The 144,179-nt window shown below is 40.9% G+C and overlaps 1 protein-coding gene across 1 annotated transcript; it reads left to right on the top strand.

Annotated features, from left to right (window-relative positions):
• Positions 1-22,983: 22,983 nt before the first annotated feature.
• Positions 22,984-122,654, top strand: galnt9 (polypeptide N-acetylgalactosaminyltransferase 9; the record flags this gene model as incomplete). The annotated part of the gene is made up of 11 exons (XM_083913196.1): positions 22,984-23,224; positions 36,751-36,931; positions 52,534-52,700; positions 58,811-58,985; positions 72,020-72,217; positions 81,493-81,610; positions 105,319-105,504; positions 107,355-107,492; positions 110,189-110,284; positions 121,625-121,792; positions 122,290-122,654. 11 exons carry the CDS (start codon positions 22,984-22,986, stop codon positions 122,434-122,436), a joined length of 1,815 nt encoding a protein of 604 aa, XP_083769322.1. The 3' UTR covers positions 122,437-122,654.
• Between the last annotated feature and the right edge of the window lie 21,525 nt (positions 122,655-144,179).

The raw sequence follows: 144,179 nt of genomic DNA, 5'->3' as shown, positions 1-144,179 counted from the left end.
ACTGCCAAATGCAAAAGCAGTTGCCAGGGAGGTCAGCACTTTAAATATATGGCTGTAATAACAATTGCCCCCCAGAAATTGCATTGGGAGTGAGGTTTGGGAGTTCAGTTTAAGTATCTCAGTATTTCTTTTGTTCAGGAATGAGAGCAATTTGGAGCATGGAGGCAGGCAGGCAGATGGGAACAGTCACTGTAGGTGTGAAGGCGTTGTAGTTGAACCATATGGTGGTGAAGAGGAAGCTGGAACAGGAAGTGAAACTTTTGATCTACTATACATTCCCACTCTTACCATATGGTCACAACATTTGGGTTGTAACCGCCAGGAAACATTAGGGATATAAGCAGCTAAAATGTAAGGCTTTTGTAAATGTCATGTTCTGTTAAGTATGTGGGAGGAGTTCGGTTAGCAGGGAGTTGTTCAATAAAAAGCACAAGTTCAGGTGGCTTGGGTATCTGATTTAGATGCCTCTTAGATGCCTAAGTATGGAGCTACTCATGGCACATGGAATTGGGAAGAACCCCAGGGAAGACCCAGAACACACTGGAGGCTTATTAAAGAGGATATATTATGCTCACTTTCAGATTCATACTTATATTTTGGGTTTCTAGTAGAACATGTTTACATTCTTTAATGTAAACACACATTATTTTAGTCATACTGTCTGTGTGAATATACCTGTACTCACCCTTGGTCTGAAATGCTCCAATTTAGTGCCTGAGTCTTTAATCTGCCCTCCTGAAAAAGCCCATTCTGCTCTGATAGCCGGCGTTGCCAGGTCTTCCGCGTTTCCAGGTCTTCCGCATATGTACTCTTGGCTTTTCTGCTCCGTCATTGCAGCTGGTGGATGAATCTAACAGCACTGTAGCATATACAGGAATCCGTTTTTTGAATAGGTACTGTGTGCATTTCTCTGTGAACCTTGACCTGCTTTATAATGAAAAAAATGGATGGATGAATGGATGAATGGATGGATGGATGGCGCTTTCAAGGTAAAAGGCACAATACATGAGTGTCTATGTCACAGAGCATGTGAAATAAAAATAGCTATAGCTACAATTGTAATTGTATGTTGTTGGTATTATTTACTCTATACAGTCAGTTAATCAACTCTAGCAACAGCAGGGACGACATAACAGGTTTCACGAGAATGTTAAGTTAATCTGCTTAAAAGAGGCTGCGGCGAAATCAAGGTTGTCAACGATAAAAAAGGCCTGGGTGCAATTCAATTGGATGAGATGTGTTGCGACAGTTGATAGAGAGAGCTGTTGCACTGATGAAATGGATTCTTTGTGGCGGTTGAAGATAATGAGCTTTACTCAATCAGCTTGAGAGGGCATCCGACTGCTGTTTCAATCGCTACCATGGCGATGTTCAGGAGTCTATCTGGGACATTTTAGACAGGCAGAGCGCTGTTGTCCAGCTGTGGTATGCAGAGAGATCTACCACAGTGCACTCAATGATTTCTCCTCAGGAAACACAGCACACTGTTCAGCTCTCCACAGGGACATTTTGATATTGTAATTGAGTAACTTTTATGTGAGTCTTTAGCACAGATTATCAATCAAATTTGTTCCAGTGTGGATAAAACAGGACGACTGTCACAGTCCCAGCACATATGAGGTCTCGCTCAGATTCAAATTTTCACCATTAAGTAATGCCTGAATTCTACATCATAAATGTTAACATTGTAGTTTTGTAGGAAACCCACAAAAAATGTGCACTTACGAAGGGATTTAAAGGAAGTTGGATCAGCAATAGTCAGTTCTGTACTGTATCTGATTTTGGAGCACAAAAAGAGCTTCAGGGTAATTCATTTTAGCTCCACATCCAGCACTATTTTTGTCCCAAGTGTTTGCAGTTTGCAGTGTTAAATAAATTCATGAAAAGACACACATTTCAAACAGTATGATTAAACTTCTTTATGTGTTATGAATAGAAAAATACACAAAAGTAATGAGAACAGGGAGAAACCTGTTCCATGTAAAGAACAAGCAGTTATTGCTGACATTTAGGACTCACATTTTGGTGCATGAACAGTGTGGGTGAACAGGATTAGCAGTAAATATAATAACTATCTAAAAATATCCTGCATCACAGTGTTTTGACAAGTTCCTTATGGAAAAGACAGATCTGTCACAAAAAGCTCATCCAAAAAGGAAACTGGTGTCCTTGTGTAGGAGGTACAGCGTCTCCACAAGCAAATACAGTATACAGAACCTTAAGATAGCACACACAGTTACAGTACCATATTTATTTGGTCCAAGAACTTGCGCTGTCCAAATATATAAAAGGTTTAATGACAGGAAGTGATGAGCCAACTGGCTGCAGACAGGGAACACCCACTATCACAGATAATTATAGACAATCCCCATCAATGTACATACTCACATTTCTTTGTATAGTTAGCATGTAATATGTAATTGTCCCAATATTGTTTTTCTATCTAAAGGGTTTATATTGAATTTAAATTGATCACACTGTGCTGCATCACTTAACAGGGGTACAAAAATAGTGCACCACACATTTTAATAGAATACATAGAATGCATCTTCACATGGATAAAACCCATAAAACCTGCAAAAGTAAGATAAAAAAAAAAGGAAATAAGGTTTCAAAAAGGTAGACTCGTTACTGGAACTCCAGGTTTCTTCTAAATCTTGGTTAAAAACCTTTATTGGTCCAACCCATTTATCTATAACACAATTCTGTACCAGAAATTGGTTAAAATTGGGTAAAATTTTGTCAAAAGCTTAAATCTTCATGTAAGATACGTTTTTAGCTTTCTTTTAAAAACATTGGGCAAGCTAGCCTGTCTGAAATCTATAGGTAATTTGATCCACAGCTTTGGGGCATAACTAACGAACGCCGCATCCCCAATTATATTTTGGCTGTTTTAGGAACCACTAATAAACCAGCTAAAACAAGGGAGTTAGCAAATGTAGCTTGGTCCTGGCCCACTTAGTACTTTTATGTAAGGAGAAGGACCTTAAAATCAGTTCTAAATGTTACAGGAAGCCAGTGCAGAGCAGCTTAAACTGGACTAATGTTTTCTCTCCTCTTGGTTCTGGTTAGCAACCGAGCTGCAGAGTTTTGGATGAGCCGAAGCCTCTCTGTGTTTTTTGTTTTCGGTACACCAGTAAAAAGTGTGTTACAGTAATCAAGTCTGCTTGAAATGAAGACATGAATCAGTTTTTCTGCATCTGTTTGATTTATAAATGGTCATACTTTAGCTGTATTTCTGAGGCGAAAATATATATATTTTCATCACCTTGTTAATGTGGGACTAGAAGCTTAGATCTGAATCTAGGACAACGCCGAGGCTTGGTGAGTCAATTTCCCCAGATTGTCTCTTTTTGTTTTAGGGCCGAGTAGGATTTCAGTTTTATCCTCATTTAACTTTAAAAAAGTTATTGCTCATACATTTATTCATTGACAGTTAGACAGGAGTCTATAAGTGCAGCTTCATTTGGTTCAGCAGAGATGTACAGTTCAGAGTCATCTGCATAACTATGGAAACAAACATTGTGCTCCCTGATGATGTCACCAAGTGTCAGCATGTATAATGAGAATAATAATGGACCAAGGCAGCTCCCTATGCGACCCCAAAATGGACGTCATGTTTATAAGACACATGATCTCCAAGACTAAAGTCAAATCTTCTCCCTTTGATGTATGTTTTTAACCAGTTTAACGCAAAGCCAGAAAGACCAACCAGCTTTTCAAAACGATTGATTAAAATATCATGGTCATTCGTAAAGGCCGCACTTAGGTCTAAGGGGACAAGGATAGGGACCTTATTTTCATCAGAATTTAGTCTGAGGTCACTGATTCTTTTTGTGAGAGCAGTTTCAGTGCTGTGGTGTGTTCTGAAGCCTGACTGAAATTTGTCCAGGATATCATTTAGGAAACATCACTAAAGAAAGGAGTTGATTTACACTGAAACTACCATCTCATGTACAATGTTTAACTGATGAATGGGAGGTTGGTTAGTGCATTTCTGTCAAGGAGTAGGGGTTTTACAACAGCTGTCTTGAAGGCACCTACAAAGATGCCTGTTTGGAGAGATGCATTTATAATCTTGTGGACATGAATTGAAACACTGTTTAACACCGTCTTTAGAAACACTTAAGACACAGAATCAATACATGAGGCGGAGAAATTACACTCAGTGACCATCTTGCAAAGATCATGTGATATTATATAGGGGAATTTTCCCATGGTTTCATCTCCTTTGCAGGGTTTTCTGAGGTCATCTGTGTTTACATCAGCAGCAATTGTGGCTCTAATTGAAGTAATATTGCTAATGAAGAGTAAAGCAAGTTCTTCACAATCTGATGCATAGAACTGTGGTCTGGTGGGATCAGTGTTGAGTAGCTGGTCAATAGTGGAGAATAATACTCTAGAGTTCACCGCATTCTCTGTTTTAATCTTGGAAAAATAATCCTTTCTCGCCAGGCATATTGTTTTGTTATAGGCTTCATAGCCTCTTTGTATGTATTACTGTGAACTGTGAGCCTAGTTTTCCTCCATTTTCTTTCATCTGCTTGGCAGATTCTCTATTACAGAACTCTGTTAAAGCCTCACAGTCGAGGAATCTCTTTAGAATTAAAAATTCTCTTTTAGTCTTTGTTAAAATTAGGTTAGCATCGAAAAGGACACAGTGATGCTAAGAAATAGGCAATTCTAATACTGAGACATTCTCAGTGTTTAACTCTTTTGTTATTACCAAGTCTGGAATGTTACCATGGTAATGAGTGGCCTCTTTAACATATTGAGTAAGTTCAAAGCTGTCGAGTAATTTCATGAGCTCCATTGGTTTGGAGCTATTCTTTTTGTTGATATGAATATTCAGGATCCATTCAGGATTACTCTATCATATCAAGTGATACCGAGTGAGATCAGCTTCTAAGAATTCCTGTAGGAACAGCAATGAATATCCTGGTGGTAGATACAATGTAATGATAAGCACTGATAATTCTGCTTTGGGCTCAAGAGCAAGATATTCAAATGACGTACATTCACCTACCTCAATGTCATGACACAAACTGTGTAGAAAAAATGGCAGCAATCCCTCCTCCTCTCCTGTCGGACTGATGCAACTTATACTTTGGAGAACGAGCTTGTATCAGTGTTGCTACCCCAGTAGTGCTGTTTAGCCAGCTCTCAACTAGAAGCATTAAGTGCAAATCCTTTTCGATTATCAGGTCATTAACCAGTAAGGATTTCTTAGTCAATAATCTGACATTAAAAAGAGCTAAATTCAACTGTAAGGATTCTGTAGTAGGAGAGGCAACTGCTTGTGGCTCAATATTGACAAATTTAAGATTACTGAGACAGGTACCAGATGGTCTGCGGTTGCAAAGATGTGTTTGACCATGCCACTGACTGTTTAAGATCAATGGAATGGTATGGGGTCTGTCATAGATCTCATCTCACTCAGCTTTGACAGACACCGGAGTGAGGATGACTTTGGCTTTTGTTGTCAACTTGACTGAGCTTTGGCATTGCAGCTTGGTGATTGGAGAGAGTGTGTGTGTGTGTGTGTGTGGGTGGGGGGGGGGGGTGACATTGGCACCCTGGCGAGTGTGGTGAAGGGCAGGAGGGAGGTTGTTAGATCCTTGATTGGGACAGGGACATCCTCTGAATGCCATCCTCTGAATGCCTTTGGTGATGTGGGGCAGAGGGTCAATAGAACAAAACATTTAGATTTGCACTATGGTGTCCCGCTTGATTATTACTGGCATGCCTGTGATTGCACCTTTTTCTACCAAGTGCCACCCTGATCCGGGCAACTCACAATGGAAAATTTAATGAAGGGTTACACATTTGTGTTTTAAAGATCCCATATTATGCTAATTTTCAGGTTCATATTTGCATTTTGGGTTTCTACTAGAACATGTTTACAGGTTTTAATGTTCGAAAAATGAATTATCTTTAAGACTCTCAGTGTGCTCTGATTGGACAGCATTTCTGAATCTTCCACATCTGCACTCGCAGCTTCTCTGTACTGTCATTGCAGCCGGGGAATGACTGTGACGGGCAGCCCTTTCTGCCTATATAATATAGTTGTGACATGACAACCATACAGAAGTCCTCGGCTCATTTGAAGGTACAGTTTCTAAAGACAGGCTGTGTGTATCTCTGTGGTTTGCCACCAAGGTTGGGTGGCCAATTAGTATTTAAGGGGGCCTGTGCCACTCCGCCCTCTGCTCATCTATAATGTTCTTTTTTTCATGTGAGCTATTATTGTGAAAGAATGAGTAATTATTTTCAAATGGTGGTTATCTCCCTGTGATACATGTAACTCTCTTCCAGAGTGCTGCACACAAAAAGTCACAAAGCTTTAATTCTCGAGAAACATTTTAAGTTCATCTAATTTTAACGCCGCTATTCATTTGGGGGGGTCACCGATTAAGAGGCATCTCTTTTGAGTTTGAAGGCCCACACTATTTACTGCTCTGCTTTTAAAGTATTCTGCTTGCTCACCGTGGTAGCAGCAAACAATTACCCTCTAAACAGCCTACAGTCATCCACAGATAGGTAGCAACGCCTTGGCAATGATTTATTCGTCAGGCTAGTAGAAGGTCATTTGAGGTTTTCCACCTTTTTTCAGCATGTGCACAAGGTAATAAAAACCCTGTGTGTTCAATGCAAATGAATGTAATTGTTGTCATGGTTTAATCATGCATCACAGTGATCCATATTGCTTTATTATGGAAGAAGCAGCTTATTATCAATGTCTTTCTGATGCCTTAGTGTCTTGGTGTGATGAACTACACTCAGAGTGTTATCAACACACGCTGCGGCAGCGTTTAGGGGGTAATAATTCAAGGAAATAGAGTTAGTGACAACCTATAAATATATTGTTACTGTGGTGATAGCACTATATGACTGTAGCCAAATGGTGAATTAACTCCCATAATATCGATTTCAAAATGATAACCTTATTTGATCAGGTTTATAAAACCATTTATACTCATGTTCTCTATTAAAGGCTGGTTTGGCTACTCAAGTTTCATGTGATAAAAGCAAGCTGGGGGCATAGAGGAAGGAGCCGGGGAAGGTTCACGGGTGAACCAGGCACAGGCCGCATAACAGAGATTTTTTGAGAAATGTCTGTTGAGTAAAGCCAAGCCAATCCGGTCTGATCCTTCATTTGATCTTCAAAGTGCACAAACAGACTCATTTATCTCAACTTCAATTAGAATTTTAAAAAAAGATCAGTTAACATGTGACATTATCATTTTAAAAAGCATTTGCAAACCAAATGATGGAATTAAATATAATTCAGGCCACTCACTCACTCCTATGACTGTCAAGCCGGTGCAGTCCTCCAGATAAACTCTTCTTCAGGAGGCTCACGAACACTCAGCTCAACATGCTCTGCCGACCAGTGTTGGCCAGCACTCTGTTCTTTGCCAAGGACTGCTGGGGTGGAAACATCAAGGGCAGGGATGCAGACAGGATTAGCAAACTGGTGAAAAAGGCATGGCTATGTTGGAGAGCTGAGCCAGGACACCCTGGAGGAAGTGAACTGAGCTGAACTACATCCAAGACAACATAAGATGCATATTTGCACACAGAGCACATCTCTAGATCCATAGATTTTGCTACTCCAGTTTAACATCTCTCACATTTTTTTTCACTCATGCTCATTGGGTTTTGATGTCATGCAATTCAGGTCAGGTGGAGACATTGTACAGTACTGTATTTTTATATCCAACCTGCTTGGTTCAATTTATCCGGACAGCCTTTGTTTGGACAGGTAAGAATGATTCCATACAAAGTCAGGTATGCGTGAAACAATCAAGCTGAGAGACCCTCCGCCCTCTTTCAAATGTACTGAGCTGTGGTCATATTCTGTCAGCAGCACCACATACGTCACTGATTTTTGCAACATAAACAGTTTGTCTCTCTTGTTCCACTTGCATAAACCCTTCCTCCGGCATAAGGATGTTACAAATTATCAATGTTAGTCATATGCTTATTTTGAGTGACATGAAATCGTCTTGCCACATGTTTTACATCGGCCAGCATCATGACTCCTTTTCTTTTGGCCTTTTCATGTCTTCATTTATATATGCCAGCTGGAAGGTTGACAGGAAAAATGTGAGGGGGGGCATGCAGCAAAGGGCCGCGGGTCGGAGTCGAATCTGAGGCCGCTGCGTCGCCACCTGTGACGGCATCCACCTGTCACTCGACCATGTCCTTAATTATGCCCTTTAAGCCTCAAAAAAAAGTCAATGCATGAGTGATGTGAAAATTCACACCCCCTGTACAGTTGTTACGAACTGGGTATTAGCTATGGCGACCATAATCATGAGCCATCACATGCAGGGCGCCCTCTAGATAACTAAAGCATACAGAGAGACAGTGTGCCTGATCTTTCCTTGTGGAGTTTAACATTCTGTGACATTTGCTTCCTAGAACACCTGAAGAGATAAATAAGTGCTCATGGCATAGTTAAGTGCAGTGCCATTTGCTGTAAAACCACAGAACTTTGTTAAAATTAGTCTTTTTGGGGGGGCAAGTATGACAGAATAGCAGGTAACAAAAAGTGATGTGCAAATCAATTATCTGTCATTCAATGTGACTCACAAATTTCCCATCTAACGGCATGTAGACTCCAGCAACACCTGCAGCATGTGTTGCCAGCTAGAATTAATTTGAATCTTTCAGTTCTTAGTTTGCTCCCATTTTATAATTTTGTTGGAATGAAAACACACTAGCCCACCAGCCTATTAACTACTCTACATCCTCTGGAAGATGCCTGGAAACAAGACAACTGTTGTCAGAGGAGGGGAAGGTGCAACAAAAACATTTACTCCAGGAGGAAGCAGGGAATAATTACGTACGCGTGGCTCGAAATGGAACCGTTGAACAGTGCACAGATTAGAGTGCATCCTCCAGTGCCCATTAATCAAACACGTTGGAATTAACTTTCAATTGACTTTCTTACCCTTCCGCATAAAATAGATGCCACGGCTGAAAAATTGAGTAAGCAACCAATCTGTAGTTCAAGCATGGTTTGTCTCGTCAGATGAAAAAGGTAACAACAGAGAAGCTTCGACTATCATTCGGGTTTCAAAGAGTGGAATCAATCTGAAACTGCAGGAGTGCTTTTACTGCATAAGGATTCTCCATAACAATGGACAGCCTATGAAACGACTCAATACCACTGAAGATGATTTGTGATTTTTGAATGTTCTGTTTTTTCCCTTTTATCTAAGCCATCCTTTAATAACCCTTTTTGGGTGTATTGGATCTTTTAGAGAAAAAAAACAACATTTTCTCATTAGATTTTCATGACAAATGCAAGTCTGACTTTCCACTTAAAAATGCTCTAATGGACAATAGTCATGGGGCTGTAAATGACTAAAAGCTATTTTTATTCAAGAGTTCTTGTAATGATTCGCTTATTGATTCTGTCCAGTTATTATCACACCTGCAAATGTACTTCACTTTTTTCTTTTATTGCCTAAAATGGCCATTTTACTCTTATTGCTGTACACCTAGGAAGTTATTTAAGCAATAGTTGTTTTTGCAGTTTCTGAGAGTTAAATTATAAAATATTAATATCACTCTGTCCAGTAAATACATGGCAACGGCCATCAGCTGCTTAGCTTATCTTAGCGTGGAGACAGGGAAAACAGCTTGATAAAAAGTAACAATTCTGCCTAAATCAGCACCTTCTTGAAGTCTTGTCCTCTCTGAGGTGGACTGGATTTCTATAGGAGGCAATGCTCTTGTGCAAAAACTAATCTGGCATGTAAACCCAGTAAAAAACTGCTTTTCATACTTGAAGAGTGCAGACCTGTGCATAAGTCATGCCCTATCTCACACTGCTAATGCATTGGGAGTTTTCCCAGTCTGGAACTAATTGTTCTGATTATTGCAACACCACATAAATGCAGCACAAATGCCTTGCATCTCATCTCATCTCATCTTCAACCGCGTATCCAGGGTCGGGTCGCGGGGGCAGCAGCTTTAGCAGGGGACCCCAAACTTCCCTTTCCCAGGCCACATTAACCAGCTCTAACTGGGGGATCCCGAGGCGTTCCCAGGCCAGTGTGGAGATATAATCTCTCCACCTAGTCCTGGGTCTTCCCCGAGGCCTCTTTCCAGCTAGACGTGCCTGGAACACCTCTCTAGGGACTGGACTTGTTTTTCATTGGCTCATGCTACACCCACCCACCCAGTTTCATAAAAACCTGGCACACACAACACAACCTTATTGGCAGAGGTAAACATGCGATTCTTGAGTCTTAGTGACAGAGGCACTGTAGCTGCCGTTGAAATATGGCAATGTGTTAGCGTGGCAACACCCGAAGTTAGTGAAGTTATCATATTGATTTCTAATTGTTTTTTTTATTATTTCATTATGTTTACATAAATTTGTGATGAAACCTAAATGCACTTTAATTAATAGTTCTCCTTTTCTTCCTCCCCAACCGGTGCAGACAGATGTCCGTCCTCCACAGAGCTGGGTCTGTCTGACGTTCCTGCCTGTTATAGGGAAGGTTTTCGTTGCCACCGTACTCTACGGGGGAATTGTTGGGTCTATGTAAATCATAAATAAGTCATAGAGTGTGGTCTTTACCTACTCTGTAAAGTGTCCTGAGATAACTTCTGTTATGATTTGGCACTATAAATAAAATTGAAAATTGAATTGAATTGAATTGTAAAAACGTATTGAAATGTTTCAATTAAAATAGTGTGAGAGGTCACTTCCTGTCCAAGTGATGTCAGACGTGAGCCTTAGTTGTTGGTGAGAAACAGAGAGACGAGAGGGAAAGAGGGAGAGAGAGAGAGAAAAGAGATGAGAGAGAACTGTCTACTACTGGCTAAGCAGGCGTACACGGTAATTATTCTGAATATTGAAACTTGTGTACCCATGTGTAAGAAACAAATCTGTGAAAATAATAAATGTAAAATGTGTATTATGTTGTTACAGTTTTCACAGTGTTAAGTAACTTTGTGGAGAGAATATAGTGGTTGTGGACACAGTAGGAAGTGTGAATCATTTAACCAGGGTAGATACAGGCACTGCTCTCAGGGTAACTGTAGGGTAGCTCGAGTAGCTATAGCTGGTGAGCTGTCTACGAAATGCACTCTATTTTATCTGCACTCCGTACTGTTCTCTGCTTCTTCTTTTTTTTCTCAGGATTGTACATCAAGAAAAGTTTTCAGTTTGAGTGTTTTTATGGATTAAACTCACAAGATATACCATGTTAGAGAGCTTTAGAGGTGCTGGTAGACAGATGCTGCTACCCTCTAACAAGGAGAGGCTGGTTGTTTCCTCCTGCTGCTGCCTGTAGTTTCGTGTTCAGCACACACACTTTGAGATTCATCTGCTCATGCATGATGCAAGAAAGCGTATAAGTGTTCCCCAAATGTCAAACTATCCCTTAATGTTAAAACGAACAAGAAGTGCAGTGTGATGCTAAAGGGGCAGATTATACCATATGATTTACAGGAGCACACGTGACCTGAATCTCACCTCAGTCTCATCACTGTGACAGTCACTGTTTCCATCTGTCCGCCCTATTCATGCGAAAATGATATTCTAGGATTCAATGGAGGGAATGACGTCACAAAACGTTTGATTTCACGCAAATCTGCAAGAGGATAAAATTATGTGATAATTACTTTTTATATCCTAAAGGTCAAAGGTCAACTTTACTGAGGTCCTCAAGCGCTCCAAAAATGCTTTCCGGTCCATTATTCAACACCCTAACTCAGGGACAGAAGGGGAGAAAGTTGGTCAGATACTAAATTGGTAACACTCATTTTGAAACTGCAGTGACTGTATAGTTCTTCTGTGTTGCCTGGTTGAAGATGTCTGTGAGGTATCCATGTTTAGCCAGAAACACTTGTTACCTTTTATTAAATTCCTTCAACATAACAATTAGTTGGTATGGGCACACATGGATGTAAACTGTAACTTGTCTAGTTGGCTGAGGCATAGAGCCACAAGGCAGTAATTCTAGTTTAATTTCCAGTATGCAACATGAAATGCACAAGCTTTAATCTCTACTGATCCTGGCTGGATGGTGTCTGCCTGATGGATCACTATCCTGCTCCACTGCCTCACTGGTTACCATCATGGATCACTATCTGGCTGCATTCTCATTATGGGTGCTGTCATGGACCACTATCTTGTGTAATGCTCCAAAGTCATCAAATGACAAATCAAAGCCACAAACACATGAAATTAGCCTCAGTGTTGTTGTCGTTGATTCTACAAAAATGAAATGCCAAGGAGACAAATTCCTGCCCACTGTTAGCTTTTAGAAAATGAAAAACCCAATGAATTCTGATTCCCTGCTGCAGTGTGTGATCTTAAATACAGCTTCAACTGGTGAACCATAATTTCATCCTACTTCTTGCCGGAGGGTGGGGGGCTCTAGACAACCCCAACCTCTCCTTCTCTCTATCTCTTTCTGCCTTTTATCAACCATCAGGGAGTGTGTGTGTGTGTCTGTGTACTGAGGGACTTTAAATGGAGGGCAGTCTTTAGACGAGCAATGACCCGCAATCCTCTGCACCCGCTACGACCTCAGCCGTCGCAACCCCTGTGGCTTCCCCTCCCTCCACGCACATCTCAGCCCCTGCACGGCCGTGCACTCAGTCTCCACCACACCTCCCCTCCCCTCTACACACACCCACATGCCCTCTTCACTGGCAGAGGCAGATAATTATTTTCTCTGCTAGCGTGCGCCTCTATCTTTAATTACAATTGAGCAAAAGCAGGCTTTAACAGGAGGGACTTGATGTGCTGCTTTGATGTCTCTTCCCTTCACTTTTCTCTTTTTTCTTTCCTGGCAAATGGCAGAATGCTTACATGTCAGCCCCATTCTGACCACACAGCATCATATTCTCTCTGGCAGTGAGGGCTTGTAAAGCATGATATCTTTATCCTAAGCAGCTTGTGAATGCTTGGATCTGGGGCTGGTTCTCGGGCGGTGATGTTAGCTTAACAATGGTCAGCGTGTTGTTCTGCGCCGATCCAGCCTGGCCATCTGCATACTTTGATCCCGGCTGCCAACGACGACTTTGTTCTTTTTTAGGAGTGAACACTGGCTGCAGGGATTAGTTTGTGAATGAGGAGAGTGTGGCCATCAGTGTGTTCAAACATACTGTGGCTTTGAGAGCTTGACACACGGCAAATTAAGAAAACACGTGCAAAATACAGTATACACAACACAAGCAAATGAAGAAACAACACAAGCAAATGATGAAACAACACAAGCAGATGAAGAAACATTGTCACCAATTTGTCGACACATGAAAGCATCATTTTGAGGAGGCATGTGCAGCATTTAGAAAAAACACTGCAAATACAGAAATGTGCTGCAAGAAGCTCACAACAAAATGTAAAACCGTTTCCAGGGGACAAGAAATGCTGCACACGGCTGGGCCTGCTACACCCTCTAGTAGGCTCAGGAGGCGGTTGTCTACTCACATGGTAACGGCCGCCTATAGCTTTCTCAAGAACCCCTGGAGTTTGGGTCTTCAATATTAGTCAATATGTACTAGGTCATCTTACAGTGATGTGGTCGAGCAGTTGTTCTGAGCATATAGTATTGATGCAGATGGGTGATCCAGTTTACCAATAGATGATAACTTCCTAGCTGAGCCAAACAAAGCAGACTAGAAAAATCTCCTGTCTGTCATATCTTAAGACCATCCTATTTACTGGAACAGTGAACAACGTTTCCATTGCATAAGAAACTTTTGGGATGGGATTCATTCATATTTAGAAATTTGGAAAAATATTTGTCCAAATGCTGCGTATGTTGTCAAACGATGTTACTTCATTTGCCTGCGGTGTCTTCATTTGCACGTGTTGCAGTGCATTGAGCGCTCAGGGCCACCGTACGTACAGTACAGTATGCTGTGCGGAGTATCTTCACCTTATGCCTGCAGACTGACTTTATGTACATAAGTGTACTATGGTGTGATTATGAGTTTTACAAGCTGATAGAGACAATATTTCAAGATTAAAGATGCCATTACACAAAAATTATAATCAGAATCTTTCAAAATTTGAGCACTTTCTTGTAAAAATATGCTGTGTTTACCTGAGAATGTATTCCTTTCTGCATATGAAACAGCAATTAGAAAACACTAGAAGATATCTTAAGTATTTGTGCAGACACTGGTTTGTATGCACATGCATGTTTGGCCACAAACAGACAAGAAACTGGACTGAATCAGTGGCTTTTGCGTCTGCGACCTTCTACCGAGCAGGACTGTTTTCTTCCTGTCCCTGATAACCTAGTGAACACCTTGTTGTCTAAATAAAGCACCAACAATAAAAGCTGAAACCGTGTCTGTTGTGTGAGACATTTGAAACTGGGGCCCTCATATCAGTTCCATACATATATATATATATATATATATATATATATATATATATATATATATATATACACACCACGCCACAGTTAGGTGAAACCTTGAAAAGATATTCTTCGCAGTATTAGTTTTCAGGATGATGTTAAACTCCTTTTATGCCGTTTATTATCACGCAAAATTGGTGTGATCATAAAATAAGATTCTAGTTAAAAAAATGAGTCGGCTGCAAATGAACTGACCTCAAAGGAATAGTTTTTATTATTTTTTGGAACTCGCATTTGCTTTTTTCCTGAGAGGATTAATAAAGCTCTGTTTATGAGCTAACTGTCTCCTGACATACAGATATCTAGTTATACTACTATGACTATGACTACTACTATCTTAATTACCCCCTGGGGATAAATAAAGTTTTCTTGAATGAATATAGAAGTGATATCAATCTGCTCATATTCAACTCAACTTTCAACAAGAAAAATAATCAGCTAATATCCCAAAACGTCTAAACTTTAAGTCCATAGAACTACAATCTCTTCATTTCACTTGGACATCCCGTGCATCAATATAGTAATAAATATATTACACTGTATATATATATATATATATATATCTCATCTCATCTTCTCATCTCATCTTCAGCCTCTTATCCGGGGTCGGGTCGCGGGGGCAGCAGCTTTAGCAGGGGACCCCAACCTTCCCTTTCCTGGGCCACATTAACCAGCTCTAACTGGGGGATCCCGAGGTGTTCCCAGGCCAGTGTGGAGATCTAATCCCTCCACCTAATCCTGGGTCTTCCCCGAGGCCTCCTCCCAGCTGGACGTGCCTGGAACACCTCCCTAGGGAGGCGCCCAGGGTTCATCCTTACTAGATGCCCAAACCACCTCAAATGGCTCCTTTCAACGCAAAGGAGCAGCGGCTCTACTCAGAGTTCCTCACGGATGCTGAACTTCTCACCCTCTCTCTAAGGGAGACTCAAGCCACCCTCCTGAGAAAACCCATTTCGGCCGCTTGTACCCGCGACCTCGTTCTTTTGGTCATGATATATAGAACATATATATATAGTGCGCTTCAGTAGTTCAGTCTTAATGGCCTCCTTCCCACTTATACTCCTCAGCACTGCTTGCTGAAACATTTCTGGTAGAATAAAGCAAACCTGTTTTTCGCATTTACATTTATTCTTTAATATAGACAGGACTCTGTAGACATGCTTTGAAATTCCATAAAGATTAAGGTTTCTTCTTTCTTTTCTTCTTTATGTCTCTGCAGCACAAATATGCTATATGGGAGAAATGCAGCCACACAGAGTACAGAAATGAGCAGAGGATTTGCTTGTAATTACAGCTGATTCCGCTTTAAAGGGTTTAACGTTGACAGTATAGAAATCCTAATATCAGTTGTATCAATGCACTTCAATGCACCAATTGAATTAGCCAACGCACGGAGCTCTGTGCATTTGTTTATGTGTGTGTGTGTATCCGTGTATGTGCCTCTATCAGACCTCAAATGTATGCGTTTAGGTGCATTTTAATAACATTTCTGTATTCTTTTGTAAATTCAGCTGTTTTTTTCTCAACATGAAATATCCAAATCCATTGTCTCACCCAGAAATTGAAAACATAAACTGGAGAAATGCTCACAAGCAACTGAATATCAATCAGTTTGCAAACAAGTCGGAGGTGTCAGCAGAGTAATGACTCTTGTTTGAGAAAGAGTCCATAGCTGCTGCACACGGGGATTTAAAACAATAATCTTTCCGACATAATGATTGGGTAATATGGATAGTCCATTTATCTTTGATTAGATTTTTTGATGCAGGGATTCATTCCCTTGACTCCCTGTTTCATTATTCTTTCTAATTACCTGCACCGATTTGCCCATCAAGCATCGGTACACTGGCAAGATGTAATTGCTTCTGCCATAAATCAAGAAACATTTAGGGGAGTCTGGAGAGCTCCTTCTGCATTAATACCAACACAGTGAGAAGCCAGGCTTATGTTCATATTGATAAATCCAATCATTCATTTTTTGACATTTTATATTCGATGTGCTCCGTCTCCAACTGAATGTTTCGGTAGCTGTGACACTGATAATTCCTGTCACTGTTTTGTTTGCCAATATGTGAACAGAAGCAATGCTGCTCCTGTCTTTGTCTCATTAACATCAACATTTGCCTTGTTCCCACTTGAGAAGAGAGCACTTTGCATTTGTGATTGGGTTGCCACTGAGTGATGCATTACCGGTACAGCCACAGTTGTCTGCCAAGGTCAAGGAGCACATTGTGTCTTAATGAGGCACAATCAACCGCTGGCCCCCAGTGTTGCATATCTATGTTGTACAAAAACATGTAAAAAAAATAAAATGTGCCAGGGGCTGATCACCACATATTCCAGTCTGCAGGGTTATATTGTAATTTAGTTAAGGCATTAGGCAAATCAACTGCTCCCACAGCAGCGCAGTGGGAGAAGTGGCTAGAGGTGGAATGTGAATGAGCTAAGTTAAGGCAGACAGAACTGGGGCTTAGCTCTTAGCCCGAGGGTCAACGTGATAATGTATGAACTTAGCTCTGTCAGGCGAGCAGACAGCACTGCATTAGTGACCAACGAGTGTCTTAAAGTGGGTGCTTTATTCTGAGAGCAACACAGCAAGTCTGCGTGTCATCTGATCGGGGACAAACATGGATTATTTGCTCCTCCTGCTGCGTCAGATTTGCCAGCTGCTTTTTTTTCTTTTTCACAATAGTCACACTGACCTTGGATGTTGCTAGCGGTGACTAAGATTGTTCTTGTTTATGCCAAAATGTTATGCATATCCGGCAGTGTGAATACAAATGGAGGAACCGATTCTTTATCCAGGGAAAAACAACCTTGCATGTTTTTGATGAAAGTTGCCCCGTCCAATCTTTGATCATACATTTTTAAATATTTCATATTTTTGTTTGTGCTAGCAACTCTTCGTTTGTGCTATACTGAATACAAAGTACTTCACTTTTAAAGACACCACAAGATCTGTTTGAAATGAAATCCTAAGAACACACCCAAGAGTACATTTTCTGTTCTATTAGAATAGCAAATGCACAAGAGTTGGCTTATGGTTAGTAGAAACCTGGATGAAATGTTAAATAAACACTTCCAAAGACTAAAAAGGCTAACCACAAGCTATTTTGATCTCTCACTCTGCTGTTGAATTTATTTCTGCAATGAAGTTGATGTCGGTGATCTGCTGACTTCTAGCTGTCCTTGCTTAATAGCATCTTGTCTGAACACATTCACTCTGCTGCCAAGTTGGATTTCACAATATGGTACTCAACATTGCACTCACCAGGTTTTTACAGTAGTTATTTTTTTTTTCTTTCACCCAGTCGCTAGAATAAAATGTTGGCATTGTAGGTTTCTGCAAACCTTTAATACACTGAATAACAACATGTCTAGTGCAACTCCTTTTCATTCCCTACCCAGCCACCCGTCTGTCTTAAACACATGGTTAATGTTGAGAGTTCAGACAGTAACTAGACAGTGCTTTAGGGTACTTGCCCCCCCTCCCTCTCCCCCCGCGGGCCCGGCCCGTTTGTACTCACACTGCCTGGGCCTCTGCGAATGCTTCTTGCTGCCTATACGTCATCACGCTGTAACACGTCACACACATTGATTGACGTCAACGCGATGCGTCGCTTTGTTTACAAATCTTTCAATAGACCTCTGAGTTTTTGTGCGTCTTGTCGACTGTTTTTGAATATTTTCATCGACCAAATCTGCAGTAAACACTCCACCTCCGCATCACACCAACGTGAACCTTTCGCCGCCATTGTTTTAAATGTCCGCGCATGGTCTGTCCAGGCGCACATAAAATGACGTCAGAACCGGCGTAGGCCTCGTGCTCATGCTCTTACACATGCGCACGCTCATGCTCGTACATGTGCAAACGTGCTTTACAAAAGCCCACCTCTCCTAAATGGTCCGTGGCCGGCAAGCGCGCCCCACCAAGGCGCTGTACGGTTGCACTCACACTGGTCAAACGAACTAGACTTTAGCCGTGAAACGTGCTTGGGCACGGTACGGATGGACAGTGTGAGTATGCCCTTAGATTTAGGATTCAAAACAATTTGGTTAGGTGTGGGAAAAGATAATTGGCTTGGATTTAAACAAATTTAAGACCTTAGTGCCCTTTGTCTCATCATCAGGAGGAGACTAAGTTGAGAGACTAATTGTCCTGACACCCCTGCGGAAATCCTATCTGATGTCTGTATCAGAAACGCCCGCCCAAAATGGCAGAGGTAAATTCAAGGACGCCTTATCAAGATGTCCTGGACCCTCTCTGCTCTCAAAACCACCTCTACCCTGTCTCAGAAACTCTCTTTACCCTTTGATCTATGAGAGGAACTCTATACGAATTAAACAGATCTGATGAAACTGATTACAGAGTGAAGAAAATGGTAAACGGTAAATGGCCTTGTACTTATAAAGCGCCTTTCTAGTCTTCTGACTACTTAAGGCGCTTTCACACTATTTGTCACCTTCATCCATTCACACAGACATTCACACTGATGGCAGTGGACATCTACATACCATTTAATCTCATCTAACCATTCTCACCACATTCACACACCCATGCGCAGCACGGGGAGATTTCGGGGTTCAGTGTCTTGCCAAAGGACACTTCAACATGCGGACCGGAGGAATCGGGGATCTACCTGCTGATCGAACCATCGATTTCTTGAATGGAGGACGACCCACTCTGTCTCTGAGCCATAGCCGCCACTATGGGGCCCTAAATGCACATCAGCTCATACACAATGCAGTTTGTTGAGCCTCTCTTACTCCCTGCAACATTAATTAACATATTACAATATTACATGGGAGGATACTGACCTTACTCCAAGTTTGGACTCACAGACCTTGAGGCTAAATGGTTGTTTTGGATTTATATGAACGCCTTTGTTTCTTCCTTAGAATAATAAGAAAATATAAATTTGAGTATCACTTCAACATGATATCTAACCTAATCCATCCTTACCCTGCATGTTGAAAAATGATGCTAAAGTGGTACAGAGAGCGATAAAATAAGATAGGGTCCTGACTAAGCAGCCGTAAGTGATGTGTTGTGAATGAGAATGTGTTGGACTATATGTTATCATGAATAACAAAACTACTTTAGGGGCATCTGTTTATCATCATCATCATCATCATCATCATCATCATCATCATATTTGTGTACTAATACATAGCACACTGCTAAATAATTCCACTCTTTCCAGGGTAGCCACTGTGGCAGCAGCTATGTTTCCTGTGAGTACAGATCTGGTGAATACATGGCCGTAGATATTGCAGCAGTAGTCTACTAGATGCACACTAGATGCACTACTAGAGTCCCATCCACCTCCAGCCTGTGTCCTCCCACTGAATATATTCAAGTGGCTTGTGTAGAAACACTGAGTAGGATGACTGGGTGCAGCTGGCAGTGACCCAGGTTAATATGGTTAAAACACTCGAGTGCCACTGTCTGCAGACACAGGGGCCTGCCACAGGGTGCTGAATGCAGAAAACCGAACAGAAGTCTTCAGAGAGTCTTAGAGCATAAGGGCCAGTGATACTGCAGCTGCTGTATAAGCAGCTCTGCTGAGGCCTGAACAGTGGCTGAGGTGCCTATAACAGTGATTTCCCCACAGTCTATCTTTTTCTGCAGACCTTAAATTAAATCAGCATTTTTTGTGGTTATGGGGCTCATGTGCAGCAGGAATCCTAATTAAAGATTGCATTCACAGACAGTTATTTTAAACATTATTGTCACACAGGGCTGGGAAACACAAGGTATTCTCATGTACAGGATCGTAGGAAACAATGGGCCACAACCATTAAAACAATCCAAGGGTTGATGAAATGCAATGCAACATCACTGAGATCAGTGTGGTGTGTTGTGTGATTCAACATAAAAAACACATTTAACCACATGTCAGATTGCAGGGACTTTCTGGAATATTTGGACCACAGAAGCTCTCAGTGCTCTCAAGCGTGTTAACTTTGTGTCTTGAGCGCTTGGTAAAGAGCACAGCCGACAGCACAGTGCACCACTTCTCTCCAACTCTGAAACTGATTTCCGAGAGGATTACAAATAAAAGCTCTCGAAACTGCTCTCAGAGACGCAGAATTGATTTCATCTTGAAGACGCACACTGTCAAGCCGTTTAAGGAGGCATGAGGATACTTAGACGATCAAGTTCATAGCAGACATCCTCTGATAAAGGACTGCGCGGTGCATAAAGATTCTCTACAGTTAAAGCCACCGTCTGATTATGGCGGAGCAGCAAACAAAGTGAAGAGTTTAAATCTGAGGTCCTCCGGTGGGTGTGAAGTGGGATCACCGTGCTCTCGGAAGTCTGTGTCATGTCTGGGTTTGCCTAATCAAGTAAGAGTACACAGTGAGACTAAATCTCTTTGTACGTGACTGGAGATGAGGAGATTGCAATGACAGGAGGGTGGTTGCAGTATATTGAGTTGTGAGGAGGAAGTTATTTGAAGTGGCTGATGATGATCTGAGTCATTATTGCGTGGATGTGGTCTAAACTTCCTATGTCCTCCTTAAAGATATGTGCTTTTAGCTGTGGGGTTTCTGCTGCACTTTACAGAGACCACTTACCAGCGTGGGCTGCAATGTGAGATGGAGTTTTTGTTGAACTATTGTAGTTTGGATAGAAATATAAAGGCACGCTGCCTCTTTTCCCATTGTGTTTGATTCACGGGCATAGATGTGCAAAAGGCCCCGGAGCAAGACACAGACTTTAAAGTTGTTTACCTGTTTTTGTTGTTGTCTTCTCTTTGGAGTCGTTAAGCATCTCTGTGGTTTTGTGTCTCTCTGTGGCCTCTTTGAAGCTGCTTCGTGGTCATTTTGCATCACTTTGTGTTTCTTTGAAGTCATTCCGAGTCTCTTTGTGGTTGTTTCACATCCCATTGTAGTCATTTAGTGGGTCTTTGTGGTCTTACTGTATTTTTGTGTCCCTTTGGAATTGTTTTGGCCTTTTTGAAGTTATTCTGCATCTCTTTTGTAGTTTATCTTTGTGTTCTCTTTGAAGCTGTTTTGAATCTCTTTATGGTTGTTTTGTCATTTTCTGCCTCTTTGTAGTTGTTTTATGTGTCTTTGTGGTGATTTGGCATCTCTTCATGGTCAGTACATGTCAGTTTGTGCCAGTGAAGGGTTGGGCCCTTGGCCTTTGCCCTGTAGTCCCGTTCAGTAATCCATCCATGGTTTGATTAAAAAAAATAAGGTTATTTATTCAGTGCGTCATCTGTTTGCCAGTTCTCATATGATGGAGTTGAAGCTCTGTCCAAGCATGTGATTAGTGAAACGAATACACTCCTGAGCTTGACCATGCATGTGTGCAGGGGAGCTTGCATAACACACAAATTAAACCCTATAGCCTTTGCAACATAGATATGAAACACCAAAGCTTTAAGTTGCTTCTGGCAGTGGCATCAGAGGGGAGATGGAAACCGCCGACCTTCGCATTACGGATCGAATGGCATCAAACAAATCAGTGAACACGTATAGGCGCACATTTTCACAGTTCACTTATTGACGCAGGGATAATGCTGCTCTACAGAGTGGAAGTATTAGCTGCTGTCATATGTGGTGCTGTTGATTTTTATCCTGCGAGCTCGTGAATATTCATGACCGAGCCTCTAAACGTCAGGACGCAGCGGCGGCTCTTCCTCCCGCACAGAGAGCACGGGAGGCTGGGAGGAGAGAGACAAGCATGCCCGAGTCCGGCTCTCCCATCGCATTCGAGGGCAAAGCTGCTCTCAACTCATCCTGCCCTGCACCGCCGACAAGGGAAACAGAAATGGACTGACGGAACACAAACAGAGCGAAAGAGACTGAGAGAGAGAGAGAGAGAGAGAGAGAGAGAGAGAGAGAGAGAGAGAGAGAGAGAGAGAGAGAGAGAGAGAGAGAGAGAGAGAGAGAGAGAGAGAGAGAGAGAGAGAGAGAGAGAGAGAGAGAGAGAGAGAGAGAGAGAGAAACGCCGCCTTGTTTGTGAAGCGTGCACATATTCTCCGGACATAAGCCTCCTCTGGTTCATATTTGCAGAGCGGGACGGATCGAGTGGCCACACCGCCTTTGGAGAGGGAGATGCCCCAGCGGAGCAGTGATAGCAGGGGGATGCCTCGATGCGAGCGGTTATTGCAGTGCGTCCTGTGAGATGTGCAAGAGACACATTGGGGCTGAGGAACTGGCGACTTATCACGTTGCGGAGGAAAGATGTTTTGCAACTGCCGCGGGCTGTTCCAGAGGATGAATGTTTCCCCCCAGCGTCATTCCTCGCCTGTAACATGTAGCTCAAGCGACGGCGGAGCGCAGTGAAGTCGATAAAAGCATCGCTCACCAGCCGGAGCCGAGCGCCGCGGCCGCCAGCGGAACCTTTCCCCACCTTGAGTCTCAATGTGAGCGCAGCCGTTTGCGCTGTCCGTGGTGCTGAACGGATCCAGACCTCCACGAGTTGACCTTCTCTCTCTCTCTCTCTCTCTCTCCCCCGAGCAGAAAATCCTCCTCCTGCAACACAGAGTAAGGTGGCAAAGCAGGCCACCGCACATGGACAGCTGCTGGGCTTGACTGAGTCAGCCGGACAATATTCTCTTTCATGGCTGTGGCACGCAAAATCAAAACTTTGCTGACCGTCAATATTTTAGTGTTTGTGGGGATTATCCTGTTCTCGGTGTACTGCAGGATCCAGGACCGATCCGAGGAGCTCATCCAGATAGGGCGTATGTCTGACCAGAGGCTGCGAGCCAGGAATGGCAAAGTTTCCAACTTGGTGGACAGGCAGTCTATTCTGCAGAGGCTGGAGAGGCTGGAGGATGTGGTCTACAACCAGTTAAATGGTAAGAAAAGGCTTGATCATCTTTGGAGCAAACTCTGCCACTCGCTGGTTAGAAAGTAAGAAAGTCATCATCATAATGAAGCAAGTGAGGACCACTGCACATTAAACACTTTATGAATTATGGTTGTACAGCATAAATAGGCACTCCTTGTGCAATGTACAGTCATTTGTTGTAGCTTGATGACCCGAACTGTCCCCCAGAATCCAAGAGGTGCACAGGCTGTATGCACTTTTGTAGTTTTGTAGATGCATGACTCATGCATTATATTTCTCTGTCAGCCTAAAGTATTTACTTGATTTGACATGATACACTGTCAGAATGTCGGTGAGTGGAGGTCTGCTTCCTCTAACCATTCTTATTAAGAAGCTAATGAAGCGGGGTTTATGTGTTACAGTGCAATACATGTGCTCTATATGACTTTACTGGGTTATTACTTTAACAGTCTATCACACTGCAACACCCCTGACCCATGATTGACTTGTAAACTTCACATAAACCTATGCTTTCAGTGTTGATGCCTGTTCTGTATAGCGTGTGTCTCAGCACCCGCAGCTCACTTCACTGGAGTCACTACTGGTGAAACATATCAGATTTAACAAGCTGTCTGAGTTTGAAGGGACGTTTCATGTAACTATAACAATCTAGAACAGAATGACTTGTATTTCATAGTCTGCGGGACAGATTTGGTCTCCTCTAAAGAATAGCAACTTTTAAAATCAGGTTTCATATGACTTTCTAACCAAATCCAGTCACAACTGATGTTCAAGGCAAAATTCATACAGATGCTTGAGTAGAGTGGATACAGTACATGAGACATTTCAAGTTTTAACTCAGTGGATATACAGATATTAGTTAGACCAGTGTTTAATGATAAAATGAAGCAAAATAACAGTTTGCATTCTCAAAATTCATCACAAAATCTTATTTTGCACCATATCCAGCATATAATGACTCAACTACACATTAATGTCTACATTATATGAACCAGGGAAAGTTAGTGAGTGTGCCACTTTTTCAGATTCTCCAATCAAGCATCCAAAACCACAAAATATATACTTTTTTTTTATCACAAATGATGGGGGGAGAGCAGTAAATCATCACATTTGTGAGCAGAACCAACCAAGCATTCGCCAAAATAATCAATTATCAAAATGTACAACATCTTATATTTATCAACTAATGAAACCATTCTTTCATCTCTAGATACAGTACAACCACTCTTTTTTTCCTTTTTTTTTTAAACCAAGAACTAGACTAGACAAGTCTCCTGTGCAGGTCATTGCTATAATGAAGGAAGCACATTTTTTTGAATTGAGTGTGTTTTTTGGACTGCACTGTGCTCACTCGCAGGATGTTGAGGTTAAGTGGGATCACAAATATCATTTTCACACACTGCTTTGATCAGCGGTTTTGTATGAGAATGCCCCCTTACAGCACAAACAGATCCTAATGCAGGTGCAAGGGGGGTTGATCGGTGTGTTGATCGGTAGCAATGCTTCAGTGATTGCTAAAATGTAGACCTCTATATTCACTTGAAGGTGGCGAGGGAAGTGTAAACCAGAGACTATAACGTCTGGTCCCCAAGGCAAATAATGAGAAATCAGCATTGTGCAATGCTACTCTGTTAGTGTGGTGCTACTGATTTCTAATCCATCAGTAAAGTCACTCAGTAGCATACTATTCTCCCGGGTAACAATGACTTCATCATCTGTGTAAATAACAGGCTACTATAGCTCAGGGGGTGGTGCTAAGAGGGATGTGTAGGAGGAGGCAGGTGCTGCTTGTGTTGTTGTATTTCATGCTGGTCACCAGTAGAGGTCACAGATATTTTAATACCTCTTTAACTGCAATTCAGCCCCCGGATGCTGTTAAAACCCAGGATTCAAGAGCATGCAGAAAAGAAATAGTAAATATATAGAGAAAGTAAGCAACTCCCTTTCATTGTTGAATATCTAGCATCACCTTCTAACTGGCTGTAATGTGAGTAAGATCCAGAAAAGGTAGCCTGACGGTCTGTTTGACAGTTTGCTCAGCAGACAGTAGTAAAGGACGTTTCACAGCTTCAAGGCCCCAAAACAGTGTGGCTGTGGGCTTTTTCTGCAGGATCTAGTTATTACGCCCGCGATTCAGCAGCTATTTGAGGGTCACTCTGTCACTTTGAGTTATGCTTGGCATCCGGCATCCAGTCAGCAGGCATCGCCTCTCAAAAAGTACAATGCATCCTCTCACTCACTCAGTTTTAGAGATAATGCAACTCCACATAGCATCACTGCTGTGGGACAGAAACACACTGTCTGCAGAACTCTTTAAGGAATTCTCTACTCGTTTATATGGGAGATTATACAACGGGGTCGCCCAAGATGAGATTCTGTATGCATTATTTAAGTTATCTCATGCCAAGTATGAGTGGGTGGATTTTAAACCGAGAGTTTTATATTTAGTGTAATGTTTTTCCTGATCTTTGGCAGTCAACTAGTCAAAAGAATTACACTTTGTGCCGATTGTTTTATGGTAGTGAACGTCATTTTAGTTTCAGCCTCGAAAAACTCCACTTGAGCAGCACAGTTGAATCCAAGTATAGCTGGGAAACAATTTGCAGGTCCTATCCAAGTCGGTTATGGGCTGAAGAAAGGAACAAGCAATGAACTAAGTGCAATGCTGGCACACTTGCCTGCCTTTCCAGTTAGTTATAGGAATGCAAGAGAATAAAAGCATCGTGCACCTAAGTGGAAGTCTAAAATCCGTTCAATAAATTCTGTAATAATTCCATTCAGTGTCACATTGAGCTTCACGTAAGAAATAGCTGAATTAATTAATCCAACAAATCCAGCTGTTCAACGTTAGCCTGACCAATTCAAATTTACAATTTGCAAGCAAACGCCACAAGCATATGTCTCTCTCTACGCAATCCAAGCCTGGAACAGAAAAGAGGAATCAATTGCAGTTCCGTAATTTTTCTTTGACAGTGGCAATGTGTACCCAGGAGTGCACACAGGCTGGAAACGTTCGCTGCCTGTCACGATCCCGCCATGATTTGTCTTGAGCTCTTTAATGGCATACTTAATCATATCCTCATATCCCAGGTCACTGCCCCTTTTTCTAAATCGTGCACAGACCGCAAATTGTATTCTGCGGCCATTGGGAATAACTATAGTGAGAGGAGGACTCAGCGTGCCAATAACTATTACCATGTCCGGCAGCGATATGAAGTAATTGCCCATTCCCTCTGTTGTTTATTGCCTACCAATGGCATGCCATGGGAGCTGCAACAAGGCCCAATTAGATTTGAAGGACATAAACAAGTCGCAGAATTCCTTTTTTATAGTCTTCTGATAGATGGTCACCAGACTCCCAACAAGAAAACAATGGTCCAGCTTTATCTGCAGCCCATTCTGTGCAGAAACGAGCAACATGAGGGTTATCAGCAGCACTGCTTTGCTGCGGATGCCACCATCTTTGGCTAATCAGATGAGGGGGTTTAAAGCTTGTTAACAAGCTTATAAAGCAGCGTTTTGACCTTAAGTACTGCATTAGAACCAGCAAATACTTCCCCGTCGGTACTTACCCGCTGAAGCCCTGGGAGTTTGACACTGAACACAAATAAGATTAACTGACATTATTTACAAAGAGACAGAAATGCATATTTTTAACATTGACTGATGACGGATTTTGAAGGTCAATATTGATATACGTAGAAATGTTGAACTAAGCTGTAGATCCACAAAGCAATTTCAGTCAAAAGCAACTGGACTTGGTCATTTGTCTGGGAAAAGGCTAATGTCCAATTGCTTTTGACTGAAATTGCTTTGGGGATAACGACGACCTGGACAAATGAGAACATCCACAGGCTAAGCTGTAGATGTCCAACATAATGTGTTGACATGACAATTAGTGCAAAAGAAAACATGATTAAAGAATTAATCCACTGTTTGCTAAGCCATGGCCCCTTCGTTACTGTTGTTCTCAAGCTTTCTGCCACCTAATGCAGTTTACAATAATCACGGTTGCACATTAGTATTGAAGTTATTTTTTTAAATAAGGTGATCCTAATTTCAGGCAGAGGTATAGACATGAGCAGGCTTCTCAGTCTTTTCTGACTGGAAAACCTTCATATTTCTTGCTGAAATGAATAAGACAGATTTTACCAGCTGTGACTAGCTAGGTAGGCCTAATTATGCTCAGTAACTCACTAACAGTAGCTCCAGTTGATGAGTTGATTGAAAGTGATAGTCCAGACCGCAAGGATGTCAGACACCTTTTTACTCACACTGAAGTGTTTATTTAACCTTCCCAAGTCCATTTTTTTAACAATATGTGCAACCTTGCTGACCTTGTTCTTTGATTTGATTGTTTCTGACGGCATGTTTTTTCCTTTACTCTTGTGTGTTTACTGATTCTTGTTCTTACCATTAACTTCCTTATAGTAAGGTGTAAAGCATTTAGATTTGTTTGTCTAATACCTTATCAGAGCCTATAGAGTTATGAGAGGGAAACAGAAAGTGTAAAGTTGCACACTGCACAGAAAGTTCGGCTGCTCATTTGCTGCTTGACGCTTTGAAACACTTGGACCAGATGGAACCATTACAGACGCTTCAGTACCCCATGAATGCTTTCGACCCAAGAGTGCTTTCTGCTTACATAACGTTTGTGGTCGAGACGAGGGGTTAGGCTGAACTTTTAATGTTTCCAGCATACTTGCTTTAGAACAGAAATCTTGTAAAAGGGGTCTTAGATAAGCACTTGATGACTACATACATTATACACCCACTGACTGAGGCTAAAGCTACAGGTACAAGGAAAAAAAAGGCTCCCTCACCAGTTGATGAGACGTGAAGAAGACATCGAACCAAGGAGCAGAACTATTCATGTGTTGCAGTGTAGAACTAGTCCGGCCGACAATGATAAAGCAAAATGAAATAGAACGCATCTTCTTTGTGGCTCCGTGTTGTTTCCACATTACGACCTTAAAGCTCATGAACACACCGAAGTCGAAAGAACAACTTCAAATCAAAGGAAACGGGACCATCCAAGGAATGTGACAACACCATGAGATGTGTAAAAATAGGCTAGTACAAAAACATCTAATCAATAAGAAACATCGACTTCATCATTTTAATTATGATGACCTTAGGGTGAAATTTAATTTGGATTAGACTTAGATAAAACCTGACCTTTCTTTTATTTCCTCTCTTTCTTCTACTTTCCTGTCACTCGAAGCAGAAATGCTCCAAAAATAAGCTTCTTACAAAAACAGACATTGCTATGAGCTAGAGGAATGTGCTACTGTTCAGCTCACTCCTCTGACCAGTTCTGGATGTGTCATTGTCTGAGCCGGGCTGTAGTGCCTCAGCTCATGGTCCTACTGAGGCTGTTGTCATCAGCCATGCATGTCACTCCCGGCCTTCTCCCAGTGCGTAGGTGCTGATGGGATGGCAACCTCACAGGCCCAGCTGCGGCACCAGATATGCTTCTTATCTATAATGCCCAATTATGGCAAAGAAACCAACGCTGTTTATATGCTGAGCCCTGCTGGGGCAAAGACTTGATGAGAAACGAGGAATGTCACACTCTCTCTCTTACACACTGACACACACTTGACGCTCTGACTGTATCTTAATGATACACATCACGGTGTGCCTATATGTTGTTGTGCAGTGTGTAATGGAGGCGGCTGCGAGGAAGCAGGGTGAAACTTGATGAAATGAAATATATTCCAATAATGATATGTAGATGAGGCTCTGGTCGACAAAAGAGTTTTCGGAGCCAGATAAGAATCAATTCTGCTCAGCCTTGAGGAATCATGATAATGAATTCAGCTGCTAACCTGACAATCAGCAGTCAGCCACAGACAATAATAGCAATCTCAGATGGAGCGAGCATTCCTCTTATTTACACTGTTGGCTTAGGAACCATGCACTGATTACATTACTAACATTTAATGATGACATCTGATGAAGGAGGGACATAGAGGCTAGTATGCCAGCCTGGATAACTGACAATGTAAATGGATTTTCGTTTCCACTGCCTCTCTGCACTGTGATTGTTTATTCTTCTTTTTTGGGGGGGATTTTGACAAAATGGAACGAACGTGTTATGAAATGTTTACAACCAGTTATAAGGATATAACCAAATGCAAATATATCATTTAGATAGGAACAGATTATGTAAATGCCAATGGAATTAGAATTTGCAGTAATGTGTTTTTCTCGCTGCTAAATTGACCTGTAACTCGATCGGGAACTGAACTGGATCATGCCTCAAAGTAGTCGGATTGAGAGGGAACTGCTGTGAATGCAGCATGAACAAATACAGGTGTTACATTTAATATTTGGTAAGTTTAGTTCATAATAATGATAGTCAGTTTGATTTGCTGTGCAGGGTAAAGCTTGACTGATGTGCCGTTTACATCTCATGATGCAATATTTTAACTTGGCACAAAGAGAAATTGATGATGAACTGAATTTAGGAACCATCATAAAAGTGCATGCCAATGGACAAGAGAGCAAATTTTTGTAGCAGCACGTTTTACCTATATGGTATAGTTATGACATCACAACCACACAGAAGTCCTGACGGCTCATTTAAAGGCACAGTTTCTGAATACGGGCGGTGTGCATTTCTCTGTGGATGACTGTTTTGATACTTTGTCAGTATTTATATAGCACCTTAAACTGCTTTATGGGACCTTTAAATATGATGTTATTCTGTATATATATGTGTAGTAGTCTGTGAACACATACACATACGGAGAGTTTGAATGGCAGAAGAAAACAATCGGCCATAGAAAAGGGAAGCAGGCAGCTCAGAATATTGATATTTTGTGTGAAATGAACATATATAGATGGCAGCTCTATATTTGTTGCGCTTGCACTATAACGCCAGCCCTCATAGGGCTTACACGTTACATAAAGACAATACTCTATTGTTTAGAGATATTTTGGGGTCTCGTGCTGACGATTTCCACACCAGAGTTATTATCCTCCTGCTGCTGTGATGAGTGGCACTGCTCAAATGAATACAGCTCCTCTCCCGGCTCTCAATATTTCATGGATTTGTTTTGGCTTTTGAAGGCATTTTAACCTCTCTAGATTGTGTTATTTTCCTCTTTGCGAAGAGCACACTGAATCCCCCACTCTCCCCTCACCATCAATATTTAGAACTTTGGACATGCATAAATCCACTCTTGCTCTTAAATCATTCATTAAAAATGGGGTCATCTTTGAATTTGAGACTCAATCTTTTAAAGGCCAAATCCGACACATTCTGAAGGTTACTGTATAATTTATGGCTGTTATGGATTTCATGTATCATGTCAGAGGGATTTTGGCAAATGCATTATCAGGAACAAGCACAGAGACAATAGTGTTAATTTGCAAAAATGGATAAAAGCCATTCTTAAAACAACACAACAAATTGATTAAGATATCTCATCAAAACAACCTAATGCCAGTTTGAGATTTCCTGAACTGCCCATGCAAAAACTACATAATTGACTACATACAGCTGAATTTGCAAACTAATCCTTCAGATGTATACGCAGACACGATGAGATTCAAATGGACACCTGACAATGAAAGGTTCCGATTCCTGCTTTGGATGGGAGCGAAGCTGAGTGGGAGAAGCAGATGTCGTAACCGCCTCCTAGTGAGATGATGAAAGTGCTACGGTGCCGTTTGCAGAGTGACTCTCACATCGTGAACAGTGAGTGAAAAATACCTCACAGCAAATATATTTATATGCTGTGTAGTCAAATACAACAGGTATTATATTTGTTTTATCATTGCATTTGTAGCTATCTTAGTCACAGCACTACAGTGAGCAGCGTGGGCCTTTAGTCACTGTCATATTTTATGACCAGAACATAACAGCCCACTTGCTGGATGCTTTTATACAAAGTGCCTCACAGGAACATGTGTGCATACATTTTTAACTCATGCAGTCGCCGGGGGAATAGAGCTCTTAATCCCACAGTGTTTGTGTGATGCTCTGCCCACAGACCTACATGGTCCAATTCTTTCTTTTAAGAAATGTATTAAATGCTTCTATTTTTAGTTTAAAAGCAATCCAATTTTGGGGATAAAAGATAAATCAGAGCCAGGTAGAGCAGTTTAACTACCTCAAATGAACTGCCATCATTACGAAAACAGGCCAGCAGCTCCATAAAAACAGAACCCTCGTTCAGTATAAACTCGTCATCATGAGATTACTTCTGCAGAATCTTTATTTATGTTTAAAAGATCTAAAAAACAGTGGATCTGATTTTCAGACTTCTCATCTCGTAGTGGAATTTCCTTCAATTAGACAGAGGAAGGGGAAGGCAGGGGCAAATAAAATGATGCAGCGACCAGGAAAAAAAGCTTTAAGGCATTGTCCTGCTTCCAAGACTCACACGGAGACAGGCCCTCCAGACTCGAGTCTCCGGCTCTGGAGGGTATCTGTGTTATTGTGTGACACGGCCGCTATGCCAGATGGCTAGTCCGTGACGTGAACTCCACCCATACTTGTCAAAATGCCACCGCATTGGCTGGTGCAGGGCATGCTAAATCCCTTCTCGCGGGAGAAGCCAGTTTGCAACCATTCAGCTCCAATTACAAATCTTCAGGAGCACCCAAGGATTTGAGGCCATCCAAATATGGTGATTACTCTGCAGTTCCTGGAGGGGTGAAGCTGAGAGCTGAGCTCTTCATTGGTATGCGCTGTTTACTTACTGTCTGTCTGTCCATCTGTTGATTTGGAGAACAGACGCAGCTCGATTTTTCTGTGGAGGCCACACTGGAAGCTCAGCTTGCATAACAATTATGTGACATTATGCTGCAGTTTTGTGGAATTTTAAATAGTCAAATAAAAGTAAAGTCAGCAGAGACAGATATGAATAAAGCTGACAACAGGCTTTTTTTTTAGGGGGAGGGGTGTGCCGTCAGAAAAGGTTTGGCTGAAGGGATTGTCTTAAATCTTTCAATGCCCAAAAATGACATCTTATTTATTCCAATGCAAAAATACGGAGACTGATAACGGCCACCCTGACTATTATTTTGCTGTTATCTCAAGATCACAAGTCAATTATTTTGTTTTTCTCAAGAAAACAAAGGTCGTTTCCTCTTATTAGTTATATTTATCAGACATCTGAAGTTCAAACAGCCCAGATTGAATTGACGGGGGATGTTCGTGGTGAAGTTATAGCTGAAGGATTTATGTGACTTCGTCCAGTTTAAAAAATAAGGTGTGTACAGGGAGTAGGCTATATACAAAATACATACATGGAATCAAGATTAATATAAACATTTAAGTATAAAACATGTACCCTAAAGGAACACAGGTAAATAACATAAAAAGGAAAATACCACTGTTGTGAGAGACATGCATTTATTCTTTGATATTTGGGTTGCTGGACTACAGTTGTAGCTGATTTAACCACGGATATGCGAGTGACGTCTTGTTTGACCACAGTGCATGGCTGGATCATGATCTCATTTTTTCTTGCCTTCTACTCACAAGAAATCCACTAAATCATCACAATCTAGCTGTCTGACAAGATCTGACTATTGATATAGTGACAATGAGCTAAGAAGTGTGTGGCACATGCTAATCCACAGCTCATTTTTAATTCGGCCCTTTCAGACGCCATGCCGCTATGGCTTTTTGCTGTGACAAACACTAGTGATCAGTTTATGTTCTGAACACTAAGAGGTCTGGGGGCCCACACACTGTAAATTATTAGGGGACTCTAGGGGTTATCTAATGCTATAAGCAACTAGAAGCCTTGTGGTCAGTTGCACACCGAGGGCCCTGGTGTTTTCCAAACTTTCTTTGAAAGTCTTAGGCCATGCAGCCCCTTGCAGTCCGAGGCTCAGGGGCACTGGTCTCACTAGCCCAGTCCATAATCCAGCCATGATGATGGGATGGCACTTCTGATCTTTGATAAACATTACAAGTGATAAGAGGAAACAAGCTTTTATTTCCTAGTGATAATGAGTTCATTATCACATGATGAAGCTCGTTTTCTCAAGTAAACAAAAGATTTCACTTGGTATCGCAGGAAAACGACCGGACGGCTGTTCTCTAACCTGACTTGTCAGATGGTTTGTTACACAAAACCGACTGAGAAGCCATCATGATGAACCATCTGTCTATCACATGGGCTGATGAAGTCAGTCAGAGAAGAGCGAAAACATGTTTTCCATCGAGAAAAGCCTTCAGTGCCGTACTTTTCTTTTGGATGAAGAAATACTCTCCAGTTATGATATAATTGCAGTATCTACGCTAACCTCTATAGGAGCCGCCCTTGCTGTTGTTGCCTCACTCATCACCACCCTTTTCCCAACCTTTACTGTAGCTCCTCACAGGATGCTGATTGGCCAGATCACCATGGCTCGAAACACAAACGCATTACTTGAATCCTGACAAGATGGATTTTCATGTGATATGTGGTCCAATGAGACTTCAGCTGCTGCGTTGCCTGTTCTCAGCTTCCGTACAAAAAGACTGAATGGTTTAATACATCGGGTAGTCAAAAACATGCCTTTTGTGCGCACTATGGGTCATTAGTCCTTGTTTTTCTATATGCAGTGGACAGCTGCAGCTGGAATGCTTAGTAAATAAAACGTACATGAATTATGTTTCCTAATGTGTTATTCTTCCATTAATACTGAGTTTGAAATGAGCTTTAGGTTGAGAAATTAGAGTAGAGGATTCACATTATTATACAAGCCAAAGGGGATGGTCTAAACCAAAATATCAAGAACCCTAGGGAGGGTCTTGCTCAAAAAATGAAACATAAGGTCCAGCATCCCCCTCCCCACCCTTACAATTTCCGTACAGTCCCTTAGAGTTCTGAATCGGTGTACATCTGCCAAGATTTCTTTTTTGACGCTGTACCACATTTTTCTCCTTCCCTGTTTGAAAATGTCACTGTCACGATACCAAAGCTACAGCCTATTAAATCACGGTCATGAGTCATTTTAATGAGAGCAGAGGGGTATTTTAAGTCCGACACATTGAATCTGGTGATGAATTTAGTTTTGTTAGACCAAAGAAGCCTTACATGATAAAGGTGGCCAAGGACTGGCTCTAATTCACCATGACACACATAAATAGGCAATCTGGCCTCTCTTCAGAGATTCTTTGTGAGACAGAGGGACCTGCATGGCATAAGCACACTTCGAAATGATCATCAGTCATGGTGGAACGGTATTTGGACTAAATAATCTTCATGTGGGAAAAGGCTGACTCACTTAAATAAGTGGGGTTGGGATACTTTTGAATGAGTAAGAATATAAATGCACAACTGGGCTGCGTCTACGTCTGTAGATGTGTCCAATACCAGCGAGAAACACGCAGTCCGCAATGTCCCTTCAGAGTTTCTAGGCCGTGTCCTCCACCATTGCTGTACTTCTCGATAGCTGGAGAGCTTTGATTAAAGATACTATTTCTGGTTTGTTTGTTTTTAAAGTCTCGAAACTAGTCTGTCGCTTTAACGAATGCATCTTTTATCATTTGTCCGTCTTTGAAGGATTTCTTGTGTTCAACGATTACGTGACCCACCCGGAACGATGCTTTGGTGGGGGTTTTGCTTTTGTGGTAAGCTGTGAGAAAAAAACACTGCTCTACAACTGGGATTTTAGTTTTTTCACCTTTCTCCTTTTCAGGTCACTTTTCGGAGGGAAGTCGGTGTTGTAGCTTTTATGAACAGTCCGAAAATGCCGCTCCACATTTCCCTTCTTCTGAATAGCAGTAGCAATGGTAGATGTTCAGACGAGGCAAATGCACTTCGTTAAGGACATTGTGGAAAAAAGTCTCCCCCATTCCATATGGATTTGGTCGGTTTTCGGCTTCTTACTTGGTCCAGCTCCCACACTCATTTGTATACCCTTTCTTAAGTTTAGTAGAAATAAGCTAGGCTAACCGTGCAGCTTCCTAACTTGCTGGAATTTTGTAGTTACTGCTGCTGTTGAATGCGCATGCATGCTGACGCGTGTGTCAGAAAAGATCAGGCGTTAGGCTGGTTGTCCTTTATGTCAATCAAGTGACAAATGTCATAGTGAGGATGGATGATAGGCTGGCGTCTATGGTCACCCCTGCATTAGGGACATATGATGATAACATCAAGCACTGCAAACTTTAAAGAACAATGGTGAGGAATGAATAATTTATTTCAGCAAAATCAGGCATTTTTTTAACCCACTTATGGAAAAGTATAGATTCCAATGATAAAAGAGACCAAAAGACTAACAGTCTGAAACTCTTTATTGTTCCAACTGAAAAAAGTGCTCACAATATATCATATGGGGACAATGAGAGGCTACCTATGCAACATCACACCACTTAGCCTTAACATCCAAACCATCATGACATTACGTTACAGCCTCTACATATCACTGATTAATAAATATAAATATAAAGCCACACAGCAGAGTGGTCATTATGAGAATGAATCATAAAAGAGGACAAAAGACAGACATTTAAACAAAAATGAAAGTCCTGTGTATTGGGACCACTCCTTTAAGGATTTTAGCACTCTTAAACTACGTCACCTGCTCCAATAAATATGTATGTAACACACCTCTCTGAAGGTAGAGCTTCCTATGTGAGTGTAGAAGCTACATCTAGAGGATCCATCATGAACATGTCAGTCATTAATCTGTCACTCAAAATTGTGGGTTGGTCTGATTTGGGTCATTTGGCACGTTTGTGTTCAATCCGTGATTCATTGAATTTTGGGAGCTATGCTGAGGTACAATAATGCTAACCTTACCACACCTCATAATTCACATCTCATGATCCTTAATTTGACTAAATAGATGAGCATCTTTGAACTGTTCACACCTATACCCCTCACAGCTCCTGACACTCACCCAGCTAATGTATACCATTTGACATAAGACCATGCAATATTTATGTGTGTCAGCTGACCGTAGAGTGTCTCCTCTGTGAACATGGAGCTTCCCCTCCTGCAGGAGCCTCTTCTCTTCTCTGCAGCAGTTCTCACACAGTTCATTGGGACTTTTTTATGTAACTTTACCTCCTACTCCGCACAGGAGATGACTTGGATTGCAGCATTGTACCGTAGTACAGTACTTGAAATTAAAAGTTCTTAAAAGTAATATTGCACATTTTAAAAAATACTCAAAGAAGTACATGAAGAATGGTGTCAGTAAAAAGAGTACACCTAATTACTCCCACCCCTTACAGCTGTACGCTATAAATTCTCTATAGTCCCTGCAGTGTTGGCCCTTGTTCCACTGTGTCGCAGCTTCTGCTCAGCTCACCTCTGTGACGTCTGTGTCCATGTGAGTGTTTCGCAGCTTTTTCACTGACAGACGGAGTAACGATGCCCTATGGATGAGCCCTGCTGGGTCTCAGAGCTGCCATACACCAGTCTCCTCACACTGCTAGAGAATGTCAATCAGATGCCCCTACTGCATAGTCTCTTTTCTCACCTGTCTCTACTTGTTCTCAGTGTGTCTGTTCCTACACATGGCCATGTACATCTGAATGATTGTCTCTTTGTTATGTCATTTTCTTGGCAGGTTTGGCAAAACCCATGGGGCTAGTTGAGGGACCTGGAGGCCTTGGCCAGGGGGGAGCTGCTGCCACTCTGGGAGAGGACAGCCATGATGCCGAAGGGAAATACGAGGAGTATGGCTACAATGCTCAACTCAGTGACCACATCTCCCTGGACAGGAGCATCCCTGACTACAGGCCTAAAAAGTATGTCCACCTACTGTTTCTTCTCATTTTCTGTCATGTATCCCTTCCAACTATAGCTTTATGTTCTACCCATGTTTTTTTCCCCCTCTGGTAGAGTTGTAACAGGAAGGTTTGCCAGTTTAGTTCCTGCTGCAGTTGATGAGCTCTATTTTTGTGAAGGTACTTAATGTAAGCCAGAACTTTTGGTCTTTTGACCTCTTTATTCATATTTTGGTGAATCTCCAGGACATTTACTGTTTCCAAAATAGAAGCAGAGTTTCACAAGGTTTGTCAAAAATTATGAGCTGTGCCGGTAAATCGTGGTGTGGAGGATTATCTGAAAAACAACTGCAGGCTCAGACCAGGTCAAACATGGAGTGCATGGTACACTGATGCTATTTTTATGCTTTTGCAAAACAATGAAGTCTAAAAAGCTTATTTTCCACTGTTCACCCACTGGGTTTAATTCTTTTTAAGATAAACATTTGAGAATCAGATATTTATTCATAAATACATGCAGCTGCAGTATGAACGGTTGATCCAACGAAGAACTGCCATGCTCTAAGTGAGACTTGTTGAGTTTGTTGTTTCCTCTACAGACGCCACAGACCGAATTCTGGATGGAAGACACAAAAACATGGCACCCAACTTGGCTTTTTACTTTTCTTTAATCAATTATTTATTGATTGTTTGTATAAGGGAGGGAAAGCACAATTGCAATCAAAAAGTAGGCCATGTTGAAAATGTTGCTTGTTTTTCTCCAGCAGACCCACTCCACCCTGTTGTCGTTCTTACTCGTCACATATGGCAGCTTTATCAGCACCCTTTAGGGTGACATGTCCATGCGTTGGGTAGCCCTGTGAATCGTTATACTCCACTACAGTCGTTGTTTTAAACACGAGAAACGTGGTTTACATTTTGAATTCAAACAAAACAAACGACAAAGTCACAGGTGAGGGTAAAATAAGTTGTTTGTGACAAAATATAACATAACTAAAGTGACGCATGGGATATGAACAGGACACAAACCACAGTCTCCTGAATGAAAGTCCTCTCCCATCCCCCACTCTGACCTCCTCCCTACCTTTTCAATGGCTTTCCATTGCTCATTCACATAAAACAGGAAATAAACTGGGGCTCCTTTTACTTTACAATCGTCAAATGGCCCTATAGTTCAGATGATAGGTTTACATTTGAAAGCCTGCTCTGTTTCATATAAACACTCAAGGGTGCATTGTGCATCAAATGCAGAGGGCCGTGACAAAACTGCAGTATTTGACCTTGGAATTAGTATGGGGTGCTCTATTCCACCCTTTAACCCCTGACATGATGAACCAAGGCAGTGTAAATATACAGCAGAGAAATGTATGTATGGAGAAGGAAAAAAGTACACTAAAAAACAAAATGAACTCACCATTCCTCTCAACCCCATCCCCCTGCTACCCAGGAATCCCATGACATTTATAGATACAGCATAAACCAACACCATTGGACACAGAGGAATTATATAATTATGCTACTTCCCTCTGTTATCCATGGTTATATCCACAGATTTGTACTCTAAGTTTACTTTAAGGTGCTGTATATTTTCTTAATGTCTTCATCTTTATTCAAGTCTTGGAAATGCAAATGTCATCCTTGTAAATTTAATGGCTTCCAGCGGGGGACATTCCTGTACACCTGGCGGTTTATGACATTCATTTTGCACTGGCCGCCCCCCCGTTTTCCCAGTGGCACTTTACACGTTGTAAATTTGCACCAACCCCCAGATGACATGAGTCACAGAGCAGTGAATTCAAGAAGAATGAATTCATGTATTTTGTGCTAAAAAACATAATTCAAACAATTACACTTCTGTCATGTTTGGCATTCGTTTCACAATGGCCTGCATTAATGTTGTTCGCAGGTAACGTCAGCATTTTTACCGGCTGATGGACTGTAGGGAAATTGTTTGTGACCCCCTGCAGTGTTCAATAAAGCAGCTTTTGTGCTCCAGTGTCCCTGATAAAATGTGCATATATATCAGATATTCAAAGCTCCACTTCTCAGACTTTGCTGCTCTTCTGTGCCTCCCATAGTATGTCTAAAAAATTGACGTAGCATACTCGCTGGGGTCCATTTTCTCAACTTAAGCCAATCCTACTCACCTATGAGAGTCGGCATCTTGTCAGACTTTGACTCTGCCTCATTTCCTCTGACCAAAAAAGGGCATTGATGTGACGTTGGGGGGAGGGAGATACGTCCATTTGGCTGACATATACCTAAGAGTAGAAGTAATGGGCCAGGGGCTAGCTATCACTCAAGAGGCCGCACCCCTAATTATTCATAAACCTTAACCTCCAATAAAATAAAAACAAAATTCACCCCTCAGTGTTGTCATGGAGATATGACCTAAACATACAGACTAGAATGTGTTTTTGTCCCAGGCCTTAAATAGTGAAAACAGCCTGTTTAACATGGGGATTAATGAGAAATTGCTCTATTACGCAAACTACTCCTAGTTGACACTCGGAGAACCGACATTTTTGGCACTTCCTCATTGGATCAACCAGGAAGTGGCTGTGGTGGGGGCTTGGTGCCTCCTCATTAAGGGCACACTCAAGAGACTGCTACAACCTGCGGGTAGTGGGTTTGCCAGCGAGCTATCCTGCTAGCATGTTTATTGCCGGGTGTCCACTATTTTCTGTGCAAGCTAATATTACAATGCTATATTATAGAGCACACTGTCTGTTGGTTTGACAGTGTGGTTATAGACTTACAATTATACAAGAGATGCATTTCAGTTAACCTTAATAAACAGGTATATGAATGCAGGATGTGTAGGCAATGAGACAGAATTTTGGTGCTGGATGTGTCCTGGTTTCCGTTTGTAGCCTGAGCAGTATTTACCAATTCTGTCTGGTTCCTTGCAGGTAAGAGCAAAATAGGCAGCACACAGTGACCAAAATGCAAACTCAGAATACATTGGACAATAATTTAGCTCTTTAATAACTTTCTTTAAAAATAATCTGTTTGTAGAAACATTGCCTCTCAACTTTAATTCCATTGTCACGTCTCAAGTTACTAATGGGACCTGGCACATGGAAGAGGAAGTCTTGGCCCTGATATTTGCAGGCTACTGTGGAATTTCCAAAATATTAGCTTTTGCCCCCAGAGGCTAAAATGTCGACATACTGATAGCGGAGATTGCATTTCAGTAAGAATCCTTTCTCTACAAAGGCTTTGAAAAGTTAATAGCTGATGGTTCTCCAGACCGACATTTTGAACAGAGCTGGGAGACAGCCACAGGCATTACAGGCTCAGAGGAGAAAAACCTGAAATAATAAGTGTAAAGTGACATGTATTGATGGGATCCTTAAATGTTGTTTTTTAAAATCCGATCAACATTATTTTGCATATGTAACAATGATTACAATTCACTGATGGCATTTGGATATCAGTGATATGGTACTGCTTCGTTAAAACCAAATAGAGACGAATGAACAGCGACACACGTCAGGTTAATTAACAAGTTGCACTATGTTATTTTCCATGGCTGTCAAAAGTTTGACTTGTTTTTCAAGGAGAGTTCTGTTCTGGGTTTCGTCACTTAAAATCAACCAATCTTACCGTACAGCACAACGAGTTATCGCGGCTATCAAGAAGTAGCCTACAGTACCGACACCTCCAGCTGTCTCTGACTGTCACGTAACTTGCCTTGCACATCATAATGCTCCCCAGAGTCTCTCCCTGCACAAGCCGCCCTTACTTCCTGTTTGATAGCCTACTTTTCATCTTCTTCGTCTGTCTTATTGCCTAACTCCACTTAATCCTTCCTTCTCTATTCTGTCAATGCAGTGCAGTCAGTTTAGCCACAGGGCATCTCAGGGCCTCTGCCACAGGGAGTCACACAAAAGAAAATGACTTTAGACATGCCTAATCGCCACATGAAAGTGCATGGACAAGATGATGATTATAGTTGAAGAGCTATGTTATAATGTTGCATAAATAATGAACTTCTTTATTTTGTATGAAAAAGACACAGCGGACATCCAGCAAGCAGGCTTTATGGTCCTTTTAAAATACATTTCACATTTAGAAAGTGAACTACAGCTGTGAAATAGTGAATGCTGCAAGAGCTGGATTGCGGAGTGGGGGGTGGGGTTGGTAATCAGGGCTGCCAGTGGCGTTCATATCACACAGTGTTTAAGAACAATGGCAACAGGCAGACACACTGAGAGGAAATCTGACGGCCAAGAGAGGTTTCTGAGGGCTTAAGCCGGGATAACAATTCATTTCATCCCTGCTGCTTTGTTTCGAGCTCTTTTCACACCCAGAAAAATTAGACGAGAGTGGAAAGGGGAGGAGGGGGACGAGTTAAAAAAAGAGCTTGCTAATTAATAAAGTCAGCTGAGAGTGCCTCCGGAATTGAGGGGTTTTAGGAAATTCCTTTTTTTAATCAACTTGTTCAACAAGAAATGGGACATAAGACAAAAGGGAAGTGGGTGTTGGGGGTTTGCTCGTGATTATTCAGCGTCATCACACATTTCTTGATCCGTGTCTCCATGTCAAGACGGTAATGGCTGATGCTAGAATGGATGGTCCTGAGTGACAGGCTACAGCGTCTGTGGCTCAGGAAGTAGAGACGATCATCCGTTAATCACAAGGAAGGCAGAATGTGTGTGTGCAGCTGATTTGACCATTATCAGACTATTGAATGGTCGTTATCAGTTGCTTATCACAACCATAGATACAAGGTCTCATGTCCCTACTATACCACCCAAATATTTTAGTATGATGGAAGGGAGTATTAAATGACCATGGGTTGGTGGATTGGTTTGAAATACACAGGACTTTCACCCAGAAGCCCTGAGTTCTTGTCCCAAGTTAAACCAGAAGCCAGAGAGTAGATTCAATTTCATACGTACCATTCTTTAGTATTTTGACCAAAAAAACACATTCTTTTCTTGGACCTAACCTTGTAGTTTTGTTGCCTAAACCTACCCAAGTAACATTTGTTTGTGTTATGATCCTGTTTTATTTTGTTGTGGTCCTGATAGTTTTCCCGGTTTCTCTCCTCTTGTGCCCTGTCTTCCCTGTCTGGGATTGTCTCCCTTGCCCTGATTTGTACCACCTGTGTTGCCCTCCCCAGCTGTGTGTTGTCTGTAACAATTCTTGTCTATATGTACCCTGGTCCCCTTTTGTTCCCTGTCAGTCCCTTGCCGTATATATGGTTTGTAGCTCTGCTTGTTTGTTCCTTGTGCCGTTTTGATTCATATCAATTTTTTTTTTTCCCCGACTTCTCGTCTCCTACCTGTTGCCATGCATTTCGATCCTGCTCTCGGCTAAAACCCTGACGGTTTGAATTCACAATGGGACTCCCAGACCGTTTAAAACTGTCCACTGATTATGGGTATTCAATGGAACGATAACAACCAAAGCGTGTGGTGTGTGAATGAGAAGAAAATTGTATAGGGCTTTATCCTGTAAGGTTGAAAGGCGCTATATAAACGCAATCCATTTACCATTTTCTCTGCTTCCGATTGGCTTACCCTGACTTCTACCAATCAGAGGCAGGCGGGTCATGACTTCGTCCATCCCTGCAGACCTTCCATTCTAGCATCTGATGTTATATTTTTTTGTACCCCTATAAACAAGCCCATATCTCTGAGTGCAAGCAAAACATGTTGTGTCAAACAAGGTAAAGCTTCATTCCATGACAGCTATTCAATAGGTACACTCTGTGATAAAGACTTAGTACATTTGTTTGGGAGCATAATGGAAATCAATACAGGGCAATGTGCAAACATAGTTTTCGTGGCTTTTTCTGGTTACATCACCTAAGCAGCCCTTTAAAGAGAAACATCAAAGCACTGCAAGGGAAAAAAATTGATATATATATACAGTCAAAACAGTGCTGTTACCGCCAGCATTGTTCTGACTCTAGTGAGGACTTTCTGGGTGCTTTCACATCCTGTTTGGTTCAGTTTAAACCAGGTCTCTTCCTCATACACTATGTAAGACTTACTTTGGATTCTGTAATTATGTCCTTTTGGCAAAAGGTGACTGCAGCTCTGCAGAAGTGAGGTTAAATGCAGGGACCAGCCACCTCTTGTCTAATGGGCTTTTAATTGAACAGGAGTCATTGAGCAGAGGACTTTGATGACTACAGGGAAGCAAAGTCCATCGCCATGACTGAACGATCTGCACATTGTCAAGTCTCTCTCTTTTCAAACTTGCCTGTCTGCAGCAAAACCAATTCATAATAATTATAGTCTCAATTGTCTCTTAGACAAAAACCTGTAATACCCTTTCACCACCCACCAGCCGGAATTTCTCTCTTCTGCCCTTCACTTCTGCAAGTGGCATTCTTAACTGAGATACCAAAGGACTTAAGTAGGCTCTATATTATGCAGACTTTGAGCCTGCCATTCGCTGTCCTTGGGAGGCTCATCTATGATAACATCTCATTGGGCTGTGGGGAGATAAACAACAAAGGCAGGGGAGATTAGTGATGCCCACAAAACAAACAAAAAGATGTTTAATGTAACTTGTGTCACTTATAAATCGAAAAATGCAATTCAAGGCATCAAACCTGCTTTTCACCCTCCAGTTCTCCTCCTCTCAGGGGATTCATATTCAATTACTCCTAATCGCACCTGTATCTCTATTGCAACTGGCGAAGATTTGATTTATATTTGGTATAAATGGTTAAACCCAAAACTAAAGTGAAGCCCAAGGACCCTTCGTGTTGTGTTTTTCTGTCTGTGGGAGGGAGATAACCAAAGTGGGATGCTGAAGAAAAAGGCTTACCTCCTCTCTTAAGCGTCTGATACTGCAGAATGGAATTGTAAGGTCTCGGTGGGAGCAGGAGTTCCTGCCGCCAATTGTTGCTGTTTCCAGCACTAGAGTTTATCTCCTGGATTGGGGGTGTAGGGGCGTGGGTGGGTTGGGGGAGAAATGACAAGGCAAACGATTATCTTTCTGAGGAGGGCTCGCATATTGGAAAGTTGCTTTGGAGTTACCTGCACTGCTCGGGTTACGGGAGGTTAATGTGAAATTTCACAGCAAATAAGAGCAGCCGGTGGGTAAAAAGTCAGAGGAGCAGCCCGGGAAAGCAGGCTGGTGGAGGAGGAGAAAGGGGAGGTGTGATTGGAATACATCTTAATCTGGCGCTCTGTTTCTGTCAAAGCTTGTTCCGGGTCAAATTATGAGCGCTGGCCAGCGAGCCCAGTCCCATTACAAACAGATGAGTCGATCGCTCATCCTGTTACGACTTTACAAGGCTTTCCCGGTACTCCAGACAGGTAAAAATTTAAGGCTAAGCGATGCCCTAAATTGGATCCAGTAACTTGGGCAATGGAACTACAATATCACTTTATGATCTCGGCACTGAAATCCAGCCTCAAACCACAGCTTAACTTGAAGCGATGAGGCTGCCTTGCCCCCTCTGACATTTTCAAGATATTACTCCGGTAATATGCATTAAACGCGGTCTCTCCACTGGTCGTATAACTGAACAGGAGTGATGAATGCATTACTTTGTTTAGCACAGTTGTGCCATGTTGTGTCTCTAGAAAGGAGAGCAAATCTCCCCTCAAACCCACTGCCAGATTTGTCATTGTATTTATAGACCTGGCAAGTCTGATTGAGAGAGGCAATACAGAAAGCTGTGAGAGGGAACAAAGGAGTTGCTGAGGGAGAGCATAAATGCACAGGGAAGGACTGAAATGATACAGTGGAGGGGTTATCAATCAAAACACTTGTGCCTTTACTCTTACGAATAGAGCGCGAGAGAAGGGCTTAAAGTATAGATAGACGTATGCAGCTTGCTCCATCATAACCACTCTCTGTGGTTTAGTTTTCCTTTTATTACCTCAGCTGTCAGATGCAAGTGGGCTGCAGTAGTGGAAGTGATTGATAACGGTGCATGAAATTAAACTTTCCCAGTCAAAAAGGCAAGCACAAGCCTACGGAGACTACAGACAGAAAATTGTCAGCATGAATCAATGCCAATATTACGTTAAGGAGACTTGTAAGAAAAATTAAATGAATGAAGATGTTTGAGTGCATCTCAGGCCCCAGTATTATATTTCAACCACTTTAAAATCCAAAACTGTGTCAATCTGGGGCAGAACTCTGCACAGTTATCGTAGTGCTACACAAAGCAAAGATCAAGGCAGATTTTTAGTCAACCAATAATAAAAAAAAGCAATAAACATGACTATGACACCGATGAAATCTAATGCTGCTTCGTATCTGTTAGATGATTGTGTCTAGATGGTAATCATTGAACTCTTGTATGCCTGATGAACTATCCTAACCTTAACCATTCAGGGTCAGGGCCTGACCTCAACCATTTAGTGAGTTTAGCAAATCTTGGGTTACCAGCTAGACTAGCACTGGTACTGGATGTGTAAATAACCAACTGTTTGTTATGTAGCTAGCTAATTAACAAAAATGAGTTGGTGAAAAAAAACAAAAAATAAGTCTTGTCAGGTTAATACTATGTTCTCTGTATGCCAGTGTCTATACCACTTGGCCAATGATAGTTTGATTTTGTGGAAGAAGAAACACTCTGCATAATGTTGTAGAAAATATTTTGCATTCAAAGTTGGGGCATGAAAGTAGAGTGCAACAGAACAGTATGTATGAGTTGAGTACATTTAAATTCTGAGAAAATCGTTATTAAAAGCAACTAGTTCAATTGCAAGTTGATGCGACAAATGTGCCTTTCCCAGAAATGGTGTCTGATAAATATGCAAAGTAAAAAATATAAAGTAAAGCCCAGAAGGAAAGTAAAGATATTTTTGTATGCTGATATGCAAAGCATGTACTATATAATTTCACAAGTAAATAAGATACCATCTGTTGTGTCGTCCCACATAATTGCTAGTTCATCTCTTGCCAATTCTCATTGTTGAAAGGTGAGAACCCGCTAACACATGCCAGCCCCTACCGCACACGCACACACGCGCACGCACTCACGCACGCAAGCACGCACGCACAAACACACTCACACACACGCATGCACATACACACACATGCACGCACTCACGCATGCACGCACAGGCACACACACACACAAATTCTCTCTTGCAAAAACCAGCGAGTGTGGAGTACGAAGATAGGTGGAGAAAGGAGGATGTAACTTTAGCACCATGCTGAGATCCATCTGCCGTGCTGCTGTTCCCCTGCGGCCTGACCCCATGGATGCTGCTGACTCAAGCTGACATCGCAGTTCACCGGGTTATCAGGGCGCCGGGCACCAGTGGAGCTCAGATGGCTCACAGCAAGGGTGGAAGAGCAGCGAACGTGCTGTCTTTGAGCAAAACATGTTCAAGGTAGCAGAATTTTGACTTTGATACCTACACTGCCAAGTTTTATAAAGAAATATGACTGTATAGTAAACATGGAAAGCATCAGAGGTGTCATAACCACTGTTACATTTAGGTAAAGATGAGGTTTTAATAGTATGTGCACCTGTGTGTAGAAATCGCACAGTATTTGGACATTTAGGATTATGATTGGGACATAAAGGCTTTCTGTTTTCTTATTAGTAAAGATTGTGGATGCTCTTTACTGAAGCAGCCATGATTGGGGATTTAGGACGATAAGACAGTTCATTTCTAAATAACGTCCTTGCATAACGCAGATTGTCAAGAGGGAATTTCATACATACCCGTTGCCTCTATCACATCTAATAATCTGTGATAGCATGAGAAGCTGATACATTCTGACAATTCAATATATTGTCTCATTAATATTTCCCACATGAACGCTATTTCACCTGGCAAATGCAATATGTTGCTGTCTTTAACACTACTCCGCTCTGACGTTTGGCAAAAGACTTCAAGACCTTAGCGGGATTTAACTGAAGCTAAACCAAGCACATACTTTTGTTTACACTACAGTTGATTAATGTCAATATGATATTCTAATAAAGAACAACATTACAAGTGTTTCACTACAGTCAAAATCTCTTGTAAATAATTCAACCACAACAATTACAAAAGCCACATCATTATCCCTACATGAGTCAGCACTGCTGAATAAGATATGTGAAAACAAAGGCAGAAGTGGGTGAAATGCGTTTGTCAGCTGTTGCGTTCGGAGCCTAATTGGAGCGACGTGGAAAGATTCACAAGAGGTTGGTTGTGTGCGTGTGTGTGTGTGTGTGTGTGTGTGTGTGTGTGTGTGTATGTGTGTGTTCACATTTGCCATAGGGATCAGCTACTATAAGTGCTTCCGCCCAGTCAACATTGTTATTTCTGACTTCAAAGCCGCGGTACGTTTGTGAGAAAGTACTTTTACTGGAACTGACAGGGGTGTTGTGACTGCAACACTCAGTCCAAGTGAATAATGTATATTAATATTGTCATATAGTATACACTGGAGATCAGAGTATTAATACTTGATTTATTCTGAAATATTGTTATTTTTTACAAAGCACTTCAACAAAAACCTTTATTTTGTGAAATAAGCAGTGAGCAAAATTAGGGAACAGTAACTATTGTGTCAGAAGAGAAGATTTAAACAATGTTTTCTTCGGGCTATAGTATTTAAAAATAGGAAGTGTAAAGGCCACAGCTTTGAATGACTTCAGCACATCTGCGCCCACAGGACATCACTACTCTCTCACACTGCTCTGGTTTGATCTTGGTCCGTTCTTCTTCAGTCTCTTCCACAGTCTCTTCCACAGTTCAGTAACTGTAGTGGGTTTAAATTTTTAATCCTGTAGCCCTAAGAAAACATTGTTTAAATCTTCTCTACTGACACAAAGGTTACTTTTTTTGTTTCTGTAAAAGTTTTTGTTATAAAAAACATGCTAGCACAGTAGTAGTATAGCCACAGCGGATATTCTATCAAATTCGATAAGGGAAAAAAAAACAGTATTTCAGAATAAATCAAGTATTTATAACTTGTTATCAAGTTTTGATCTCCATTGTATTTTCAGTGCAGTTCGTATTCTTAATTCAGTCGGTGAGGTAGGAATCCAATCACAGATGTTAAAATAGGTTACCATGGAGTCCATGTACTGTGTGAAATCAAGGGAACGAGGCACAGGTTTAAAGATGGAATACATTCAATTCAATTCAATTTTATTTATAGTGCCAAATCATAACAAAAGTTATCTCAGGACACTTCACAGACTAGGTAAAGACCACACTCTATGATTTATTTATGATTTACAGAGACCCAACAATTCCCCCGTAGAGTACGGTGGCAACGAAAACCTTCCCTATAACAGGCAGGAACATCAGACAGACCCAGCTCTGTGGAGGACGGACATCTGTCTGGGGAGGAAGAAAAGGAGAGAGAGAGAGAGAGAGAGAGAGAGAGAGAGAGAGAGAGAGAGAGAGAGAGAGAGAGAGAGAGAGAGAGAGAGAGAGAGAGAGAGAGAGAGAGAGAGACAGACAGACAGACAGACAGACACACTTCCAGTAACTATAAAAATATCTATAGTAATGTGAATATGACCTATATGTTATGGCGGTTAATACAACAGAATAGTAGAAACAAGCACAGCTAAGGTGATAGATTATAATAGCAGCAGGAAGATTTAAAAGGATGCCCAGTTATGTAACCCAGTTTTACCCTAGTCATATTTGGGCTCATTTATACAGTACAGAATCCTGGTTATTCATTTCCCTGTAGGCGATTCTGACAGTGTCCAGGTTTCCAATATCTGTGTCGGTATAGAGGCATGTGTGTGTATACTCCACATCCAGCCACTGCCATTTCTGTACTGAATAAATTCCCACAGCAGCCGAGGATGAACCCAGGCTTTTGGCTGCTCGTCTGCTGCTTTTACCACTGTGACAGGATTTGGCTTCTCTATGTGACCATTAGTAACGGAAGACAATGCCGTTTATCCTCTACACTGCCATCATTCAGTTAGCATTGTTTGTTTTTAGCCATGCTAGCTGCATAGGGGAACAATTTCAGTTCTGTTCATTTTGTTTACAGTGCCAAATTATAACAAAAGTTATCGCAAGACACTTTACATATAGAGTAGGTCAAGACCACACTCTTTGACTTAGACCAAGAATACCCCCATGAGCATCAACAAGTTACATTATCTTTAATAATAATAATAATTATTATTATAAGTATTACATACAGTTTTCATCCAGCAATCGTGTGCACACTAGCGACAAAAACCTTCACTTTAACAGGCAGAGACTTCAAACAGACGGAGCTCCATACAAACATATCTATTTTCAACCTGTCCTTATTCCAAATCTTCACATATTTTGTCAGGACCCTTTGTCATCACTTGTCAATGCACTGGGTGGCTCTGTGTGCCTGGTGTGCCTGTGCCCAATGCCGAGGGCCCTGACAAAACTGCAGTATTTAATGCCCTGGGGATAAGAATGGGCAGCTGTATGTTCCCAGGGTACTATGGTCCCCGGCTCAATATCTTCTAAATATGACACATTAAGGAGACCTTTCAAATGGTTGTATGTTCTCAGTAGTGTTTTACCCTAAGTTCACTGTATGCTTCATGGGGCAGTATGTTGAAATCAACCACCTACAGCTCATAGCCTATTGATAAACACATTGAAACCTTTATTAGTGCATCTACAGACAATGCAGTGCTCCGGCGAACATTTCTGTTTCCTAAAAATGAAGTTCATACACAACTAATTTGCTTAGTCAAGTGCATTTTGGAGGACAGTCATTTCTACTTAATGATTACTGGCAACTCTTTTGCTTGTACTTGACAGTTTTACTAAACACATGACTTTTAACAATAGACACTTGTTATTAGCTTTAGGTTACTAAAGGTAGTGTTTTACCATAATTCTTCCCTTACATTAACAAAGTGATTTGAGTTGCCCCAACATAATAATATAAAAGTTAATCATACCTAGTTGCTATAAGTATTTGTATTTATTTGTTCCTTTTCATGAAAATGCCTATTCATTACATTGTACACACAATGATAAATTCAATTCACATTTATAATACATTTAAACATTTACATGAATGGAAAGGATTCTTATATTTCTCTGCCCCTTTTCAACAGAACACAAACATGCGATGACCTCCCCCGATTTCCCTGACCCTCGCACAGTTATCACCAAATTAAATACTAAACCTATAGAACAGTTTATACAATACGTACATCAAGGCAGTCTTCAAGTTTATATGATTCAATATGTTTAGTTAAATACAATCTTTTAAATTGATTCAGACAACTTTTTAGTTCGTCCTATCTGGAATTCCACAGTTTTACACCTTTAATCCAAAGTTGATACTGTTGGGAAATATACAAAATACATTAACTGTGACAATGTGTGCTATAAACATTTTGTTTTGGCATTGAACAGTTTGTAGACAGGGTCAATATGTTTAAGTGTTTTCTGATCACGTCGATAGAAACAGGATTACTGTTTGAAAGTATATAAGACCATATATTTTATTTAACTTTTCTTCTGAGTCTTGATAATGGCAAATATAGTGGGTGCTACCAAAGATTACTTGTTCAACCTGTCAAAACAAGTAAATACATACATTTTTCTCCTGGCCCTGGATAAATGTTCTTTTTGCTCAGAATATGGTTTCAGTATGGACGCTATACTGCAGCAGAAGTTTCAGTACAGTACAAAAAATCAAGGTCTTGGAGCTGCAGCTTCATCATCGAATGGATTTGGGCCTTCAAATGATGTCTTAGAAGACTGGGTTGGTTGTTTTTTTGCTTGTTGGTTTGGTGCTTTAAGAAAAAAGTTACCCAGGACATGTCTTTTTGTTTTTGGAAAAGTCTGTATGCACCGTGGGGACACAATGGGAATGTGAGACTATGAAACTGACATTTTTTTTGGGTGACTCTGCCACTTTTTTACTTGTCTTGGGATGGTCCTCCAAAGTCTGCAAGTTGCATTGGGATTGAGCCATAATAGACCTTTCTCTGTGAACATTTCAAACAGGTGTAACTAATCATGTATGCCTGGGTTTGGATCCTGCTACTGCGCATGCTCATGAGCACACCTAAACAAAGCCATTTTTAATGTCATTAGTTACACCTGTGATTTTCCTGCTCTGACAAAATTCTGCTGTTAGAAAGGCTTGTACTGTTGATTTCAAAGTGGGTTGATGGTCAGTGGTCAGACAAAGGTGGCCCCAGGAGTTCTTGAGGAAGTGCAAGAGGACCATAAGGGTGTAGGGTTTTTTTATGTATGAGATTTCAGGGAACTTTTATGTGTCCCAGGAACAATGTGAATGTCTTTATTCTACGGTACTTGTTTACACATGGTCTTTCAGTTATTCAAAAGCTTGTGTGTAATAATTAACTAATTATAACGGTTGACAATTTCACATTTTCTTAAGCACTAATTACTGTTTCTTATTTTTTTTCTGCTTTAATATTGCTGGAATAATTAATGATAATTAATGTTGAAGGGGATGGGAAAGAGAATGGGGTGTTTAACTCAGCAGCTATTTTATGTGCAACATTCTCTAACAGCACTCAAGTTGTCATTGTTTGCTCCAAGATGCTCGCAGCAGAGTCGCGTGAATAATTGCTGAATAATTTTTTTTCCTCGGTTGTTGTTTTAAAACTAACCCAGATACAGTGCTATTTTCTGATTGGCTATTGCGTAACCCATGTGTTTTTTTTGATTAGCTGGTAAGTGGCTAAACTCCAGGGGAGACACGCTTGATTCCTGCGCTGCAGCATATAATCAATTATTTTTCTGCGTGAGAATTACAATGTATGGCAGGAGTGCGTGAACAAAGACAGAAAAGAGTGACTGTCGCGCTCAGTGATGTAGTTCTTGCTGAGAGTTAAATAAGAAGATTGATGACACTCTTATCTTTACAGGTTAGCTAAAGCTAGCAGCTAATTGTACTGGTAGGCGTATTTTCTTACCTGTGTGCAGAGCAAGGCTAGGTGTTTCCCACTGTTTGAAGACTAAATGCTAATCTTATCACTGTTTAGCATAGATAACATCAGTATAGCAGCAATGTTAGCTTACAAAGCTATGCAGTCATTAGCTAGCAAGATCAACAATTTTTGGGAAAGGGGGTGCTGCTGTACTGTTATTACATTATACAAAAATTCAAGAGTTGTAGCTAATGATATAGAGTTATATGTTACGGTTATAGTGAAACGTTAAGGTTGTATTGTTAACCTTGGTGTCATTGGTGGATGTCTTGTGGCTTAGCTTACTTATGCAGTGACATGTACTGTACAATGGATGTGGTAGAGTCATGTAAATCTCAAAGGGCTGCTTTATTTCTTGATGATAATAAGTGTGATGAAAAAATATGTTTAGCAATGTAAAATAGTGGCATGTCATTTTTATTTATTGAAAGGGAAATTAAATCAACACATGGTTCTCCACTATGTGTCCTGGTGATGGGTCCCAGCGCTTGAGGTGGGCTTGAGCCTGGAGCTCTGCAGGGAGACACCATCGCTGAGCTGAAGCCTGTTATTTAACTGACAGATATGACAGTGGCATCAATCTTCTCATCTACCTCTTGGCAAGAAAGCAAATGAGTATACAGCATATCTAGTCAGTTGTGTCTGCGCCTACAAAACCTGTACAGAGAAAGCTTTGTTTTTCTCCATGAATGATATGCAAATGAAGTCCAGGTAGTCTTTGCACAGGCTAATAATCTTTAATGTATCTTGACAGGTGCAAGCAGTTGACGTACTCAGAGGACCTCCCTCAGATCTCTGTGGTCTTCATCTTCGTGAATGAGGCACTGTCAGTGATCCTGCGCTCCGTCCACAGTGTGGTCAACCACACACCAGCGCACATGCTCAAGGAGATCATCCTGGTGGACGACAACAGTGACAGTGGTAAGACCTTTGACAGCTTCATTAACAGGATGAAAACATAAGAATCATCACTTTATGAATGACCTCCGAGCAAGTACTGTATATGCTCTGCTGAACGTGAACTGATGGTAGCCATTGAGATCTTGCCAGAATTAGTTGAGGTTTGATCCGATATCTTTCTGGTCCTTTCCTTCTTGCAGCATGTTTAATTGTGTCTCATCTACAAGGGAAACATCTCAGACTTTACATCATGAAACCTGTAGAACCTGCAGTTTTTCATCTTCTTATGCTGCTGTTTTCTTATTCAGTTGAGAGACTCACCCTATTTATCATGTCTTGTCTTCCCTGGTGGAATCTGAACTCAGGTATCATTCACAAATTAGTGAGTCGAATGTTTTTGACACTCTGCCAGAGTTGTGAGCCGTCTCAGGCTATAGTTACGTGTGTGTGTGTGTTTGTGTGTGTGTGTGTGTGTGTGTGTGTGTGTGTGTGTGTGTGTGTGTGTGTGTGTGTGTGTGTGTGTGTGTGTGAGACACAGTTTTCTGTTTGTTTTTTTGAGTAACAAGGGATGGATAGAGAAACCCTGACGGTGGATTCTTCAACACCGGGTTTTAAAATAGCTTTAAAAAAGAGGAAAAAGAAGGGATGGGATTTTTCTCATCCTTTCCTAAACTGCTGCGTACTGCTGTCTCCATGGCGATGTAGGCAAATGCTTCAGTTGCCTCCGCACCATGCCGCTCACAGCAGCTGACGATTCTCAACTCCACATCCCAAAAGCTTTCCCGTTTGCAGAGGGAGGGACAATGAACTAGATTCCAGATGACACTTGGCCCTCCTTCACTTGGCACAGAGTAACAGGCCTGCCTCCCTCAGGCTGGCAGTGGAAAAGGGCGCATGAATAACATACTGAAAGAAGGCCGAGCAGGAGTCACCGTTGGCACATCTTCGCCCCCCGCTGAGGCTCTAACTGCCTACCATTAAACAGGAAGTCGTTAAAAACCAGTGTAGACAGAGACAGAAGCTGACCCCTCCTCTCATTATGTCGGTCTGCCCCACACAATTTGACTCTCACAGGGGTTTTCTTGAAATAGATTTGTGAAGGACAACTCTGTTTTCAATATAAAGACTGGACTATTCTCTGATAGTATTTGAAGTTACATCTTCTCCCTCCCATAAAATGTCATCGAGAGGAGAGAATAGAAACTCAAGTCCATAATGAAATCCTTTAAGTACACTGAGTAACTTCATAATTGGTTATTTATCAGCAGAAAACTCTGGAATACTTAAAAGCTGCTATAATTAATATTTTTATAATACGAAAGGATTAAAAGACTGTTTATCGTGTCTACACGATTTGTAAATAGGCAACTCTTTTGCTAACAGCTTCACCATATCAACTTTATAAGGTGCACAGTCATCTGTGTATTTATAGTTTGTTGCACTGCCTCCAAAACCAAATCAACAAATGTAGGTTCAAGCAATTATAAAAAGAGAGTACAACTGAACAAAGACATTTTCCTGTATTTAACTGAGAATGAGTAACCACCTTCATCAATGAATGAAATGTGTGTCTGATATCCTGATATTTCATCCACAAAATTGGCATCCCATTCCTGCTAATTAAACCCTGGAGATTCACCTAATTTGTCAGAATAACACCTCAGGCATGGCATGTCATCAGAGCTGTTAGAAAAAGTTGTCTCCAGCCAGAGGAAGTAACAAATTGAGACAGATGTACAAGCCGTGTCCAAAACAGAACAGCAGCGAGCAAAACAGCATGTTACAAATTCTGCCTCTGTCACTTGTTTGGTAGTCTTTGCTTGTAAAGCATCATAGACTAGCAGTTAAGATTAGTGTGCCGTGTTGATGCTTTCAGTTACAATTCAGGTCACTGTGTGTCCGACACATCCGTCAGCGGCTCTTACTGTCTGTTTACCAACAGTGATGATGAGTCGCGCCGAAGTGTTAGCTGTTTCTCTGGAGTCGCTCTGCTGCGACATTAGACAATTAACATGCAGGCAGGACAACTTGACCTTTTCTGGATGGCTCTGCCTGTCCACTCTCATTTAAACAAGGCTCAGTGAGATGAGTGGAGGTACAGCCACACTCACTCCTGGCGTAATAAATCAAGCGCAGGAAGCATGTTTGCTTTGTCGCCGTGACACATTACTTTAGCTGGCTGGACAGCCGCTGACATTTATTGGTGGCTGAGAGGTTTATTCCAAGCACTGGTTCCCGCAGTGTGAACAAAAGTCACATTCCCAGTGATGAGTTTTGGCTGTGTGTGTTATGCAGTCCAAATCATTGTTGTTCACCATGTTAGCAGAAAGGAATGGCTTAATGAGCCCTACAGGATTCAATTCCAGCAAATACCACCACCAAATTGATAACTTAATGATTCATATAATGAAAACAGGATATAAACTGAGGACCAGTTGAGTACAGCTTGTAGTTTTCATTTCAAGTGGAGCTGAATTACTTTAAATATGGCGTTAAATCTGATTAAAGAATGTAGAGTTTGCTCATTAACATACTGCACAAATTTGTCTGACACATTGTCCTGCTTGTGAGTAATACTGTTTCTATTTACTATATAATGATTTTTGCTTGATCCAGTTTAGATCCAGAGTTTTCTAATTTAACATACCATTAAAAGTTGCACAAAACTATTAATGGGCAATACTTGCAGTCACACAGCAGTGCCCAGTATGTTTACATAGAGCAGGTAATACAATCACCTAGCATTAGAATTAATACCCTGCACTCATTTTCAAAATTCACACTTGTTATTCCTATGGTTTAAGAAAGTCCAAAAGTATTAGTTTGCATGAACAACTCCCTCCCAATTCCCAAAACTAAAGTGCTAAAACTCAAATTTGTGATGTCATCAAGTATAACGCGTGGAGCTTCTCCGCAGACAACGAATTGAGAAAGATGTAATAGATGATACTGACAGCACCATGGGAGTGTTCAAAGTATATGGGGACATTTTCAGAATCAGAATCAGACATACTTTAATAATCCCAGGGAGAAATTGTTTGAAATTGTTTCTGTTTCACGGCTGACAACAGCACAATAGAATAAAAATCAGTTGGCTCCAAAAAAGGAAAACAAAAACAGTCTCCTATTCATCTGCGGAACTCCAGACTTCATATTTGATGAGATCACAAGTTTGAGACTTGTGATGGTTTCTGGCTTTGAGCGAGAGACAGCAGCTCATGTTCTGTAGTATTGACTGAACTTTACCTGGGCCATGGAAATAACGTATTCAAAATCATAATGTAAAAGGTATGTACAATGATAAAGGGGATGAGAACACACAAAGAGACAAGAAAAAGAATGAAGTTCAGTTTAGCTGTATCCCTGTTATTTGTTTGCATAATTTCAGTGTCAATGTCAGTTAATCAGAGAAAGATGAAGCATAACTTTGCCAGAGCAACATATTAAATGAAGTGGATGTGACCATTTTAGGAGTGGAAGAGTCACAAACGCATGAATCAATTCACCATCCTGCTGTTTCAAATAGTGTGAGAGGTGGATGACCTTTATATTGCTGTACAGATTAGTTAAGGGATGCATAGGTCTACTGCTACAGTGTCACACAACATTTGTATGTTATGGCAGGATGAGGAGTATCATTTTACTTATGGCCACAGTGTTTTTGAATATTTAAAGAACATCACATTACGTGCAGTTAGCCAGTTTATCTTATAGGTAACTTCACTAGTCTGCTCGTGATCGATCGAAGCAATCAATTTCAGACCTCTTTCCGTACCAGTGCCTGAGACAAGTCGATAAATCCACCGTTAGAGACCATCAACACACAACAAAACACAACCAATAAAGTGTTCTGAGGCTGATCTTACTAGATCGAAAGCAAGAATTCCTTCTGCTTATTTGAATACGCATATACTAGTTAGTGAGCACATGGTCAGTATGTATAGCAGGATTTTATTCAGGCTTGTAACTCTAAGGCCTTACCACAGTTTAAATAATCCAAAACACATTCAATACGTATCTACCATCCATCCTTAAAACAGCAGCTTCTATAATCTCCCATGCCGTCAAATGAATTCATGGTGCTCCTCGCAGTCTACTATGCATTCATTTTAAATTCATAGTATGATGGATACGTATTTATCCTCAGCTTTGTTCCACTACTAGTCTTTTAAAATATATCCCCCGCTCCATAACTCTCCTCCCATGGACGCAGTCCAGTGTTTTATTTGCTAGGATCAGGGGGAGGCCCATAACTTTTCTCCTTCCCAGCAAAGCCCAGTAATTATGACACTCTAATAGATTTTATCATATTGTATCTGCAGGGTAGGCCAGTGATGAAGGAGACCCACAGGTTCAAAACCTTCTTCAGTGCAAACCGAACCAAACCGCAAGGGTCTCTCAGCCTTTAAAGAGGAGCAATGCCGCTTCTAACGGTGACTGATCCAAATGGGAATGCAGTATAGTTGAACCTCATTATTCCTAAATGATCTTGCGTGACATTAGTATTAAATGCTAACAGCATGCTCATTTGCTGCTGCTACTGCTCTGAGATACCAGAGAGATAAATGGTCTAACTTCGTGTCCAGCTTCTCTTCGCATGCCTGGAGTGCTAACTGCTGCTTAGGCTATTTGTGTTTTAAAGTTTGAGGTTTTTTTGTTTTATTTTTGCTTTGCTTTTGATGTGTAACTTGTTGTGGGTGGAAAAGGTAGCCCAGCATTGAAGCAAACTTATAAGTTGCCCTAAAATCCTCACTTCATATTAAACAGTAGAAATTTGCTCATTTAAATTGAGCTAAAAGTAAAGTAAAGTAAAATTGCAGAAGAATCATCAGGATTTAATCTACTCAAGAGTCTCAAATATCCAGTAATTGTTCCACAGACAGAGACGGACAGAAAAAGACAATGCTCCCATGAGTGGTTGCTTTAATTTGGTGTCAAATGCTTTCACCCCTTTGCTTCAAGGGTCACTGCTTCCAAATTCACTCTCTCTCTCCCTGCAGCAGCCGCGGCTGTATGTTAAGACCTTCAGCTAGAAAAAGACTCCTGACAATCCATCCACTCACTGCATGTCCTCCTCAGTCACACGCACAGGGGATTAGACTGACATTTTTCGACTTTCACTGGCTGATTTATGTTGCAAACCACAGTCAGAAGCTAGGTGTTGATGCTGTTCCCGGCCGGTGTGCCACAAGCGTCCTTATTAATCTCTCCCTTAGAGAGATGAACGCTCGGCAGTAACCCAGAGGAGAAGCTCAAACAGTCATCTGTCCTACAACGAAACACAGACAGCAATTTGTGCAACTAGCTGTTTATCCAGCAAACTTTTCTTTCCTGTGATGACAGCAGAACTTGCCTGTGAGTGCAGAAGCAGAGGGATGTTATAATCCAGCTGGAATAAAGACGTCAGTAGTGGAATGCATTAGAGTAATGACACAGTGTGTAGTAACCTTGAAGATTGTCTCAGTAGTAATCAAATGAGCAGTAGCAATGCTAGAATATTAGCAAGAACATTTATTGATTGTATGTCTTTGTGATCAAAACAGATTATATCTCTGCTCAGCTGATTTGGTTTACTCTCCAAAATATGTTTGAATTATTTAATTGTCTAAGTCATCCAGTCCATCTAATTCCAAAAATCTGCTGAGCCCATATTCCATAAATTGCATTGCTATGGAGTGGCTGCTACAGTGATAAATTAGTTGTCAGGTAACATGAGTTCTCATGCTTTGCAAAAATGGTTGGATTGCCGCTTGCAAGTTACGCTATCGGCTAAGGTTACGAAGCAAGCAAGGCCAGATCCATACAGTTTGTATGTGAAGTGATTTGTAGTGTGACAAATGTGTTTTGTTGTTGAATGATGGGTAAATTACTTTTACTGTGAGCAATATGAGTAATTGAGTGCATTTTTCAAGTTCCTTACCCAGCACTGGGTACCATTATTCACTCTTTTAGCTAAAAGGCTGATAATCAAAACAATAACATAATAACAGTCATTTTCACTGCAGTTCTGACATAAGACTCGAGGCAAATTAGACCAAGAAGACCATCTTGGAAGCACATTATCATTTGCCTGGTTAATGTTGTCGTGCTGTCATTTAAAGGAAGATATTCTCTAATCTGCCCTTTTTCAGTGGAGCTGAAATTCAACTTGGACCAGTATGTGAACAAACGCTACCCAGGCCTGGTGAAGATCGTGAGGAACAGTAAGCGGGAGGGCCTGATCCGAGCCAGAATACATGGCTGGAATGCGGCCACGGCTCCTGTTGTCGGCTTCTTTGATGCCCACGTTGAGTTCAACACTGGCTGGTAAGTAAAGGTCATGTTTAACACGGGAAGGTCTGAGCTGTTCCCCTGTCCTTCCTCACCTTTGCCTTTTGTTGTTTCCTTTTCATGTTCTCAGAACAGAAGGATGTCATGTAAGATTGTTATCGTTGAAATATATGCAGTTTAGTCTGCCCGGGGCATTTTAATATAGTGCCAGGTCAGTTCTCACTGACACAGCACTTTTCAGCAGAATGACCCGTATAAGAAGTACGCATTTATATGTTTAATATGAAAGATAGATAAATTACTAAATAATAATAAATAACAAAGTATTAAATAGCCAGATAAATTCAAATACAATAAGAGCTCCATGAACACAGCTTAATATGGCACTAAAATAAGTAAGCATGAATAAACAGGATGACTTGTGAATGGATAAGTAGGGTTATTGACTGATAGATCGGCTGCAAATAGGGTGCGAGGTGAAGGCATAAGGTGTGGAAGATCATATTAAATATTATATATATAATATATAATAAGCTTTCCTCCCTGGTTTCTCCTTTCAACATTGTGAGTAATGGGTTTTGGTTAGAGCTGAATAAAAAGACACCCCACTTTAAATGACACTACCTGTCCAGCAAATACGCTCTTATGACAAGAGAGAGAGAGCCAAATACCGTGAAAGACGAGAGTGAGTGTAATTAAAGAGAGCACAAATGTTCAGCAATTCAACATAATTTTACCTGCAGGCACTGGTCTTATTTTGCGATATGAAATTACTTCTGGGGGTCTCAGTCCAATGTCTGCCTGCTGCTTAAGTTTACCAGCAAACAAGTCACTCAAATAGATGTAATTGGCACCTAATATGAGCCTGTCACGCTGTCAGTGTTTGAAGATGAAGTGTTGCTGTGGTTCCTTGGGAAGCTGCCTGGGAGGAGAGGGATAAGGAAGGATGAAGGATGAAGAAGAGGAGGGGGAAAGGAGGATAGCAGAAAAATATGTTCCTGTTATAAATCGTTTACAGTGTCCAGCGATGCAGTTTTTGGTTACCTAGATACCAGGCATGTTAAACAAATATTTATACATTTTTTGTGTCTAATAAGAGAGATAATAGGGACGACCTGTACTTGCATACTCAGATTTGTGAACACGTGTGCTCCGTTTTTGGATTACATATTTTAAGATTCTTATAACCTTGGTACGCCTTGATATGTGTATAACATATAGTATAAAGTATACAGTATATAAAGTGAATAGACATAGATCTGTGCATGCATTCACAAATTTGACAATGCACATTTAGATTGAGATACAGTATCAAAACTCCACTCAAATTGTAAATAACTAACTCTAAATACTGCTACAATATTGTTTTTTCTTTTCTTTCACAGACAACTTTAGGTTTATCCCTACCTCCTACTTTTGCATGCACATCTTTACAAAAATACAATATGGCCAAATGAATCATTATGGTCCATAATGTAATTATAATTATAAATAACAAAAAAAAATTAATGTTCTAACCATGGACTCTTCTTACCAGCCTGGCATTTATGAGTTTCCTCCCATTATGTACACACTCCAATGATTAAAGAAAAATCATACAACATAGCCCAATACAGTTCTGAATTTCTCTGTGTTAAAAACTCTTTTCACTATTCACTTCATCTAGGGATTTGTGATGTTCACATTTGAACCGATATCAGTACCACCAGGGTATCTTGGGGGAAGTGTAACCACACTTGTGGCCAATCCCGGCTTGTAATCATATCATATTACAATGCAGCAAGCGTTGTCTGAGTGTAGTTTGGAAAATTGTAGCCGCCCCATTGCACTGACTCACTGTAGCTTGAACAAGCTGCAGGGGCGGCGTAGTCTGCTCTGCATGTGTGGAACTGAGCCGAGCTCTCAGTCAAACACTCAGAGGAGAGCTTAGTGACGGCAAAAGGTGGTAGAGAACTCTCAGCATTATTTCTGTCTTTTCATTCGGCTAAGGCACTTTAAAAAACCCATTCACTGTCCCATCCAGATGCGCTCTCAGGCTCTGAATTTGGCGTTGACTTTACGTGACTTGATACTTGGTGTTACCAACATGATTTGGTCAGTTATCAACCCAACTGGAAAGTTAGCAGATACACAGCTTAAATTAAGAATCGGTTTCGACATACATTTTAATTTTGAGTGTGGATTTCAAATATAAATCATTATTCATTATGTAATCAGTGTACGCTATTATTTATATTTTGTGAGAAGCTTGATATATACAGCATGTATGAGGAGTATATATGTCAGTAGTAAGCATGTCTGGATGTTTTCTAACCACATCTGGTGTAGGCTTTGCTCACTATTGGAATACAAACAAATACAGATATTTATGTGAAATAACGAGATACAGATAGAACCATTTACCCAGAGACATTTTAGAAGTGAGACGCTGCAACTCATAGTCATTTCTTGTATCTGTGTCACATGTTTTTGTCACTACCCCGACCTCTTTAGGAGACTAGCGGCAGGTCCTGAGTGTATCGATTCCAACGAGAGAAGTGAGCATGAACACAGATTAGGTCACTGAAGTAAATATGGGACCCATTTTTCACGAGCCACATATCTCCCTAGCATTCTGACATTAAAAAGACATTTTTCAGATGAACAAATCAGGAGAAAATGAGCTTTGAGACCTGTTTCTGTCTCAGCAACAAACGCCCAAGGTTTGGGAACAGCTAAGCTAACAACAACTAATGTTCACGAATGCCTATGGCTGTTAGCTGTTTAAAAACCTATTGTTAGCAAAAGAAAATCTAAATAAATTAGACACAGTCACTACACTTGTAATTGAGTCTGCGCCCACTTAGGAGAAGTACCATTTCCTCCCATTGGCGCAGTCTGAATAGCCTGAAAGATAGTGCATCTTTACTATAGAGAATCTTTGGTTACACCCCTACCAAACATATACTCACATATCATGCTTCAGTTAAAAGCAAGCTTTCTGTTTGTTTTATTAGCTGTAGTACTGAAGAAGGTCCCCGTCTTCCGTGGTTTTGTAAGATGATCTGAAAGCACTAAAGTTCAGGGCGACCATGACCCGGCTTATATCAGTCAGCTATTTACCAACAAACACATTGACTTTGTAACCCTTATAGTGATTTGATGTACCTTGATCGTTGCCCCTCGGCACAGTGTTGTGTAGCATGAACGTGAACTTTAGGCCTGGAGACTGTGAGAGGCGAGCCAACAAATGGCGCTTAGGGAGGAAGTTGCATCGTTGTCTCGGTGCAATACAAATGATAATTGATTCCCAGGTGGAGCCATCATCTGTTTTCCCATCTGTTCTTGCTCAAAAATAGACACGTCTTTCATGCCCCCACATAACCCTCTAACCTCCGTATAGGTTTCCTCCTCCTCGTTATTCGTTCCATGCCATCGACACCCACCGTTCTACATGTCGAGCCAAATTTCCTTTGAGTTAGTTCACCTGCTGCCATCAAGTGAATTTCACCTACCTCTGTCTTCTGTTCCACCCCCACACACCCTCACCCACATATCTGCCTCCATCTCCCTTTGATAATCCGCTGCTTTTATTATTATTTTTTATTTTGCTGCTTCTGTGTGAGGTTTTATTTACAGAAGTCAATGAAAAGCAGAGCAGAATTCCTCTGATTTTTCTACAAGTAGACGCAGTGCAAAGGGATATAGCAAGGGAGGAGATGACAGGCATCTTCAAGAACCTCCTTCGTGATGCTTAGATATCTTTTGTGAGTGTGTCTGTGTATTTATTATCTCTTGTATGTCTGCAAACATTCTGTGTTGCTCCTTTATTCAGACAGATTCACTTGTTGTATCTACGCTATCTATTTGCTTCAGTGAGAGAAGCCCCCTATTTATCATAATATGATTATTCACCATTGCACATTCAGTGATAAGTGAGATGGATGGTTCCTCCAGATATTGTGGTGAGTCTCCCTCAATGACCTTGTGCCCACTGCCTGCCTGTGCATACTGAGCCAGAGACAATGCTGCCAGCTCTCCATTGCAGTGCTGTGATTCATTGGCATGGCATTCCACCTAGGGTGCTGTACATTTGCAACTGAAATGTATTGCTGGTTCGCATTACTGTTAAAGCGGACATAATTGTACCATACTGGATAGTGCACTTGACAGCTGTTTCCCATTCGCTCACACCATGTTGGTTTATGAGGAGTTAAGAAGCGAGTGGTTTCCACCAGAGGAGTGACGGAATCAGATTTCCACAGCTTTGCTCTGCTTTAATACGGGGATATGAAATTGTTGCCTATCATTAAGGCGGTATTGCATCAGCTAAATGTTCATAATCCATCTCCTCTACCACTTTATATCCATCCATCCTTGAGACAACCGTTTGTCCGTTCTGCTCCAAACAGGACCCGTTTCCCTCTGCACGCGCTGTAAATAAACAGGATTGATGGCAGGAAATGGGAGCGTGTTGTAATTAAGATTGTATGCCGCCATGCAGCTGCTGAAGGGAAGTGCAGGGAAATTGATATTTATTTGTTTTTTTAAGTCCCTGCACAGTTGCAATCTCAGGTTATTAACGATTGATGATTAGAAGTGTAACATCGGCTCCTTGCTGAGTGTGTGCTGGAGATAAGATTGTCATTCCAGGGAGGTTGTAATGAAATACATGCTTCAGAAAGCAACACTTTGATGAATTCTGGATGCTCTGCTGCTGTGTGAACTGGTGAGCGTATCTAAGAATAAGATAAACTGGTGGAAATAAAAGTAAGAAAGGGATAAAAACCAACCTCCGCCTCCTATAATTATGAAATATGTAATATTTGTCACATCCAAATTTGATGTCAGTTCCTTTGTTATTATCATGGAGCTCCATCAGCTTATAATGCCATGCAGGTGGAGTGGTAATATATTAAATTCAGCGGTACATACATTTCAGAATTCTTGAAGGCTGAGGAAATATCTCTTTAACAAAAGTAAATCATGTCCGTCTGGCAGTGGCTCAGGGTTTCTGAGTGTGAGTGTCTGCGTGGAGACGAGAAAGAAGGCTGCAGCCATACTTACAGGCCAGGCCAAGCAGACCTTCAAAGCCACAGGAAAGACGGATGTATGCCACCTTTACATTCGTATCTTATCAACCACATCCTGAGCAAATGCATTTAGAAGCAACATGGAGGCTAATATTGCATCGTTGGAGCCTTTTTCCAGTTCATGCTTCTGCATCTCACTTTCTACTCCCAAAAAATCTGACGCCAAGATTAATTGAGATTCTGTGCGGATACCGTTTTTGCTCTCTTTAGATTTCTGCATTTTTATGGGTGGCAGCAGGCTGGCCTATATTAATATGTGCTCTACATGTCTGAGCTGCTCTCTAAAAGAGCCAGGCAGGATTTAATGCACTTAAAAATGGCTTGAGGCACTGCAAGCTTAGATTACGATTTTCTCAAAGACACCCCACACACTGTCCTATTAACATGCATCACATGTACAAGGCAAACATGAATGATAAAATATCAGAGTTCTTCTTAACACTTCAAAAGTATCCATTTGTCTATTAGTTTTAGATTTATTGTCTCAGAGGGATATTCATTTTCACAGCCAGGACCAGTACAGTACAGTTCCATACAGATACAGTACAAATCTGTAAGGCCAAAAGCACAAAATTTCCACGAATGCATTCATCGTCCCAGCTTGCAAAACTCCTGCTGAAACCAGCTTGTCTCCAGTTAAGAGTCCTGTATCTCCAGCCAGGTGACCCTAAGTTTAGTCACATGACTGTTTCACTTGAAAATCTGTAATTAACATGTTGAATTAATCGCTGTGCTGAACTTCAACATCTTTCTGCATCATTTCACCAAACTCGGCTTTATCTGGCATCAGCTGTACACATTAGCTGTCCTTTTTCTGTGCATGCTCTCACATAGATAATTTGGGTCATCCATGAAAGTTACAGTACAACAAAATAAAGTTTTTTGAGTAACTCCCATTTCCTGCTGCTTTAAGTCTAATACAGAATTAAATGAGATCTTATTTGAGGCTCTGAAGACCCTGCTGCTCTTTTGGGCAGAATTCTGGGCACAGTTAGATATCATTATCTCATAATTCCCTGCTTCAGAATCATTAACTACATGTATTTGAGATCTGCTGATCTGGAAATTGTTCCGAGTTTGAACCTTCTGTGTTGGTGTTGCATGTCATCCCATTACTACTGTGGGTTATCTCCAGTTTCTCCTGTTTCCTTCCACGGTCCTGTGAAAGAAATTCTCTGGAGTCCTCAGTGTTTCTCAAATCATGTCTTTACTAAATACTGCATGCATACAGGAGAGGTCATACCAACAGCCGGGTCTCAACAATCTCTGCCTCTCTTCAAGTCACTTCAACATTTATACCATTACACCAAACTCCTTACAGACACAATGACATTAAAGTAACAAAACACACTACCCCATGTTTATGACCCCAGTGGATGTTATCAGTGTTTTACGACCCCCCTTTTGTCACCATTTGTAAACCCCCCTGTGACTCCTATCCACAATCCCCCCGGCACTCATTCTTAGCTTGACTGTTATGTTAATCAAGGATTTACAATCATAGATAAATAAGGTAGGTCAATCTTTGGTTATTTCTCACAGTCCAAAGATGTGCAGGTTAGGTTAATTTATACAAGCCGTGACAGCGACACAGGTACTGATTTCACGTTGTGTGTCTGTGTATGTGTGTGTCATCATGTCAAAATGTGATCCTGAAAACACCTAAAGTAGTGGGAACGACTATAGAGGATGTCTAGAGTATTTTGCTCGGTGTTTGTCTGTCTGCATACAGATTTATTCTCTGCAATAGCATTGCAGTGGTGCAACATACAGTCACAAAACTTTACAGGTTTGTAGCTGAGATTAAAATGAAGGCCGAGTTCAAGGATGGGCGTGGTCCTAGCACGGGCATGAGAAGTAGTGTGGTAGAAAGTCGGGAAGGGGGTGAATGTGAATATAAATGTTGTCTCTCTCTATGTGTCAGCCCTGTGATGAACTGGCGACTTGAACAGTGTGTACCCTGCCCCTCCCCAATGTCAGCTGGAATAGGCTTCAGCCCCCATGTGACCCCAAATGGGATATTGGTTGCAGATAATGGATGGATGATCTGGACATTCTAAATAAAAACTGTAATCTCAAAGGGGAGAGGTGCAGGGTTTCACATCAGCACTGGACACAGGCAGACAGATAGATAGTGAAAACATTCTCTGAGGCTGAAAATAGCAGATATCAATTGTTATTGTACAGTGATATTTATCCTGGCTTATAACGCGCCATTCTGTTTGCTTTATTCCGAGAAATGTTTGTGCAGCCAGATGCAAACTCCACAGAGGTATACCGGCTATTATAAAAGACAAACAGTCAGCCACGAAGAGTTAATAAATCAAAAGAGCCTCTTGCTTGAATATGAAGAACCACCAAAAATGGCATGGTGGAGCGGACGGCAATGGAGGTTGTCAACATGTATTCATAATTTTGTATGAGTCATTGCTGGAAACGGGGAAAAATCCTTTTGTAATATAGAACACAATATGATTTGGGCCGATGTGGATAAATAACCCTCTCAGTGTTATGCAGATGAAATGGCAGATACAGGAAGAGGAATGACACAGGCTCGTCTGTCAAAAACAGATGTGTCCTCATTTCCAGAGCGGCTCTATCTTATCAGCCTCATGGATCCCTGAGGTACATGAGCTGCGGCTGATTGGCGCTGGGGTGTTTTGGTGTCCTCAAGGACACAGGGAGATGAATGCCGGGATGGAAGAGAGAGCTCCTGAAGGTTAAGGACTGTAGAAGGAGATGCAGTAGCAGCAATACCTCAGCTAACCGCATCAGGAACACTGCTACATCAAAGAATCCTGTCAAAAGGCTTAAAGATCCCATATTATGCTTGTTTTTTAGGTTCATACTTATATTTTGGGAGATCATATTCTACTAGATCATGTTTACATGCTTTAAGGTTAAAAAACACATTATTTGTGTCATACTGTCTGTCTGAATACAGCCTACACTCTTAAAATAAAAGTGCTAACTAGAACCAAAAGATTCTGTGGGTTGTCCCATAGGAAAACCCTTTTGGACACTTGTTTTCTGAGGGTTATTTGAAGAACCATATTTTATTATACTGAACAGATAAGGCAACACAATGATTGAACCCATAGTGTTTAATATGGCCACCGTAACAACCTGTATTACTACTATACAAACTGTGAAATCATTCAAGCTATTTTTAATGAGTAAACATTTATTTGAAAAATCTTGGAACAATGATGAGACTCCGAGGATAAGCTAATAGGGGAGACTGTGTAGGTCTCAGGGGAAGAGGCCAAAAGTCAGCATGGGACCAGTGAGAGTCAGCAACATGACACGTAGGACACCATCCAGGCACTTATGGCTGTGTTCAGCAGAAGAATTCATCTTATCTCCAGCAATGGTGACATAGCAAAGAGGGATGAAAAAGACAATATCATCAATAGCATCATGCCAAGGTCCACTTACTGCACCAGATAAATCATTAGCATTCTCCAAACTACAAGGTGATGCAGGGTCCAATAAGAACATTCGGGTGTAGTCACATAATAATGGATACAGTGGAAAAGATTAAATAAGCTTGTCCTCAAACTCCAATACTAAGAGTCTCCAATGGCAAACTTCATTGTTTGTCCAGACTGTATAGTTAATTTCTACAAGAAACAAATGCTAGCATTAAAATAGTCCTCTCTTATGTTTCCACTCTTCCATCATTTCACTATACAGGTAGACAGGTGATCACACTTCTAGATAGTTGAATCTGAGTGTGAACAGAGTGAAGCGGTGTGAACAAACCAAACCAATCAAAGGCAGGTACTCATTATTGCAGAGACACCAAAGTGATTACACAGTTAATGTCACCTGTTGCTCTTAAAACCACTGCATTCTTCTCTAAGTGGTGGGGTTATAGTTTGAAATCCTAAATGTCCTAAGTGGTTCTGGTCCTCCTGACACAATTAACAAGATCTTAGTAGGAACTGGTGATCTAATCCTCCAAGTAACTGTGTGGTGGTTTGAAATAACTATCTACATTATATACACTAAAACTTGCTTTGACTTGAGTTTACCTGCAATTTATGATGGTAAGGATATCACCTATGACAGAACACAAGTAAAAATAAATTAATTAAGAAGATTTATGTACATCTACATTTCAAAAGACCATTTGAAACATGGGTAAACATTTGAGTATTTGAGGGTAAGGATCTTTTAACGCCCATGCTTTCATCAATCCCTGCATTTTTGAAGAAATTACTCTTTTTAAGAGTAGAATCTCAGCATTTCAGGAAGAATCTTTTTGGAGCCCTGTGTACGAAAAGGTTTCACAAAGAAATTCATGCCATTTATTTTCAGAGTCATTTCTAAAATCTAACTGTCAGGTCTGTTTCATTTCTTTCCACAAAAGAAAAAGAATATCTGGCAGATATTGACATGTCTGTATATTGTCTATATGTTAATTTGTGAATACAGCGATTTGATTTGTTTTGTCTTTATATTTATTTTTCATATATTATAATCTGTCGGATAATTTATATTTTGTGTTCTCAAGCGAAACTGTCGTAGTCGTTGAAAGCAAAATCAATGAATTTTCATTGACAGTGACGCAAACGTGAAGACATATTGGAGATGATTTAAAGTGAAATTGATTTGCTGGAGCAGAGATTTGTTGGAGCAGCTGATAACACAGAACACTCAATGTGGTTTTGGTGATTGGCGGGTGAAGATATCTAGCCAATGGGATTTTAAAGATTATACAGTCAGTGACCACTTTATCAGGCACACCTGTACAATTCAAGTCAACTTTTATGCTGTTTTTTTTACACTGTCATGGAGGATAAGTAAATTTAATGTTTAAAGTAAAAGTTAGTAATGGTGTTTTACTGAACTGTATTTTATTCAGAGGTGTCATGTATGTAAATGGAAGGAAAAACAATAGAAACACTACTAAAAAGTAGGCTTTATGGTAGAGCTGTTGTATTGATTGATGACCAGTGGGTCATCCTCCATGTGAGAGATTGGCGGGTTGACCATTGGCTCCTCTGGTCTGTATATCAAAGTGTACTTGGGCAAGACACTGAACCCCAAATTTCCCCCCTGTGCTACACATGGGTGTGTGAATCTGGTTTGAATGATAAGATTGGATTAGATGGTCGACATTCATACCGCTGGCGCTTGTGAATTGGTAGTTAGAAATTTAGTAGATAGTGACAAAGTGTAAAAGCAACTTGAGTAGTCAGAAGACTAGAAACTTTACCATTTACCATATTGATTACTTTTGATTGTATGGGTGAATCTGAGAGCATTTTTTTTAACATGTAATAGGTTCTATAAAATCTCTGTCATCCTGTCTCCAGTCTCCTTCTCACAATACAATGTTATTCCGTAAATGTAAAGAAATAGTGTGAAGTACACCTTTTCGCTCTTGTGAAGAGTTCCATGAGAAGATTAATTAAATAATATCCCCAAATGTCTAACCGTAGTAATGGTGGTGTGTTCACTTCTGCCTTTAACACTGACTGGTCTATTATTCTATTACTTTGTATAGGTTTTTTATCTTTCCATAACCACTGAGTGGAGGTCAAAGTTACCCACAGTATTGGCCATCAATTTTAAGGCTACAAATGTAATTTCATATGAAAGTTGCTTTGAAGATATGGTGAAGAGAATCTCTCAGCATGGGAAGATTATCCAAATGTAGCCAGTGCCAGCAGCATTTCTGTACCATATGGAACTCAAGACCATGTTGCCCTTGGCCAAGGCTTTAAATAGCAGAGGGAGCTTACTCTGTGTGGCATCAGTGAATACCCTTCCTCCTAGATGGCACTTAAGTTCCTACAGTAGCTAAGGCTGCCTCTTAAGAGCAGCTGTTCCTGTAGGTAATGGAGATAACTTCAAAAGTAATAGAAAAGTTGACTTTTGCTTTGGATCATGTGATCTAATCTGATCTGACCTCCTTGACCAAGATACTCCTACCTGCAATCTCAGGGCCCTTCCACGTGAAGACTTGTTTTCCTGTAACAGCACAACTTTAGTATTGTTTTGACTTTGTTAGTGACGCTGTCATCACTCCACATCGGACAACCAACCCCTGTGGTGTCACATAACCCCATGACCCCCCCTGTCATTGTTGTAGTTGCATAGTTTAATATATGTAATTGCTTTTATAGTTTGTGTCTTTGAGGTGTTTGTTTCACAGAATCATCTGAAAAGCCCTTATTGGAAACTGATTGTAAAAGTGCACTTTCAAAACATACCTAACAGGTGATTGGGTGAACCATCTATCAAACCCTTGCTGCTCACAGGACACTGATTGGCCGGCTCACCTTTGCTCCAAACACAAACGTGTTACTTGGAGCCTGACAAGATGGATATTTTGTGGTACATGTGAATCTGTGATTCTAGCATGATCTCAAGTTTTTGTGACAATTCAGCTGCTGTGAAGGGTAACCTTTGAGTGTTGACAACACTCAAAGTTAACCATTTGTAGGATGAAGAGACAGATGAAGAGACAGCATCTGAACTTGTCAAGTTTTCTATGATATCCCTTAAAGAAAAAAAAACACCAGCCTTAAAGCTTTTAGTCACTGAGAAAGATTGCCTTATAGTTAAAAGTATAGTTTGAGATTCTGGGAAATGATTTGCTTTCCTTTCAGTTACAATAAAATAAATCAGTGTTTACCGTTGAAAGGCCCCATGCAAGCGTCTTTTACAATAGGTGGTGTAAATCTGTAGTAAATGAACTGTTGGACTGTGGCATCTAGTGCAGGAATGTAGGGTTTGATATGAAGTATAAATCTGCCCAATCACCAGAGCACTGCATACTTTAACTAGCTCTGCTCTTATCAACATAGTCAAATACATTTTATACATTTATTTTCAAAATGTCAACGTCTTTATATCTTTCAAAACTAATGGCCCAGTCACTGAATGGACTGCCAGCAGCGGCCACTTTCAGGGCCATTTCTGACTTGTCCTTAGTGACTTATGAGTCCTCTTGTCTGCCACTAACCTTCCACAGGCTCAGGATCGGGTGCTAAAATGCTCCATGAACTAAGACAAAAAACCTTTATTAAAGTATTAAAGCAGGGACTGACAGGACTATAATTTTGAGGTGTTTCTCCCAAATTGCCCTGTTGAGAGCTACTCAGCCTTTAGATGTTTTGTGAATATGACCCCTGCTCTCCAATTGACGTTCTCTAAAAGAATGTGTGCCGGTCAAAGCTGCCCCAGAGCAGAAGCCATGAGATGAAGAATCTGGCAAGTACTCGGAGCAAGGCCTTTTTCAGAAGCTAACTGCAGCCCTTCACATAGAGAGAGAGAAAAAAAAAGAAATAGAGTGGATATTTTTCCCAGGAGCAGACTAAGCCTCTCTTTTCACCTGATGTATTTTGCTTTATCAGGTTTTACCTCTTATCAAGTCTCTCAGCGGGATAAGTGTCACATTTTGACATTTCGTTTTCATGAGCAGGGGATATAAAATATGATATTTGTTGTTTCGTGGAAAAATTCATTTTGCGAGACCTTCATATCATAAACCGTAGAGGGAAGTGGATCCTGGCAGTCGTTTTGAATGTTGAATAAATGCTGATTCGACAGACTATATCATCGCTAAAAAAAACCATGTAAATGTAGCGCTGGAGTGAAAGTTGAGACGACACATGCAGTCATCCAGGTTTTATGAAATCAGGATCTACAGTAAATACCTCAGTATGTTTAAAAAAAATGTGGGTTGATTTCCTGCAGGTTGGTTCTGTGAAACCACACTCACAGCTTTTACTTTACTTTTAAATCGAGCTATATTATCCATCTGGTCATCCTTGACTTGATTTATTTATTCGAACATTGCAGCATTAATACTTCAAACCTCTACAGGGCATGATGAAAATATGCACAGTTTTATCATTTTCCCTGTAGCAGAGGCCGCTCTCTCACTGTCTTTCTTCGACTTTTGCAACTGTGCAATGAAGCTACTGCATAATTAACTCAGAAAATCTGCTCTAAACTTCTGCCTCTTTTTCGTTTTCAAAGGGCTGAACCTATTCTGACCCGGATGAAGGAGGATCACACCCGCATCATCCTGCCCGCCATAGATAACATCAAGTACAACACATTTGAGGTTCAGCAGTATGCCAACGCTGCCCATGGCTACAACTGGGGGCTGTGGTGTATGTACATCATCCCTCCACAGGAGTGGCTGGATAAGGGCGATGAGACAGCCCCTATCAGGTGAGGGCCTTGCCTGGCGAACGCCGTCCATTATAGATGAGCATGTTTGATGTAATATGGATAGCCTCAGGATATGACTTATTCATGTGTGGAACCATCAAACTAAGGTGCATCATAGTCCCGCGTGCCACCCAAACACACAAATAAAGGCTTCCCGTACAAAGCCGTCGAATGATTGATAACTCCATTTTGATGCAGGATCATGAGGCCACAGCGATGCAGTGTCATTAGTATAATTGGGTGTTGAATACGAGCAGGGCATGCCATTATATCCACCGCTGATTGGAGGGCAGCACTGGCTGGTATCATGTTTCTGTATAATCCTAGAATTGATTATAGTGTGTGTGTGTGTGTGTGTGTGTGTGTGTGTGTGTGTGTGTGTGTGTGTGTGTGTGTGTGTTCACATCTGCACAGAGTAGTGACCTGAATATGAATATCAATGAATCAAATCACACTTCGTCAGCGCTGCCATAACAATAAGAACATCTTACATCATTCTACTGAGAAGATTAGCATGGTTAAGACAACAGAGAGGCAGGAAGACAGCAGTAACCAGAATGTGTGGCAAGAGAGGTGTAGCTGCTAACGTGATGTCTTTTGTTGATCCTCCATACTATGCAGCATCTCTGGCTGAGCTCGATTCTAGAATAAATGCGAACAAAATGTATGAGAGAAAAAAAACAGGGACAGGTGCAGTATGTAAGCACATAGCAAATGTGGTCATGCCTATTAAAATCTCCTATAACTAAATATTGGTGACCGCCTCCCAGGGTTACCACTACTAGCTGCCCCTGAGCTCTGGTCTCTCTGATGAAATGAATAAATGCATGGACCTCAGTGGATCATGTGAGGGAAAAAATAGTCACTGTGAAAATATATGAAATACCATGACTGAACCGACTTATGATATGGGCATTTAAAAACTCTTGAAGGACACATAGGTGTTGGTTTTAATGTGGTAAAGTCAGAGCCGGTGCAGGAGCCAAGTGTTCAAGGTCAAGCCAGAGCCAACGTGAAGCAGCTCAGCTTTTGTGTTTCATCTTTTCCATATTCATCGCACTGATTGCAAATGTGTCTGTGGGTTTGGTGCAATGCCACTGAAGCTTTAGTGCTGTAAAGACTTGAAGTCATATCATAAAGGTGAAATAACCAGGCAGGTGAAAATGTTCATACCGGAATGTTTTAAATAGAAAGAATCATACTACACCAACCTCAAATTTGATACTTGGCTAGTGTGAGTGATAGCCTAAAGATCGCCAATAGCCCATTCAGCTTGACTTTTCAGGACCCTGAACATATTCAGATGTTCAAATGTTATGTTGCGTTTACACCAAATGCCAATGACACAAATACAATCAGCTCAGATGCTTGTATTGCGCCCCTTGCTCACATTAGTCACATTTTTGATCATCGCTTCATTCGCGTCTTCTGTAGGTAGCAGCTGCTGTGGCTAGCTAACTGAAGCTAACCCCAGCCTACTCTGCTGTTGTGCTAAATGGAAAGTTATGCTAGTGCTGACAGGTATCTGAATGCTTATAAAAGAACAGAAATGAGCTCTAAGAAGAAGTGTGTGGCTCTTAAAAGAGATGTTGTGTTGTAGTGAGATCAGGCCGTCAGTGATTTAACCTCCGAAGCTGTACAGGGTGCTGCCCGGTCTCCTCCTCAGCTTCACTCTGCACCGACGGCTTTCTTCTTCTTCTTCTTCTTCTTCTTCCAGATTTCCCGCAGACTAGATGCCTAAAGGCACATCGCTGCCATCCACAGTTCATATTTATATCCATTATATTGTATCCATAGGAATAGACTGGTTTCCCGCAAGGACTGCAACAATAGCGGCTTTGGTGAGCCCCTGGATGTCTCATAGAGAACTTTGATGACGCTTACCACAATGTCAACGCTGATTGGCTGTCGCGGTGCGATGTCGCCTGAAAAGTTTCATATTTTTAACTTAATTTGTGTCGCTTCAGATGCAGCAGACACTCTAGACGCTCCATTCGTGGCGCACCTTGTCGTGCCAGACGCTTCATTCGCGCCGCGTCTTTTCGCGCCAAATGCTGCATTCGCGGTGCCTCCGCCTGAATCACTTGTCATCACGCCATTTACATCGATTTCAATGTAGAGTTGTCGCTCAATTTGCATCTATGGCATTGTGTGTGAATGCTGCATTAGAACACATCTTGTTCAAAGACACTTCAGGAATGAAGAAACTATTGACAGGTCATGTTGTCAAACCTGCAATAATGTATGTTTTTTGTGGGCGACTGTGGCTCAGAGGAAGATTGGCTGTTCGATCCTTGGCTCCTCTGCTCGGCATGTCGAAGTGTCCTTGGGCAATACACTGAACAGATGCTGTGCATCCATGTGTGGATGTGGTTTGAATGATTAGATAGATATTAGATAGATTAGATATAGGCATTGTTCAAAGAAGCCCTCTCACACATGTGGCACACAACAGGAGATTCTGGGTAGAGCGTGCACAATGCAGGACCTAATGTAAACTGCAGTCATATAGCCAGTTTGTAATATCGTCATGAACAATCAAGTCTCTCATCATTCCTTGAATTTGTCTGATGATTTTAGTGCCTGTCCTTACTGACACAAGTTTATCAATCTGGTTGTCTCTCCAGTTAGACAGAGTTTTATATTTGTCTTTGTGTTAACCATTCTGTACACTCAAAACCAAAATCATGCTTTTGTGTGAGCCGCATCATAAGTGTCATCAACATGATCGCTCGCCCGCTGAGAAATCTGCAGAATAATGTGCTGCTCTAATCACATGGGCTAAAATGGACGTGCTTTGAACTAGGGAGCTTGCAAGGTAAAAGCTGTTTAATGTCTGATCCGACTGATTTGGACCTTTGCGCTCACGTACAGCTCCTCTTGTTATTGTCCAGATCATTTCAGGGTTGCGTTGCATGTGTGAAAGGGGCTATAGAGAGCATAGATAGACATAGTAAAAACAAACTAAAAGCAATCATAAATAAAATAGCTACTAAAGCATAAGCTTCTCTTCCATTTTATTCCAGAACCAAAAGGCTGAATGTTAGTATCAATAATAGACGTTTCAAGGATTTACGGCACCTGCTTGAGGACCAGAGGTATCACACTGGCTAATGTGATGATAAAGGGCCTGCCAGGGCTTGTCATACTTTAAACTCAATCAGTAAATTGTCAGTTATTTCTAAACCCATCGGCCAATTGAACAGTTGCTGGAATCAGAACAAAATACATTTTTAATTTGTATCAGTGAATGCCTTGGCTGCTGCATTTTAACCAAGCTGCAAACATGAAGCATACTGATGCCTGCTGCCAGAATGTATAATATCCCAAACAACTAAAGCTAAAAACATACTACTCATACTGTCAGATTTTGACCAAAGGCAATAAAAATTCCAAAGCAGTTTCATTACCTTGCTCTTGAAGCAAATGGGTTTCATTTGTTACAGTTGGTCTCATACAAACAAACTATATGATACAGTTTATATCGTGGACCGAGATCTTGGACATCTCATCAAAGCTCCATGAAAATCATGTATTATTGAGCATAAAAAAATAGCTATGAGATCGGGGAAATATAGGGGAACAACGTCATACACTGCAGAGCTCCCTGCAAATGGACAGATCGCCCCGAGGGCCAGCTGAAGTGTGTCGGCTGTGTGGATTTCTATTGGAAATCATTCTCCCACTTGTTTCCTCAAGGTTTCTGCCCATCAACAACAGAGGCTTTGTTGCCATTCAGAGCTCAGTCTCAAAGCCTTTTCTGGCTGTTTGGGCACATTCAGCAACAAAGCGAGTAAAGGGCCACAAGAAGGCACAAAGGCGTTACATTCTGAGGGTACAAAGGATTGCAACCAGTTTTGGAGATATGACAAAAAGGTTTTTCCTATTCCAATTGATGGATATTTACTTTGTAATATCGTTTTTAAGATAGTTAACTTATTATCCAGAAAAACTAATCACAAAATCACTGAAAATTTTGTTCATTTTCCTCTCGTACGTTATTTGAAGCGTCAGGGCTGTCATATATTCAAAATGAGGTCACAGATAAGCCATGTGTCAGGTTCAAAAAGCAGTTTCAACAGCAGTGTAGTCATCCAGGAGAGAAGTAAGCGATCGTGATTCTTGCATACATGTACTGTGTCAGATGTTGATACTGTACGGTACAAAGTTACGAGGTGTGAGGGACGGATGAGCCCTACAGCTTACCATCTGCACACTTAAAATAACTACACCTAATGACATTAAATTAAGTGTTCCACCATCAACCTGTGTTTTCAAAGGCAGTCCAGAAGGTATTTTGTGCCAAACTTTTCACCATCACACTTTCTGTTTGAAATCCATCATCTGTGTTATCCATGTAAAGAGCCAGACCAACACTGCAGGTGAAATAAAGGTGACAGGGACAGAACAATGGCTGGTGTGTCATTTCTACTTACAGAATACTTCAAAAAGGCCACTAGAGACTGTGTTGTATTTCACACACCCAGATGGCAGGGTCACACAGAGCAGACGCTGTGGTTGCATTGCATCAAAGCCTATTGACCATTTCAGTCGATGGAGAAGCTGCTACTTCTGTCGCTTCTATGATTGATTTCTCTTTGTCTGATTGTTGAACACTGCTGTAAAATTGCAAGCCGGGAACGAAACTGCCACTGTTCGATTCTTGAAATCAAAAGAGGACACGTACAGTGTTCAGCTTCCCTATATCTTCCGCATTTTTGGACGAGCACCAGGCTCTAATTACTCAGTACATTGACGTCAGTTATTTAGCTCTCGTAGGGGAATTACTTTTTCACACCTTAATCTTGCATGTTTGATCAACTTGCACACCGGACAAATAAAGGAGGCACCAAACTTTGCTATAATTTGTTCTTTTTTTTCCAAGAGAACAAATTATAGCAACAACACATGACCCATTACAGTTTTGACTATAAACAATGTGAGGATCTTTCTTCTAAAACATTTCCTGGCGTTGAAAATCAGTGCAAACATAACAAACAAGGTCAGCCAGAGATTTTAGCTTAATCATCACGTGTATGTAACTTAGATTGCTGAGTCTGTACTTAAATACAGAGACAGTGTTTACATTGCCAGGAAGCTTATTCTTAAGAGAACACTCAAAGAGGGCTGCACAAAGTTTGCACTGTGCAGACAAGCAAGGTAGGTCACTTGTCAAGACAGGAGAAAGGATGAGGTGAACGATGCTGAGTGTGTGGCGTGTCTGTCTTTTTATCTGCACCGTGAGTGCAAATAATGGCACTTGAAAGCCTCCCTGTCAGTGCCTTATAATTTAAACAAAGAGTGTGTGAGGCTACGTCAGGCAATAAGGGTATATAAGTCAGCATGCATGCACGAGTTGTTTGAACAAAAGTTCCTTTTCGAGGACAGCAAAGACATTCACAGTATTAATGTATGAGTATTTGTTTTCACCAAGAAGTGTTTTCACTGTAGTTTGATGGATGACACATAAATAACGATTGAGACAGCACAGCACAATTGTTTACCATAAAATGTGTCAAAATATAACTTTAAATTAGTACTTTTAACAAAAACCTGTTATATTGTCGCACCTTTTCTGTAAAATGTCTTATATTGAGCATCTTGCATCAGTTTGGCACTACTCATAGGAAGTGTTGGGCTTGTTACTGGAAAATGTAATAAATTAATACTAAAAGTATTACTTTACTTATTACTCGATGAGAAAAGTAATTTGTTACACTATTCATGACATCACTTTCTGTTAGTCCTAAAAAAAAAAACAACAATCCTGTCCTTTTTGTCCTGAAAATGAACTAGTTACCTGACTTAAGCTTTGAATTAAGCCGACATAGTAATATTGAAAAACACTGCACTCAAAGTAGCCTTCATGTACCTTACAGAGTGCTGCCAAATCGTCTTGAATAATTAATAACATAACGAGGTATGCAACAGACTGCTGCCATCACCAAAATAAAGCAGACCAGATGTCAGCAGTTGTAGAAACAGTCTGTGTGTTTGAAAGCTTTTTTTCATCTCAGCTTCCATCAGAGTGTACTCTTTGTCCAGATATCTTGCAAATTAGTTTTTTACCTGGGAGTCTTCTGTCACCTGTGGCTGGTATTTTCTCAAGGAATCTACGGAGACCCTGTAAGGCAAGGTGAATTTTTCTTTTCTCAGGCATTGTTGGCAAAACGTAAGTTTATCTTCTGCATTGGATATACTATCTTCTATGTACAAGATCAACTTTGAGGCTTAGGTAGGCTGTTTTGAGGGCGAGAAAGCTGTGCTAAATAAAGGGAAGTGAAAGTTCAGCGAGATGCAGCATAAACATGTTTTACCTTACCTTAACTTCAAATGTCTGTAAAACATAATGGGACTATGCATAGGTGCTGACTTGGGTTAAACAGTTTAGATATATGCTTCGATAGAATCATATTGTGAAGAGACTGCGTGCTCCACATGGCTACTTAATATTCTCGTCAGTGGATGATGTGATCAGTGTAAGCCTACCTAATGTGTATATGATGCACCTGGATGCAAGAAATGCAATATATAAAATAAATGTAAGAACAAATATCAAGTTAAGGACACACCTGGACATTATTTGATGTGGCTGTTTCACTGGAGGTCTGTGTGTTGTAACTGTAGCAGACTGCTATTGTTTTCAGGTGATTTGAAAAGATAAACACAAGATCTACAGTACGAGTCAAAAGTTTGGACACACAGTCATTCGCCTTCTACTGGTAGCTCACTATATGTCTGCGTGTAAAATTACGCAAGGACATAAAGTACCAGTAATGTGGGTAGTAAAGTGAGCCGGCTGACTATGAAATTCTAAACATGACATAACATATGGAACAATTAATGTAACAGGCTGCTTTATAGACATGACGTAGGTGGATGTGACAGTATTCTATAATATGTGTATGCTGCAATACTTGTCAAAGAACAGTGAGTATTTAAATTTTGAAATACAGTATATAGGCCCTAGTTAAGTTGTAGGTGGATGCTTGGTGTGACAGAGTTATTTCACAGGGACTGTTCCTGATTGGGTAATAACTAAACACCTTCTTTGTCCGCGCATAATTGCGCATGGAGCAAACACTGCTCACATAACACGTCAAATGAATGTCAACTCAAGCCATGAAGATTTATGTCAGCAAAAATGGAAGGAAAGCTATTGTTGATGATCCAGGTGGGTTCGTATCAGAGATTGATTTATCTACAGATGACAAATTTCCAAAAGAACACTCCATGATGGTTGTCTCTACGGTGTTTTATATGGGGTCTAAACCTAAAATCGCCTTTCTTATTGGCTCTCTCTCTCACACGCTCACAAACACACGCACACACACACACACACACACACACACACACACACACACAGACACACATACACATACACATACACATACACACACACTCACACTCACTCATTCACTCACTCACTCACACACACAGAGTCACAGAATCATAATGCAGCACTCTCCTTCTAGTACTTTTACTGGACTTTTACAAACTAAAGTATGTATATGTGTGTAACAATATATGTTGAACCTACTCTGGGAGTCATTCCAGAAAGAAGAATAAAGCCACACATTGGTCACTTTCGAGAAGAAAAGAACGCAGCTCAGTAGTCCGTAATGTCATGCTCTTTGTGGGGCTTTTTCCCAGAGCACTTAAGACCTGACAGATAATAGTAGTGAAAAGCAGCCTTAGGGGGACAGCAGCTAAAGTGGGGCCATTTGTTTAAGTAAAGGTAGAAAGTCACCACTTTGTTTTGTGAAAGGACAATCTCTTGTTCTGCTTACTGAACCTGTGTGGTTGTGCTTTCGTTTTATAGTATTATTAGGTTGTTCTACTAAAAGCATTAGTAATAAGTTCAATGGCATTTGACAATTACAGTTAAAATGCTATTCTGGATTGTTGTTGTACTAGACTGGGATAGGGTTATAAGTTTTATTTTCTTCTAATAGGAAGGTTGTAGCTCATGATGATCCCTGTTTTCAGTAAAAAAAAATACTGATATCCATCATCAAACAGCCAACATAGAACATTTAGCAGCTAAGGAGACATATTTTTCTCAGGAGTTGGTCGAGACCAAACCACAGCCCAGAGTTATGATAAAAAAGAAATACATTAAAAAACTCAGCAGCAATATCTCTTTCCAACCATGATTTGGTTACTCCACATAATCCAAAGATGTGATTGTGAGCAGTTCAACATATAGGAACTAATTTCTGGTGTATTTGTAGCCACAGAAATTGAACTTTTTTTTGGCTTCTTGCTCCACTGAGCAGCTTTCATACTGTAGGAATGAACAAGGCTCTGCCTGCATCAAGTTTTGTGAATACATCCATGATATTGTTTTGACACTTTGAGCCTCGCAGGCTGAGGGTTATCTCATTCCATTATACTTGAGTGAAGGCAGTCATGTATCCAACAATGGGCAACGTGCACCAAAACAATCTAGAAACAGCACTACAGATAAAAGGAAAACTTTGTTTATTTGATGTTGGGGTGAACTGTCCCTTTAAAGCAGCACCACATCTACGCAGGCCCAAATTACAGAGATGAGATTGACTTGATACACAGATATGTAGAAGCCTTCCCAATGTTTTGTGATTTGATAAGAGATATCATTTTTAAACTAAATCAGGCTGAATTGGGCAGATGAAACATTCCTGTTGGCATTCCCAAATCATCAGAGCCCCTCTAGTATCTGTGGTTAAAGGAAGTTGCTGTTGTGATTGGTTCTGGACAGTCTCTCTCTCTCCTTTTTAATCGTTGTTTTTGTCTCCCTCTGTCTGTGTTTTTCTGTATGTGCTTTCTTTTGTTTCTCTGGTTTTGAGTTTGTTTTCCTGGCAGGTGATCCCTGTTAACATTGATCACCTGCCACTCTATATATTAAGCCGGTACTGAGCCTCACTCCGTGCCAGATCATACCCTCTACTTACCCTGATGTCTCCCTGTGTACCTGTTCCTCTTGTGTCCATTCATCGTGTCAGTTTGTATCAAGTTCTCTTCGTGTTTTTCCTTTGTGTTAGTGCACTTTTTGTGAATAAGTTTTATTAAATTTGTTAATACTGTTTCCTGAGTTCCGTGTCTGCATTTGGATCCCCTCCTCCGTGTATTCTCCGTCATCACTCATGACAGTTGCAACAGAACTTTGAAAACCTGAGATGCCTCCTGCCTTTAGTACATTGAATATTTTAGCGTTATATGTGGGTCTATGAAAGTTTAGTGAATAGATAATAATCTTCAAAGTTCTTCTTCTTCTCTCTTTGCTCATCCAGAACTCCAGCTATGATTGGCTGCTCCTTTGTGGTTGACCGGGAATACTTTGGCGATATCGGTCTGCTGGATCCTGGCATGGAGGTCTACGGAGGCGAGAACATCGAGCTTGGCATGCGGGTAAGGACCACAGAGCGTCACCAATGCTGCTGCTAAAATGCTTTCAGATTGGCAGAATTATTTTGATAATAACTTGAATTTTATTTTTTAAACTGAATTCAATTTCAATCTCTGCAAGAAAAGTTTTTTAATGAGGCATTCCTTCATAGCTTGAGGCGTGTTGTGTGCAGTCTCAAACCAGGAATGCCACACAAAAAGCCATAATTACAAAGCCAATATTTGTGGGGGTAATTTTTTTAGATGTGGAGCTCTGGTTTGAATGATTTGTGAAATCTATTTTCAGACTTTGGAACAGCTTATGATGAAGTTTTCTTATGTTTCCCAGCCAGGGGGAAACAGCTTAAGATACAAAACCCAGGGGCGTCAACAGAAGCTATGATTAAACTTTGCTAAGTTTCTTAGATGGGAGTGGAGGAGAGAGAAAAAATCCACTTAATGCTTCAACCAACTCAAAGGCTCTAAAGCCTGTATATGGAAAATGTAAATCTCTTTTGCTGCCGCTTTGAGTTGAATTTAACGCTTCATGTGAGCGAAGGGTTTGCTGAAGAATTGGTTAGCGTTTAAATTCAGAAAATGTTTCTCTCTAGCCGACTGGAACCATTCAGAATCTAAACGCTTTCCTTTGGCTTATTGGAATGAGATATGCTTGAAAGATCCCACTCCTTCATTTAACGTCATCCCCGCATCCATTTAATCTCAAGATGGCTTCAACGACACCTCTGAAGTGTTGGCTCTCTTTGAAAATGCACTTGAACAGAGGCCGGAGAATGTTTCTGGGTTTACAAAGTGCCGCTGTGCCTTTATTGAAGTGTTGACGACCATTTCAGAGCCTCTGCAGTGACACAGTCGTCTAGCTTCTTGTGTCTTCTGATACAATACATCTGATAGTTATTTTGCCATTATCATAGTGATAACTCAGCATTTTGTATTATGTGCCAGCTGCCAATAGCCTCGCTCAAGGTTACTGAGTGTTTTCTCATTCAGCTGTTTATATGTACCTAACAAACCATGCAAGGGGGTAAGATGAAGTTGGTGAGGGAGGTCAATTCACTTGAACAGCAGCTAAATAAAGTTAGAACAACTCTATTGAACTTTTTTTGTTTTAAACACAGGCTCACCATTGTCTCTGTTTCCACTATGAATATTTACTGTTGCTTTTTTGATGAATGATTGAAGAGAATATGCTGCTCTGTCTGTGAACACAATGCCATCACCGATGCAATTACCTCTCCTCCTGTTTGGCCTGTCCGCGTGGAAATGAAACACATGCCACAGAAAAGAGGCTATTCAGCACGTGTACAAGCTTGAATAGGTCCGCAGTCAACAACCAGCTTCAACCATTCATATTGTACAGCCGCTAATGGAATGGAGATGGGCTTCTGGCGAGTGGACGGCAATTACTCCTCTAAGGCTACTACGACTCAGGCAGCTCATTGTATTGCCGGCTGAGGAGTTGCCATTTAAGATAGGCTTGACTGACAAGAACATGTTTAACAATTAGCCAGGGCAGCTTACAATAGCTGAGCCTGCCTGGGACCATCTGACGACAGAGTGCTGATGAAAGGCAGGGTTCATACAGAAAGGTTATGGCGTATCTATAATTTACTGTGAGTTCCGACTTCTGTAGCCCGCTCGGGTAAAAAGACTTCTAGCATCTAAAGAAATGACCTCTTTATAAGCAGAAAGGAGGCTATGACGTGCTAGGGCTGATTATGCAGTACATAGCACTGTGTGTTGTGTTGTTTCCATAAGGAAGAGAATAATTTAAAACCACGTGAAGGGAAAACAAACCATTGATCCCACAGTTATGGGTTTGTTGATGATGAGTAATTATTTACAGGGTAGGACCTGTAAATAATAAGAAATGAGAGGATGAAACTACAGACAAAGAATTTGGATGTGTAAGAAATGCTCCCAGCACAATGCTGCGAAGGATTGATGCATCATCTGCAGCCGCACCACCACTACATTCATTTTTGGAAGCTGCACAATCATTGCAAAAATTAAGTAGAATCCACTGAATGTATATTCTTACTTACTGCGTCTATCGGTGCTACTTAACCTCGTAACACTTTTGCCCTTTTGCCACATCTACTAGCGACACAGGAAATTGATATCTTCACCTTTTAAATAATTGTAAATGTCTGAACACGAAGGTCCCACTCGCCACAAGGCTCCGTTCGCAAACAGAGAAAAATGGCCGGGGACAGAAATGATGAATTTGTGCCAGAAGTGTCAATATGAGTTTATCTTGTGATGTGTCTCCCACTCCTCCTGCTGCATTGCTGAGTCTTCGCTGATATAGCATCTCGGGAGGCATTGCCTTTCATTTCAAAGTTCCTGTGGGCACAAGTATTATACTGTGCTAAACGTGTCCGCAAATATACTACATCAAATCTATCAAGGGTCATCCCCACAGCTGCTGCACCTGCTAGTTCTACTGAAACCGCCTTAAATGTAATTTATTTGTTTTATATAGTTTCTTTTGCAAAGTCAACAGGTCAGTAATGGAATAATCAGTGTTGCTTTTCAATCAGTGCATTGGTGAGTTAACATTCACTAGCGGGTTGTTTTTCTTTTAGTCAAATGCACACAATGGTAACCACTATTTTAGTGGCAACCTGTTAAAACCTTCCTCGAACCTCTTTGCGGGGTGTAAAAGGTTCTGACTTGTGTAAAAATAAATGAATAAAGATGAAAGAGCTAAATGTAGGTACTCAAAATCATGTTTATTTTGAAAACTTTGCTGTAATCATTCATTCATCTTCAACCGCTTGTCCCTGTCGGGGTTGAGGGGGGGCTGGAGCCGATCCCAACTGACATCAGGCGTGAGGCAGGGTACACCCTGGATAGGACGCCAGTTTATCGCAGGGCACATAGACACGAATAGAGACAGACAACCATTCACACCTACAGGCAATTTCAGAGTCACAATTAATCTAACACGTGCATGTCTTTGGACTGTGGGGGGGAAACCGGAGAAAACCCACACAGAAAGGCCCCAGCCAGGATTCAAACCAGGAACCCTCTCCCTGTGAGGCGACAGTGCTAACCACCATAACACTGTGGAAATCATTTTTTGAAATCTGTATAGTGATATATTTCTAGTTTTTTTTTAATCTTATCATTACAATAGTGCTGTCACGCGGTCAAGGTTAAAGCGGTGCACAATTGGCCTCTGTCTGCCACAAATCTTTCTTGGTAAACTGTAATTTAAAAAACTCAATATGTTGCCGTTAATAATCACTACAGTATCACAAAACATAATATTGCACAATAAAAGTGTAATGAAACGTTCTTACACGCCTATTGTCTAGATGGGTTTACCCCACACAGCATGTCCATGCACTCACTATGCCATCAGGAAACTATCCAAACTGCTTTATGAATAATAATAATAATAACAATCAGTCCCTTCCAAATCCAAAAAGCAGCCCAAGTATGTTCTCACAGGGTGGCCTGCTTGTCTCAGTGACATTTATTAAACTCTCCAGGAACTCCTTTCAGAAGTAATGAACCAAAAAAATCGTCTTTTTTTTCTTTGAAGTCTTGTCTCTCCATAACCACCTGGGCTGGGCCTCGAGGCATCTGGTCATAATCTCTCTGTAGTGAGGAGAATGGAGCTAATTAAAGTGTAGCAGTACCAGCAGCTAGACAGGAGTGGGGCATTTACTTCACTTGGTCCCTTCATCATCATATAACAGAGTTATAATGGTGGGATGACAGGTTACAGATCAGTGCATATAGTATTTTGGGTTCAGATTAGATTTTTATTAGTATTATATATTATATAAATATATATATATATATATATATATATATATATATATATATATATATACATTGGCAGTTTTCCATGCCTTTTTATTACAGAGGACAGATATCAAATGGGGTGAGAGAGAGGGGGGGGGAGACATGCAGCAAAGGGCCGCAGGTCGGAGTCGAGCCCGCGGCCGCTGCCTCGAGGACCTTCAGCCTCTTTACAATGGGCGACTGCTCTAACCACTGAGTCACCAGCCACCCCATGTATTTAATATTTAACAGAAAATTTACCACTATACAGAATTCAAAAAGTTAATTTCAAGAGTAGAGTTTCAACTGAGCAGAGATTTCAAACTGTGAAAGACGCCTCCCCAGGGGTGCATGAGAGACAGCTGCATGCCAGTGTTCTGCACTCTTCTGTTGCAAAACTGTTCTGAATAATAGGACTTTAATGCAGTTTGACTCACCAACACAGTCTTCAGTTGGAGCTGCAGCAGTGGGCGCGATACAGTTGTCACAATATGCATCGAAAAGTGAACTCCTTGTCTGATCATTACTCATAAAAACATGCTGCCCAAAGACCTTTACAGAGTCAAATCAAAACAACGCAGACAAAAAACAAAAACTACAGTAAACACAAATATTTGTTTAGTACTTTCATGTTACGAATCACATTCAAAGGAAAAGGACTGGAAGACCTTAGTGATCTCACCTGTGCAAGGCCATTTAAAGCTTAATAAACAAGTGTAAGCATCTGTAATCAGCTGTAGTTCTCTTAAATAAATCTTTAGGTAATCCAGAAAAAGGGAATTACGATTGTCTGAACGGCAAGTAATAAAACCGTGAGTCAGTTCAGATCTTTATGAGTTAAAAATAAAAAGGTCGGGCTTTGGAAATATTCATGTTCAAACGAGAAATAAAATTTGAATCAGAGTCTAAGATCACTCCCAAGTTTACCACATTAGTTTGAATCTGTTTGCATTGATTACAGTTTTTATGAATACTATAAATACTACACTTTAAAAAGTATTTTTGTCATCCTTGCATTATTGCCAGTGTTATTTTATTGTATTTTTAGATTCAATGTGACATACATACCCTGGGGGATATCCTTATCTCAGATGTCCATTGAACAAACATCCATAAAACCACTTAGCAATCATTAAAAACAAGCACTCCAGAACTGAGAATCATCACATGTGCCCCCAGTATTACAGTAATGCAGTGATAGCATTATCTAGATCTAGAGATAACATGCAGGGTTTATATTCAGTTTCTTCTTTAACTGGAGACTCTCCTTTTCTTCCTCCCCAACGGGTGCAAACAGATGTCCGTCCTCCACAGAGCTGGGTCTGTCTGACGTTCCTGCCTGTTAAAGGTTTTCGTTGCCACCGTACTCTACGGGGGAATTGTTGGGTCTATGTTTATCATAGAGTGTGGTCTTTACCTACTCTGTTAAGTGTCCTGAGATAACTTTTGTTATGATCTGGCACTATAAATAAAATTTAATTGAATTGAATTGAATTGGGTTGAATTGAAAACCCTCCAAATCAATATTGTAATACAGTTTACTGTAAAGAACATTTATTTGTGGTTACATATTGTAAATTAACGTTTAACTGTGTCCTTTACCTAAAAGATGGATTACTTGTTGACTAAGATGTAATAATTACCAGTCAACCAGACAATAAATCCAAGAGTGATGCATCTTATACCACCCTCTTCTCTCATATCATAGCCCATCTATTTTTTTCCAGATGGTAACTTTGCTTAATGGAAAAAAAGGTAAATAAATGAACAAAGTGAGGATGAGCATTATTTCAGGTGGCACATTAACAGGTGCTGCTTCAAAGCAGTTGTTATATGCAGTCAGATGTTGCTTTGAGTTTATTCTGAGAACATCTGCCCCGCTTCTACAAAGAAACCTGGACACTCTAACACGGCTGATTAACCTCACAAGCCACCTGGATTTGTAGATACAAATAGATTTAAAGGGAGTTGGCGCACTCCAGATGTGTTGCTTTAATAAACATGGAATGATAATACTGTACCAATCTGTATAACTGTGTATGATATACTGTACAGTTTATTCTCATGAGACTGGGATACAGGCATTAATATTATATTACAGTTAAACATGATATTGTGAGAGTGTGAAAAGGAATATTTGAGTGAAACAGACTTCAATATTGAATTTTGGTCTTACCCACCTTAAAAGCCAATCTGTTATTTTTTTAGAGTGACTTTCATTTGATGCGTTTTTTTATTGTAATTATTATTGTGATTAAGTAATGAGTAATTAAGAGTTGAGCAGTGGATAAGGAGATTGACTGGTTAGTTTAAGATGGATTAATACATCTTCCGCCGTCCCTGTGGTGGCTGTGTGTGCAGGCTCTGAAGCGATGCTGAAGGCTTCACCACAGCTAGTCACTGATGTATAGTGCGGGTATAAAGTCCTACATCCACCGCGCTTGGCTCATGTGGTTGATGTTAGACCCCTTCCACTATCTTTTTTGAAGGGGCTCCATTGCTGCACTCTACGATGAGATTTTCAAAGAAATGCAATGTTTTTCCCCTGTACCAGGATGTAACTCATCCAGATCACACTGTCGCGTTGCCTAGCTCATAAATAAATAATAAGTACAGACCATGAGATACAGCAAGTAACTGACAGTAGGGTGTGTTGTTGTGGTTTGCTGTTAACTTTCTTGACACTGATCCTTTACCAGGACTAACAGAGTGAATCTTAATGTCATCTTCAGGCTACAGTGAGTTATCAGGGGCTGCTACGATAAGCCCAGAGCAAGTTGCTTCCTGATAAGCGCAGTTTCCTTTGGCAACAGCAACTGTTTGTGCTCTCTTTGCCCATTCATAATGTACATACCGCACAAAACATTCTCTTGTGCTGGTGAGTGATTGTGTTCATGTGTGCTTTGGTGAGTTGTCTTATGTATTACTTACAGGAAACGTCAGATCATACATATTGTACCTTAACATACACCCTATTAGACCAGTCGACCAAACCTCAGTAGTGCTTGCCTTCAACTCCTACAGGCTACAGCCCTCTACAGAAAGAAGTCACCTTGAAAAGGGCAGGGACGTCATTATGAGGCGGCATTAATTCAGCCATCTGCGGATACTGGCCATTCTGGCTGCTTCAAAATCACTGGCGTGCTCATGTCCATCAAGCTGCAAACGACAGTGGGCGCTGACCATATGCGAGTCCTTTCCAACAAACTGAGTCATTCCAAAGATGAGAACAAATCTTTGGCCTCTGAGGAATCCTGGTATTATACTTCGTCAAATGGAGGAGACACATGCGGAGGAATATTGGATAAATGCCATAATGAGGAATGCTGCAGGAGCCTGTGGACAAGGCACCACATACCAGTACAATCTGGTCATTACATATAGTGCAGTAAAATATCCTTTATGTATCCTGGATGTATAACTCATGCAGAGATTGTATCATTTACAGGGTTTTGGATCTTGAGTCTGGTCTCATTTTCAAATATTGTAAGACATGTTTTCTGTCCTGTCAGAATAAAGAGAAACAATGCAGGACTGACAGATTTAGAAAATCCTGGGTTCCAGTGGCTGTTGGCCTTCTTAACAATTGATTGCACTGTTGTCACTTTAACTCCTTATTTTTATCCAGTTTTATCCAGTTTTTATCCAGTGAGGCACTGTTGCACTTTGTTAATTGATGATTGTTAATTGTCCCATGTCACCAATGTTTTTGTTAGTTCCATTTCTTTTAATTATTAGCTCTTTGTCATCGTATGTGTCATTATTGTGCATTTCACTGTTGTTTTTGCTGCTGTCTGTACTGCAAATTGCCCTCCGGCGACAATAAAGATCTCTTGACTTGACTTGACACAATTCAGGTTGGAAGACAATTCAGTTTTTGGCAGTCTTGGTCTTTGCCGGAAGCTGGTTTGGTCTCAGTATTACTTTTGTCTCGACTGTGTCGTCAACTTGCAGTGGGTAGCTGTAACTACATCTGAGCTCTTTATGCTCTTCCCATCTCTGGTGGTACATGACTGATTCATTACAACATGGGAGGAACCAACTGCTCTCCATCAATACAGCCTATGTAAAGGTAACAGTAGCATTGGATATTGATTGAGCGTTTGTCTTTTTCAGCGCCTGCATTATTTAGTGGCTGAATCAATCTGTTAGGGTTTAATGGACTCAGGTTTATTTACTCCACGGCTCATTTCTGTATGTTCCAGCCTGCAACCGTCCCAGGAAGGAGAGACAAGTGGGAATAGTTGCAGCTGTAAAGTTGTGTATACAAGATTCAGATGCTGTATTTTTTTCAGAGGAATTACTGCAGCTATTGAAGGACTTACTGCCAACATATGGTGAAGTAGAGCAATTCTGCATATGCTTTGTGTTGTGGAATTTACCGTGGGGTTTGCATTCAATCATCTGATATAAAACATGATCATGATTTGCATTTATATGTCTGTGCGCTCCTTGCATAGATAATTCAAGACTTATATTGTGTAGGTTTTACTAGAGGTCCCGCTGATCCAGGCTGTATCCGTAATTTACACCTCAACAGATTTTGCGTTGGAAAAATTATACTTTGTTTGCCGTTTAACAGAGACATGTAGCATACTCCTCAGCCTGAAATGGCTTTGGAGACATGACATGGCTTCCTGAGCATCAGCATACATCAGAGAGTTGCTGCTTTGGCGTTCAGGGCCAAAGGGATAAGTAATTAGACAGACCTTGTCAGCTTGCGTATTATCCATGTGAATCATAAACTTCATTAAAAACCTCTTTCAAGAGTGACTGTAGATACTCCCACTGTAATTTGAGCACATATTTGACAAGGTAATTAAGATCATTTCAGATGAATTGTGCATTTCACACCCTACTGCCATCCTGTACAATTGAATTAGAATTAGAAGCATCAAAGGCTCCCTCTGTGGACAGTGACATTACCAGGAAATACAGTAACACTTAACAAGCACAGATTGGCACATCTCATTTATTATCTGAAGACTTGTTAATCTGTTCACGTATTTTTTCCGTTGGATGTCTCCGACTCAGGTTGAAAACTTGAAATGATCTGACAAGGCCAAAGTATTTGAAGAGTAGTATCACGCAGTGATCCGGTCGCACCAGCAAATCTGCAGGCATATCTAAGACGAAGGGCAGCAACTGGATGGAATTAGCTTTTGACAGGCACACTTAAAAGGGCCTCTGCATCTATCTAGTATCTTACCATCAACATTCTCCATTTCAAGAATGTGTGAGGACGAGAGGCAGGAAAAGAAGGCATGAAATGAAGTGATGGGCCATGGGGAGTGGCTCATACCCAGCCTTCAGTTCCCAACGCTTTGAAACATCACTCATCATTACACAAGACTTGAGAGGAAGGGAATGGGGGAGGCATAGCATAGCAGTAAGCTATTAACCAAGTTGGGAAATGTCCACAGAACGTCAACAGATGTTATAAATATGTTTAGAGAAAAAAACAAAGAGCACTTGCATGGGTAAGAAGAAGAAAGAAAGAAGAAATACCTTCTCATGTTCAATATCACTTTTTTTTCTGTAGGCTACAGTAAATACTTTATGTAGCTAGCATCAGTAGCTTAGCAAAGACTGGAAACAACAGGAAAAAGCTAACCTAGCTCTGTGCAAAGGTAAAAGACATCCACCTAGCAGCACCTCTAATGGTCAGTAATTAAAACATCATATAGCATTTGTTGATTACGGAAGCAATCAATTGTGTTGTTCGTTACTCCAGATCACTGATAAATATTAGAAGAAGGCCCTTACAAGAGGAAAGGAGCTTTTGTGTTCATGTGATAACTGGTTGATTATCTTGTTTCTCTTGATAACAAAAAACTATAAGCTCTTGATCATGAGATACTGGCATTAAAATGGAGTTGCAAGCATGGCCGTTGTCGGTGTTAGTAGTTAATCCATATAAAATGTAAATAAATAAATAAATAAAAAACGTTGTGGCGTTATTAGTGGTCATGTCCTGAATAATTTCTTGGCAGTAACTTTCAGGGTAAATTATATTCTTAATTAATTAACTTTAAAGGTGCTGGAAGGCGAATATTGTTACCTTGCTGTTTCCAGTCTTTGTTTAGTTTATGCTAAGCTATCCAGCTGCTTGCTCTAGCTTTATATTTAGCATGTACAGATATGAGAGCAGTATAAATGCTCTCATCTTACTCTGGACAAGAAAGAAATTGGGAGTATTTCTCAAAATGTAAAACTATTAACCAGCCTTTATTTTAAATCAAACAGTCAAAAACGACAACATGTTGTAGGCTATCGAAGGCCCCTTCAAGCTGCTACACAAGAGTCAAATGTCAAATGCCTTAAATAAGACTTAAGGATCAGGCTCCATGTCACCTTACACACACTATCTCAGTGCCTCAGCGCACGCTTTGCTAGATGCTCAGATTCCTGCCTTTCACTATTAATGCTCCACCCTATTCGCTCTGTTCAAGGAAAATGTATTACTGCACAGTGTTATCTTGAACCTGTTAACCTCTTAACTAGATGTTATGTTGTTGGGGCTCTGTCTTAATTAGCTTGCGTGTTTGTGCTTTTGTAAAAATGTGAATTTATTATTTATGGTAATTAAAGGCCTCCGTAAGCTGAGCCAGAGACCTGTCAATGCTGCATTTCCTACCTTGCTGATGGAAGTCGATAAGTCATAACTACTTAATGCAGGTTTTGTCACATGAGAGAGTCTGAGATCCCCTCAAAGTTATAATTCACACACGCATATAAAAACAAACAAATGGCACCGACATTCATGTTAGAAGAGTAGTTTATGCAAAGTGATATATTTTAATTATAAATCAGGCTGTTTGTAGTCCTTCCATTTATAATGTAAACTCTGTACAGTGTTTCTCTGTTGATATTCTTCTCCCTCACACAACAGCATTAAAGAATGACTTGGTATGGGATATTCACAGCTTTTAGAACTGTAAATTAGTGCTGGTGTGAATAAACATTACATAGATAGTAGCACCAGATCTGACTCTAAATGAGGTAAAAGGTAAGCTGTTTTAATATTGTCTGTTATCTCTGTGTCAGTTTTGCCAGCAAAGGATGGTTCAGCACATCACAGGGACGTCATATTGTGTCCACTGTACACCATATAATCACTTTATATGATTTGTTGCAATGTCCTAATGTCTTTCTTCCCATAAAAATGTAGGATAAGAGAAGATATAAACATGCAGCCTGGTTGGCCGGCACCATTAATAAGCAATTCCTGGCATTTCTTTGAAACGGGTGAGACTTTTTGGGATATTATCCAGCAGAAAGACATCCCTTGGGTAGAGATTGCAGAGTGGAGAGCATTTCAATTAAAAACAGGGATGTGTAAAACTCCCCAGATGCAACGGAGAGCACACAATTCATTATCTCAAGTGAATACCAGAAGTCTGCGGATGGCTTTCTTCCAAGTTAATTGTGAAAATTTCCATGTGAACATGAAGGTAGTCCTGTGACACAGTTCTGTGTATGGACTCATCAGCTTTACATAAAGTGCTTTTGTTTAGGGTATTCTGGTACTGGAGCCTGTTCCAACACGGCACAGTTAATAACTCGCAATTCTTTGTTTTTAATTACTTAAGCTCAACCTAAAGCTGCTATAATCAATATCACAGAGAGAGAGCGCAGAAGAAAGGTACCGTTGGTGCAGGTAGCAAATCCCAGGTACCCAACCCTAACCTCAGTTCGCTTTATAATAAATAAAGACATTGAAATATCATGGGACCTTTAAGGTTTTGTCATCTTTCATTGGAAGGGAAAGATCTGACCAGAAATGGGATAGAGGCATATGGTCGGGCCGTAAAAAAAACATTTCCTTTCAGTTCCTGTTTCTGCAGTATGTTACTGAACAGGAACAAAAGTACTGGCTGCAACTACACATTTAGATTCTGGACAGAGAGAGAAAAAGAAGTTTATCAAAGTGAAAAATGAGAAATACATTTTCAATTTCAAGGTGTTTTTTGTCTGTTGGTATTGATAATGCAGTGTCTCTCAATCTTAATTAGTATCTTGTCATCTAGTCAGGGGCGGACTTAACACCTGGGATTGTAGCCGAATGATATTTCGTAGTTGATAGGACAGAAAACCAGATTGGATTTGTACCCTAGTACGAGGACTGAGAGCTGCTGGATTAATGCATGTGCACAATCAATTTTGAATGCTGCAGTCACACTGCAGGACGATTATCCGTTCAGGTTTTGAAATATCACTTTCCCTGAAAACTGAAACTGTTAAATATCCAAAAAGCAAAAAGGGATACATATTTGGATTTACGTCCTTAAAGTGACATTGTTTATAATGCTTTTGAATAGACAGAAACAGAGGCCATATAATCACCCGCAGGTTCCATAATCACAAGACACCACACTAGTGAGAGGAATACTGAATGAATGAAGCTGTTTGAAAGTAAAGAGATGAGTTATATAAAGTCCCAGTGCCAACAGTGCAGTAATGACACAGTAGTAATTATCTTCTGCTCCATATGGAGAGGAACAAATAGCAGGAGGAATTGATAGATTTCCATGATGTTTTGTGTGGAAACTTCAAGTGAGCAGGTAGATTGGCAGTCAATTTAAGCCCTCTCACCCCCGCCTCTCCATGAACTACTACAACATTTCACTCTGCAATATGACACCTATAATAAAGAGCCTTGTTCCTTTTTTAAATTGTGGAAATGTTTTTAACCAGAATAAGTGAAGTTCATTATATTCATTTATTTGAATGGCAAACACCTTTGGCTTCTGTAACTCTTATACAGATTATGTGGATGTGGCCATATGTGTTGGACAAGTGGAAATTCTGGAAATGCATTAATGTGGAAAAATGCATCCATAAATAAAGTGTATCTTCAGCGAAGGCACTAGCATCGATGACTCATATATTTCCAATACCGTCCAAAATGTCAATAATCTGTGTGTGATTGTCCGTACAAAGGAATGATAATAGCATAAGCATTGATTTATAAAGCACTGTAGCAGAATGTGTCTTCTTCTTTTTGAAAAGATCGGGACACCCAGGAAATCAGTCAGTCTGTCAGTGTGCAGTCAAATAGCTCCAGATGATCGTTAGCTCAGTTATATGTTTAACATTCGATCCCCACGCGTCTTCACAACGAGCTGTTTCAGTCATGCACACGGAATAGCTGAGAAAAGTGCAGATGAACTCTGGGTGACCCCAGGCGACAAAGCTACACTCATTTGGGCAAACCTTGAGTCTGTTTGTTCCTGCAGAATAATGTTCCTCCCTGTCTGTCAAATACATCACCTGTATGGCAAGATGAGACATTATATTAAGTTTGCATGACCTCAGCACTCCCTTTCATTGTCTCAATCTGGATTCTTAGCTGCTCAGTGGCTCCGTCTCCTCTACCCTATTTTCCATTTGACCACTGACTGTGAAAAAGCCTAATTGGTAATATCATCCTTGCAGTTCAGTAAAGGTTACACTGATGGGGTTTAAAATCAGGGGCTATTTTCGTAGGGGCCTATAATATATACACCAACAAAAGAAGTGCTTCTCAGAAGGTCAAACAGTCTTGTCTACTCTCTAGTCCGGCCTTTTCATTGGCTTGTCTGTGCACATCAACTGTCTTTTTTCTCATGATTTCACATGAACTTCATGATAGAAACGTCATCAACACGACCACTCGCTCGCTGTGAATTCTCCGCACAATGGGCTGCTCTATCTGCTCTATTCACACATGACATAGGAAACTGTCAGGGAAAAGTCTGTTGGATGTCTGATCAGGGGTCACCAACAGGCGGACCGCAGTCTGGACCAAGAAGCTGTCCAATTTGGTTGAGACTGTTCAGATGTGAAATGGACTTAACAGTTAACTTTTTTTCTAGTGTGTGTGCGCGAAAAGTTGCATGCTGCCTGTTGCTACTCCAGCCTTTGAGTTTGCTTTTTTAAACTTTCTTAACTTTTATTCTCTTTTTGTTTGTTCTGTTTTTTCACCCTAAGTTCTGTGAAGTTCTCCGATCTACAATGAGGTTACTTTCGATTCTTTTCGTTCTTCTTGTCATGCTGTTTTTAACAATGCTGCTTCCACCGGGACACGCTTCCCCTCTGTTGTTATGGATAATTTACGGCCTCTGTACAACAAAATGGATGAACTAACGGTGAAAATGCAGAACCATCCGGAGTACCGTGAGTGCAGTCTGATGTGTTTCATGGAGACATAGCTGCACAGGTACATTACAGACCTGAAGTCTCCGTGGATGGCTTCCACACCATTCTGGCTGACCGGGACTGCACGAGAGTGGTAAGCCGAAAGGAGGGGGCTTGCCGTTCTACTAAACAGCAGATGGTGTAATCCTGGTCATATCACCGTTAAAGAACAGTTCTGTAGCCCGGATGTTGAAATGCTGGCCATGGGACTCCCTCCATACCATCTGCCTAGAGAGATCCGATACGTGTCATCGCCAATGTTCTGTACATCCCTCCCTCTGCAAATTTGACATCTGCCTACAGCATCATACACACCACCGTCTCCAGACTCAACACCCCAGTGCCCTCATCATCATGTCGGGAGACTTTAACCACGTCACCTTGGATAGAGTTCTGCCGACCTTCGAACAGTATGTGAGCTGTCCTACCAGAGAGGAGAGGACTCTGGTACTGATGTATGCGAACATCAAGGATGCATACATCTCCTCTTCTCTCCCCCCTCTGGGCAGGTCAGATCATAACTTTGTTCAACTCAAACCCTGCTATCTGCCTCTGGTAAAGAGGAAGCCTACGACAACAGGGACTGTGAGGAGACGATCTGAGGAGCCTTATGAGACACTGCAGGGCTGCTTTGAAGTGACTGACTGGCCTGCACTTTGTGAGCCGCATGGGGAGGACATCTATGGGCTCACCGAGTGCATCACAGACTACATTAATTTTTGTGTGGACTGCAATTTCCAAGCTCGGACTGTAACCTGCTACGCCAACAATAAACCCTGGATCACCAAGGACATTAATGCTATCCTGAATGAAAAGAAGAAAGCAACCGTGAAGAGGTGAGGAGAGTGCAGGGGGTACTGAAACTGAAAATCAGGGAGACTAAAGACAATTATAGGAGAAAGCTGGAGAATAAATTCAGGCGTGACAACGTGAGGAATGTGTGGAGTGGCATGAGAACCATAACCGGGTTCCAGATGACTGGTAGCATGGGGCTGGAGGACCGTGTGGACCAGGCCAATGAACTGAACCTATTTTTCAATAGGTTTGTGCTGCAGCCCATTCCCCACATGACCCTGCTGCTTGCTGCCCTTCAATGACTGCCACTTTACCTCCCCCTACTCCTCATTCTTACAGACCCCTTACCTTCCCCTCACCACCCCAGCTCACACCTACCTATTCCACCCCTCCCCCCTGCTCTAAATCATGTCCTCTACAACCTGACGACCTCGGTCCTCCCCAACGGACACCTCTACAGTGTCCTTCACGTCTGACCTAGTGGGAAGACAGCTGACGAGACATCACTCTGGCAAAGCTGAAGGCCCCGATGGCGTATTTCCCAGGGTGCTAAAAGCCTGTGCCCCCCAGCTTGTTTAGAGTACTGATACAAGTCTTGACCTGAGCCTGCACCTCCAGAGGGTCCCTGTGCTGTGGAAGATGTCCCATTCAACACCATCAGTCCGGCTCTACTGGGTGATGCAGGTGGAGGCCTCCATCGTGTCCTGGATTGTGGATTACCAGATGGGCAGATCACATAATGTACGCCTACAGAACTGTGTGTCTGACAGGGTGGTCAGCAACACTGGGGCCCCACAGGGAACTGTCCTCTCTCCCTTCCTCTTCACCCTCTTTACCTCAGACTTCAACTATTGCAGTCCTGCCCCCTTCAGAAGTTTTCCGATGAATCAGCAATATTTGACTGCAAGGGAAAGGGGAATGATAGTGAATACTGGACTGTTGTGGGCTACTTTGTCACTTGGAGTGAGCTGAATCATCTGCAGCTCAACGTGACTAAAACAAAGGAGCTTGTAGTGGATCTGAGGAGGGTGAAAACACCTGTGACCCCTGTCTCCATCCAGGGGGTCCCTGTGGACACTGTAGAGGAGTATAAGTGCCTAGGGGTGTACTTCAATAATAAGTTGAAGTGGACTAGAAACCCTAAGGCTGTCTACAAAAAGAGCCGAAGTCGACACTTTTTCCTAAGGAGGCTGAGGTCCTTTAACATCTGCCGGACGATGCTGAGGATGTTTTACGAGTCTGTTGTGGCCAGTGCAATCTTCTTTGCTGTCACATGCTGGGGCAGTGGGCTGAAGGTCGCAGACACCAACAGACTGAACAAACTGATCAGGAGGGCCGGTGATGTCGTAGGGGGAGGAGCTGGACACCCTGACGACCGTGGCAGAGAGGAGGATGCTGTCCAGGCCCTAGTCTATCCTGGAAAATGTCTCCCACCCTCTCTACGACACACTGGCCCAGCAGAGGAGCACCTTCAGCAGAAGACTCCTTGCACCCAGATGCACAGAGCGCCACTCTCCTGCCTGTGGTCATTAGATTATACAACACATTCCTTGGTCTGTCACCTTCTCTCTGTAATACGGACTCAATCATAAACAATCTGTTTTTTGCACATTTTTACGGTACGTTGCACGTTATTACAGTACTTTTGATCTGTATATATTACCATTGTAATTTTGATATTTTATATATATATATATATATATATATATATATATATATATATATATATATATATATATATATAGTTATATAGTTATATATATACTGTTTTTATATTTCTTACAAATATATGTTATCCGTATAATATTGTTGTTTTTAAATATTATGTTTGTATAGCTTTGGTTGAAACGAAACAATTTCCCTCTGGGATTTTTAAATCATTTCTGATTTTGATTCTGATTCTGAAAAAAGAAAAATGAAAACTGAAGCTATACTTATTTCATTTTTGTAAAATAGAGCATTTTATTTGAGATGCACTTGTTGCACTTTCTGATATGTATTTTATTTTTTGAAATGCAGCCCTTACTTTAGCCTACTTGAAATAAGAAAATAGCATTTGTTTATAGGAGCCTACTTATTATTAATAATCCCTTGAATTAAGTGTGAAAATTGACAACCAGACCTCAGCTTGAATTAACTGGACCTCTTTGAATTTTATTTGAATACCCCTGGTCTAGATCATTTCAGGGTTGCAGTGTATATGTGCAAGGAGAGTAGTATCCCACTAGTCACACCTACATTTCCTTCTCTGGGTGCTGTGCAGAAGCGAACATATGTTTTGCCAACAGGGTTTGTTTAAGTGTTGTTAACCATCAGCAGCATTGTACTGAATTGTGAATGTGAATGCAACAGCGATGTTTATTGTTCTGTTCTGAATGTGTAAAGGTTGATTGAATGAATCCCTGGAAAAGTTATACCAATTCGTCCATGATAGAGTTATTGCTGTTTCAGTGGCTTCACCCACATGTGAATGTTGTTTTTGTCATTAAAATAGCCAAGATCTTAAATCCAAAGCCTGTCAAAATGCCAGTCATAAACTTCTACATGCTGCATTTTCCCAGTTTATTGATTTTATTGTCTAATGGCGCTGATGGAAACCTGTTTACTGCTGTTAATAGCTTTTATGCTTTTTATGGCTGATGTTTTCTGTAGCCCCGTGGAGCTTATCACGCAAATGGTCCAGCTGCAATTAACTAACTGCATGTACAGAGACAATTAAATTAAATTAGCAATTACATTACTACTACATCAAAGTGCTCTGTGTTAAGTGCTTCGCCTTAATGATGCAGACTGCAATTTTATGAAGGGTCAGTGCCAAATGAACTTGTGCAAAATGCAGTCCTGAGGACCCGTGTGTGGGATGTCTTAAGGGGTAAAAGACTAAAACAATCGTATTTGGTATTTAGATTTTATTATATTTCCATACTATTAGAATATTTTAAGGCACATTATGCAAATGCAACGTGTAATTCCCTGTAAAATAGCATCCTATTGATTTTTTTTTCATGTTTGTATTCCATGTGTTTGGAGGATCTTATTGTATGCTAATGTATCGCAATAATTAGGTCTATTTTATTAGTAAGTAAGTACAAGAGCAGAACTTTTTGGCCTTGTATAGAATAATGCAGATTATTTAGCTTGAATGATTCCATCTATTTCAATCATTTTCAATACAACATCATGTCATCATGTTTTCGCATGAATTCGGCTGCTGTGCAAGGTCAAAGGATACAGGCTGCAGAATAGAGTCATGAACAGTCCTTGAATGTACATATGTACATGGCCAGACTATCTGTGGTCCGGTTTTCTTTCCAATCATTAAATCTGTGACTGTCAGAGTTGACTTCCTGTAGATGTCTTGTCTCGGGTTGTTTGCTGTTAAATCAAGGAAGAAATATACTTTACCCGCACCCCCCCCCCCCCCCCCCCTCCCACCCCCACCCCTGTTGTTTGGTTAATGGCTTGTGATTAGCTTTTCACATCAGCAGATAGTCTCTCAGCTCGGAGGATAATGGTAACAATGTAACCAGATGTTCTCTTTTGCGTTGAAGCATTCTTTCCACTCTGTTAAACATTCTGCATGTTTAGGGAAACTGTCAAATACAGTGCGGAGAGATTGTGCAGTTCAGTAAATAGTGTACAGAGCAGGCTGCCACATGGACTATGTTCTGGGCAGCCAATTTCTAGCGATCTAGTGATTCTAGTAGAAGTATTTAGATCCTTTACTTAAGTGAAAGTACTAATACCACACTGTAAAAATACTCAGTGTCAAGTAAAAGTGTAAAGTGTGAAGTTATGTGGATGAATGGTTCCAAGGACTCGACCTGTTCCGAACAGGCACGTTGTCAGCTGGCATTACGCTAGCATCAAGAAAGCCAAAAACTGCAGTGTACTGATATTAATCTCAGTGTTTTACAGAAAAAAGTCACAATCTAAATACAATGTAAAGTACTGCCAACACAGAGAAGCCCCTGTGCAGCAGGTTGTACATGCAAAGTCCAAGAGAGTGTCCTGTCCCTTTCCTTGCCTTTGATTTTAGCATTTGACATGTTTATTTCACCGTCACATGTGCTTGCACAATGCACATACATATATCATCAGTCACTAATTAAACAAAGGGGTATTGCGCACAAGGTGGATAAAACACATACAGTTTTGCTTATGGACAGTGTCCCAGACTCTGCCCTGCTCTCAGAGGTGAGCAGAGCTTTGTATTCATGTAAGAAGCTACAGCAGCTCAATTTATTCAGCAATCTTTTTTTCCAGTACTCTAACACTCCTGGAGTAGCTCTTCTTTTTCTGCCCTAAAATTATCTGGATCTCCAAACACCTACAGCTAAGAAAATTGGCAGATAATATAGTACTTTGCATTGTTGGAAATCGCCTGAATTTCTTTCTCACAATTTACAGTAGTTAGCATGTAATTCGTTGCACGCCATGTTGTGATATATAATTAAAATAAATGATGCTTTTTGAGATGATTACAGCCACACAGTACTCCCCGCGTTCCCGGGGAAAACGTTGATCTCTTTGAATGACACTACGTGAAGACTAACGTGATGCAAAGAAACTAAAGTCTGTTTCACAAGCCTAGTTAGCTATTATGTTTGTGACCTTCTGGAAATGGCGGTTGAGAAAATATCGATCTTCAATTTGCTTTTAGTGCCGGGCATACTGCTAACTGCAATTACACATATACACATTTTCAATTATCCATGAGTGCACAAGCACTTAACACACATACTTTCACACATACACGCACACATGGTCACACACACACACACACACGGTCACACACACACACACACACACACTCACTCACACACTCACTATTGATTTTAAACAGGAAACCTGGATAAAGAAAACTTTATAAGAAGACATTACACAGAGCTTATGGTGATACAAAGGTGATGGGTGGGCTCTGCCAGACTTACCGTTTAATTGGTATTGCACTTACACCCACATAAATGCACCAGCCATGAAGGCTATTGTGGAAAAAGCAGCAATTGTCATGGGCAGCTGCAAAGCAGGTAAAGCCTACTTCAAAGTACTAATGGATTTTTTAGGCCAGGGTCACTGTGGATCATCAGCAGTGAAGATGAGGGGTCAGCCAGTCAATGGAGGTGTTTAAACTTAGGTCAGCCGCGGGGAACTCCTCCACCAGTGATAGAGCCAGGGCAATTAAGGGCTTCAGGGTGAGAGAGAAGAACAGAGGATGGATGCCTTTATTCACTCACAATTAAATACAAGCTCTCACACACCCGTTAGCGTAACAGAAACATGTAAATTATGTTAAGTGAGACTTGGGTAAATATTTGACAGTGTCTCATTTCCATGAATGCTGCACACTTGGCCATATGGCTCAAGGCTTACTGATTCAGACATCGTGCCTGCCCACAGGAGCTTACTCTCTCTCTCTCTCTCTCTATTTTGCTCTCTTAACAAATGCTCAGCTTGTTTCAATACTGCGAGGTAACAGATCTAGATAATGATCTTAATGTGGTTACCAAGGAACGAGTAAGAAACAAATTAGGAATGACCTAATAATTTGCGAATCACTGATACATGGTTTCTGGGTAACTCTGAATCAAGGACACCCTTCTCTGTGTGACAACGTTCCTGCAAAAACTGCATTTCCTCGAATGGCCACTTGAGCTTCATAGGGGCTCTTCACAGAGAGGATGTCCATATTTTAAGTCTTTAGTCTCAAGAGCATCAAATATGTATCAATCCACAGCTGGCCCCCAGTCACAGGCCCTGAAAAATGTGCTATTTACTCCCATTTGAGGAACTATAGAGCCAAGCTGTTTAAGGATCTAATTTAGCTGTTTTGTTTTTTTGAACTCAGTTTACATTATATTCATGTTTTGAAGATTATGTCTTCACACATCACAAACCAAAGTTCTCAAAACAAATTTTAAGCATGTTCAAACATTCGTTCATTCATCTTTAACCTCTTGTCCCTGTTGGGGTCGCGGGAGGCTGGAGCCGATCCCAACTGACATCGGGCGTGGGGCGGGGGTACACCCTGGACAGGACGCCTGTCTATCGCAGGGCACATAGAGACAAACAGAGACAGACAACCATATTCAAACATGATTAATGTAAACATTTCTTAGGCAGAAGAAGCTGTATTTACTTGCATAGCATTAAATAAACATGGTTGGCTCAACACAGTCTTCACCCTCTCACTCTGGACGTAATTGAGAAAATAATTGTGCAGCAGAAGTCTCCTTTAACACCATGCAGGGGGTATCATTTTGGGTTCAGAGAGAAGTTAATGGATCAGAACATCTGTTACGCGTTGTGGTGATGATCATTAAGAGACTGTGGGTGGTGGTGGCTCTGCCGTACATACGACTGGAAAGACATTGCCATATGCTATGGCATTTTGATGGCGTTGCGTGAGCATGTAACTGCTGGGCCATTTTCTACAGCATGGCATACATTTCCACATTTGCAAGCTGTATATCATTGGAGGGTGCTGTTTCAAAGAGATGTTTAAAATTCAAATAGTTTGCTGCACTGTTAAGAATTACTGTCATGTGACTGCCTGACACTATCTTCTTGTGTGTGTGTCGCATCAGTCAGCCTGCAATCAGTCAATACTTTCTGCTGTATAGATGCTTTTCAAGATGACAAATATTTACTGCCTGGCTTTATATATCACTCCTTATGCCATACTCGTACACACCCATGATATCAGGGTTCTCTGACTGTCACAGGCAACTCTCTGTGGACTGTTGCATTTTTGGGCCATAAGCTCACAGAGCCATTTATCACACACTCTTTCACTCGCCTCGGCAGAATATAACAGACATTAACACCTAGTTTCAGCATCAAGCACATGTGTGTATTTGTCCCTCTCCTTGCTCCACTTCTGGTATAAGAATTTACCCTTCTCAAAACCCTGTTGCCACGAGAAACAACAACAACAACCTAGCAACCTACATTTAGCTAGTCTGTATGGAATCGCAGTTCACAGTTTCATAATGCACCTGGGAAAAACCTCACAGGACCCACGCCAGATTTCAATCTGTTTTCTGACACAGCCATCGTCAGTAAGGTTTTTATTTACCACATCTTTTAACTCCGGCAGCAACATGCACCAGCAACACTGACTTGACCAGAGTACCAACCCGTTCAACTTCACACAAGCTTCTGAGTTAACAGTTTAAGACATGTCTGCAGGGAGACATCAACAAATCGTATGTGGTTTTAAGCTCCTCCAGAGCTATAGCGTAAGCAGGCTTCACCTCTAGGTCCCTGACGATCAAAGTAGTAGCAAGCATGGGCATGAAGTAGTAAGTCTAACCACACAGTCATCATCTTTTATTAGTTTTTATTGCGTTTGGTGGTGAATTAGTCATTTTAATGCCAGAGCTCACCTATGTCCAGATTCTCCAAAACAAATTCCCTCCTGAGATTACTTTGCGAAGGCTGCAATCGCTGCATCTGGAGCTTAGTGCTGCCCAAGATGATTGTGATTGGTTTAAAGAAATAAAACAAGCCAAAGCATTTTTTCCCTTATCCCATAATTTATGAAGCGCCGGAGTAGGATGTGGCCAAGCAGGACCAAAAAAGACTATCTAGCTTAAAGGAGAAGTTGGTGGGAAAGAGTGTAAGAATGATTTTCGTTGTTCTTTTTATCGGATGAACTTGATCTTTGTCTCTGTATTAGAAACTCACCTCGATAGTGGTAAGATATGAATATGTGTTCATTTTTTTCCTTAAACTCCTTCAGCATCATAGTTGCAGTGATGAGTGGTCAAAATGTCAAAATACCTCACTACACTCCTTTGTAAAGCAAGATTTTATGTAATTATTTGATGTCATGTAACGAAATGTGACTTTTATTTGTTCAGAACCGCCAGTGTCAAGGAACAGAAGCAATATAAAATGTATTTAGCAATGCCTTTGCACAGAACGGCACTATGACAGTTTTGAACCAACAGCAAATGCAGATGGTCAAAGAAGAAGGAAACTGTGCTCTAAAAGGGCTTTAAAAGGTTTATATGGACACTTTGGTTGGGCAGCCTTTAACTGTTGTTATTTTGGTAGTTTCGGCCAACCTTCCCATTTATAATAATTACATTGTACTTATTGAGTACATTGATAAGATCTTGAAATGAAGTTCCGAAAAAGGTTGCAAACATCCATCACTGTTTACAGACCAAGCTCTGGAGTCAACATTGACCTTCAGTACCATTTGCTGTATTTGTGGCTGCACACACCCCGTGAAAGGCTATAGCTTATTGTAGCTTCATCTGAAATACAGTGGGTAAAAGAAGATTGATACACTGTTAGCTTGCTTGAAATTCATACACAAAATCTTTCTGACAGTTCTGTCTTGTCACGGGTAACTTTGTTTTCACACTGTTGATGTATTGATGTCAATTTGTGGGGGTACAATGTTATCATGACAGATAGAATAATGAAAGTACCCTAAAGAACCAAATTATAACAAGCCAAATGTATCCTCTAATATTAATGTTTCCAGTAGGTCGAGACCATGTCAATATGTCCAGAAACTTCAAACACCACCCCTGCAGCATAATCCACCTCCAACCCCTGATGATCAGTGTGTTCTAAAACTTCATATTTTGGCCCAAATCATGGTGAAGATGTTTTGTTTTTGTTGCTGATGGGCCCAAAAGAATGACTGCCTTATGGGTGAGAATGAGAAAGCATTTCAGTGGCATAATTTTTCATATTTTGGACTGGGGAAAGGCCTTTCAATACAAAAAGCTAGAGTCTAGGTGAAGTCATAAATCTTCGGTGCAAGACTTTTTTTTGTGAGGTTGAGTTTAAAGCCATCAGACTTGTGACTAGAGTCATACAGTGGAAATAAAGCATCTTCCATTCCCATCATTTTAAAGTGACAACATTCCTGTGTGAGTCAACATTTGATTGAATGTTTTCCCTTTCTTGCTGCTGTCTAGGTGTGGCAGTGTGGAGGAAGTATGGAGGTCCTGCCATGTGCGAGGGTGGCTCACATCGAGCGCACCAAGAAGCCCTACAACAATGACATAGATTACTATGCTAAGCGCAATGCCCTGCGGGCCGCTGAGGTGTGGATGGATGAATACAAATCCCACGTCTACATGGCCTGGAACATTCCCATGAATGTAAGTATTTCCTCCGTCTAAGATCATTCGCTCCCTCAAACCCTGAACTCCCTTTGCACCCTCTCTTCCCTTTTCCACTTGCTCATTCAGACATGCAGCCCGGGTCTCCGGAGACACCAGTCAATAGAAATTCAAAATTCAGATTTCATCCCATTTGACCTTCACACTGGCGGCAGAGCAAAGGTAGAGCAAGGAGGCAGTTGGGTCTCACGCCAAACAGATGAGAGTGGTGCACCAAGTGAATGAGATAAGCCTCATGTCTAATCAGTCTATTTTCAAACACATCCGTTTACTTTAATTGCTTTCAAGGGTCTTTGAGATGGGCTGCAAAATAATAAACAGCTACTTTCATTAATAAAGAGTTTAATATTGAATCCTAATTGCCTCTTCAGCCATGCAGAATGAGATGATTGTCAGTGAAGGACATCCGCAATGGCCTCTGAACGTTGCCCACAACAACACTCTGCTGTTCATAGCAAGACAACAACCGGCTGGGTAGCAGTCACATGCAGGTCTGATGTGCTGCTGATGCCTGCAGGTCATCTAGAAATTTGGCACAAACATCATTACATGAGAACTCACTAAGTGCAGGTAGGAGCACCAGCTGGGGAAATGTAGCCATTGTGTGAGTGCAGCATGGAGGACATGTTGAGGTGGAGGAAAAGGAGGGGTGGGGGGAAACTTTGACAAACTAGCCAATCAGGCCACATCCCTTCTCCAGTGTAATTACAAACACAGTGCCATGGCACGTTATTACCCCAGCTGTCCTGTGGTGCAGAGTTATTTTGTATACAGTACAAAGACCTAACGCTACGATTATTCCATCTACCCCCTTCCCTCCTTATCCCCCTAACCCGCCCATACACACAATCACAGATTCTTGTTATTGTCTGAGGTACCTGCTGAGAGCACAATTACTTTGGTGGGGGAAGGCGTTACCATTCACCACAGTGGCCAGCCCCAAGTCCAAATACTAAACAACATTGCACTGAAATTGAATGCATTTGTTAGTGTCACTTTATGGTACGAAAAGTGGACATTTTCAACTAGAATTCATTATTAACAGATGTTGAAAGCAGGCTGCAAGTCTCCAACAGAGAGGGGAATAGTGATGAGAAGGATTTGCCTGGAAACAGTGTCTGGTAATAAGACAAGTGTGTGTGTGTGTGTGTGTGTGTGTGTGTGTGTGTGTGTGTGTGTGTGTGTGTGTGTGTGTGTGTGTGTGTGTGTGTGTGTGTGTGTGTGTGTGCGTGTGTGTGTGTGTGTGTGTGTGCGTGCGTGTGTGTGTGTGCGTGTTAGCATGCGTGTGTGTGTGAGTGTGTGTGAGTGTGTGTGTGTGTGCGTACATGCGTGCGTGTCTTTCAATTTCTATTCCAGTGTCCTTTTATATACATGTAGTGTATATTTTCTATGGCTATACAGAATATATGTTTATTTGCATATTCATGCACATTAAAGCAGTTCACTGTATGCACATACTGATATGAGCTTGTGTGTGTGTGCATTAGGATCAGACCTCTGTGCGAGGCGAGGCAATGTAGCTATGAGGTATTCCCCTAATCAATCTGGGAAGCCACCTCCATGAGGCAGACAGGGCTGTGAGGGCTCATAATTAAGCAGCTGATTAGAATTTGCTCAGCACAGATCATGTCTAATGAATGAACAATAAAGGTCCCACATGACAGGCGCATCTATCCATCTCTTAACTAAATGCTTGTTGCGTCCTCTCAGCACCTCAACACTCTTTTGTCTCGCACTCCTCTAGCAGCTAGTATTCTCACTTGGTTCTTAAGCAAAGTGCCCGCTGGCTAAGATGATTTTTTCTTTTTGCATCTTTATTTTGTTGACAGAACCCTGGGGTTGATTTCGGGGATGTCTCGGAGCGCTTGGCCTTAAGGAAGAGGCTGCAATGTCGGAGTTTCCGCTGGTACCTCGAACATGTTTACCCAGAGATGCGGATCTACAACAACACCATCACATACGGCGAGGTGAGACACTTGCTAGTAACAGGATTATTGGAAATACTCTGCATGTTAATTTTATATATCATCTGTAATTCTATTACAGAGCTGTGTTTTTACAGAGGATGCATACAGCGAGAGAGCTAATTTGATTACACAGATTAAATAAGGGATGATGAGTTGGTGAGAATGTATTCATTTGTGAGCTGTGCATTATAAGGATCTTTTCTGTGACTTCACAAACTGATAAATGCAGATAAACAGTCAAGTGTCAGTGCAGGGAAATACATTCATACCTTCCACTTGAAAGAATAAAATGCATTCACTTTACTCAGTCCAAGGTAAAGGACGCGTTGCTATAGCAATGCAGCATCACCACAATTAGATGCAATTTCCTCAGTATGAGTTTTAATTAAACACTTATTAGTTTTCCACTCCAACGTGATTGTTTGTGGCTTGGCGGCGCTCACAGCACAGTGGGGGAAAAAAACAGCATCACGACAGGTTGAAGAATTGAACACACTCCAGAGTCAGACACTATTTGGCGGTTTGCTGAAACGCACCATTTTTTGTCATATCAATTTAAACACTGAAAAAACAGTGGCAAATCAATATGCTCTACAAATGCAATGTCAGGAGACATTAAAATTAACCTCCATATTTATTAAAGCTGTGTAAATGTACTCCCCCCTCATGTTTCCCCCACTGGCTGTTTTGGCTCTGGCACCCAGCTAATGGATTCCTCAGAGCATCAGCCACTTAAGTGGCACTATTTCAGATCAGTCGACAAGCCTTGTGTTGCCACACAGCCGTCGCTGCAGGAGTGAGTCTCATCTGTCACTGAGCATCAGCGCCGCGCTTGGCCATGCTGACCAGACCGGCCGAGTGGAACCTTCCCTGACAACAACACATGATGGATATGTCACAACCTGGAAATGAAGCCGCACACATTTAAATCACACGTAACCAAAGCTCATGCTCAATCCCAAACACCATCTGGAGGAGAGGGAGAAACAGAAGTGGGACTGGTCATAGCCAGGTCATCACTTTGAGATAAGACCGCTGTGTGAGCAAGCCACGGGTTTGGTAGACAGGAGGTGGTGTAACATGCACACAGGAAGGAAATCGAAAATGATATTCAAGGGAAATAAACAAATAAACAATGTACAACTGATTCACTTTCAGGCTTAATTTTGTGGCAAATGCGACCAAAGCACACAATAGCCTCGTTATCTTCAACACCATGCTAATACAAACTGCTAGGGTTTGACTGGTACATGCTACTGATACCTATATTTTTAACCATTTGCCAACCTCAAGCTGATGGGAGAGATGAGATCCTCAGCTACATCATAATTTGTGCAGATCTCATGATTTTACGCCACCCTAAATCTAAAGATACATCAAACAGTAGGGCTGGACAATATGGCCAAAATCCTGTATCCCGATATAGGTAATTTCATATCTAGATAGTAATCTATATCACAATATAGCATGTTCTCTGGTAAGTCAATAAATATAAAATAAAGACAGGATAAAGCATATTTTTGTATTCTCCTATTTAATATGCAGCAAATGAAAAATACTCATTATTTTATCATTTTATTAAGAACTTTAGTGCAAAATATAAGCTAAAAATATATCACATTAGATTTTCTCAAAGATTTGAGTCAGTGTGTGCTTGTATTTAGACGCCATAGTTGAGTCTGTGTAATTGTATATGTAATGTTTGATCACGATACGATTCCTTTTAAAAGATGATAAACAATCATATTGAATTATCCTCCAGCCCAAGGAGATATTTTGCCTAGCTTAACTCCAGACTGCTCAAAACAATGTAATCAGGGTGTCGTTAAAAGTTTCCTCCCATAACGCGTCACAATTCAACTTTTCTTTCATACTTTAAACTTTTCAACTTTCAACCTTTTTCATACACCTCTGCAATTAAATGGAATACACTCGCAGTATCTCTGAAAGTAAAAACTATGCAGTATTATCTGTATTTTATTCATTCATTCATTCATCTTCATCCGCTTGTCCCTGTCGGGGTCGCGGGGGGCTGGAGCCGATCCCAGCTGACATCGGGCGTGAGGCGGGGTACACCCTGGGCAGGACGCCAGTCTATCACAGGGCACATAGAGACGAACAGAGACAGACAACCATTCCCACCTACGGGCAACTTTTTAGAGTCATCAATTCACCTAACACATGCATGTCTTTGGACTTTGGGAGGAAACCGGAGAACCCGGAGAAAACCCACGCAGAAGGGCCCCAGCTGGGATTCGAACCAAGAACCCTCTTGCTGTGATGCGACAGTGCTAACCACCACAACACTGTGTCGCCCCTGTATTTTATGATTTGTCAAATAAAAGCTCTATCTGCCGAGCTACAGTAGCTAGTAACTAGTGTAAAGAGGGGGACACTATCACAAAAGCCTATGTTAATATAACAACAAGTTGAAGCTTTTGGGGGGGTTCTGTGCCGGACTTGTACTTGGCCGGGCACAGGCTGGCAGTGAATTGAGCTAAAGTGTGTCAATTGTATTACAGTATTTAGTGAACAGATAGGAGAGTGGTCCAGATCTTCTCATCTAATCGAATTCATTTTCCAAAATGTTAAACTGTTCCTGTAAGATGCTTTGTAGATTGTAGTTTCTGCCTAACTCCTACCATGATGTCAAACATTTCAAAATGTGCCTGTCCCTTTCTGTGTCGTCTTTTCAGGTGAGGAACAGCAAAGCTAGCGGCTACTGCCTGGACCAGGGCGCTGAGGACGACGACAAAGCCATCCTCTATCCCTGCCACGGCATGTCCTCCCAGGTGAGAGCAGATTCATCAGCTGTTTGTTTATCCATGTTCATTGTTGTGTTCATTAAGCAGCCATGTTCATGAGGTAATCCGTAAATAATGCAATTAGTTAAGCTGTCTGTCAGTCAGTCACTCAGCCAGTCCGTCTATTGTGTAGATTCTTCCAAAATACAATTACATTACATATTTTTTTAATAATAATGGGTTTTCTTGTATTGCCCACATGGCATTCTTTATCTATGATTCAACATATTCTGCATTTTAACACTTAATTACTCTCCTCCGGGTGATGTGCTGCAATTACTCTCCTCTTCAAGCCTCACACAAGTTAATACATTTCTTTTTAATATCTGGTGGTAGCAATAGCGCTATAAAGAGAATATGTAGAATATAGACACATCCCTACTGAAGCTTTAAAGTGAAAAGCTTGGACACACCCAACATACACTGAGGGCAGATTATAATGTGATCGCCCGAATCACCGGTGAAGGAGTTATATAAATTTCAAATATAGTAAATTATAAATCTACATTTGGGAGCTTTTATAAAAGGAAATAAAGTTGTGAGTGGATTCAATCAGGATGCTCATTCGACTTTAACAAGTATTCTGGTCTAATATTGGACTAGCAAAGTGGTACGTCGGGATACTCTTGGATGGAGAGCTAGGAAGATGTGATTTTTTTATGAAGGTGTAAGTTTTCCCACCAATAAACAAACAGGAGGTAAAGGTTAATCACATGCTCAGAATATCGCTAAATGATGCATCCACTAAACCTGTGTGGCTGTACCCTGTGTTCAGGGCTGTAAACTAACTTTTTGCCTCACCTGCCAAGGGGAGCGGTAGATGAAAGAATCTACCGGCCAAGTCAATTTTTTACCGAGCAAATAATACATTTCCCTTTTTGTTGCATATACCTCTGTTTCAGTACTTTCCATTGAGATAAGAGTATTATATAGCAATACATGCTCAGAAAAGAGGCCAAATTATTATTTAGAAATACATTTTCATGTTATTAATTGAATTTCAGAACATTGCCGATTGAAAACTTTAAGAGTGGGAAACTTTGACAAAGGAAACACTCATGGCAACGATCCGACCCAGGTTGCATCTCTAATCACAACTCCTCATCACTGTCTTCAGCAGACACCCTCTCACACACCCACATGTGCACCACCATCTGTATAGTCAGGCCTCCTGCCTCTAATTGAGCTCTTGTGCCACAGCATCATAGCCACCTATCTCCGCTGGGTTTTTCCTCTTTAGTTCAGGTTAAGTCACACCGGGAATGTGCCGCCACATTGCTGCGCTCGAATCACAGTCACTGCGCCAAACTTTCAAAGAGGTGACGCGTACGCCTTGTGCTTTTGAGGGGAACGATTTTCTACAGCGGTAAATTCAGAGGAGCTGCTTCAGTGAGACACACAACAAACCACTGGTTTAGTGCTAACTTTTGCTATTGTGATATTTTATCATTTTATAGCTACTACAATGTTTTGCTGTATCATGCAATATTTATTGCAAAAGCATGACCATCAGGAAATACATAATGCACAGTGTTTCCTCTAGAGAAGAGCTAGGGTTAGGGTTAACAGAAAGTTTGCTGCTCCCGGATTGCCCTGACTCCACACTGGATCAGCAAACTTTCTGTTGCTGCCAGCTGTCCACTAGCCCACTTTGACCCTCGATGCTGGCGGAATTTGAGTTGCTACAGCCACTGAAGTTCTCCAGCCTGCCGTCCGCTCACCTCCTAGCGAAGTAGGTTCCCAGCGCCGGGGTGTGAGGCAGAGGTAACGCAGCCCACTCTTGTCTCATTTCAAGTCTTATTAACAGTAAATCCATCAAATTCAGCACCCTGTATCTCTTTTTCCCAAGTTACTGTAGCTGTCATATTCTGTGGGACCTACGTGAGTGAAATTTCCATGTGAACACAGCTGTGGTGGCTTTCATCCCTGCTTGTCACTCTCCCTGAAGAGAAAATGCTGTACTCACACTCTTGTTAATTTGGTTGTCATGATTTTGCGAGTGTTTGACTTCCTGTCACTGTTCCAGTTAGCTCATTTTCACAGTGTAGAGAGAGTGTTTGAGTTCAGTGGATTGGCAGCTGCGCAGAATCGTGTAATTGTCATTTCATTACATTTCATAAAATTCTGAAGTAGGGGCTGCAAAAATTTTGGAATCGGACATGCTGCAATAAATTCTGCATCACATTTTTAAAAGCTGCAGATCTCAATTGAATTACAGCTGAACACAGGTGCACTTATGGATGGGTTTGGGGTATAGCTCCAAGCAGTATAGTTCCAGCTAGCTAACTACAGTTAACAGCAGCTAACTACAGTTAGCAGCAGTTAGCAGTTACTAGCAACAAGTAAAGCTATCTGTACAAACTCAAACTGTTTTCTAGGTTAATGTCAAGTTGTCAAAAGATTCACCTCAAACAATGTCAGCTTTGCATTAAAAGTGTCATAATGTACCAAATGACACCTGATGACATGTCATACATATTGATAAAGAATCATTCATGTTGATGACAGATATCATGTCATTGTCATGACAGTATCATGTCAGTCTCACAGTGTTACCAGACTTTTCATCTTATGAAGCTGAATGCTCCCACTGCAGCCCTCGGCCTGGTTCTTAATTTATCAAATGGTTCATGTTTGTAAAGTAATCCATGTGCAGCAGTCAAAATAAAATGATATAATCTGTTCCTTTTTGACAATTTAGAGAGGAACATGACAAGGCTGCCTCCCGTCTCCTGTCTTGTTTAATAAACAGTTAAAACAACTGTCGAGCCGATAAAGACCTAAAACTGATTCAGGGTAATACAGTTTGAGAATGAATGAAATGGGGCTAGATATATAAGCGCTCTAAGTCAACTTGCTTAGTTACAGCAGTGTTGACAATGATCTGCATTCAAAGTGAAAATAGACTTAATACGGCATGCCTTCAAATATACAGTGTTAAGCACAGAGGATAACAAAAACAGGCATGAATGTGGATAGATGAACAATAGGTGAACAATTGTGACTAAATATTATAAAAACCGTAGTATATATTTCAGTGATAAAATACATATTGCAAAAGTTCATTACAGGTCTTACTTGGGAATAATGAAACGCCTCAAGTTAGTCACAACATGTATCATGTATGCATCATAATCAATATGAGGTTGAGCTGTAGAGAATATCTACTGTAGATCAGTGCTCTCCAACCCTGAACCCTAAAACATGCAGGGCAGTAGCTCTCCAGACAAGCTGTTCCCATTCACGGTCCGTATTTCATTGTACAAAAAGTGAAGCACTGCAGTTTTGAGTGTATTTCACATATTTATTCCTAGAAGTGAATACACTGCAATGTGTGTGTATCCCACATATCAAACTGAGGTGCTGTAGTATAAGACCGCTGATCTCGGCGTAGGGAGGAAGGTCAGCGTGGGGAACTTTCATCCTGGTGTTCGTGTCCTGGTTGTACTCAGCCTAACCCTGACCTATTAACTAACCCTAACCGAGTCATTTTGATGCCTAACCTTAACCGTCATCTTTTGTCACATACGGCTAGTTTTGTTGTTTTGTTTTGGTAGTTTTTGTCTAGTATACTGTACGTAATGAAACGTAACCGTCGCGATACACTTCCGATCACCATTTCCGTCATTAAATAAAACATCTGATTTGCATTATTTGCTCCAGGAGCAGGGCTGGAACCACTGCTGTAGATTGTGTCAGTAACAATTATCCAAAACTATTGTAAGTTATATAGTGGTCTTCATGTCCTCTTTTAGTCTTTAATCCGTCCTTACTTGTCATACTGCAACACAGTGTAGGTGAGTACATTTTCCACAACCCTAGAATTGCAATCCAATTAAATCCTTGCCCCTCACTGTCAACTTGTTTATTCAAGGTGCAATTAATGGAAGGAAATCTGGGGTGGGTGTCATCTACCCGCCCATTCATTTTCATTATCTGTGTCATTTCTTTGATCAAACCTGTGCATGTAAACATAATCCAACAATTTCAGAATTATTTGAGGTCCTAAAAGCAAAGTAGTCTACAATAATCTTTGTAAACAGGAAGACTAAAGACTAAATCTGAGAATACATGGAACTAGTTGGCATATTGTTTTAAAACACAAATAATATAAAGCCCAAATTCCACAGTATATTTGAAGAGCTCTTTTCCAAAATGAGATAAAAAGCCAAATTTAAAAAAAATTAGTTTGTCATGCCACTTTGCTGTATACAGAACCTATTCACTGCTTCATCAGTGTTTCATGCCAAATCGCTATATTTCCTTGTTTAAAATGGTCTCAAGATGCAGTTCCTTTCCAAACCGCGACCAGCGCCAAACCTATTTTTAGCCTAAATGCGATACGTCCTCTCGACCAATCAGAATTCAGTGAGCGTTCTATGCGATCCAACATGGCGTTGCTCTGAAGCGGGAGAGTTTTTTGTTTTGTCCGTCCGTTCAACATGTTCAGACTGAGCCATGAACCATTCTGACAAGATACATTGAATATTAACCAAATGTGTGGGTCTAGGTAAAAAATGTAATTTTCCTGAAAACTATTAAAATGGATTTATAGTGTTTTGGAAAAGAGCTCCTCATTTGACAGTATAGATCTTACTTGGCATCTGTAATTGTTTTTTCTTCAGGTGATGAGGCTCTTGGGAGTATGCTACAACAATTAACCAAATCTTCATACTGCTTGCTTAATAGTCAAATGTGTTTAAATGTTTCCACGCGCTTAATGACACTGTATGGTACCTGTATGTATGCTGGAATTGGAAAGGGTAGCAGTGTTGTGACTGTTCCACCATATTGAGTATATTGAGAAAGGCATCACCAACAGCTCTATCTGAGCTGCTAGCAGGAAACACTGGGAAACTGGGCCACTCCCAGGAGAGATTGCATGTCGTTATGAATATGCAGGCAGGTGAACATGTGTGCTCAGCATAACCTTTACTAGAATAGACACCAGGACAAACAGCCTCCCCACTCTGGGTGGGAGGCTGTTGTCCTGTTTTTGTGCCGTGAAACAAAAGCTATTCCTAAAAGCAAATCATGCAAATGCTATTCATGCATAATACAGTATATCTTTCATTTCCCGCTGTTCTCTGGTTGGTGAGTGACATGTTTGTTATCCGTCATAAGGGATGGAGTACTATAAGGAGGCCAGCAGCTCACCAGCCTTTCCCCTGCTCCTCTACAGAGAGTTCAGTGGGGTCCAGTAATGTAAAGCTTCACTGACTCTTTTAATCCTGATCCCCGGGGGAAATAAACAAATGGAGAAAAATGTTGTGTCTTTGTATCATTAGATTACAGTGATGACCGACATTACTGTGAGCGGGGCCAAATTCAATTTGTAGGGGCACTGTGATTTTGCATTTCTTTATACAATTGCACCATTTACTTATGAAAAAATATAATTGGCCAGAATTATTCTTCATTGTGCTTCTGAGGAATGGGTCTCTTTCTGCCGGCTCTCCCAGTGGAAATCTCAATCATAACAATAATGCCTCACCTTTGTCTGATAGTGTAATGGAGGGGCTACAAAGCCTGCATCTCACACACACACACACACGCACACACACAGTTAACGTAATGCATCTTTTTTTTCATAGATTCGATAAGATTTGAATGGAGCTCTTGACTTTGTCATGTGGCTATAAATTTTCAAAGTACTATTATTGACTATTATTATCTCTGCCAGGCATAAGCCTAGCAGGGATGTGTTCGGTTGTGTGTGTGTATCTGTCTGTCTGCAGATAATCTCACACACTACTGGACACATCAGTCTGATGTTGTATGTTCACATGTATGACTGTATGCTCAAGGACCTCTCGTGATTGTGGTGCTTCACCATTTCCTTAAACCCAATTTTGACTGCTGTTTTATACCTTCATCGCCTGATGACTCCACCCTCCTAAATAATGATTATAATCATAGCAAATGGCATTTCCCGCAATCAGCTAGGCTAAAAACAAGCCTTACCAAGGCCACATTTTGGCCTTTGTCATTCCTCAAATACTGACATCCATAGAAAAATTTGGTCTCATCTTGAACTGGAGCATCTGCAGATTCATTCCATACCCAATATTGTATGATCTACAAGGTATAATATGAGATGAATAAAGCCCCTTTTTTGTTATCTTTGCAGGCATTTTGACTGTAGAGCTTCAGAGCTACAGAATCTGAGATGAACAACCACTGAGCGAGTGGGAATAAGAAGTGTTTTTCAGGGAGGCTGGAAATAGGATAGTGCTGTGATGTGCCCATGGGTGCAGGCGTGCAGACGTGTGGGGTTGTAGGCCTACATAGAAAAGTAGGTAGTGTATTTTGGCCTTAACGGAGTGGGACAGTTGAGTGTGATTCTTCTTTGTTTGGAAGGGGAGAGAAAGAGACACCTGGTAGATATCTGTACTCTACTGAGTGCACTAATTGTTGTAGTTTTCATATTAATTATTTTTGCTAATTTAAGTGTATTGCTTTGGAGCATGCACTGTGTGGTTGTCTCAAAGCAGAGGTGCTATTTCGGTTACTGTATTTGCAACAGTAAGTGCCCAAGGGCTGGGGGCCCGGAATATAGATCAAAGGGTGTCTGTGAATCTCTGGGTCACTCTCTCACTCTCTCTCACTCTCTTTCTCTCTTATCCCCACCAACGGGTCAAGGCAGATGGCCACCCACCATAGAGCCGGGTCTGTTCTGACGTCCCTGCCTGTTGGGTTTTCGTTGCTACTGTGTGCAAGATCGCTGCAATGCAATTTACAGTTGCTCATAGGGGAATGCTGGGCTGTGGTCTAGACCTACTTTCTAGGGAAAGTGTCTTGAGATAACCTTTGTAATGATTTAGTACTTTAAATAAAATTGAAGCTCTGAGCCAGTAACATTACTTGCCTCATAGCTCTGAAATAACTGTGCCAGCATTACAATGTGACCACACAGCACCGCACAGATGCATACAATAGAAACGAAAACACTAAATAATTGTTTGGTCCATCTGATACCTTCTTCCAGTCATAATTCTGCTGCATTATACATCGTAAATGGTAGCATCACATAATAATTGATGTGACAGCTGTGTTTGCACCATAAAGCATTTCAACCATAAAACAGAAACAACAATATAAATAAAGCAATATTATAGAAGTGAGAGGATTAGTCCCAGTAATCTGGCTTTTCCCGCACAAACGGACAGAATACCGACCAGTCTGATGTGTCTAGAGGTGTGTGTTGTTGTTTGGAGCAGCCCAGTGTCATTTCATAAAGGTAGAGACGGCTGATGGCCGTGCATACTCACATTGTGCTCTGGCACAGCACTTCTCTAATCTTCTTCTCTACTTCTTTTAACGTATAGATAAGTGCACATACCTTTACTGATGTCACGGCTGTAACCACTTTAAATTAACATTTTTTATACAATAAGCATTATTCTATTATGGTTGCAGATTTGCATCACTTGCTGATGTTGACAAACTCAACAAAAAGATTGATGTTGAGTTGTCTACTCTCAGAGCAATGTCTAAGACCCGATTTTCACCAACAGAGTGCTGAGTGCACTGGCCGCTGCACTGCCACAAAACTAGGGCACTCAGACTGAAAAGCAAACTGGGTTTTGCTCCCAGGAATCCCAGCTATGTGTAATGCACTTGGGTGTGCACGGCGCTGATGGACACCGCCTGCGCTGCTTATGCTGTGGGGCCTCTCAAATCTCCCCTATAGAGGTTTGTGTGGAGCTTGGAAGCTCATTTAGCTAGACTGTAGTCCCATAAGGAGAGGACGTGCCAGGTCCAGTGCTGAGGGCCCGAGACACCCCCACTTAAGATGTTGGTTATAATCTGTGGCATAAACTTACTCTTACTTCCTGGTGGAGCAAGGTACAGGAAAGGTAGAAATGTGGAGATTAAAGCCCAATGCAATGTTCAAACACTCCACCGTGTATTGACATTGTCACAGCGCTGCACACTTAATGAGCTCATTAAGAAACTTGTGATTAGCTTGACCTCTAGAAAGTGGCTGCCGAGTTTTTACGACGGCAGGAAGGCAATGGCGCATCTAATGTTGCTGCGTGAGGCACAGATTAATTGGCTTGGCAGAATCATTTCCTTGCGTTAATTATTTGTTATGGTCCCGTTTTAAATGTATTAGCGTATAACAGGCTGCCAGACTGAGCTGTAAACAGGTATTAGCGTGGATTATATGGGTTTTTTTGTGCCCAGTCATAGTTGACACCATGGATAAATCTGCTTAGTGTTATAACCCCAAAAGACCCAAGACAGCAATCCAAAATAAAGAATTCTCAATCAATCTGCCTGTAATAATGACCTTTAGGCCGCCACCTGGAGAAAAATAGCACGGGTTCATAGCGTTACGTGTCAACACATTAGACTGAGTTTGAAATATGTCTGACGTTCCTAAGTCCAATGAATTATCCTTATCAGCATCCTTGTGAGCAACCCAACCAGCTCCAGTGGACTTTGAGTGACACAAAAAGTGGTGCTTCAGTGTTTTCCTATTTCCAAGTTGCTCCTCGGGACAGAACATTGGATTAAAAACCACTTGTATTCTCTCATCTTACAAGGAACAACACCCACGCAGGACACTAACTGCATGTCAAGTCTTCTGTTGTGTCCAGAAGCTCCGACTTTTTTTGTGCTCGATGATTTGGAGGATTTTGTTTTCTGTTGCTACAAATGAAAAAGGTTGTTGGTTACAGTGCTGTGTGTGTTTATTGTGTATAACAGCATATTCTTAAGACGCTCTGATAATTTATCGGTTTATTATTAAGAAGACGGTGTTTTCGGCTCTTTTGGTTTTCTGTGTTCTGCCTTTCCCTCCTTTACTTATCTACACAGCTGTTCTTTATCAGCCCTGTTAGTCCGGCTTAATCGCCTCATCACTATCACCTGAGCTGCTCCACCCCCCAGATTAGTTAGTATTTAAGTCCTTTCAGTTGGGTCTTTATTGGATCCTTGTCTGGGGTTGTTTTGCCTGCACAAACCTTGTTTATGACGTTTATTCATGTTCCTGTTTCTTGCAGTCTCCTGTGTTCGGTCCACTTGTGCCACTCTTCATGACATTGCACCTTTAGTTGATCCTTCAATGCTTTAAAAATCCTCAAGTCAGACAATTGATTTGATTACCACTTTGAAGAGACTTTTACATGCTGATTTACAGGAGTATTTGCACAGGATATGACACCACCGTTGTTATAGATTACATTTAAACCTTTAAAAAATGCAACAGATTTGTTTACATGTTTGTAGAGATGGGAGACACGAGGGCCTGTTGTTTCAGGGGGATACAAAATGTGCTTATATTTAAGCATGTTTCAGTTGAGCCCTAAGAAAATGTGTTCTTGAGGATTTTCTGGGGAAAAGGATAGAAAGGGATATAGCATGTTTTGCATCAGAAAGCATTGGGATATGCGATGTTCATACGATTTTCAGTAGTCAGGATTCAGAGGCATTCTACATCGACTCTTTCAGGGCTGTGAATAACATAACATAACATAACTACCTAACCTGTGCTTTAGAAAAAGGCAGTGAGTGTGTCATGTATGTGTGTTCCCCTCAAAGCAGGGCTGCTGTCGTACTGAAGACCTTCTTATCTTTGGCATCTCATTTTTCAGAGAGGATCACTCCCATAAATAATAAATGTTATCTCCACTGTATCCTTACGTAACGGATACGTATCATCACAGAACCTTTCATGTTAGGATGTGCAGAATTAAACAGTCAGGGATCAAGTTTTGGTTTGTGGAAATGTTGTGGCATTAATTAGCTGTACACGGTGGTTGCTGTGGTGCAGCGCTGTGCACTCAAATATTCTTTAACATCACACGCAATAAGGAAACACTCTTACATTTTCTAAAATCAGGAAGTTTTCCAGTCTAAAAAGAAAAGGCAAAACAAGTAGTTACGTATTTGGTTACGTAATTGAGTTTAGACCTAGATCTGATTTTTGAAGTCTTATACCATGTAAAAAAAATGCCCAACAGAAATCTCTCTGACAGCTTTTTAAGTTTGCACTTTGCACAGAGAGAGAGCCAACTACAGAGCTTAAGCACAAGACAGTGATACCAAACTACTATAGCTGATGAGACAGCCACAGCTATCCGAAGCTAAAGCTAAAACTAGACGGGTGCCATTGACATGAAAGATGTGTCAATCCACCAAAAAATATTTGTCCAGGCAGAAAATCCTAATTAATATTATGGTTTTAATTCAAACATAGGAGCCATTCTTGTACCACCCTGTCACAGTATCGACAATAGTATATATTTACAGTATTTACACCATTTGAGTAGTAATACATGTAATACATTTTAAAATTAACATTTCCTACAAGTAAATGTTCTGTTTTTGGAAGCCATCAATAGAAAGGATGTAATTTAATGAGGATCGTCTTTTATTCTTAGATTTTTAGTCTTATATGAATATGAATTGGACACGTCAATGGCCTCATTGTTTGTACAAAAATATTAATTCACTTCGAAATATCAAATATAATTTATAAGTCTACATAACAAGAACATTATTCAACATTAATTTATAGAGTATTTTACTCACTTCCCATTACTTTTTAACAAAATTACCCTATAACAGGGTAGTAACTGATGTGACGTGGTGGTACAGACAAACTGTCTCTCCATATGATCTATAGGTTTAAACATACAAATAACATTAGTGACATTTGTTAATTCTGGATATAAATGCAGGCATGACTTAATGAAATAGATGGAAGAAGATCCAACTGGCTTTATTTATACAACCGCATGCTAGAAAAAAGTGCAAATATATGGGACGTTATTAAAACTAAACCAAAAAAAAAGATACAGCAGTAAATCATATGCAACATTTAAAAATTTGATGAAAAGAGCATTTCATTCTCATAGGATCTCTGTGTAACTGAGATTTTAGATTCATCTGGTATCTAGGCTAGTTGAAATGGCCAGGGAAGCTGAAAGAAGACATTTTGATAGACGATACTATATTTTCTATTATCCAAGAGCAGAGTGCAGTATCTACATTGTCTTCATATTATGTAGGTTCCTCTGCCAAATCTGCTAAAAAGGAAAAAAGAAAGACATAACTTTCTTTCATGAACACTGCCCACCGGCTTTAAACTTTAAATCCCGCTGCTTCTGTAGTTCTGTCAGTCTTCGTAAGGCAGTGCAGCGAAACATCATCACTGCAAACGACGTTCACTTGTCTCACTGAGGCCATTTTCAGCTTATGCTTTCCAAAACATGTTGAGGAGCTCTCCAAAAGGTCGAGCATTTGTTATTCGATGCTGTAATTACTGCTACAGTGTGAGTCCGGCAGTGACACATTAATTTTTTCTCTGTGTTGCAGCTCGCCCGTTACGCTACCGAGGGACTTCTCCAGCTAGGACCCCTGGGGTCGACTACCTTCCTGCCTGACACAAAATGCCTCGTTGATGATGGCAGAGGACGCACTCCCAGGCTGAAAAAATGTGATGCTGTTTCAAGGATCTCCCAGAGGCTTTGGGACTTTACGCAGGTAAAAAGAAATGTTTTCAGACACTAAATGTAATTAAGGGTAAAATAAGAGAGTGGGACATGTTACTGAATACCTTTCTGAATGAATGTGGCTCCATTTACAATTTATTAAAACAGGTGACAAGCTAACATTTTCTTTTCAACACTGAGTTTAGTCCTTCAGTGGGTAATGGGAGATACCGGTGTTCCAGGTAGGCCTGTGAATATTCTCACTTGTCCAAGTTATCATTATCCTCAAATCAATTTCAGTCAAAAGCAACTGGACTTGGTTATTTTATCTAGGAAGACGTTTCACCTCTCATCCAAGAGGCTTCATCAGTTCATGTACGCAACTGACCAGGTATTGTTCAAGGGAAGCTGAGTTATGGCTTGTTAAATACTTTCATTAAAATAGAAAGAAATGGTCTTTATCATGGTATAAATGGGATAATGCCCTTTGGAGTGTATTTATTTATATGTTATTCTGTGAATGAGGTTGTTTGTTTGGTTTTGTTCCAGAATGGCCCAATCATCAGCAGGGACACCGGTCGATGCCTGGAGGTAGAAATGTCCAAAGATGCCAACTTTGGCCTTCGCCTGGTGGTCCAGAGATGCTCCGGTCAGAAATGGATGATACGAAACTGGATTAAGCATCCGAGGCATTGAACAGAGTTAGAGAACAACCTCTGAGACAGTTTTGGTGGTGTTTCAAGTCGCAGCTTGATCTCAAACTGTGGACGGTTCAGAGAGGAGCAGGGACTGGTGGTGCTGGTGTGTGGTATTTCACACTACAGACTGCACAGCACACACTGAGCTCCCCTCAGGCCACAGAGCTTTCCAACACCAAGTCTTAAAGGAGAATCTGATCAATTCATGTGTCCCATTGAGCTGGGTGTTAAGAGACCTTATGGCACGCTGCACTATTTGATGCAGCCAACATTTCTGACATTAATCCACATGTATAGAACAGAGAGACAGGACACCTGAGTGCAGCCCCTGAAGGTGGTGGTTCAAGATCCTTGTGATTACTTTGTTTCTGCTGTAAAACTGTCAGATCTTTGGAGATGAGAGTGTCTGAATGTGTGAGTGTTGAGATTTTATTTTTTTTGCATCAGTGCAAAACCAAAAGATAGGATGGTTGTCAATTGCCACATCAAAGTGATTATTCCAGGCTATGATTTGGAAAAAATTTGCTGTGGACATATTGTGCTGCACCGGCAAGACATGTAATAGGCTTCAAAGGGGCTGTCCGTCATCTGATCGGAAGGCATTTCACCTGCACTCACACAAACCACTGCAGTTCTTTGTTTTTTTGGACTGTATTGCTCACTGAGGACAGGAGCAATCATGTGCCTTTTGCTCCATTTTCTCCTTAATCTGACCAGGGAATGTCAGTCCCAAAAGCATGTACAAAATTATTTGAAAATGATTAATATTTAAAACAATGTATAAAAACAGTCTAATGATAGTAATATATTGTAAAAAGTGAAGACTTGATATCCGTCCTCCGATAACAGTTCGGATAATAAAATCATTTTTATGATGAACCACCTCTCCGACTTTCACTTTCCGAGCCTTTATATCACTTTTGTCGTCAAGTCAAAGAATTCAGTGTCATCTTTGGCTCCCTGACTGAATTTGGTCGTGTGTTACATTAAAAAAATAATTTTCCTTTTCTTCTGCGGTAAAGCCATTTGCTAACAGCTCCACCACGATTGTCTTTCTTTTGTTGTGGCCCTCTGCACTTTGATTGTTCCAACCCGCCCACTGAATTTTACAGGTCTTAAGAAAGCACTGAAAGCTTTCCAATTATTATACTTACTCATAAATAAACTTCTTTGCATGCTCAGTTTTTTTCTCCTTTCCAGCCAGAAAGGTGACAGTTTAGAAAGAAGACCATTGGAGCATCAAACACTTAATTTTGCATTCTGGTCATTTTTATGCAGCATTTTATGGTAGAAATGTTTTTATAGCATAAAATGCAAGTGCCAGCCAGGGGACAGGTGCATTGTGACATAACAATGAGGCAGTCTCAAACATTTATTCTGCTGAAGATCAACTTTCTTCATTAAATGTTATTTCTGCTTGGTCAAAAAGTCTTCCATCATCTTTTGTGTCTTTTATTTTGTGAAATAACCTCAATGTCACCTATTCCCGTCATTGACACATTAATAAATTTGAATTAGTTTAGAAAACCCTGAACTTTTATAGCTCATGTGCGTTTCAGCAAGATTTTGTTAAAGTTTAAAACCTTCTTCACATTCAAAGCATATCAGTTGATATGGTAGTATCTCATTCAGATTGTCTGACAGACACAGAACCCTGGGTGGGACTGTGGTCTCTGGATAAGGCACAGTGAAAGTGGACTGGTTGCTCTTCAACCTCAAAACCACATCTAACTGAAAACCCTTCCGGTCAGGAATAAATCTAACCATTGTGTTGCTTATCGCACAACTTCCAGGTGCTTCCCCAATCTTTTCAGTGGGAAGCACACACAGCCACACACAGTCACAGACCAGATGAAAGACGCCAGACTGCAGTCCACACTTCACTTTCTAAGTCAAGATAACTGGAGGTGCATGTGCAATTCATCATCATCAAATTAGTGCGGGACAATTTTAGGAAGGTAGGGACAGTAGGGGATACGTCCCTAACATAAATCACGCCATGGTGAGGATGCTGGCCGACTTTTTGCCCAGAACATGAAACGTTTTCCTCCGTCTTATCCCAGTATCATGCAGCCATCAATAGCATACTTTCTGGATTCTCAAGTCAGCTTGAAAAGGTAAAAACAGACCTGAAGACAGTGTTGCCAATTTATGGAATTATTGTCCGCTTAATTAGCTAGCTAGTTGCAGCTGATAAAATCCGATGGCAACAGTTATCATTTAAATAAGCAAAATTAACAGTGGCTGGCTAGAAATTAAAAGTGTTGGTTAATTTTCACGGTTATTGTTGCAAACTGTAAATGCTGTGTAAAAACAATAGACTGTAAAACAGGGTAGTGTCTGTGACGTCACCGATACGTTTCTGATGAGCTATTGTGAAGCTCAATGTGGCCGTCGCCATCTTGGTACTGTAATGCCAGACTAATCTAAAAAGAGATGGAGCATGGATAGAGCTGAAGGAGGCCGAGTGAATCCTCATTGCTGAAACACACCGACTGTGACTGTACCCACCTGTCACTCAAAGTGGCCACACCCTTAATATTCCATAACTTTAAGCCTTAATATAATTTAAAAGGGTGAGTTACATAACAATGCATATCCTCAGTTGTCATGAACAATGAAATTAGCTAGAGAGACCAAAAGCTTTTTTGTACCAGGCTGTAAACATGTTTATTTCTGCTGTATAGTTGGACGTTTTGACATGGGGATCAGTGTGGATTGACTCGGTTTTGAAGCCTCAAGTGACCACTCAAGAAATTACAGTTTCAGGAACTTAAGTGTTAGCTTCATTTTTCAGCCAGTAACTAAGGGCAGGCAGGGTTTGGCGAAGTCAGTTGGCAACTGGACTCTCAACTCTATTTTTTGGACTTCCTTTCCCCTAAACACAGACATCATATGCAGCTGTCTAACCTGAAGAGACTGCCTTGTGTGTCCAATATATTGCTCCACTCTCCTCAGCCCAGATAAACTGAGCATTTTAGGATGAAATGAAAAGAGAAAAGTCCTTTTTACTGGGGTAAGCCACGCTGTCCAACACTACATGTTCGAAAGGCATATTTTAATTTGGTTTCCAGCTGGTTTAACCTGAGAGATTGCCTGCACTCGCCACCATGTCATGCTTCTTTGCCTCTAATCATTTCATACAAGCAATGCATCATCTGTGTGTCCTCTAAACGAAGACCGCTTCAGCCCTTCCAAGGTAATATCTTATTCTGGTCTCAGACATGGTTTACAAACACACAGCTAGTGCAATGTCTTACAGCCCCCATGTCAAGAAATGCACTGAACTGGGAAATTATTATTACAGTAATATGGGTTTCACCTGCTAGAATAGATGGATCCAGCGGGTTACAGCTCTGTGCCACAGAGGCATGCTTGCTTAGTCGATTTACAGCGGGCTCCAAGGAAGTGTGGTGCAGGTGGTAGACACAGATTGAGAGCCACAGCGCTGTACGTGGCTTAGCTGTATTAACACGAAGGACTGTGTGTATGTGTGCATGTATGTGCTTGTGTGTTGGTTTGACCAAAGGAGCAAATGTCTGATGATTATTTGGGTTTATGGGTTAAAATTACTGTTGGAGGGTAGTGGTACTGCAGCTTCAGTCAACCAAAGTATCAAACACTCGTCCTTTGCAGACTTAAAATGTAGTACGTCCCATGTTTCCAGAGCCTAGAGGCTGTGATCATTTTGGATACACAAGAATGATTCTTTGAATTCATGCCTCCGTTCTGTGTGCAGAAGCAAGGTACAGTTTTACACTCAAAGAATACATATTGGGTTTATTATCATTTGAAGTTAGGTTTTGGATTAAAGTCAGGGGATTAAGGTTTGTGCGTGTCACCAACATCTGCCCATCGGACAATATCCACTGAGTTCCCTGCAGCAGGTGAAAGGGAAGGTTAATCTGCATTAGAGGTTTCATTTTCACTCAGGTTGGATGACAGAGTGACAGTGAGTGATGGGCTGGTGGAGGATGAGGGGTGTTTGTGTGTGTGTGTGTGTGTGTGTGTGTGTGTGTGTGTGTGTGTGTGTGTGTGTGTGTGTGTGTGTGTGTGTGTGTGTGTGTGTGTGTGTGTGTGTGTGTGTGTGTGTGTGTGTGTGTGTGTGTGTGTGTATGTGTGTGTGTGTGTGTGTGTGTGCGTGTGCGTGAAGTGGATGGACAAGGACACTGACGCGGTGTCATGAGCAGAGGACCCGCGTTCTTTCTCATTGGGATAAGGACAATACTCTTTTTACGACTAGCCAAGAGGGAGATTTGACTTTATTATACTTCAATATCAGCTGCGGACGTGTGTGTGTGTGTGTGTGTGTGTGTGTGTGTGTGTGTGTGTGTGTGTGTGTGTGTGTGTGTGTGTGTGTGTGTGTGTGTGTGTGTGTGTGTGTGTGTGTGTGTGTGTGTGTGTGTGTGTGTGTGTGTGTGTGTGTTGCAAAAGGCAGCACTTCCATTGTGAGATCAAAATTTAGCTAATTCCCTGGACTGCCAGGAATGGAATTTGTTTGCACATATATTTATAACTATGAAAGCCAGGAGAGCAATCTGAGGTATATTTATCTGTAGAGAAACTGACAGCAATTACTGCCATGTTTGAAAAGCACAGAGACCTGGAAAGATAGCCAGTTCAATAAGCGAAAAAAAAAAGGAGTGCAAAAGTTTTAATGAGCAAAGTTTGAGGGGCAAACAAACACCTATAATTGTAGACAATCTAAGAAATAAATGTAGTTTCATCTTGTGAAAAAATTGAAGGCATAGGTGCAATGCAGATGGTATCTTTGGAGGCACTGATACAAAGAAAAAGAAATGATCCCCTTATTCTTTACAGAAAATGACCATTTGGCTCATTCTACTCAGATCCATCAGTGGGGATTATTGAAGAAGAAGCTCACATATTTTCCTGTGGTCTGGATAAAAGCCAGGCCTTATGGGTACTGTGAGTGGGTCATTCCTGCACGGATTAATGTCATACAGTTTATGATCTCTTCTTGAGATAAAATGATCGTTTCTCTATTCAATATTTCACCTCTTTAATAGCCCACAATGAGAGTCTTGGGTGGGTACTAACATTACAGGAAACATTTCTCCTTGTCGTATTTTTTCTGTTTAATAGTGTGCCATTTACACTGACACAAATGGGAATATAAAATAATACTCAAATAAACTATACACTGGAAGTTACAAAATATAAAAACTCAATCCCGCGTGGCTTTGCCTGGTCAGGATACCAACTTTAAAGAGAGAGTAGTTTGCTGTTAGAGTCGTGTAACACAGTGGTCTCGGGTTCTATCCACATCTGTCATCACGGCATCCCCTCCTTCTCTCTTTCGTGTGTGTTGTCATCCCCTCCCTGTGTGATATTCCTCCTGTGTATCTCCCCCTGTCTGTTCTGTGTGTGTGCATGTGGGCGTGGTTTGCTCTCAATCAGCAATCAACCAGCCATAAAGCCTCTGGTTTCCCTCCTACTCGTTGCCAGATCGTTTCATCAGTTCTACCTGTCAGTGTGAATATTGGCTCAACGTAATCTTCCTACATAGAAGTAAAACCTTTTTTTAACCTATAAAAACCCAGAACTATTTCCACTTAAAGAAAATTTATAGGGGGCATCATACAGAATTAAAACACATTGCTGAGAGGTTTTTTTGTCAGAGATCTGAAATGTTACATATATGATTGTTAGGATATTTAGTTTACATTTGGTTCAATATGTTTTGAATTGAATAATTTAAAAAAGATTAGTTCAATATCATTCAACCAGCAAAATAACTGGGCAGATCATAATGATTTTTCTTACTGTGATACAGAGGTCACATTAGGTTTTTGGTGACTATTTAGGTTAGAAACCCAATATGACATATATGTCACAACGATATTTACCTAATATGTTTTATATGAACTTGTTCAGCAAATTTGATCAGAACAGGTCAAATGTATTAAAGGACATGGTGTGTAAGCATTAGAATTGTTAAATGACTTGAATCTTACCTTAAAAATAAAAAAAATGCCTTTTAAAAGTAGCTAGTTCTGTCACGTGTTGACCAGGCACAGCTATCTTTGAAATGTTGTCATGGAAACACAAATTCACAAACTCCGCGCACCCAGGATGTTTCATCATTGCCCCATAGGGAGTTAATGAGTTAAGTCAAGGATAAAGCTGAATGAGAAGCTTTCTCTGGGTTAAACTCGGAGAATGGGTTGGAAGCACATCTGCTCTGTCTCTCTTATTTCTGGATCTGGCCACGCCCCACCCACCTACGCTGCTCACGCTATGGTTGAGACTCATTCAGTGAAATTTTAGCATGTACCTGAGGTTGATGAGCTAAAGAGCTTGGGTCAAGATGGATGGAAACATCTAAGAGATTCAGCCACAGTTCTACATGTTTGATTCTCACACCGGGTTCAGATAGGAGGTGTTGGGGAAGTCGTCTAGTAGTGGACCTCCTCGGGCTCAAAATCTGCAGCAAAAGGCTGGCGTCAGTCAGACTCAGACTCTGATGAGGAGTTTGTTGACCACCACAATCGTCGACTCACATATGTATCAGAATGGTAAGTGTAGTTAGCTTGCAGCTGGCACTGGCTGAAACAACGACGATGACACTGTTTTCTCTCTCAGTACTGACAGGCTGCTCTCCGCTGGAGGTTTCAGGTTTCTTTGCTGGCTTTTGCATATCAGAAAGTGATTGGTTTATGGTTTAGTGACATACATGATCAAACTTGCCTGGGATACATTTGAAACTTTCGATGAAGTGCAGAAAAGTGGGGGGGTAGAGAGACTTTACTGAGCAAAATTTGACTATGCAGCAAATGTGATGGCCTCTAGTTTTAACATGTAGATGAGAAGACTGCTAACAATCTCTTGTCTGTGTATCAATTACTAAGGCTTACACCAAACACATTTTAAAACTCAACCTTCATTTTGATCTCAACTACACACCTGTAGCATTTCATGACTGCACCTTGCACAGTTATTTTCATCCATCAAGCGTACATGTCTTTGCAGTGTCTCAGCGTCTCTGGGCCCGGTTGTTATTCACCAAGAAATCGTTGAAGAGTATAACTGCCATTAAACCACAAATTGTCATTTTTCACATTACTTTGGGTACAAATTAAACAAACAAGATGCAATGCATTAATTAGCAAGCTTTAGAGATGCTGGTTGATGTATTTTTTTTAAGTTTAGAGAGAACCAGCTAGCTGTTTCCCCCTGCTTCCAGATTTTGTTTTATGTTCCCATTTTAATTGCCTCCCAACTCTAGGCTCATTCTGGAGAGTACTTTATTTTCATTAATTCTCAGAAAGATGGCAAATAACGATATTTCCCAAAAGTATTCTGTTAACAGCTTGGCCTGCATAAACATCACTCTTAGTATTTCTGTATTTGTTTCAGTACCTACATCTTCTTTTGGAATCATGACCCAAGTACCTTAAGTTCAAAACAGTAGTTTCCAGCTGGAGTAATTTGTCTTTTTTCTTACCCTCAGCTGTTTTATGTTGTGAAAAGTTGTAGGCTACATGCTTGGGTTGATGTTGATTTGTCAAGTGCACAAAAAGCAACTGGTATGATTAAGTATGTCCACATATGAGGATGATGAGAATGACACTATTAAAATTACACAAAGAATTAACTTGCTTGGATTAAGCTGTCGTTTACATTTTGTGTATTTCACTAACGCTACAAAATTAACTTCTCAGAATACAGAGAAAACAAAAGCTCAAAGGAGACAGAGCTACTGTAATGTGAGGGTAAAAGGGAAGTAGCATAAAACCAGGTGTTTTTGGTATATTAAGTAATTTATTCCTAGAAAGTTTAAATGGATGTACACAAACTACAAATGAAGAAAAGGACATTTGGATGCTACTAAAACAAAGAAACAAATATAGCTGAAAAAGGACTCTTTAAAGTTACTTCAAGAAACGCATACAAACAAAACCTGAATATCACGTCAACACTCTTAAAACCAAAACACAGGTTGAGCAGCACCCCTAACCCTATTGTCTATAGACAGGTAATGGCTGCGAGTGTGGAGCAGAATCAGTTATTAAAGCCTCTGAACACCCACACATGTGATCAGGACCTCTACTCAGGACTGTGTGGGTGTGTCTACTGTGATTGATTGACATCTTCCCGTGTCTCCTGTTAGCTTTGTTTCACCTGTTAAGGCGGGACAAAGTACACCTTTGTCAATCTTAGTGGTAGAGGGACGTTTATGACCTCATAAACTCCCATCAAGTTCTCATCAAAGCCCCGCCCACCTTCAACCCACGCAGAGGTCAGAATAACTGAAAAAACCTATGAGGGTGTTCTGGGGCTTTAAGAGTACCTTCACACCTGATAGTCCGTTTCTAGTCCACTTCCCTGGTGTGCACCAGATGTGAAAATGTTGTGGGGGTTTTTTCAGCTGCTCTGGTTAATTTCCACACCTATTCATTTCATCTGATCCAAATCAGTTGACAAGTGCTGAAGTGAACCAAAATGTATCTGCACTTCGGCTCAATAGAGGGGAAAAAAAGCACTTTACTCATTGGCCAGATGTGTCTTAGGCGGGCGCAATAACGTAGATCCTGAACTGCTCTCTGATTGGTCAGATTTGCCATGTTGGCAAATGCTGATGTAAACAGAGTGACGAGCAGACAACGCTCCCCCCATAATGGAGAGACAACTGCGGGGGTTGATTTTGGCGTTGGTCCTCGGTCATTACATTACTACTCCAGGTTTGTCCACGGTGACTCATGCTGCTGTGTTGTTGTTGTTGTTTTGGTGACAGGGGAGGAACTTAATCATAATGTAAATCACTAGCAGCCTCCAGCGGCTGGGTTAGTTCTAAAAATGTGCAGTGTTTCCTGCAGTTAGTGTTGACTAAGATCTGATCACATTTTCACCACAAACGAACCGTACCAGAGTTCTTTTAGAAGCGGACCGAGAAGCGGTGGTGCGCACCGGAGTGCGATCACTGCATTCCCACCTGCACAAATGAACCGTAGCAAAGCGCACTCAACTTCGATTCAACCAAACTAAATGAGGCTGGTGTGAAACGCCCTAAAACTAACCCTGGCCCAGTCTGCAAGTAGTTTTACTCATACTCAACATAGAGTGCACAACAGATGTATCGAAGGGGGCTGATAAATTAAAATCCCAGCGGCTCACCCGAGTGACAAACATGACGGACTATTTATGATCATGTGCACTGGATTGCTCTGTCTGGTCTGGAGCTGCTGCTGGGTGCCGTTCCAATCAGGGCTTGTAGATCTCCAATCAGGAAGTGGGAGGAACCGGACCCGTTGGAACAATCACCATCTAGAGACCACACATCCTACTTACATCACATTCATATTTAATATTCTCATACAAAGGGTTAAGCACAGGGACAGACAACAGCGACACACATAACAATACAATTTACAGTCATTTTTTATTGTTTACAGTGTCTCATACGAATTCAAAATTCAAGAACAAATTCGAAAAATAAACACTTCATAATACTTGCATATCATGAGTTATTCCTTGAAAACGTTGAACAGATGTACCTGTGGGAGAAAAAATTGAGAGGGATGGAAGGAATAAAAACAGTCTGAGATCAGAAGGATTGTGAAATAGTCATGCTTCGGGCCCTTCAACAGCCATATCTGCCGTCAAATGGACAAAACTTTTCTCAAGACTTTGAAACCCACACTGATCTCACGGTTTGAATCAGAGCAACAAACTAGACGCTCGCTATTGACAGCTAACGGCAAGATCAAACACCTCGCGGAGCAGTTTATCTCTTTGTCTCTATGTGTCTCTCTTTAGGTGCGCCTAATCAACAATAATTGTTTTATTCTGTCAATACTGCAAAGAGGCGATGGAGATTTCAGGCAGTTATGATGTACAAGCTGATGGGATGAGAGAGTGTAGAGAGTGGGTACGTGCCTGAACAGCTTGTGGATCTTATAATGAGATCTCCAGAGATGAGCAGCATAGTAGCTCCAAGACACAATTAGGCCCAACGTTGCTCTGCCTCCAAGATAGAACCGTATAGGCAGCGCTGAGGTGGTATGTGTGCACATGGGGGATGTCAGTGTGTGTATGTGTGTGTGTGTGTGTGTGTGTGTGTGTGTGTGTGTGTGTGTGTGTGTGTGTGTGTGTGTGTGTGTGTGTGTGTGTGTAGTGTGTTTCCTGGTATTTTTAAGATTTAAGGAATGCAACAAATAAAATACCATTCTTCGAGGACTACCTATAGCATCCGCACACAATGACCTGTTTTCTTCGAATGGCTCATATCATAGGAGATTTCCATGTATAATGTTTCTTGTCAAACTTGCTTTGGTATGGGTTTAGCCAAGCCGGTTGTATTGCATGACGCTACAAATGGAGATATTGATGACTGCACTTTCTGTAGCTGGTCCGATCACATTCTCTCTCCAGACAAAGCTCCAGTCGGGTTTGGAAACCTAAGGAGCAACCAGCCCCTCGACAAACTCTCTTGCCAATTGGTTTGGACTGCTGCTGACACTAATGCTCAATATAATCCAAGAAATAAGTAAATGCTCCAGGGTTCAAAATAAATGTTGTAAACCAATACAATCTGAAGATGCCTTAGGCCCTGATTTGGTAAAGAACAAACAGAGAAACATGTTTGATCTGTTTAGTGGACTTACCTTTTTGTGTATGCAGGGACAGTTATGGAACAAACTATAGCTTGCATAATAAGTTAATACCCCTGCCAAGGACGCTATGCTTTCATTTTGGTTTGTCTGTTTGTCAGCAGGATTATGGAAAAAACTACTAGCCTGTTTTTTTTTTAAGAAACTTGGTGGAAGGGTGTAGCTTGTACCAAGAAAGATCCCATTACATTTTGGAGCAGCTCAGAAACCTGGGGCAGGTAATTATTTTTTCATTTTGAGATGGGGCATGGCCTTGGTGGAGGTCTGTGCGCTTCTAGTTATAATATGAAGCTTCTAAATAATCCAAGACCTTTGCACGACCAGGAGAATTTATACAAACATTGAACCTATCTTCTCCTACACATCCCTGACATGAAAGTCTGATGTGTGGGGAGTATTTATTCCATCGCAGGTTCAAACTGGAAAGCATCTGCTCAAATCAATAAAAGGTCTCCGGCATTGATAAGGAGCAACTCCCCCCTGACTCTAACATCAACACAAACACCACATTTACAAACCAGGCAGTCCCAACATAATCCCAGTCACTATATTCACTGGGTTGTGTAAAGCAGCCAAAAAAGAACTTGAGAAAACTTCATAAAAAGGCTGAATTTCAATAGAATTGCAATTCTGCTTGTACCTTTGTGCAAATTAAATGTAGAGTAAGTCTGGCTCATAAAGCGAGTGTGACTTTCAAAATAACGTTTCTTCCCGCCAACTTCCTCTGGTAACTTTTTATCAGCAAAAATAAAAGGTTTGGTAAATCCATTGTATGCTCTCTGCCAATCACCAAACTAAAAATCTTAGTGGCAAGCTGGTGGACAAAGCAGCTAAATAGCCACTTACTTCTCTCAGAGTAAATACTGAACTTAAATTATTAGGAAGACAGAATCATAACCCTAAATAAATCCTGACATTGCTTTCCCTGTGGATAGTTTAATGAAAATACTTTACTGTTGTATTTTTGGCTTTTTCTGCAGTTTTCAAGTGGCCAGAAAAAAAAATCAGTGAATGCAGCTTTAAAAGATATTTTACTGTAAAAAGTGAAAGTTTTATGTTTTTCTTTGTAGCACATGGATGTATTGTAGAAATACTGTAAAAGTATAAAAAGAATCAGTCCACAGATAAATTGACAAAGCACCTATTCAGAAACTGTTCCTTCAAAGCTGATTCAGTGCTGTTACAGTCATGTTCTGGACGGACGTGAACGGCAGCCATTGACTGCGAAGGTGCGGAATACCTTGAAACATTAATCAAAACAAAATGGACTTTTACGGATGGGGGGCTTAAAGAACCAAAGCTTCAGACAGAGATTGAATACCGGTATATTCAGACAGACGATATGAAAAATAATGAGTTGATAATGTGTTTTTTAGATAGATAGATAGATAGATAGATAGATAGATAGATGGATACTTTATTCATCCCCTCAGGGAAATTCTACGTGTCCCATAGCTCACAGTACACATAATACGTACACCATAAAAAGACAGTCATTCAACAATAAAAGAAATATGAATAAATAACAATATAAATAAAGAATGATATAGTAATAAGAGCAGTGAGGAGGTGGAGGGTGGATTGGGTTTGGCCTGGCACCAGAGCCAAGGTCAGCGGCCCCTGTCCACTACTGAACTGTTGAACAGCCTGATGATGATTTGAACATTATACATGCAAACCTTTAAAAATATTAACAGTGTGGTCCCATTACTTTGCCTAAAATTTCCACAGTAAAATAAGCACAGTTTATTTCTTATCAAAGATTGAGTCTGTAAGAGTTTCATCTAGTTAATTGTCTTTTAAGTTCCTATCTATCAAATAGTGAGTTAAAACAATGGTGATTGATCATATGACCCTCTAATGGAAGCACTTGTACTTGCCTCTTTGCCGGATATTCCAGTCTGACTGTCTGTGCAGACATTCCCTCCCTAGATGCAAATGCCCGCAAGGTTAATGATGCCGTGTACGTCAGTCAGCAGCTGTTGGTCTGCTAGGTAGGGCTTGTCATTGCCGATTATGCTGCGTTTCATTGTCATCGGGAACTTCCAACTTCTGAGTCAGGCTTGTGGTAAGGGCAGAAGTGTAATAGGAACATGTGTGTGTCTGTGGATTTAAGAGGGCAACATAGGGGACGGACTAGAAGCAGAGAGGTGAACGTGTGTCAATAAAGTTCACAAAAGAGCAAAAAAAAAAGTTGAATAGTAACCGCAAACTTGACAAGATGGAGGGCTCTGAAAGAACAGGCTCGCCTGCAAATACATCTTCCTGCCAAAGAGTTCACTAGAAACAAGCTATCTCAATTCTTACGGGGTACAGCTTTAAAGCATCCAATCCAGTAAGGATGGAAAGCTGTTTACAATCACTTGTCCTCATATTACATCAGTCCTATTTTTTATAATCTGTTACTCTCCATTTAATAATTTCAGGTACAGAAAGCAGTGAATACAAGAGTGATAATCCTCTTTTCATTCTATAGGTTTGTATAGTACAAGGTTACAGGAAGCAGCTTGCAGAGCTGACTACGTTTCCACACACACCACCACCCAGTATGTGTGGCCCAAAGGGCTGCTTTATGCTAATAGGCTCCATCAAGGTCAGCCAGTCTTTTCGCTGCTCCCACATCCCTGTGTTCTTTCCACATCATAGACAGTGATGACTTTAATGGCGCCATTTCCCAAAACAGCACAATGGCTTGAGGGGGAATGCATTACCCATAGCAGAATTTGAGGTTATTTGCCACAGCAAGGTTCCCTCAGACCCTGAACTTTTTCTGCAGCTTCATCCCACCAGAGATCTCTCACAATGTGTTTCCTGCTCTTGTTTCTTGTAATACATGTTCTACATAGTAATACAATGGCCTTGCAAACACGACTCGGCGCATTATGATCAGTCTGTATGTAAACATTGATGAAATACTGAGGTTATATATTGTTACACCTTTAAGAAGCAGCAGGAATGAATGTTGAGTCTGTTCTTAATCCCAAAATCATAAAAATAATAATAATAATAATTTAAGAAAAAAAAGTCCTGATGGTCACTTACTGTGTGATGAATCCTTGCAGCGTAAAGGATATTTGCTGTGAACTACACACTGATGTCGGAGGAGAAGCAATGTGAAAGTCAGTAATGATCAAGAGACGCAGTCCAATTTTGGTGTCGAGGATTATTTGGATCGGTCTTTATGTCACTTGCCTAAAACCCTGTCAAAGGCACATGTTGTGAGGCGGAGTGCTGTTTTGGGCTATTCTTGCGGTTTTACCAAGTAATGTCAACATCCTAACAACTCTCTGGACACCAATTTGACTTTGATATTCTCCCCTCAAGCAGAGAAGAGTGAAAGCTAACACTTCATCCTAACCACAGCATATCAACACGTGACTATTATGTGTGAAAGTCTGTCCCCCAAACTAGAACCACGATAGACATCATGCAGCCAGATGTCCTCGATAGCTGTCAGAGACTGGCTGGTAGATGGACACCCCCCACCTTGTTTGGCTCTTTGCCTAAAGTAGGTGAACTGGCTCCCACACTGGTATCTCCTCCCAGACTGATCTTTTGCTGCCATATTAATTCAGATTTCTACACTTCAAGGACATCCACTTTCTCTAAGGCATTGATGTTATATCCACTCTGGGCTATTCTGGTCTGTTGTACTGGGAAGTAGATGTGATTTGATTGGTCTACACAGATGTATTCCTCCCAGTCCCATCCTGTTTACAGATGCACCTGTAGTGATTACATTTTACACAAATCTGTCAAAATGTCCTGTAAATGTAGAGACTGAGAAAACCCAAAGAATTAAGGCAGCCAATTAAAACGTCTGAACGTCAACGTCAACTTTAGAAGCAGTTGTGTGAACTCAGTTTAAGCATTTTAAACTGCACCTTTGATAACAACATTTGGAAATAAAAATTAACTTACAGGTTTTAAAGTAAAAGACATTTGCCAATTAGACCTGCTATATAATAAAAAAAGACGTGGGACATTTTACATAATTTGAAATAAAGAAAGATTACAAGTGATCTGGACATAAATTGTCAGTATTTAAATTAAAACTGTCACCTGTCCAAACATGCCGAGCCTGTCTCTGGCTTTAGCAAGTATTAATGATCATTTTAATCTTATTTTAAAAGTACTCTTAAACCTAATCACCTTATTGTTCACTTAGCTCATGAAATCAAGTTGGATATGGGGTTGAAATTCTCCCAGAAGCGGAGGGTGATACAGGCATATTTTGAACAGAGAGTATGAGAAAAATAATGTGTTTTTGAGCATTAAAACGTGTAAATATGTCGTCGTAGAAACCAAGAAGCTAAGTATGAACCTGAAAATGAAGACAACATGGGACCTTTAATATGCTTTCCAACTGTACAATTATGTCACAAATGGAGTCTATGTAATGTGGACTGTGAGCCCTGTACTGTGAAAACTAATTATGTTACTATGGCTACTACAATGTTGCCCAGATGTGCTGAAAAAAGGAGAGATTTGCTTCTGTTCTGTGTGTCTTTTCCCCTCGATACTTGATATATGATGAACTGTGATAGCATATTGTTATCATGCATCAATCACTATAGTAAAGTACCACTGAAACATATCCACTAAAACAGTGATCTAATAAAAGTGCAATGTACAGTATTTGAGAACTCTTTCTATTATATGGGGAATATCAACAGCAGCACCGATTTGGTGATGGAGTGACATGTTTTTCTGGAAATGGAAGCAATTGGCAAACAATCAGCATTACATACTCAGCAGCCACACAAACATTTTAATATGTCATGGCTTAAATTGATTTCCCATAAATATGGTAAGTGACGGGGCAAATGTAGGTAGCTGCATACGCACAGATGAGCCAAGGTCAATCAGCCAACCTGAAAAGGGCACACGGTAAACTGGTTTACAATATTCGGCAGAAATGAGCTGCTAGCTAATCTTGTAACACAAATCCAGCAATAAAATTACAGGTTAAAAGCGAAGTACTGCAGCTGCAAGATACATGATTATAGTCATTTATGGCACACTAGTCACATTCTGAGCGAACAGAGGAGAGAGCTGTAATTTGAATGTGCTTTTGTGTATTAGGAAATTGAACCATTGTTGATTTTTGCAGCTATCACTCTGAAACTAATCTCTGAGCTGAATATAAAAAGGAGAAGCCCCCACCTGCCCATCCCATTAACCCGAAGTCATCTCAGCCAATCAGCATGTTGGTTCTGTTCGAGGCACAACCGAAGGATGCCATCACTTTACTTAGGTTGATCGTCAGCAAAAACCACTGGTGCAGGTCATGTGGAGGTGGTGCAAAGACGGGGGGGGGGAGCTAATTGAATTGTCACCCTAGCTCTGCTTAGCCATACTGTACTCCCTCTTCATTGGCTGCCCTCCAGGCCTCTAATAACACGGATGAATGGAATCAATTTCACCATACAGTGAAGTGGTAATGGGACACACTCATGCATCTGGGTGTCCAGTGGGCTGAGAGGAGTTAAAAGCCGGCCCATGAAGTGAATGCAATTGATCAGGTGGTCTGTGCGAATATGTGCTATTTTCTGAATTAAGAAACTTAAAGGGGAACTGCGCCCATTTTCAAAATTCATACATGGTATTCCTATGGTCTAAGAAAGTCCAAAAGTGTTGGTAACCATTAAACGCTCTCTCCCAAACTGATGGTTAGCTGACTTTCATTCAAATAAGGATCAAGCTGTTAAACAGTCCACCTCACAACACTGCGGCGGCTGATTCCTTTGCTTCATTTGGCTGTTTTATTCTCTCTTTAAACAAAATTAACAGAACTTTGTCAAACATGAGGTCAAAGACTGCACCGACGTTCAATTCTACATGTTTCCTCTACGTGGTCTCATGGGAGGGCGTATAAATAGCACGCCACTTTTCATGACTTTCATGACTTTTCAAGTGCATGTCTACGCATATTAAGCTTTTCGCGTGTCATTTCTCTCCCGTAGTTCCCCATACACTTCTATTGTGAGCTTTTCGCGTGTCATTTAACGCCCGTCATTTCAGCCATCCTTCACATGAAATATTGATTTAAAAAAAAAACTCTGACAGAAAGCTCCACCACTTTGTATTTCTCCGCAAGATGGCGGAGAAATACGAACACGTGGGTTTTCCCTCAATGACATTTGTGCGTCAAATGACAACACCATCTCTGCACAATACAAGTCAATTGAGACTAAATGGCGTGAAATGACACGCAAAAATCATGAAATGCGTTGTAATTATACGCAAGATGGCTTGAGAGACATAACGTGTCATTCACACGCCTTTTGGTGATACCAGGCTGGTTTCTTTTGTATTCCTGGACCTGACCTGTAGACCTGTTTGCAATTTGGCGCTGGGAGAATTTCTTAGTTGAGCTGAGTAAGTGGGTCGCTAGACATTAAAAATTACAGAGGTGCTTGTCCACCATAGTGCCACGAATTGTGCAATGTGGAAAAATCATCCTGTAAAAACTAACTAACATGCATGCACACATACAGTAGACTCTTAATTAATTTGGTATGATGTAATTTGTATCACTGTTGTTGCTACATAGTTTTATTTCCCCTCTAAATGTTTCATGTTATTTAATTGTACTAACACTTAATTTAAGTAAAAGTTCAAAGGGGATGTTTATCATTGCTATGTTTCCTCTCTGCATGTCTTGTTATAATTAAAACAAATCATTGTAAAAAGAAAATACAAAGAAAAATTACTATAGAGTAGAAAATCTAAATCAGAATGATCCTAAATGTTAGAAACAATATTAGCAATGAATCTTAAATGTAAGATTTAGTAGAATTAGACTTATTGCATCTGGTTTGTATTCCTAATAATGGCCAAGTTATGGAAAATGACCCCAATTATCGAAGTCGAAAGAAAAAATTTTACCTCAGTAAATTGGAAAATATAATTTGCAGTCAACACAACACGGCCTTGTGGATAGAGTCTGCTGGTCTTTATTATTTTTACATCAACACTAACACTAACAATTTAAATTAATAGATTCTGTCTTATTTTCATTTGTTGTGTAAGTTTAAACTTAGTGTTTCAAATCTTGTGCATGACAGCAATTTCCAGGGCTGCTATTTGTTGCCAGTCCGCTCCTGCATCAAAGTATACATTATAGAACTGCTCCATAGACAATTAATAGGGAAATACAGGTCTATACTGTAGATGACTCTGAGGGGGATGCTTGGAAATAGAATTGGATAGACACACACACTCAAATCAATGTGGCAGGAAGGTCAGAGCAGAAGCCATTTGTATGTGTACCGATGCCATTGGGCTCACTTTCGTATAACTTTCATAGTTTGTTTTAAAATTGAACTTTTGTTTAAACAGAAAGGTTCATTGAGACCTTGACCGTGATTGCATTGCATGCTAAATAATACAAGCACAAGAAAGCCACAGTAAACATCAACAAATTATACATCAAACAGACATCAAAATGAAGGACAACAAGAATTCAAAGAAAACAGGCGTTCACACTGCTGTATGTCAGTTAGAAGGGCTTTAAATTGTTAAAAAGGCATAAGCTTGTCTAATTTTACACACATCTCTGCAGGTTGTCATAGACTATAAAATATGGATGTAGCATACCCGTCAGGGTCCGTTCTCTTAACTCGATCGAATCGTACTCGCCTACGGGAGTCCTAGTTGACTCCGCTTACACAGGACATTGATGTGTTTTCTTGGAGATATGACCTAAAAATACAGACTACAATGTTTTTTTTATACCAGGCCTTAAGGAGAATTATAACTTTATTATTAAATAGGTTTAATTATGCTGTGAAAACGGCCTGTTTAACATGAGGGTCAATGAGAAACTGCTCTATTGGGGGCCCCTCGGAAAACTGTTGTTTTTGTCACTTTCATATTGGATCCACCAGGAGGTCGCTGTGGTGGGGGCCTGGGTACAGTGTGCCACTTTCCCAATCTCAGTGTTTATTGGATGATGGTCAAGGACCAAATCTTGGTAAATCTTGGGACCTGGTACGTACAAATCAACTCGTGGAAAATAGCTGGTGATGATTTACAGTAACGACCAAATGAGCAGTGTAGTAGAAATGTGGGGCGTAGAGAGACAACCACTAAATGAGAAAGCCATTTTTGTAGCCTGATTAGTAAAAACTTTGTTTGGCTTATTTTCTGTGACCGGTGGGTTGTGGGGGCATGACGGGGTTAGCTAGTGAGATAATTAGCCCTTCTTTCTCTTGTTGGTTGCTTGCTTGCTGGTTCCGCTGTGCTTTGATGGTGCATCGGTGACAGAAAATGAGCTGAACATTGGGCTGGGTCTAATAGTCCGCTGGCGCTGGGTCAAACAGTCCCTCTGCCTCACTACGCACTGCAGCGTCCGCTCTACTTCTGGCGAGCTGCGACACACTTTATGGACCCACTGATGTGTGTTATGACACTGATAACTAACTAACAACATTTGCAATTTTGTTTTGTACTAGACAAATGACTATCGCAAACAGCTCAATGGTCTTGCTAGCCAATTCTACTGTATTTCTATGGTTCTGAGTATATTGGGTACAATTTCTGTTTCTGAAATGAGAACAGTGATAGATGTGTGTGTGTATTTATGTCTTAAGTTGTGTTCATGAGAAATGGATTAAGTATGAGTCTGTTTATGAGTGTGTTCATTCATCATTCATCTTCAACTGCTTGTCCCTGTCGGGGAGCCAATCCCAGCTGACATTGGGCGTGAGGCGAGGCACACCCTGGACAGGACGCCAGTCTATTGCAGGGCACATAGAGACGGACAGAGACAGACAACCATTGTGTGTGTTTTAATTTGTTGTTAATCTTTGTATTTATAAAGTGTATTTACATGTTCAAAATAAAGAAATAGAGACACTATAAAGAAATAGAGACACTAGAATAAAGCTCATGCAGCAACAACAGGAAAGGGAGTGAAGCAGAAACATTGGAATGGTAAGATTTACCACAATGTTAATTTAAGTGGTGTTCCCTTTGAAGTTCCTCTTTTCTAAACTCTGTATTCCTCAACTTTAACTTATTTGTTTATTCTTCAGATCCCCGATGAAGCACTCCCTCAGTCCGGCTCACGCGGACAAAGACGATGCCATCACCTACATATACAGTAACCTGTCCACAGGGTTTCCATCCAACAGGAGATGCCTGGAAACATGGGGGAAATCATGTTCCCTGACTTTTCAAATATCTCTGCCTGATTCACTCTCTGATGACTCTCCTAGTGTGGGATGCGCTGGTGAGTACAAAGAGGAGAGCAGCAGTTTGATGTAGGGCTTTGATAGTATGTGTCAGAAATTTGACACCTGAAATATTCCTTTACCAAAAGAAGGTTTTTCACTGAGCACACAAACATTTTTTTCTTTATATACATGATGCATACTGCATGTATTGTATATTTCTGGGCACTGTTATTGTTTCGTTTTTTGTTTGTATGCTTAAATAATTGTATTATTCACATGAACAAAAGTAATTGTCCATAGATTTATCTCCATCAGAATGAGAACAAAAACGTAATTACCATAATTGTTCAACTATTTTTTTCCAATTAGTTAGATTTGAGATGCACCTTGGCAACTCTGCTGGAGTAGCTTTAATTTAAAGCTGCATTTATCCAAATTATACATTAATAATGGAAAAGACTGCGGCCTGTAATGTAAAAGGGGTTGCTCGTAGTGATGAACCACAGTGAATCATCATTACAGAGCGTTATAAGCATCTTTCAGCTCATTTTGGTTGTCGACCCGTAACTGAACTGTTTTGGTCCAGTCTAACAGCTCTCATTATCACTGTTTCCAGCAACATGTGGCTATTTTCAGTGAAAAAGACTAATCCACTGCCCAGCACCAAACAGCAAACAAACACAGTAAGTGACTCGCTGATAAACATAGTGGAGCATTTAGCAGCTTGAGAGCCAGATATTCCCTTCAGGAGTTAATCAAGTCTGTGTAAAGTATATTAGGCTTACATTCTTTGGCTGGCCAGAAACACAACTCCAAATAAATGTTAATGTAGCTCCATAACTGCCGCTGGTTGCAATAAGCCACTGTTGCCAACACATTATCCATTACAACTTTATAGAGTGATAATGTGTCCATGTTGTGTTTACGACTTCTTGCCTCCGATTAGCAAATCAATAATGCAGATTTTGAAGCTCACATGTAGACAAATTGTTTAATCCTGTTTTTACCAACTGAGAGGCAAATCTTAAAAATAAGACAAGAAGACAGAAACTGTGTAATTTTCTAACTGCGCTGCCGAGCAGATATCTCGGTGCTCCTGTGCTATTTGCATGTATTTAAATCAGGTATGCATATATTTGGCGCAAAACTGACCCCTTTCTATGCAAATGAGCCAAAACAGTCCAGTTCACAAAGAGTGCTATTAGATGCACACAGCTGCACGGAAATTATTGGCATCTTCAGAAAGTCGGTGGGGGATGAAGCACTTCAAATCATGCCATGCCCCCTGCTGTCCTAGGGCCTGCTTTGTCTGCAGGTATCTCAGTGGGCGGGGCTTGAAACCAGGAGCACATGGCCAGTCTCTCTCTCTCTCTCTCTCTCTCTCTCTCTCTCTCTCTCTCTCTCTCTCTCTCTCTCTCTCTCTCTCTCTCTCTCTCTCTCTCTCTCTCTCTCTCTCTCTCTCTCTCTCTCTCTCTCTCTCTCTCTCTCTCTCTCTCTCTCTCTCTCTCTCCTGTGTATTGGCCTGGTTTTTACACCTTACAACACTCCGCACACATCACTCACATGCACCCAACGTCAGACAAACAAATAAATACACGTTCACACCTCATAGCATTATTCTGATTTGTGCGCTTTACTTTAATAAATATTGTTATTCCTGTGCGTTTATCCGCGTCTCATCGTCTTTTGGCCTCTTGAGCCAGTCATGACAACAGTCTGAAGGTGTGCCTTGACTGGGACATTAAATGTGACAAAACACTTTCGAGTATGCAATGGTCTACCTTCTCTGTGTCTCTCTTTCTCTCTCTCTCTCTCTCACACACACACACACACACACACACACACACCTTGAATCCTTGTCTCTGTTCTCAGTCCTAACGATTGTGTTATACGTTGATTAAAGCTTTTATTTGTGGGTTGGTTTT

Source organism: Echiichthys vipera, assembly GCF_963691815.1.
Source record: "Echiichthys vipera genome assembly, chromosome: 4".
NCBI classification, from domain to species: domain Eukaryota; kingdom Metazoa; phylum Chordata; class Actinopteri; order Perciformes; family Trachinidae; genus Echiichthys; species Echiichthys vipera.
This window is presented reverse-complemented; position numbering and strand designations above follow the sequence as displayed.